This window comes from Triturus cristatus, chromosome 5_2 (genome assembly GCF_964204655.1).
Source record: "Triturus cristatus chromosome 5_2, aTriCri1.1, whole genome shotgun sequence".
Classification (NCBI taxonomy): Eukaryota; Metazoa; Chordata; class Amphibia; order Caudata; family Salamandridae; genus Triturus; species Triturus cristatus.
Window position 1 is genome coordinate 792,839,775 of NC_140588.1, and position 144,179 is coordinate 792,983,953.

A 144,179-nucleotide genomic window follows, 5' to 3' on the forward strand; every position below is an offset into this window, starting at 1 on the left:
TGTTTTGTTTTGTTTTGTTTTGTTGTTGTATATATCTGTCTGTAATGCTATTTTTTTGGATGATTTCTGTATCATGTTACTCTTAAATAATAAAAAAAAAAAAAAAAAAAAATGAATTAAGGAGAATAAAGTCCTGAGGTTATGGGAGGTATTCCTACCCGGTACAAAACCTGATTGGTCCGGGAGTATTAACTTCTCCATTAGTAAAGCTAACCGGTTAGCCAGCATTTTCGCTAAGATTTTGGTGTCACAATTTAATAATGATAAAGGACAGTAAGAGTCACAGGACTCAGGGGGCTTGCCGGGCTTCAACAGAGACGTAACTATCGCTTCCCTCATCGAGGGGGGGAGGACACCCACCTCCAAGGATTCTTCGTAAACCTCCTTCAACACTGGCGCCATGACGTCAATGTATTGTTTATAAAATTCTGCTGGTAGGCCATCAGAACCTGGGGCTTTCCCATTCTGCAGTTGCATGATGGCATCCCTAATTTCATCCACCTCCAAGGGGTGCATAAAAAACTCTCTTTGCGCATCACTCAGCCATGCCAACGCTATATCTCCCACAAAGTCATCTATCAAGTAGTGTTATTGTTACTTTTTCTTACTTAGTGGTGGATCCTGGATCCAGCACAGGTAAATCTCCTGTAAACAGTTGAAAGAATGTGTTTAAGTCATACAGACGATTTTTTAGGAATATTTTTAGTTTGTGAAAATAGACACTTAGAAACTTTTCTACTTAAAAGCAGACAATGGATTCCCATGGAAGGAAATACAAGTTACTGTTAAGTATGCTTACAATTACTTTTCAGGGTCAGTGCTGGGCTAAAAGATGCAGCCCTGGGTTCTCTCCTGATAACAGGTGAGTAAATCGTAATTCGTAGTTCGGCTGATTTTAGAGGAATATTTGTACGTTTCAAAAATGGACACTTGGAAACTTTTCTGCTGAAAACCACACAATGGATTCCTATGGAAGGAAATACAAGTTACTAGTAAGTACGCTTAGAATTACTTTTCAGGGTCAGCGCTGGGCTAAAAGATGCAGCCCTGGGCTCTCTCCTAATAACAGGTGAGTAAATTGGAATTCGTAGTTCGGCTGATTTTAGAGGAATATTTGTACATTTCAAAAATGGACACTTAGAAACTTTTCTGCTGAAAACCACACAATGGATTCCTATGGAAAGAAATACAAGTTACTGGTAAGTACGCTTAGAATTACTTTTCAGGGTCAGTGCTGGTCTAAAAGATGCAGCCCTGGGTTTTCTCCTGATAACAGGTGAGTAAATCGAATTCGTAGTTCAGCTGATTTTAGAGGAATATTTGTACAATGGTAAAGGAAGGGGGCGGGGCCTGAGGTGAAGTGTGCAAACACGCCCTGTGGCGCATTTTAAGTTGGGGAATTAATTCCTCTTCAATCCTGCGGTCCCCTAGGGGCCAACTAGCCCACCAGGTACCTCCAGTATACGTCAGGGAACTGCGTTGCAGAGCGGTGTTCAAAGGCCTCGCCCCTTTTTACAACACTCTGCAACGCAGCTCCGGGGTGCTTCCTGGAGGTACCTGGTGGGCTAGTTGGCCCCTAGGGGACCTCTGGATTGAAGAGGAATGAATTCCCCAACTTAAAACGCGCCACAGGGCGTGTTTGCACAGTATCACCTCAGGCCCCGCCCCCTACCTTCACCACTGTGCAAACGCGCCTGTGGCACGTTTTAAGTTGGGGGATTAAGCCCCCTTGAATCCTGTGGTCCCCTAGCGGCCAACTAGGCCACCAGGTACCTCCAGTAAGCACCTCTCTGCAACACAGCCCCCTAGCACATACCTGAGGTTCCTGGTGGGCTAGTTGGCCCCCAGGGACCCCCAGTATTCAAGGGGAATTAGTTCCCCCTCTGCAAACGTGCCAGGGGGCGCGTTTGCAGAGTGGTGTAAGGAGGGGGCATGGCCTCGGCCCGATCCCGGTCTTTTTGTTTTTTTCTTTTTTTTTTAGAAGGGGGCTGGGTAGCCCCCAATTTTTTTTTTCATAAAAAAAACTAAAATCGGGAAGGGGGATGCGTGGCCCCCCTCCCGAGGCCATAATTTGCCCCGGGGGCCCCCATTCTTTTTGTATTTTGGAGGGGGCTGCCTTGCACCCCTCCTGTGGCCCCTTTTGGCCCCAGGGACCCCATCCCCTGGGGCCGTTTTTTTTAAATAACTATTTTTTTAATTTTTAGGAGGGGGGCCACTACTGGCCCCGGGGACCCCATCCCCCGGGGCCTGGCCACCTCTTTGGGGACCATGGGGGGGTCCCCAATCCCCCCACAGTCCGAGCCGGCTCCCCGCCTCCTGCGGGAGCCGGCATTGCTTTTCCACATGGGGAGCAGCTAACATGCTGTTCCCCATGTGGAAAAGCAATCTGCTTTGCTTCATTGAAGCGAGAGCAGGTTTCCCTGCTCTCGCTTCAATGAAGCAAAGCAGTTTGCAATGGCAGGGTGGGAGCCGTGAGGCTCCCGCCCTGCCATTGCAAACAGCAGTGTCCCGGGGGTGGGCACCCCAGGACACTGCAGGAGCCGGCCCTGGGGGGTGGCGGTCCCCAGGGCCATCATTGGCTCCAGGGGGGGGCTGCGTGGCCCCCCTCCTACATAATTTAAATCCCCGGGAGGTGGTGGTCCCCGGGGCTGCAGGGGGGCCATGAGCCCCCCCGCATACATTGAAATAAAGCCCCGGGGGTGGCGGTCCCCAGGGCAGTGTGGGGGGATTGGGACCCCCACACACTTTTTTTTTTAATTATGCCCCCGGGATTTGGCCCCCGGGGGCAAATTAGAATATTCAGTGCGGGAGCCCGCGCTGAATTTGTTTTTAATTTTCGGCCAAAATTCGCGCTGGGTGCGCGAATCTCGCCGATTTTCTTTAAAAAAAATCTTTTTTTGGCCCTGGGGGTCCTTGTGGGACCCCCTGAGCAGGCCTAGGGGGTCAGGGTGTTTCTACCCTGCCCCATTGTTGCATTTTTCACGTTTGTTTTTCAGGTTTCTTGTGCCTCAGTTCTACCGAGGCACAAGATGGCTGCCAACACTTCCTGATCTGGAGTGTTGACAGCCAATTAGAATACAGCTCGTGCACAGCAGGGTGCGTACTGGGTGCGGGGAGGGTGTGCGTATCCTCCGAGGCCATAGATATATCTATCTTTTTAACTCTAATTTTCTCAGGAACTACTGAACGGATTTACACCATTTAAGCAAAAGGCACGAATCTGAACTGAGGACTACCTCTTTGCCAAATTTGGTGTAATTCCGTTCAGCAGTTCGGGCTGTAGCTGCGTCAACAGGTCCTATGGGAAAATGCATGGGGAAAATGCGTTTTGGGACCCCCCTTTTTTCTCGGCCCCCGCTTGACGAATCACCGTGAAATTTTCAGGATAGGAGCGGACCGTAGCTGGCCAAAAGTTTGGCAAATTTTGCGAAAATTCGACAATCGGCGCCAACGTTATTCCAAATAGAATGTTGCGGATTTCCTATGGAAAATAGGTCCTATCTATATCTACCTACAGGTACCTACTTGTATTTGTTTCCATAGGAATCCATTGTGTGGTTTTCAGCAGGAAAGTTTCTAAGTGTCCATTTTTGAAACGTATAAATATTCCGCTAAAATCAGCCGAACTACGAATTACGATTTACTCACCTGTTATCAGGAGAGAACCCAGGGCTGCATCTTTTAGCCCAGCACTGACCCTGAAAAGTAATTGTAAGCATACTTAACAGTAACTTGTATTTCCTTCCATGGGAATCCATTGTCTGCTTTTAAGTAGAAAAGTTTCTTAGTCTCTATTTTCACAAACTACAAATATTCCTAAAAAATCGTCTGTATGACTTAAACACATTCTTTCAACTGTTTACAGGAGATTCACCTGTGCTGGATCCAGGATCCACCACTAAGTATGAAAAAGTAACGATATCACTACTTACCTGCTGAGTGAATTTTCTGCCATAGGATAACATTGGTGATTCTATGGGAAAAAGTTTCTAAGTGTCAACTTTTAAAATACAATAATAATCCTTAAAAATCACTACTGTAACCAAAACGCTTTTACTCAACTGTTTGCAGGAGATGTCCAAGGACTGAATCTAGCATCCAGTCCTGTGGTTAGAAAAGTAATCCATAAAGTAACTAATTGCATTTATCTAGAAATTCACATTGAGCTCAATGTTGCTTTGTGTTTGAAATTGTTTTGCCCATTGCAACAACTGTAACTACTGTACTTAAAAGTCTATTGCCTATTTGCAAAGTATTTAAACTAAAGTAATTCATTCTGAGAAAGTATATTTTGTATTGTAATGTATAATGTAATTAAAAAAATAAAATATCTAAAAATAAACAGTTTAAACAATGTAGTAAATCAGTATCAAAAAAATCAGTATAACAATTAATACATTAAAAATTGTCATTTACAAAACGTTTGAAATTCACTGAAAAAACCATAGGTTTCAGGCCTGATATAGTTAGGAATTAGCATTTAAAAAATCTTTGAAATTCACTGAAAAAACGACTAAGACTGTGGTAGTTGCCTGATTTCATACATAAACATTTCTATTGGAGGTCTCAATCGGGGGACTCTCTACTCCACTTCTGTGCTTGGACAGCTGAATATTTGTATCACCCTTGCTGTTTTCCAATTCTAATCTGGATTAAAAGGAAAACGGGTCTCCTAGTATTACTCAATAGCAGACATCCATTGCTTCTTAAGACCATATTTGGATCATACAGACTATGTTCTTCTTCAAGTATCCTACAGCCAATTGTTGAGCTACCCCGTTCTCTTGGTTTTATTCAACGTTTGATACATCATTCTGTGCCCCGAAGAAGGTGTGTGGTCGGCTGACCACTTGACAGCAAAACATGGGTTGACACCTACATTACAGTCATACAGACACCAGAAAAAGTTTATATTGTTGCTATGAGATATGCTTTTCCTCCTACTTTTATTATTGATGTACAAAATATAGACAAATTCTGTGTGCAGGAGCATATGCCCTGCTAGACATGTAAATTCCATTATCTGGTTTACATGTGTGTTATACGCATCTCTAGGAGGGGCCCACATGATTGAATAGGGTGCTGTTTAAGACTGACTATACATGTGTCTTAAGGCTTTTGCTTTTGAGTATGGCACATAAGGTATGAGTGACATGTATGTAGTTTGCTAGTGTGTAGTGAGAGTTACCTTAGTTGTGGGGGTAAGGCAGTTAGTACATATTAATGCTTTAATCATCGTTTGTGAAATTTGAATACATGTTCTAAATAAACAAAAGAAATAAGAGATTTTTTCCCATTGTAATATGTTCTTCAGATGCTATATTCAATTTTCAACTTTATACAGAGTGTGCTGTTAGAGGTGGGTTGCTCTTTCCTTGTTTTGCTTAGTTTTCTCGGTCCCGCTCCATTATCAGTTTACCTGGGGACCCCTCTGTTTGCATTCTAGCGATGAGAGAACCCTATACCTGCCAAATGCAATGCCTCCCTCACTGTGGTATTCTCGCAGTATACTCGCCAGAGGTTCTTGTGCCAACGCAATAGAATGGGAGACAGCGGACATCATTGTTGTATAGGGATTGCCTCCGACAGCATCTCATTCATCTTGATCTTAGCAGTCGGTTGGTTATATAGTAGGCCTAGGCGGAGTTCGTGGAGTTCTGCAAAGCGGAACTGCGCAAAGTTACCCAAAAACTTCACTGTGCCACGTGGAGTTCTGCAAGAAGCGGAGTTTTTTAGGTGGCGCGCATTTGCATTTATTTTTAGTGCCGGGTGTTTGTCCCACGCTGGAAAATCAGCATGTACGGCACCATGTGCAGCGCAAGAGGGTGCAGCTTTATTCTGCCACTCGTGTAGATTTTCCACTCGAGTGGCAGCTTCCCCAGTGCGAGCGGATGGTTTCTCAATGTGAGAAGGTGAGAGGTCGTGACCATCCATGACCTCCCATGTTGAGCAATCTCGCTTGGAGGTGGTCTAGCGTTTGATTTTCCTTGCTCGCGTTCGCTAACTTAACTTTGACGAGGGCGACTGAGGAAAACCTCCGCTCCGCAGAACAACGTTTTTTCCAACTCTGTGTGCTCCGCGGAGTGCGGAAAGCTCCGCAAACTCCCTGAACGGAGCCGAGCTCACCACCCAAGCCTATTATATAGCACTCTGACCCATTTTATAAGATCACGTTCCAATTCCATCCTTTCCAGTGTGGTGAAGGGGAAAGCCATTCAATGAAATCAAAGGCCTTAGCTGCATCTAAAGGCAGCAACCCTAGTAGCTGGGTTTATTTGGTGTGTGATGGCGAATTGCGTTCTAAGGTTGTGCGCCATTGAACTACCAGGGCTAAACCCTGATTGATCTGGCAATACTAATCTGTGCAGCAGCGGTACCAGTCTCACTGCTATAATTTGGGCAAATATCTTATTGTCAATATTTATTAATGATAGTGGGTGGTATGACTCACATCGTTCCGGAGGTTTGCCCGGTTTAAGAAGAGTAGTAACCATTGCTTCTCTCATTGTTGGTGACAGGCACCCGGTGGTCAGTGCCTCCTTGTATACTGCCAGCAAGACCAGGGCAATTTCATCAATGTATTCTTTATAAAATTTACCCATGAGCACATCCCAAATGCTTTGTTATTCTTGAGTGTCTTATATCGCCTTGTACGTCTGCAAGTGTAAGGGGTGCACAGAGGGTCTCCTGCTCAGTTTTCTCCACCCAGGACAAAGTTGCACGTTCCAGATAATGGTTGATGTCAGCTACAGAATCAGCCGCCTCTGATTTGTAGACATTTATGTAATAGTCAGTAAATTCCAGCATAATGGCAGTGGTCTGTGAATTAGTGGTGCCGGCTTCTGCTATTATATAGGCAACAGAGGGCGTTGCCCATATAGGTCTAGTGAGAGTGGCTAGTGTGTGTCCCAGTCTGTCCCCCTTGCCATATGTCCTAGCTACTGTATATTTACCTAGTAATGTTTGCTCTCTGTCAGCCTCATTCCTATATTCCTGTATTTTAAGTATGCAAACCATGTAGCATGTTAGGAGTGCCCTGTTCACAGTGTATTGTTTCCAGTCTCTGTAGCTCTTCTTCAAGTCTGTCTAAGGTATGTTGGATCGATTTTAGTATATACCGTGTCCCTTGGCCATGCATTCCTCACAAATTAAGTCTTTATAGGCTTCCCCTAGCCTACTATGAGTGTCCACCGTTCTTGTATTCACTTTGAAATAGTCTGTAGTTCTCTGCCTTATATCTTCGCTGAATGTGGGTCTAAAAGCATGGTCGAGTGTAGGTGCCAGATACCACACATGTGCAACCTGGGATGGTACTATTAGTGTTAATGCTACCGGGAAATGGTCGGAGTGTGTGCTCGCCATATGTTTTACGTCCAACATCCATTCAACTATATTTGCAGATCCCAGCCAGTGATCCAGCCTAGAGACCGATCCCATAGCCTGCGTAAACCATGTGTAACTCTGTCTGCTTGGGTGATGTTTACTGCAGAGATCTCCCAAATCATGATGTTGCATTAGATTGTGAATTGTCTCCTTCGCCCTAGGGTGGACTCTCCCTCTATCTCCATTGCTGCCTAATGTAGGATGCAACATCTCATTGTAGTCCCAACTCACAGCAAAAAGTGAGGAGTCCGTCTGATGTACTTTTGGAAAGAGGTTTGAGAAATAGTCATACGCATCATAATTAGGACCATAGGAAACAATTAATGTCATCATATTTGTGTATAGGCATCCCTGCATATCCGCATATCTACTTTCTGGATCTGTGATGTCCTGTATGTATGTGATTGGAAATACAAATTGTAAAGAAAAGGGGCCCCTACTTAAGGATATGGTTCCTAAATATAGGGAATACACAACAATTGTACAGAATTTAGGAAACCATTAATGGAGAAACAATGTAAAAATGATATTACATACTGTCAATGAGAACCCAGAGACAACACTAATTATGGAAAAAATACAAAACAATTTTATTATACATTGAGAATATATAAAAATAATTTAATCATTCATACAAAAGCTAACGTGTCCATCATGCACACTATCAATCATACACTCAAAGATGTACAGACAAATAAAGATATGTAGACAATAGCAATGAAATAATTAATACAGCTCAAATTACAATAAAAGTAATGTGGCACAACATTTTTTTTGATTGACTGGAATGTGTTCTACGCGCGTTTCGGCACAACACAGGTGCCTTCGTCAGGAAAAAATAGGCCACTGAAAGAGGGACAAGGATTATTCTGAAAAAGAATGAAACATGAAAAGGGGAATTAAAACTGGGTTCAGCGGTGACAGTGGTGGAGGATAGGATGTAGCACCACAACTGGTGTGCATTGAACAAAGGAATGTATTCACCGAGATCGTTAATGGAAAAAGAGAAATTGAACAGTATAGATAGTTAAAACACCACAGATAATGTGCTGAACATAAAAAAGACATGTACACCATTATAGTGGATAAAACGTGATAAGGAGTAATGATTCAGAAGGGATATTGATAAGAAACAGAAGAGAAAGTTAGAATGATCTACCACCAAAGATAAACCGAATAGTAAGTCCACCCTTTTATATGTGCTATTTGCCTTCATTAATATGGTTTATGATATCAAAAATTACCTTGAGAAATGATCTGATCAGGAGAGAGTGTCTTAAAATATGGTATACACAAATATGTCTCTCTCGTAAAAGTCGATAAACTGTAAGAAAAAAAGGAATATTGAGCACAGAAATACTGTAGGCTCTTCATGTGGATATAATGTGGTCTACAGTAAATAAGTACCTTTTAAAGTTGGAGGCACAGATAATCCACTGTAATTATTGATAACAACAGGTGTAATGATGGTGTCTTGAGGCACATTGATGAAAATTAGCTGGAAAAAATTAATAAACAGGGGCAAAACGCTATATTAATCCAGATATCGCTCCTCTAACTCTACGATTCTTTATAACTAATTAGTGATCAGAAAAGGTGAAAATTGCTAAAATGAATTACCTGAAACCTTCTGATGTGAAGATCAACCCAATTCATAAAAATGGCACAGTGTGGATGAAGTTACGGTAGTGCCTGATTCATAAGTTTCAAGGTCCAAAATGATAAAATGGATCCCTTGGTTCATGGATAGATTTCAATCTACAACGGAGGGAACATGCATAAACTTCTAACTTTTATAATGCAAGAAGCTATTTAAATCAGGCGCAATACGTAGTAGATGACAATAACTATCGTTAATAATAGCAATTTGTTATTAACAAACTAGTGAAATATTCAAAATGAATGAATGTCTAACTGTGGGTTGCTAGCGACATATTTGTGACAGTTAGAAAACGTTACTGAAAATGGTGGCAAGAGATGCTAAAAAAGACAATGACCTCCATGACTTTAAACTGAAGGTAACCGATGGAAGAAGCGTAAATGGCTGATGAAAAGCTTTCTATTGTTTACATAAGCTATCTGCTATATTTCATAGCCATCTTATACGAAAACGCTGGCTCTGATACATATATATGGGAAAAGACTATCTTGGTTGACTACCGGCAGCGAGAGGACGTTTCTGTTAGCTGGCGGCTGGTTCATAATTAATGAGTTACATGCTTATTAGGTTAGCAGGGCAGAATGGTTACATATGGCTGGCTATGATACAGGCAGTAGAAGGCTTGCCTTTCAACAGTTCTAGAGACACGCTAGTAACCCTAGACATGGAATCTCTTTATAGTAATATACCCCAAGAGGGGGCACTCACGGCTGTGAAGTGGTTTATTGAATTCCATCAAATTGACTGTTGTCCGATATTCATCTTAGAGATAGTGCCAGTGCCACTAAGTCTGCATGTGGAGCACATTTGGTGTCGCCGTACATAGTCCAGTTCAAATCAGTCCTGGGAGCCATTGGTTTCCGCTCTGGCCCGAAACTGGAAAAAGGACATGGGCGAAACCTCCTCCTGTTCAGCCACTCCCCTGGGAGGGTCCCCTGAATCATCCCAACCCTTTCCCTATGATACTTAAGGGCTTACCTGGGTGTAGGTCCCTAGATTCATTGTGGGATAAGATTCAGATCAGACACCACTTCTTTTTCTACCGTCTGGGCACTCTGGACTTCGCTGGACTTCGTTGGGCCTGACTTAGTCTCCCTTCCAGTCTGCTGCATCGTCTGTGCCTGTGCATCATACAGGAACCTTCCACTGAAGGAGGCACTCCCCTGCATTCGCAGGCACTGCAACTAAGTTGACCGGTCTGCTGATCCTGAGCTTCCCCGGACTCCGAAAGGTTCTGCAACACAGGTGGTGGTTTTCCACAGCTCCCGAGGCCTGCCCTGCCCTCTCACCAAGTTTGAGGCCAGTATCCCTTGTTGGGGTTTGCAAGAACCGAATCCCTGTGCACCGCGTCAACTTGCAGTGGCAAAGGCTTGTTGGCTTCATTCTATGAAGATCTCCGGGCTCCAAGTAGCCCCAACCTTGAGGACCTTCAGTGACCAGAATCTTCAGCCACACCGCATAGTGTGCATCGTGGCCTGCATCTTTTGGTGAGCTGCTTGAGGTCCTCTCACAACTCCAGTGCCTCCGGCCTGTGGGTCCACTTGAGGGTCACACTTGTTTATTTTGGGCTCCCCTGATTGCTCGGGGCCTGCCCTGACTCCCCTGCTTTTGGTGAGTCCCCTGGACCTTGCTGGTCCCGACGTTGCTCCTTCAATTCCTGCGTTGGATGCAATTGCCAAGGCTTGTTGGTGCTCCATCCGGGCACCGACCCCTCAGCACTCGACATCCTTGTGGGACAGCTCCTGCATCGCTCCTGGTTCTCCTCAGCATCATCTGGTCCTCACAGCTGCAGAGTCAAGGTCATTGTCCTCTATCCTGCAACACCCGACATCAGAGGGCATTCGTCTTCCAAGTCTCCTGGTCACTCCTGATTGACATAGACTCTGTCCCCTCTGCTTGCAGGTACCTCTCATCTAGAGTCCACCTTCAAATTCCACTGGGCACTTTCTCCTTCAGCAGCAGCAGTTTCCTGAAGTCCTCCATTGGGTTTGATGGCGGTTTCCGACACCACTTCACACGTATGCACCCGGCTTCCCTGGTGTAGGAAACGTAGGTACTAGGGTATCCACACGTGGGGTGGCTCTCCAACCCTCTGCCTTCCACGGGGTTTCTTCAGGGTCCATTGGGAAGGGTCCTTAATCTTTAAAAATCCAACCGCAACTTACACGCAGAGTTGTACGGAGCACGCGGTCATGTTCCCACACGGCACAAACTCTTTGTGCTGTTTCTATCTACTCACCTTGGGTGGTTCCTTGGGTCCCCAGCACTTCTACAGTCTCTCAACATTGCCTTGACCCGAGTTGTGTTTCTTATACCACTTTCTTAATAAATGGTTTGGTCCCCCCCCCGGGGTCCACTCTGTATTTCGTGCTATTTACTGTGTTTCTTTGCTAAAGTATTGTGTGCATTATGCATATCTCCGGGTAGGAGATATTTCTATGTGTTAGAGAGTATTATACAATAAATACATATTTGTATAAATACTTTGTGTGGTTCTTTTTCACTTAATCTATACCATAAGATTGAATTCTGGTAAAACAAGCTGCTTTGCACTCCTTCCGGACCAAGCCTGAAGGCTGCTCTCCACAGCTACCACTTAGAGAGGTTTCTAAGGTTGTCTAAGACCTCTTAAATCACCATAAGGGTTGTCTGGATTGGTGCAAGGTGTCCACTTACATAAGTGTACATCATATACAAGAAAATCACAAAAATATAAGTGAGTTACCCTAGTACTTAGAAAAGGGATGGGTACGCGAAGAACAAAAACAGAAATTCCCTTTTCATAGATAAAGAAACAACACTAATGCATATAATAACAGCGCAAACCAAATGGAAGACTTTTGTAATATGATATATACAAAGCTTCACAAAGAATTTAATCTTAAATATACATAAAAAAGGAAAACATCAAGGTTGCTGAATTGTGAAACAATGATAATAAATAAATTCAAAAACTAAATATAAACCATGTATTCAAATATATTGTGCTTTATTAAAAACCATTCACAGTATCTCAAAATATGTGACAAAGTACAAATGCACAGATTGTCAAAATCATAAAAACATTATCACATATACATATGTACCATAATCGTTGTATGTATCATTCATATAGTTAAAAACAATGTACTTTCAAAGTATTAAAAACTCATAAAAAATTATCAAACAACTGTTAACGCGGCGTTTCGGTGAATAGTAAATGATTCATCACCTTCTTCAGGACAAGTATTGCACATTATCTAGACATCAATATGACAAAAGATAATTGTTTTCGAATTTAAAAAATAAATCACATTGCAAACAGATATATTTTACAGCAACCTAGTAATTAATTATGATAATAAAACAATAAGAACATCCTAAAAAACATTCACAAAGTTAATTGCAATCCAGGTTTTGCCGGATATATATGAATAGCTTGTAGCTACTTGCTAATAATGTCGGTCTAGAGACAATTTAAACTTACTGAAAACATATAGAGTATGAAGAATAACATACCTATTCGTAGTGTGCACATGTACGGTAGTCGGAATGTCACCTAGTGTGTGGAGTGGCGTAGCACGAATCCGAATTTCCCAATATCTTACTTCAACAATGGGAGACACAGGTAGAGATTCTACAAGGAATATGTACATAGTTACACTCTGTTTGATGAAAATGATACTGGTAGGAAGCTGTAAAAATACATAAATACTACCTACTCAGAAAAGTCTTTAAAAGGTCATGGATGTGGATAAAAATCAATTACTCTTGTCAAGAGCTCAATGGCCTTGAGGGACCTATGAATAGAAAAAGATATTAAAGTAACTTACTCCCTCTTCAAGGTAGTGATTCCATAGCATAAATATAAATCTCACCTATAATCCGTTTGATGAAGCAATTTGTATATGTATGCGCAAATAAAGCGGATGCGTGAAAAATCAAGGCAAATAACGAATGCTTAACCACCTGGGTCACCTATGGGTGATAAAAATATTATAAGTCTAAAGCAAATCTTTTTCATAGAGATGGTATTGATCTCACCTTGAAATCTGTATTATGATACACTTGTAGGATTTGTGGAGATAAACCTCTTGGGTGTATTCAATTGTTTCAATTGATTGAATTAAAATTTGAGTTATTGATGAACTCTATAACAAGAATGAAAAGGCAAGGGGTAATATATAACCAGCTTCGGACATCTATTTGAGTGCCCAACCTTTTTCCAAGATATTCACAATAAAGCCAAAAGCCCTTTTCCTAAACTTAATACGAAAATACAAATTTAAAAAGGGCACTTCATGATCTGGACAGCCAATGAAGGATGAGCTATATATATAAGGAGGCAGTGTTAAATACATATGTGGACAACTGGTTATAGTGTCCGACCTCCCTTCTTTTCATTAAAGAGCCCTGTGCTCCTGAAAGTACAAAGTGCGCATGCCAGCAGTAGAGGGGAGGGGGCATCAGCAGGGCTCCACGGACTGCTCATGCATAAGTGGTGCTTTTCAGTTACGCCTCTTTTGTAGAATCACAATCCTTAGATGTGCCGTGCATGCCCTGTGCAGCGCAGCATGGCAAAGAACAGGCTCCTGATCGTGCAATGAGAAAACGTCATCACTGTTGTTCCAGGCCTTATCAGAAGACAGAGTAGAATGAGGGTCAAAAAAGGGTAAACCCTTGCTCTAGAATCACACACTAGTGGAGCCCGCCCGTATCTAAGAAGAGGAGCCCCAATGACTCCTGTGCCAGCAGGTTAGTATATAGGCATGGAAGTGGCGTAACGAAACTTGAGGGGGGCCCCCCTGCAAAGGACATGGAGGGGGCCCCCCATGCTCTGGGCCCATTCAGGAGTTCTCAGGCCAGGGGCCAGCCACTCATGCACAGTGCTGGAGGGGGCCCTCTGGAGCTTGGGCCCCACCGTACCACTGGGTGTGCGGGGGCTATTGTTATGTCACTGGTTAGAGGATAGGTGAATGAGTGGGTCTGGTAGCTCAGTGGACTAATCCCTCAACTGTAGGGGCTTGTTTTTGACCTCATAGTCACAGATTCAAATCCCAGCGGGTCCACTCAGACTTTCATCCTTCTGGGGTCGATAAAATGAATACCATTGAGTTTGGTAACAATAAACATCTGTTATTCAATACCAAGATACCCTTCTTCATGAACGTGTGCTTTACAAATACATATGTTATGTGAGAGGATAAGTAAGTGAGAGGATAGATACCTGGGTGAATGAAAGGATGACAGAGTAAAGGGACATTTGATGGATGGCATAGTTAATGGAAATCTGAGGAAGGGTGAAAAGATGGTAGAGCAAATGAAAATCTTAGAGGATGGGTGGATGGATAAAATGACCAATGGATGGAATGGTGAACGATTGAAAGTTGGATGAAATAATGAATGGATGACAGAATGTAAAGGTGAAATGATTGATAGCAGAAGGTGGATGGGAGGGTGAAAGGATGAATGAACAGATGCTTGGATGGAAGAGACAGAGGAGCACTTCTAGGGTGTTTTGGACTCACTTGCTGCGCTTGCTTGGTGGCATCAGAGCTTTGGTGCGAAGTGGTAGGATATTCTAACTTTCTGGCTACTCCATTACACACAGGCATGTCTCTCATTCTGCGTTTACCCAGCCCCTCCTATGCATTCAGACAGACGTGCCTCTCACCCTGTATTCACACAGTCACATACTCCCCTGAACTCACATGACTCACCCTCTACTTAAGCGAACACGTCTCCCACTTTGCACTCACGTGGGCACACCACTCAACCAGTACTCACACAGGCACACCAGTCACCCTGCACACTCACACTGACGTCACTCACTCTCTGCTCACATAAGCACCCCTCTCACCCTGCACTCACATGGGTAGACCGCTACTCACTCACAGAGGCACACCCCTCCTTGTGCACTCAAATGGGAACATCCTTCCCCGTGCACTCACCAAGGTTTATCTCCCATCAAGTATCCCCCTGCATTCTCCTTGGCGCACATGCATTTACAAGAGCTCAGATCTCACCATGCACTCACTTAGGCTCACCTCTCACTATTCACTGTCACACACTCACCTTTCACCATGCGCTAACATAGGTACGCCTCTCACCCTTCATCCACACAGACTACTCTCTCACATAGGCATGCCAATCACCCTGCATGAATATCAGCTCACGTCTCAACCTGTACTCACAGAGGCACACCCTGCATTCACAAGGTCTGAAGTGCATTCACAGAAGCCCCCCCTTCACACTGCATTCACACGGCTCAGCTGTCACTCTGCACTCACATGGGCTCAAACTTCACTCGGCGCTCGGACAGGTACATCATTCACCCTCCGCTCAGACGGGCTCACCTCTCACGCTGGAGTAACAACTTCAGCTCTCACTGTACACTCACAGCGCCACATATCTCAATCTGCAGTCACGCCTCTCACACTGCATTCACAGTCACACCTCTCACACTGCATTCACAGCCACATCTCTCCGAGCTCTCGCGTGGGCACACATGCCTCCACATACACTCTTCTACCAGATGGTAGAAAGTGTTTGGATCGTTGGCGGAGGTGGGACTTTCCCCGCGGAGCCGCGGCTCAGAGCAGCTGGGTTTGGTGGAAGGGAAGTATCCTCTATCAGGATTCATAGCCTGGGATTTCTTCAGACAGCGCCGCCTTTGAGAAGGTTGCTGCCCCAATAGCTGCTCAGATGAAAGCATTCCTGGGACTGGCACTTTCAGGTGGCATAGCTGGTTAACTAACCCCTCCCACCCATAGCCAGGCCAAAGTTTCTGAAAAAAGCAGCCCTGGGTGATCAGTGCTATACTATACAATATACCTTGGCCATAGGGGGTGAAAGAGACTTCCTTCCCAGCCCTCGTCGGAGACCAAAACCCTGGAAGATTCAATGAAAGATAATAATTCTGCCAGGGCAAACTCGTCTGTGCACCTACATACATATTTTTTCCCCAACATTGTATATATATCTAAATTTATATGCTCTACACACAAGTACACATACCTTGCAATTAAACATACATTTGATTGCCAAGTGAAGTAAATACCCTTGCTAGACGCGTGGCATAAAGAATGGGTGTTGCTCATAAAGCTACCTTATCCAAACAATTGTAGGCTTCATTTATGAGGCCCCCGCGGGAATTTTGTGCTGCCGGAACGTCACTTTTTTGCCGTTTCAGTGGCGCAATGTGCCATGACATATTTACAAGGCCACGCAAATCCACTTTCCGTGGCCTTGAAAATATGTGCTCCTCTCACACAGAACACTGCGTAAAAGAGGGGTTCCATGGGTGCTGCTGTGGATGTTCCCATATAACACCCAAGGAATCTGAAGCATTCCCAGATTTATGAGAAATCGTAAACCTGGGAATGCGTCAGAATCTAACACCACCCAAGGGGTGGCGTTAGGCAGGCACAAAGAGGAGAAATGTTTTCATTTCTCCTCATTTTTCTATGTGTGTTGCAGCCCACATAGAAAGAGGACATCGTCTGAATTAATTGATTTTGTGCAGAAAGGGACACTTCAATCAGCCCTGCAACGCAGGGCCTCTTGCACCATGGATGCCTGAGTTACTGAATGTAAGCCATTATGCGCCAGTGCAGGGGAAAAGGAAGGAATGCACCGTATCTCAGAGATACGGTGCATTCCTGCCCTTTTGTTTTGACGTATGGCGTTAAATTAGATTGTTTCAAAGTAAAAGTGATATCTCCACGTTAAGAGTCTTATTATGTACCTGAAGACTGCCTCGTCTATAGGACTCTGCACAGTTGTTAGCATCGCTGTGCGCCTGGTGTAGGTGTTGTGGTGTGCGAGGTGATTTGATAACTTGAGCGGTTCATTCTGCTCCACTGACTGCATAGATTCTCTAGTGGCATCTCGTGTACAATCTACTCCATATATTGCCCAATCTTTCCAGGGCAATCCATGTGCAATGTTGCTTAAAGTTGTATGCTTTGCATAGCATGTCCAGTAGCATGACATTTTCATAGCATTTCTCCAAGCATTTCTTTTGCAGTGTGTCCTGGGTTTATCTTTCCACACAATGTGTGTCATGTGGTCCATGCTTTATGCACTGAACCCTGAAGCCTTCAATTTATGGTTTTTGGTGCATCAGACAAATACAAACAGCAGGTGCACAATTAAATCAAATTGTGAATATTTTTTAAACTACAAACTTGAAAAAGAATCATTTATGGTTGACTCCAACCTTGTGCTTGCACACTTAATAAAACAAGCATTAAAATGCAATAGGTCTCGCCTTTCATTAAGTTAAAGCCATTTGCTTTGCTATACAATACCATTAGCAAAGCAAATGGCTTTAACTTAATCGAAGGCGAGACCTATTGCATTTTCAATGCTTGTTTAGGAATAGTGCCCTGATTACAATGAAACAGACCTTCTTTGCAGTGGAGTCTGATAAGTGATGGGTGTTCTTAAAGTCATGCGTAAAAACTATTTCTGTATATCCCTGTCTCTTCACATTATTTTCGAATAAAATGTAAGTGACATTATGAATGCGAGAAGTCACCCCGTGTTATTGATCACACGCTTCACTGTGTCATCCCAGGCTGTTCCATGAGTAGTGGGAGTAGGAGCTGTCCTCCCATGTACTGAACACTGACATGATTTACGGGTCCCCAACAGCTTTCCTTATCTCCTACCTCTCTCATCTACTATTTATTGACGTCATGATTGAAGGGGTTAAACCTTCCAGTATCTCACAGGCAAGCCCGAAGCTCTCAGGACACCAGCGTAACACAGGCCCCTGTGGCGCACGGGGCCCCCAAACCTCAAGTACAACCCCAACCTTTCAAGGGCCCCTATTGAGCCTAAGGCATATATGTGAGCTATGGGTGACACAGGGCCCCTCATCACTTTCTGCAGGGCCCCCTTCATCATTTTGCGTTACAGTGGGTCGGGTGTCACCTGTTTCAGCGCTGTCCGAGGGCTCTGAGGATACGAAGGGGCCATGGTTGTTTTATTGAGCTGCCTGGAGCTGTCTGTACTTGAAGTTAACGCCTCTGTGCCACCCATGGAAGCTCCCGCCATTTCCACAGTGTCCAAAGTAAGGGGGAATTCCTGTAGCCGCCACCTGCTTGGTCCACGGTTCTGAAGGGAAGGGCCTACATCATGTAAACCACTCCAAAGATGACGCACATTTAGCATGGCGGCCCTAGGACTGTCGGGGGACTCCTCCCGCCCCCTCTGCCAGTCAGCTACGGCATGCTCGGTGTGGAGGCGAGGCGGGGTACCCCAAACACCCTTCTGGATCAGCATAGGGGGGCTCACAATGAGCTACCTCACAGGGAACCTTGAAGGCCCCAATACCGCACCCTTGTGAGGCCTGTGGGGGCCTCGCTCAAGGGGCAGGGAGGAGAGGCACTCACACAAAGACACACTTCATGGAGAGGCCAGAGAGGGTAAGGGCTGTTATAGCGCATTAGATGGACTGACGCAGTGTGGCCAGTCAAGCCTTGGCTTCCTGGGGTCTGGCAGCCATGCACCAGGGGGCGCTCTTGCCGCACAAACTGTTGTGACACTCGGTCTTGAAGCATTGAATGGATGTGTAACTGCTTCAAAGTAACAGCCTGGCACTGACACACTCTGAGGAAAGCCTGCTTTCTACACCTTCCTGAAACGTTCGACAACAACAATCACTCCAACAAGCGCGGTCCCGAAAGTGAAAGAGGATCGAGCTGCAGCCGGAGCATGGGGTTCTCGTCTTTATGGGGCCATGTGTTTCTAATTAGAAACACATGGCCCCATAAAGATAAGAAAGTGCTTTGCGACAGCAGCAAAGCAGGCGACCCAGTCCGGCTCGGAGGCGAAAGGGCGTCCACCAAAAACCCTCATTTCCAATGGCAGGCCACCGTTTAGCATAAAAGGTGACTCCAGTGTTTGCCTGGAGGGTTGTGTTCAATACCCTCCAGGAGCGTGTGTCTAAGGTGCGCTGTGAGAGGTGAAACTGATTTTAATATTTGCCTACTCGTTGTGCCTATGTTCATTGCGCTGTTTGCACAGGGGAATTCTGCCGCTTTCTTTTAAAAATACATTTTGGAAAACACCAAATTACAAACTCATCTCCGTGTAGACTTGACCCCTCCGGTGCCTGAAGCTGAAGCCGGCCTTTGCTTGCCGATTAGCTACGGCGGCTGAAGCCGGTGAGCGGCAGCCATTGTGGGGTTAGCGTTCTAGTTGCGGGCCAGGTATTTAATCGGACGCTGACGCGACCGCGAACAGTGTTTGCCTGGAGGGTTGTGTTCAATACCCTCCAGGAGCGTGTGTCTAAGGTGCGCTGTGAGAGGTGAAACTGATTTTATATTTGCCTACTCGTTGTGCCTATGTTCATTGCGCTGTTTGCACAGGGGAATTCTGCCACTTTCTTTTAAAAATACATTTTAAAAACACCGCATTACAAACTCACATCTGTGTAGACTTGACCCCCCCCCCCCCCCGTGACTGAAGCTGAAGCCGGCCTTTGCTTGCCGATTAGTTACCGCGGCTGAAGCCGGTGAGCGGCAGCCATTGTGGGGTTAGCGTTCTAGTTGCGGGCCAGGTATTTAATCGGACGCTGATGCGACCGCGAGCAGTGTTTGCCTGGAGGGTTGTGTTCAATACCCTCCAGGAGCGTGTGTCTAAGGTGTGCTGTGAGAGGTGAAACTGATTTTAATATTTGCCTACTCGTTGTGCCTATGTTCATTGCGCTGTTTGCACAGGGGAATTCTCCCGCTTTCTTTTAAAAATACATTTTAAAAACACCGCATTACAAACTCACCTCCGTGTAGACTTGACCCCTCCCCCGGTGCCTGAAGCTGAAGCCGGCCTTTGCTTGCCGATTAGTTACGGCGGCTGAAGCCGGTGAGCAGCGGCCATTGTGGGGTTAGCGTTCTAGTTGCGGGCCAGGTATTTAATCAAATGCTGACGCGACCGCACAGCGGACGCGCGCAGTTGGTGCGCCGCTGGCATGCCGAAGGCGCGCCTAAGGCAAGCCCGTCTGTGCCCGTCCGCGCTCGGCTCGGACTCAGGACCAGGAACCCTCTCTCCTCATCATCAGACTCTTTGAGGTTTTCCTGGGACAGCTTATGGAAACTGAACCCATTAAAAGGCAAGTTATGCTGCCCTAGATTCTTACCAAGTATTACACCAGAAGCCCTGTCTAAACACTGTGTAATCTGCTCTTGTTTGCTCCCTCCTATCCTGCCATCTCCAAGTAAAACCCTTACCCATGGAAAACTGGGAGCAGAGATACCTAGGATTGAACACAATTTCAAATGCCTACTCATAAATGCGAGATCTTTAGTTAAACACAGTGAGGAATGTTCCCTATTAATTGAGGATCATGATGTTAAGATGGCCTTTATTACAGAGGCCTGGACAGACAATGTTTCCGGGCCAGACATTGTTAAAGCCTCCCCCCAGATTTTCTTTGTCACACACTTGATCGTCCGCTAAGGAAAGGAGGTGGGCTGGCCGTCATCTACCACAAAAGTATGAATCCCACATTTGAGGCAGCCTCCAATAGTTTTTGTGAGGCCTTGTCAGTCATCGTGCGGTATGGTCCACAAGACACCTTCAAGGCGATGCTCATCTACCGTCCCCCAGGCCCTAAAGGTAGCTTCATGGAATCAATCGAGTCACTGTTGGAGGAGGGTCTTTGTGCCAAATCTTTCACTATGTTAGGTGATTTTAATTTTCACCTAGAGGATTCCACCGATCCTGACACTGCCAGGCTGTCAGAAATCATGGGCGGTGGGGACCTCCTGCAACAGGTAGTTGGCCCCACACACAAGGCTGGCCACACCCTAGATGGTATCTTCACAAATTTCTCCAAACTCTCCATCTTGGACATCCTGCCACTTCCTTGGACTGATCATTCCGCCATTATTTTTGTAATTGATCGTTCCCCCACCATACTATCTCAATCTAAGCCCTGGGAAAAGATAGCTATCCGGACGTGGAAAAACATCAACTCGTCCAATTTGAATAAAGCCTTGACCGATTCAGTACCCTATTTGCCACCAAATATAGAGGAAGCAATAGCAGCCCATGAGGATTGGATCAATACGGCCTGTCATAAATTGGCCCCGGTCAAATGGTGCCTCCCTAGATGTATGTCACCCTCTGCACCTTGGTTCTCTCATAACCTCCAGGGGCTTAAATCAGAATGCAAAAGATCGGAGCGCGACTGGAGAAATGGTTACAAACCAACAAATAGGGAACACTACAGATCCTGCCTTTCAGCTTACAAAAAAACGTTGCAGGAAGAAAAAAAGGCGTACTTTTCTGATAAGATTACTGAAGCCAAATCCTCTGCTAAGGAACTTTTCAGAACCGTTACTAAGCTTTTGACCCCCTCCAAGCCCATCCTGCACAGCAATACTGAATTTTGTAACATCTTAGCTTCTTTCTTTTTAAACAAAGTGGAAGTTATTTCTCATCCTTTAATAATCAACTGGGAGCTCCCAGTGAGGGGGTCCTGAGACTATGTATACCAACAATGCCCCCACATTTATTAACTTTACCCCTTTGGCTAACCACGAGGTGGCCAATCTGCTGATGGGTTGCAGATCCGGCTCCCTTAAGGATCCTTGTCCAGTCACAATAATTAAAACGTCTCCGGAAATCATCACCTGACCCCGTTACTTAACCTGATAATGGAGACAGGCCATTACCCTATATCCTGGAAAACAGCTTCCATCTTACCTCTTATAAAAAAAAAAACAATCTAGAACCAAAAGACCCCAATAACTATAGGCCTATCTCCCGCCTCCCTCTTTCAGCTAAAATTATGGAGAAGGCCATGAATACGCAATTAAGCCTGTTCCTGGAGACAAACAATTTACTGGACTGCTCACAGTATGGGTTCCGTGCTGGCCACAGCACGGAATCAGCCTTGATAAAAGCAACGGAAGAGGTCCGGGAGGCCGTTGACCAGAGAGGTTTAGCCATTCTTATCATGCTGGATTTGTCAGCGGCCTTCGATACGGTACACCATGAGATGTTGCTGGGACGTTTATCGAAGGCCGGGGTCCAGGGCTCTGCCTTGAACCTACTAAAATCCTTCTTGACAAACAGAATACAAACAGTGGATCTAGGAGAGGATAATTCTGAACCATTTGTACTTCCCTGACGAGTTCCGCAGGGATCCTCCCATAGCCCCATGCTTTTTAATATTTATGTGAAACCTATGGCGGCCCTTATACGATCGTTCGGCCTACTTTTAACCTCCTACACCGACGATACACATATAGTGTTAGCTCTACAAAGAGGCAACGAAGCGGCAAAGGCCTCCAGCTGCCAGGATTGTTTGGCTGCCATTACTGGCTGGATGGCTGCTAATTGCCGGAAGCTAAACACAGGCAAGACTGAGGTGATCATATTCGGGAACAATCCTAACCTCTGGACCCCGGCCTGGTGGCCCAGTGAGATGGGCCACCCTCCCCCTCCAGCACCTAAAGTAAAAAAACCTGGGTGTGATTGTAGATAACACTCTTTCATTCAGGGACCAGGTTATTAGAGTGGTGTCCGCATGTTTTTTCATTCTAAGACATTCATTCCTAACAGCTGAAAGCTTCAGTTCCGTAGTATCCGCTCTAGTTCTGTCCCGTCTGGATTACTGTAACAGTCTGTATCTGACAATCCATAACAAACACCTTAACAGACTCCAGATGGTACAGAATGCGGCAGCAAGGTTGCTCACAGGTACTCCAAGGTACGTGTCAATCAGGAATGGTCTACGAGATCTTCACTGGCTCCCCATGAAACAACGGGTCCATTTTAAGGCCCTCTGTATCGTATATAAGTCCCTACAGGGAGCTGGGCCATTGGACCTCAGAGAACGCTTCCAGTGGTATGTCCCTAGGAGAACATTGCGTTCTATGGAAGCTAAGCGGGCAGCCGTCCCTAGGGCAAAAAAGGCCAACTGGGGCGGAAAGAGCTTTGTGCTCAAAGCCACCAACGCCTGGAATGAACTTCCGTTTTCTCTAAGGTCTGCCACCGAACTTCTAACCTTTAGAAAAAATCTGAAGACTTGGCTGTTTTCAGCCTAGGTTCTGACAATGCTCCTGGGGTGGGTTTTCTCTTACGCTGTCTCTTCCAGGTAAACGTATCGCAGCGCCAGGACACCTTCAAGTATCAGTGCGCTTTATAAATTAATATAACATAACATAATATAACATAACTACAGCCAATGGCAATGAGGGGCGGGGCTTAAAGCCCCCATATGAAACTCCTCAGTCACAATAAATCTCGCCGAGGCGAGCAGCGCTTTGCGCTGCAACGACGCGCAAGACCTAAAAAACACGGAGGGCGCTTGAGGCAACAACAGTTTTAGTCAATCACTTTGTCAGTAAGCGTGAATTTGCTGTCTCCTCATTCTTTAATGCAGAGGTCTTCAAACTGTGGGGCGCGCCCCCCTGGAGGTCCGTGGTGGCAGTCCCAGGGGGGGACAAATGCATAAAGTACTCAAGAATGAAGATGGCCTGGAAGAGCAACTTTGCTTATTTTTCTGGTTTCCAGGCCGTCTTCATTTACATGACAGTTGAAGTGTCAAGAAAAATAAGGCAGCTGTGATCCTGAACCTTGGGGGTCGCCAAGTCAACAGCTTGGCTAAAAACAACAAGATATTTTATAAGTATTTTGTTGTATTTACATGTTCAGCAACTGCATTTAAAATAATGCTCAGGCCTACAAGTGAGAAATGAGGTGTTAAATAAATGCACATTAAACTAATTGATGGGACACACACATCTTCACATTATGAAACTTGGTTAATGTGAACCCCGAAGATGCCTGTATGAGAACAAAGAGTCACAAAACTGAATCCAGGATGGGGCAGTGCATAATAGTGACATGTGAATTTATAATGTTTTTAGGTCGTAGCATGTAACAGAAAGCAATGTGAATATGTAAGGCATTATTCTAAAATTTTATTAAACACTGTATAAGATAGGTTGCCACACAATGATTTTGCGTATGTGATCAGGGCCAATAGAATTATGTGGCAGGGGAGCACCATAGACAAATTATGCAGTATAATGTGGCACATTTTTACTAGTATTAATTATTTTGACATTTTATTCACTTGGTAGTACTGACTAGGAAAAGATTTCACTTCATTAGTAGCAATTTAACAGCCAAATACAGAACTAAGCCACTGAAATGTGGCCAGTTACCCTTTGTGAAGGGCTTCTAATGCACACAAACACGTCACCATGTTTTTAGTAACTCTTGATCCATTTGAGCTTCAATCACATTTTTTTAAAATCTGCATGTTATACTGCAGGTGGTGGATTATGTGGCAAATCCATAAATATATGAAAAATGTCACGGCTGCAGACTCGCATAATTCCAGCGGCCCTTTATAAGATAAAACAAGTACTTTCAAAGAATACATATTAGTAATAGCTAACCAGACTGTACCTATTGCAGGATTTTTTTTTATAAGACCATTAAAAGTACACTTTTCAAAACTCAACATCCCTACATTGCCTCTAAAAAAGAATTATTTTTTGTCTTGATGGTGCTTCAAGTTATCCCATAAATTAAATTGCATTAGATCCCCTCCTTGAACTCTCACACAGAGGTACCTCCAGGTCCCCATTAACACATCTGGGATGGTTGTTTTTAACATGGCAAGTCTTTGCAAAATTAAAAACACATGGGCACCTTAGTCCTCATACCCCCTACCAAATTTGGCCTCTGTTTACATGCAGATGTCCTTTCAGGTGAGTTGAGAGGGTACAAGGGAAGAGACCAAAAGGATCACATTCAAAGGCCCGATCGCCCGGACCCCTGGGGTTTCTGGGTAATGGCCCAGCAGAAAGAGTAAAGGCGTGAAATCCATGGATAGCATCAAAAGAGATAGGCCAGAGGAGGATGCGCTATGTGGAACTGAATTTTTTCGTTTATAAATGAGAATGCTTCCCCCTATCCTCAGAGAGATGCCTGGAGAAGGTGTTCGGAAAGGCAGGTTCATTTTTCTTTTTTGGCCACCACTACCATTAGTACAGCAGCTGAATTGGCACTGGTACAATGGTGCGAGGGGCCAAATCACACCAATAATGAGTGTGGCGCTAGCACAAAGGGTGGGAAGCCATTTTCCTTGTTGGCATTAGAGTCCGGATTACAAGTAACGGGGGAGAATGTGGATATTTTCCCCCATTTCTCGAAACAAAGGGGCAGACAGTCTGCCTTGGGTGTCAGACCTAGAAATAACAGTCAGAGGAACGGGAAGAAGAGTAGGTATCATTTGTGCTGCATGGCACCAGGACCCAGGGGTGTGAGGGCCCAACTAAACCCTTATTATTGCTGCTTTACTCATTCCTTCCTTGCATTAGGGCTCAGTCCACCCTTGCTATGCCAGTGTTGTTTCTGGTATCAGACCAATGGCCCAAGAGAGAGAATAATTGGAGCAGAGGACTCTCTTTAGCTTTAGGCTTCAGGGAGATGACAGAAAGGAGAATGGGAGGAGGACTTTAACATGGGGTAGAGAAGACTTCCAGCTTCGCAAGGCAGTAGGTCTCATTAGTGAAGCAAGCAAAGTGGCACTGGGGCCCAAGAGTGTGAAGGGCCCACTGCATCACAATTAAGACTGTCTTATACTTTACAATAAGACATGAGGAGAACATTAGGGATGAGGTGGTTCACACATGGGCGCTCATTTTTTCTGTAAGGGACAGAATGGAGTGATGGGCAGATGTGGTGGGGAAGGGGTGAAAGAGACAGAGGGGATCACCTACTATTCATGGCTGCAGCTACCGTTAGCGCAGAAGGCGCAATTGCATTGGGACCCAAGAGCATGAGGACCTCAATTAATGGGAGTAGTGTCTTTTGTTTAGTTCAGTTTAAATGGGTTTGCTCTTATATACATCTCACAGTTAGTGTGAAGTATGAGCTACTGATTGTATCTTATAAGCCCCACTCTCTGTGCTCAGCCCTAACCCTCACAATTATCCATAACGTTTTGGAGGGGGGCCCAACTTCAAGATATTCTGGGCAAGAGGGGCTCAGAGCAAAAAAGTTTGAAGACCTATGCGTTAATGGATGGAAGAGGGGGATTAAATCAAATGCAGTGGTTAACATTTTTAATTCAGGAACCCCACTAGGACAGAGATAACCTGGTTCATTGTGTTCTACACAATCACAGCCATGGATAACACACTCTTTACCAGTCAGATGGAATAGGTTGTGTGACTGTAAGTCGAGCCCCGGGGTGAGCTGTGTTGTAAACTGTGATATAAAGTGAGCTGTGGTGATCTTTGGGTTATGAAGGAGCTGTAAGACAAGCTGTGTTGGCACCAGGAGCAGACTGAAGATGAGGAAATGACTGAGGGGAGGATGGGCAGAGAGAAGGAAGGTATCAATGTAGGTGGTAGGCAATTGAAAAGGGTAAGGAGTAAAAGCACTTAATAAAGACAAATAAAAGAAAAAACAATAATATCAAAAAGATAAATTAAAAACTAAGAATGGATAAGAGAAGAGGAAAGGATGTAAAGTTTTTCGAAATGCTTATGCTTACAAAGAGAAGGAAGAATGTGTGTGCCTGTCAGTGGGGTATGTATGTGTCTACCTGTGTGATGTATTTGAGCTTGAATGACTAGGATGTCTGCTGGTTGTGTGTTTACTACAGTGGGCGGGGGTGAGAGGTGATTGGATGTGGGTCATATGAGTTGCGGTGCCCATCGTAAGCTTTGCTGACGACTTTCTGGTTAAGGATGCCATAACCATACTCATTTTTTACATACTGTGTGTGTCCTTGACATAATTGTGGCTATCTGTTGCATAAGTGTAACCCTTTCATGTGATGACATTTCTGATATTTCATTATAAATATGCAAGTATTAATCTGTCCCTGCATGACACTAATACATTTGAGTGCTTGATGAAAGGACAGACTGCTGTTTGTGAATTAAATATGTACTTACTAAAAAAATAAAGTTTGTATTTTGGGTGAAAACTAATATTTTTTCTTGAAATAAAAAGTCTCTGCTTGGTGGAATTGCACTTATGAATGCAAAATTAAAAAAAATTATGTATGTCACAGTGAAATGTCTGTGTTTTCAAAATCTGAAATCGAGAAGAAAGTATTTCAGAAAAAACACTACTGCATTTTCAAAATCTGTAATACATATATCACTCCAGCTAATTTTTACAGTACCTAAATTGAAAAATTCACACCCCAGTTTCCTTGAAGAGGTTGGATCCCACCATACATAGGGAGGATAAGGCTTGTGTGGCACTCAACAAAAGTATTGCAATATTTAATACAGAGTCATTGATTATTAGTCAATTTATGTGAAACTAGTGTTGCAAAATGCACCGGTTTCCGCCCCCCAAATCTGCTAGAAAATGTTGGGCGTGCTTGTTTCGTTCATTTGCTCCACCCTATCCGAGGCAGGTATTTATGTGCCACCAGTCTTATGGCCTGATTCACAAAGGTAAACTAATACGTTTGTGTAAGTTCAATGTTTTGGGGGTTTGGGGGGGAATTCACAAACATCATGTTAATAGTAAGTTTACAACTGTGGAGACTCCACACTGCAGTCCGGGTGGGCAGAGAACTCTGCACATAAAAAGATAGGAATGTCCTTGGTATTCACAAACAATGAGCTAATAGTAAATTTACGACTGTGGAGACTCCGCAGTCGGAGTGAAAACTCCGCACATAAAAAGATAGGAATGTCCTTGGCATTCACAAGCAATGAGCTAATAGTAAATTTACGACGGTTGAGACTCCGCAGCCGGAGTGAGAACTCCGCACATAAAAAGATAGGAATGTCCTTGGCATTCACAAACAATGAGCTAATAGTAAATTTACGACGGTTGAGACTCCGCAGTCGGAGTGAGAACTCCGCACATAAAAAGATAGGAATGTCCTTGGTATTCACAAACAATGAGCTAATAGTAAATTTACGATGGTTGAGACTCCACATTTCGGAGTGAGAACTCCGCACATAAAAAGATAGGAATATCCTTGGTATTCACAAACAATGAGCTAATAGTAAATTTACGACTGTGGAGACTCCGCAGTCGGAGTGAGAACTCAGCACATAAAAAGATAGGAATGTCTTATCTTTATATTGCACAGAGTTCTCCACCGACTGCAGAGTCTGCATAGCTGTAAGGTTAGTATTAACTCATTTTTTGTGAATACCACAAAAAGAGTACACTTACACAAAAGAGTAAGTTTACCTTTGTGAACAAAGGCTCTTAAAGTTCACCTGCTACTGCTAGCTACGTCATAGATTACCTGCAAGTTTATATCCAGATCAAAGTTATCGTTATGAACCCGAATTCTGTGAACATATTTCACAAACCCTGCAGCTGTAATAGTTTACATGAGGGTCAAACCAAACTCGACCTTGATTTTCACTTGGTAGGCCTTAGTCAGATTAAATAATAATTGAAAGCTGCAACAAATAGTGCATATGAAAAGATTACAAGTATGTTAGAAGAAAGCTTTGCGTCAACTACACGGGTTACAATGATTTTCACATTGCAAATTACAAATAATTTTCCTTTACTTTTATACTTTAGATGAGTTTATGGGAGGCCATTGTGCCAGTCTACACTGCCAAGTAATTGTAACAAGCATAGGCAAAGCTAATAGGACTGGCTGGTATTTTGAGTCATACAACCATTTTTTTTAAAAAGCCTTCTGCAGTGAAAAATAAACAGGGTCGTAGCTGCCATTGGTGCAGGTGGTGCAATGCACCAGGGTTTAGAGGTGGGAGGGAGCACAGCCTGGCCTCCATAGGCTGATGGTATTTCAGAGGCGGCCTATCTGATTTATTTTTACACACAGTGCATGCCAGGGGCTTGGCTGCGTTTATTTTTCATGGGGAGGTGAACAGAGGGAGCAGAGGATAAGGTAACACTAAAGAAGAGGGAAGAAAGGGATGAAAGAAAATGGTGTGAGAACGTGGAGGAGGGCATGAAAACATGACAGAATGCGGGAAAGAAATAAGGCTGGAAGAGAAAGGAGGTGAGCATGAGTAAACTGGGCGAGGGAAAAGGAAGAGAAAGGAGAGAAAAGGAAGAGAAAGGAACTACAGATAAGAAGAGAAATGAGTTGAGGGTGAGTAAGAGCTACAGGAGGGGGAAGTGAGAGGCTGAGGAGGGGGATAGAGAGAAGAATATTAAATGGATGGAAGAAGTGAGAGTAGAGCGGGGTTGCGATAGGGAGGTGTGAGGAAAGACAAGTAGAATAAAGAAGTTGGAGACCCATACATTACATTAGTGTAGCAGGTACAGTGACACCAGTGTTCAGAGGTGCGATGGGCGTACTGGCTAGGGGGCCTAGTTTCAATGCTTGCACTAGGGCCCATGAACCCTAGCTACGCCACTGAACTGAAATTGATTGCTTTTTGTACACAACACATTTATGAGATAAAGAATCTAATGTGTCATGATTCAGAGTGTTTCTGAAATGTAAATTAGTTCCCTCATTGCAGTATAAGGACTACATAGAAAGCGGAATTATACGCTAACAGCTAATGGCATGAGTAGAGAAGGTAATACACGTTTTGGTAAGAGCTAAAGCCCACTTTACGTGTATGTTATATTCTAGTAACAGTGGGTCTCATTGACAGTTCCACTGTCAAGCCAGGCCTAAAAGTGTACTAAGTCTATAGGTGCTTAACCCCCATTCCAAAAAAGCATTATTTTTCCTCCCACAGGGATCTGTTTTAATTGTTTGGTGCTTCACTCTGTTGTATTGTACATGTTCCTGTTAGCCATACTATAGGCCCAGAGAAGTGTAGTCTAAAATTACAGTATCATCTGCCCATAACACTAACTGGAGGTGCTGAAGCCTCAAAGTATAGTTATATCATGGAGTGATTGGATTGCTTTCAATAAGCTATTGTTCTTCTCACAGTTCACCAGTTTGGGCCATACACAAAGCAATGCAAACAAGCATTTGGAACGCAATAGGTCTCGCATTAGCGAGAGTTTAAGCTATTGCTATTGTAAATGACAATGCCTTTTATTTATGTTCAGGTGGCAAAGCAGACATGCTGCTTGACCTACAAGATGGCTAAAAGGCACTGGCAAAGTTAATAGCTTTTTGCATATGTAGACCTTTTGACTTTGCCAGTGTTTGTTTTACACACTTGAACTTTGGGATGAAATGCAAAATATTTTGGTAGAGGCTGTCACTCTGCCCCATCTCCAGCGAAGCCCAGCACACACCCGCTAAAGAATTGTGTGCGCCCTGGAAGCTTCAGATGTCTGGTCTAAGATGCAAGGCTAAGGGGGCAGTGGAAAGGAGGGAGGGGCCGGCATTGGGAAGGCTGAAACCTTTTCAGCCCAATGGTCGTTGTACAAGAAAACTAATGCTCCGCAGTAAGCTGTGTGAAAGCTGTTTCTGTTTACAAGATTTTTAAATGGTTTCTATGCAGCGCCCCCCTCAAAATATACTGATTGTAATGTTGCTAGCGTGGCCTGAATAACTGCTACCGAAGCCAGGTGTGTGTATAACAGAAATTATGCTTTATTAGCTCACAGCAGGAGAGCGCCGGGCAAGACGCGACCTCGAAGTCTTATTCCCAACTCGCACATGCGCAATCCCTGCATTGACGCTGTCCTCGCGCGCTACGTAACCACGTAGCCCACAAGGACTAGAGCGCAACACTAGATATATCTCCCTCCTTTTTATTAAACATTTCAGATGTGAATTGAGGTCCATTGTCGCTCAGGATGGTTCTCGGGATACCTTGCCTGAGGAAAACTGAAGTTAGAAACTTAATCACTGTCTCCGCATCCATTACTTCTTGGATGTGTATCTCCGGCCATTTCGAGTACTTGTTGACCAGAACGCATAGATATTTGGGCGTTCCTTGGGTGTCCAGCACGGGTCCCAGAATGTCGACTGCCACTTCTTCCCATTCTCTTACGTGTCTCTCCACCTGGACGTCCATTCCTGGCCACCAGTACATGTGCTTCGCTCTCATCTTGGTTTTCACTATTCCTAGATGTCCTTCGTGCAATAGCGCAACCAATCGAGAAACTAACGCTGCCGGGGGAATAACTTTATCACCTCTGTACAGGAACATCCCTTTGTCCCCCACTGACAGCTCCTCTCTGACTTCATAGAATTTCCTGAGCGCCTCCCGCAACCGTCTTTTCTCGGGACATCCATGTATTATGTTCTCTTTGACCTCACTAATCTCCCTATCTTCTTCGTACGCTTGGGTCCACTCTTGATTACTTATCACTCTTTCTGGATCTTCCATCACCGCTACCATTTCTTCCTCTTCTGTTGCTGGGTTGGGAGCTTCTTCCATAGCTGCCGCTCTACTGAGGTAATCTGCTACTTTGTTTCGTGTCCCCGGTATGTACTCTACATCATACCTGTACTCTAGTAATTTTAGTGTCATCTTGGCGATGCGTGGCGTGGCACTGGCATGCCCATTCGAGGTGAGCACTTTGACTAACGGCTTGTGATCAGTTTTGAGTTTGAACCTCGTGCCCCATAGGAACTGGCGGAACTTCCCCATGGCCCATACCACCGCTAGCATCTCCTTCTCGATTACGCTATATTTCTGTTCTGTGGGTGATAACGATCTTGATGCGAAACTGAGGGTCTCCGTCATTCCTTCTCTCCTCTCCTGCATGAGGACTACTCCCAATCCTTTCTCACTGGCATCCGTCGTCAATACCGACAGTCCGAGCGGGTCATATCCCTGCAGTGGCACCGCTTGGCTAATGTCACTCTTCAAGGCCTCAAATTCTTTTTGTGTTTCTTCTGTCTACTTGAATGCTGTTTTGTCCCTTGTCAATTGTCGTAGGTGGTGTGTCTTGGTGGCAAAGTGTTGCACAAATTTGCTATAATATTCTGCCATCCCTAGGAAGGATCTCACCTCTTCTTTGTTGGATGGAGCCATAGCATTGCAAATCTCTTTCACATTTGCACGTTTAGGCGCGATGCCCTGTCCTCCTATTTCATGTCCCAAGTAGGTGACGGATGTCCTTCCCAGTCGGCACTTTTCCCATTCAGCGGTCTGGCCGTTGTTTTCTAGCACACGGAGTACCTTATCTAACTTCTTATCATGGTCTTTCCTGTCTGTCCCCATCACCAGTATGTCATCTTGGAAGTACTGAATACCCTTGATGTCCTGGAATAGACGATGCATCAATTTCTGGAACACCGCCGCTGCTGAGGCGAGGCCAAAAGGCATTCTGCGGAATTGGTAGCATCCGAAGGGTGTTATAAAGGATGTCAGTTTCCGGCTTGTTGGATGTAGATCTATCTGGTGATAGGCAGAAGTAAGGTCAATAGTGGAGAACCACTCTACCCCCTTCGTCTTGGACAACATTTCTTCAATGCGCGGCAATGGGACTTTTTCCACTATTAGGCATTTGTTCAGTTCTCGGAGGTCTACACATAGGCGGACTTTGACATTGGGTTTCATTGCCACTACCAAGGGGGCGAGCCATTCTGAGCTGTCTATAGGCTCTATTATTCCATTTTCCTCTAGTCTGCAAAGTTCCAGTTGTACTGCTTCTTTTATGGCGAGAGGCACGTTGCGGACTTTGTGGGATACCGGCCTGGAGTTCTCTTTGAGTACAATCTTGTGTGTGAATTTCTCCAGTTTTCCAACTTTCCCGCCAAATGCCTTCGGGAATTTGCTTTTCATCTCTTCCAGTTCCGGCCAGCTCCCGGGCGCTGTCATAAGCACTTGCGTGTCCCCTCCTGGGTCTAACTTGATCCCTAGGTCACCTTGATCCATCCACCCTAGTACGGATGGGCCCTTCTCTGCCACGTATAATTTGCACTCCGCGCTTCTTCCTCTAAATTCGAAGTTCAACTTCCTGTATCCCACCATGGGAATGGGTTCGCCTGTGTACGATATTGGTCGTATATCCGGTGGTTCTAACCTTGATCCCAAACTGGGCTCGAATTCTTCCTTCCACACTGCTCTTTGGACGATGGTGTATGGGGATCCCGAGTCTACTACTATCTTGATTCTCACTCCTCCTATCACCATGTCACATTGCGGTTTGCGGGAGCGCTTGCCCTCAATGCCTAGCACTTGTTCCTCCACGCATAGTACACCATCTTCCTCATCTTGTTCTTCTTCTTCCTCCTGTTGATCCTGCATAACGTACTTCACCATTGGTCTCTTCGTTTTCCGGCGACAAACCTTTTCGTAGTGACCCATTATGCCGCAGAACATACATTTCGCTCGGAACGCTGGGCAACGTTTGTCCTGGGCTGCATGCGCTTGACTTCCGCACCTGTAGCACGTCATATTGTTGTCTCTATTCTGCTTGCATGTTTGTCCCTGTTTCCCTTTCCATTTATTTTGTCCTTTCCCTTCAGGCGGCATGGCTTTGCTCCTTTCCTGTGGTTCAGCGTCGTCCACCTTGTTCACCATGGTCTTCTGGAGGGTCTCCCTTTTCGCTGCGTCAGTACACCTTTTTGACAATTCCACCTTTTTTACCATGGCAATTACTTCTTTAAGCGATGCCTCACTGTTTGCCCACAACTTGTCTTGCACTGTTTTGTTGGTGGTGTGCATGACTATTTGATCTTTTATGAATTCGTCATGCAGGACTCCATACATGCATGTCACCGCCAACTTTCCCAATGCTGCCACATAATCATCTATGGATTCACCGGTTTCTTGTTTCCTCTGCTGGAAATTGTACCGGTCAATGGAAACACACACCGCAGGGCGGTAGTGGTTGTCGAGATCTTCTATGGCGTGCCTGAATACGTCGTCGTCGGCGTTCTGTCTGGGTGTGGGAACCAGGTTCTGAAAGACCCTATGCCTTCCGGGCCTAAGTTGTGCAGGAGAATCCTTTTCTTCCTCACGCTGGGGAAGGCCTCCCCATTTTCGTCTTCTAGGGCTGCAATGTAGTTCTTGAAGTACTCTCTCCAATCCTCCCACTTCATTTGAGGTTCTCCAGGTCTCGGCAGAAACGGGATTGGCGTCGTTAGTGAAGATGCCTGCGTGCTCATCGCGGCGCGTCTTTCTGGTTCCGCCCCCGGGCCTCTCGGACTGCCTAGCGCGTCCGCGCTTTCCCTTTGCGCCTGATCCTGTTGGGCTTCTCCTGCTCCCCTGTCTCTGCTTGCTGCTGCTTCCGCCAGGGTCCCTTTGGATTGGAGTTATTCTCCGTCCTTCTCTTGCTTTCTACCCCACTTCTGGTACCTCACCCTGTGGTTGGCTTCTGTCCCTTCTTGCTGCCTCTGCCACGCTCTCCCACTGTGTTGTGCACCTTGGTGGTAGTCTTCCTTCTTGTGGTCCCTGGTGGTGGCTTCCAGGCTGGCCTGTGCTTTCAGGGGTGGTGGCTAAGTTCTATCAATCTTCCTCACCACATATTTCTCCAAAATCCCATCACTCGTTGCCACTGTAATGTTGCTAGCGTAGCCTGAATAACTGCTACCGAAGCCAGGTGTGTGTATAACAGAAATTATGCTTTATTAGCGCACAGCGGGAGAGCGCCGGGTAAGACGCGACCTCGCGGTCTTATTCCCGGCTCGCGCATGCAAAATCCCCGCATTGACGCTGTCCTCGCGCGCTACGTAACCACGTAGCCCGCGAGGACTAGAGCGCAACACTACACTGATGGCCTGCCCACCATTCCCAAACTGAAGCATATGCGACTTCTGGCCCGGGTCCGCAATGTCAGACCAAAATATAAAGTGCACCTTGCTGTTTCCTTGAAACACACTTTTATTCAGTCACAGAGCCCTTTTGTTTGGGTGGGTGTGGGTGTGTACACCTTCATTTCTCATGAGTTATAATCATGCCCAGAACACTCTTCGCTGCTGTGCATGGTGTTATAGAGGTAGGCACTTCGACAAATGACACACCATGTACTATGCTGCTAAAAAGCACAATGTTTTTTTAAAAGTGCCATTGGGCCTGGAAGAAACTCAAATGCGTTGACGCCGCCTTGCATTCTGGCGTTTCCAAAATGAGTTCAGCGGTTTCACCACCTGTGGAAAGAGTAATCAACACCCGTTTCTAGCACGTGCAACTTTAGCAGCGTGGCATGGGCATGAACTGGCTGCTCGGGCCCGGAGAACCAGAAACCAGGAACCGAGGAGAGAAGGGACCGCAACCTCCACACAGGCCACACAATACGATTCATTGTTTCATTTTGCCAACACTGACGATAATGCCTTGAGATGCAAGTAAGTGTGAATGTGAGAGGACTTTAATGGTGGCCACGCCCTTTTTTAGACACTGCGTGCATATTCAGGTTACAGTGAGCAGCGTCTAAACAAAGGGCTGCGGCCAACATTAAAGTGAAAGCGCATATGGTGTTTCACCCAAAGTGATAAAAAAAAGATGAAATTCAAAAGCTTCTGTAGCGCGGCCGCTACAGTGAAAGCGGCCTGCCCTGTTAATTAAATAATTAAGTAAGCTCGGCCGCTAAAGTGAAAGCAGACCGCGCCGTATATGAAATAATTAAAGAAGTGTGACCGCTAAAGTGAAGCGGACCGCACCATATATTAAATAATTACATAAGCGCGGCCGCCTTTAGTTAAAGCGGACTGCGCTGTAATTTGAATAAATACATTACTATTAAAATAAAAGCCGGCAGGTGCTGCAATGTCGTGGGTGGAATACGGGAAGAGCATTAAAGAAAATAGTGCTCACCGACTTATAAAGCAGACTATGTAACAACACCAGTAAAAGTCCAGTTGTTATGGAAGGTAACAAATGCAGACAAGGCTGTACCAAGGAGGGACTAACAAGCCTAATAACGACTCGGAAGCTAGCTTTTACAAAGGACAATGACACAAGCCAATTAAAAATATGGGTGGAGAGTGGGCGGGGCTTCCAAGCCATACTCCACTGCTGCATGCCTCGCAGCAGCGCATGCACAGCCCAGGCTCGACCTAAAACTGGACACTTCTAATATGCTATCTACAGTTCCACAGCCCACGCTGAAGCCTGTTCCCTTTGTAGGTCTGAATGCATATTTTCAAAATATTAATGTAGGAAAGTCTTAATTTTACAGGCAATTCTATTAACAGGAACAAGATTTAATTTTTATCGATGAACGCATCGATTTCCATATTAACATAGGTGTCTCATTAGGACTTCCATCATGTTGTTCTTTCTATTCCTTGATACATGTAGCAATTAATCAGTTTAGGAATGGAAAAATGATGAAGAAAATGCAAATGCTCAATAGGAGTAAAGACACAATCCATTCCTATTGCTCTGTTGGATCCTCAAGTAGTTTGTGGTACAGTTGATTGCAGAACTAGAAGAAAAAGGAACCTGTAATATTTTGGAAGGGAGCAAAATAAATTATTAATACATAATGCAAAGCGGTGGTATAATGCTCCCCTGTGTGTCTTTAATAAAACTATGACTTTCCTACATGATTTTTTGGATAATCAGCATTTTATGTCGATTGGAGGCAGATATTATGATATTATAAAGAAAAGAGGCATGAAAAACAGGCTTGCACCATAATGTTTTAAATGTAGAATCCGAAAATCAGTTGGCTGCTATCAGTATATCTTCACATCTGGCTATGGACCAGAATGTATTAGAAGCCATAGCGCCTGTAAATGCATGAGACCCAAAAATGGTCATCTATGCCTGCTTGAGACATGACTCACTTAACCCAATGGGCGAGAGTTGCTGAGGAAATTAGAAGATGACCATGAAAGAATCTGAGCAAAGCTGTTCTGTATTCATACTCTTTTAAATATCGAACTATACAAAGTTTTTGTTGATCGGGAAAAGCAGGATACTGAACTGCTAAACTTAAAGTTTTTCTTCTCTAGGAAATTGAAAAGTACACACCAGAAGAAGTAAACCACTGAACTGAAACAGCCAAAGTATTTACTTCAGAAACTCTTTGGAATGAAATAAGGTATATTAACATTGTTCATTTTGCTCACAATAAGAAGGGGGTGGTGAATGGGAAGGGGAATACTATGGGCCCGATTCACAGAACTAACTTAAGACAAAATCCTAAACTTACTACCATTTTGGTATTCACAGAAGGCACTTACTAATTTTGGTATTCACAGAAGGCACTTACTCATTTCGGTATTCACAGAAGTTAGGAGTCCTAACTTTAGGACTCCTAAATGCCTTCTGTGAATACCGAAAGTCTTAAAATTAGGATTTTTCTCAGTTTAGTAGTAGTATAGTTAGGACTCCTAACTTTAGGACTCCTAAATGCCTTCTGTGAATACCGAAATTCTTAAAATTAGGATTTTTCTCAATTTAGTAGTCCTAAGTTTAGGACTCCTAACTTTAGGACTCCTAAATGCCTTCTGTGGCTACCGAAAGTCTTAAAATTAGGATTTTTCTCAGTTTAGTAGTAGTATAGTTAGGACTCCTAACTTTAGGACTCCTAAATGCCTTCTGTGAATACCGAAATTCTTAAAATTAGGATTTTTCTCAATTTATTAGTCCTAAGTCTAAACTTAGGACTACTAAATTGAGAAAAATCCTAATTTTAAGAATTTCGGTATTCGCAGAAGGCATTTAGGAGTCCTAAAGTTAGGAGTCCTAACTATACTACTACTAAACTGTGAAAAATCCTAATTTTAAGACTTTCGGTATTCACAGAAGGCATTTAGGAGTCCTAAAGTTAGGACTCCTAACTTCTGTGAATACCGAAATGAGTAAGTGCCTTCTGTGAATACCAAAATGAGTAAGTGCCTTCTGTGAATACCAAAATGGTAGTAAGTTTAGGATTTTGTCTTAAGTTAGTTCTGTGAATCGGGCCCTTAGTGATTTGAAATGTGCTATTATTGGATTGAGCAGCTTGATAAAACACCAGGGTGATACTTTCAAACTTCCTCCTGTGTATTTGTGGGAAAGCTTGTAACAACCACCATGCAGTGTATAGTCACCAATAAACTGCCTGTCAAAAGTTTTCACCTTTCGTATACATGCGTTCTAATGTAGTCAGGATACAGGAGAGAGTTTGAGAGTATTGACAGAAATAGGTTTAACCCTGTTGAAGTCCTCTTGGAGGGATGAAAGGCGTTGGCTGGGCCTGATTTTTGTATGTGAATGTCAATATTGGTAGCTGTTTCTTACCTGGAGAAATGCAAGGCCTTGCAGAGACAATATGGGCTCAATCCCACTTCCTGACTGTTCATATCCGTTTGGTTCCATTGCACAAGATAGTGGTCTGATTATAAAAAGAGAGAGGACCCCTGTGGATAGATGGTATTGATTCTTGTCAGGATGCAGTAAAAAATGTGTGCTCTAATTTGGGTCAACAATGTTGCGCGTTACACTTGGATAGATAGCACAGTGAGTCCTCAGAGAGTCATGAGACTAAAATCTGTTTATTTGTGTTTCAGAGTAAATGGCACTGGTAATATAGGACACAATACCAACTGTAGAGCCACAATAGATAACGTTGACATGCATGGGGGCACCTCCAGCCTCATGGACTATTATTGGCTGTGTGGAGAACTACTGGACGCCCAGTCACCACTGAACTGGGATGGCCTCTGCACATTGGTCACCTTGTACGCTCATGTCTTTGTAATTCCTGGAATTAATATGTCAATTCTCCATGAACCATCCAGTGACTTTGTTACATCATCATCATCAAAGGAAGAGAACTGCAAAGTATTATGGCACCACCATGGGTAACATCATTCCTCAAGAGTATCAGTTGTTTATTGATGCACAGCTGTTCTTTGGGAGCATGCTGCCATTTGTTCAGGCTAAGGCAGCAGCTCGATCACTGCAGATAACTGGATGGGAGCTCCTCAAGTGCATCAATGCTACAAAAGATGGATTTAAAGTCATGAAAGAAGACCTGCGTGCTATGAGAGTGATGATAATATAGCACTGTTATGTACTTGACCTCATGACGGCCATGCAAGGAGCGGCATGTGCCAAGATAGGAACTGCTTGCTCTACTTTTATCCCAGCAAACAATGCGGAAAATGGAACTTTGTCAGAGGATATATGAACTTTGTATAATCTACAGAAGAAAATGATACATGAAGGAGGTGCCCCAGATAATTGGCCTACCAGGTGGTTTTATTTTCTGCAATCCGTGATGGCTGGACTGTTGGGAGTCTTGTTGCCAGCTATTGTGGTCCTGCTAGTGGAATATTCTACCATCCAATTAGTCTTAGCAAGTTGTAGAAGGACTGGTAACAAGGCAGAGGGATGTTTCCAATTAGGACACCAACATGTGTAGTAGATACACATGGCAACATGTATTACCTAGTGCCAAGTGTAGATCTAGGTTTAGATTCAGTAGTTGAAGTATCAACTAGAGGGAATAATGTTATGGAAGAAATAAAATATGAAAACATGGTGCAACAGCAGACAACGGGAGAGTGCATCACACAGCTATACGTGGTGAAAGAGCAGTGCAGGCAAAAAACTCGTGCTGATGAAAAAGAGGTAAAGAGTTTACTTGAGAACAGAGTGTATGACCTGTAAGGACATAGTTAAAGGAAAACCCCTGATTGACAGGAGTTTATGGCCTTAGCCCACAGGCACATATTCTGTGTTTTCAATAGATTGAAACATGATTAGAGAATGGGAGCAAAAGATTCAATCAGCCAAGAACACACAGAATCTAATAAGAGGTCTCAGGAGCACAATGATAGAGCAAACACGCACAAATAAATATGCAATCAACCCAAATACACATGCATTCAAAAGTAGACGAATGATAATTTTATTAAGCATTGTTAGAACTGCAATAAAGGATGTGTAGAGATTTAGGTTAAAGTCTAGGGTCCCAGCTGACCTCATGTTATTCTATAACTAATGTGTACCAATGTGTAACTACCTAGTAATTTATTGTTTGAACCTTTGTAACTAGCATTGATTAACTCTGTTTAAAAATAGCTGCCTGTGAAGCGGCAAATTGAGACAGGCTGTTTACTTGTGTGAAGACAGTCACTCTCATTGCCGCAACAGTAAAGAGCTTTATTACCTTTGCCAAGATGAGTCTGTCTTTTTCTTCATTTTTAAGTAACCCTGAAACAGTTTTTGTTCAGAAATATTTTGTTTTAGTTTGTTGCAATTGACTTGCATGGGATATTACAATAAAAAAATGAAGAATTTAAAGTGTTGTAGGTAGTTTAATCTGTTTTATTTTGTTCTGTTATGTAGCTTACATTATAAAAAAAAACCACAAATAGTAATAAAATTAATCATTTATATTGTATGCCCACGCAGAAAGCTTACTGCTGCACAGAGAAGAGCTAAGGGGTCTTCTCAAATACTCAATTTCTGAGACTTGGAATGTACTTTTGGATAAGCTGTATTAGGGGGCGCCCACTACTCAACATCCCACTTGAGGAAGCCCCTACATGTTACACTCCTCCTCCTCTCCCCTCTTTCACATCACTTCTCCTTTCTCTTGTTACACTACATCATGTATTCACTACAACACCTGGATCTTCCATACCACTTGCCACTGCCTTGCGTAGCCCTGACGGTGCCCTATGTGTATTCGATCATTACGTTACCCTCCTTTGTCGACTTAAATGAGTGCAGTCCCCGCTCAGTTTCTCAGTGTTCTTTGTTCACCTGTTGCTTATCTATCAACATGGTTTCATAACATTAATGGCTTTTGCTTTGCTTGACACTTCTCTTGTTTAACAGACCTTGCTTCTGTGTTTTGTTTCCACTACCATTGCTAATTACACTGTTATTTATACCTATGAACATGTGTACATAAATGCCTATCCCTTTTTGTCACCAATGCCACCATTTTTGTACTGCAAACACACGCTCCTCTGAGCTTATGCCTTTAATGCACACCCGTCTGTAATGTGTCAAAGTATACTGTTTTGGAACCTTTATACACAATGCCAATAAAACTCATTTACAAAAAAATATATATAATTTACATAATTTTAAATCATTGTTCAATACTCAAAGTTCTATTTTAGCATTGATTTTTAGAATTGGTAGGTTCGTGATATTTGGGGTTTGGACTTGGGTTACTTGTGCTAATGTGTATGCAATGGTGTCTAAGCAGTGTAATCTCTGGTTGTTTTCCAATAGCTGAATTTTTCCATTCAGTATGTCATGCATTTGTTTTGTTTGCTTAATTTTAGGCAAGTGACTGCTTTTGGCCCTAATCGTGATAATTGTGTTCCTCTTTTAGAATCTTAATAAATCGATACAGGGTATGGTGGTTCCTTCCCAGTGTACTTTCGCAGGAGTTATGCCACCCTTCCACTACAGTGTTCGTTTTGCTTCTTAGTTTAGAGTGCTGTCCTAGGCATTCCACCAAAGTATATGGAACCTGGCTTGACACCTGTTTCCTGAACAGTGCATGCGATCAACCCACGTGTCTTCAAGGTAATCCAGAAAGGGATTTATTTTGTTGTTATTATTTTTGTCGAATTGTGACTCAGGTAGGTAAGTCATGGTGCTTAGATAACTCATTAGGAGGAACAAAGGATAGTTTATAAGTGTATTTATTTCAAACTGAAAGTAACTATTTGTTGTATACTCCAAGCTTAGTTTTGGGCTAGAATACAAAAATATATATTTTGTTTCTCAGTATATTTTTTTAATTCTGTAGTTCAGGGACATAATTATTTGTTTTTTGTTGTGTCAATGATAAAAGTCCATGGTAGGTAACACAAAGGAAAGCAAACATTAAAGGTATATTATTGTAGTGGCACTGGCTGCTGATGGTATACATCTGGGTAAAGGATGGTGGGCAGAGTTTAAAAGAACAACCATATCGTCCCTGATCTAAAGGAACTGAATTGTCTCCCTTATGAGGCAAGATCACAGCTAAAAATTGCCTGCATGACACAAAGCCCTGCACTTCAACACACCAAAGTATCTAGCCAACAAACTGGAATTATCAGGCAGTAGCAGAACTACGAGAAGCACCAACACCTTGCTATTGAAACCTCAAAATGTTCGGAAAAAGAAAACATACTCCCGCACCTAGGATCTGGAATGTCCTGCCCCCGGCAATCAGAACCCCTCTACCACCTCCTTCAAAAAAGAAGTCAAACTACTTCTAATGAATAAATCTCTCCCCTGATCCTAGTTCTGGTGCAAGTTTGGTACCGACCAGACACAGCTCACCTACCAGGATCCATGATGAACTCTAAGAGAGAATAACTAACGCACTCCTGAATACCTCTGGACCTACAACAAGTACTGACAACATTTACGCTCTCCTGTTAGCTACTCATATCTATGTGCCTAGCTCTCAGTTTATTTCTTTTGATGTAACATTTGTAAAGCACTCTGATACCCTCACCGGGTCTAGTTTGCGCTATATAAAACGTTATAAATAAAAATAAATAAATGTACCATCCAATAGCCAAATGGTACCTTGCGTTAGATTTAATAGATTTTTAGATGTGCTGAAACTATTATTCTTGCCTCCTTATTAGGATTATCACACAAAACAAAATAATTTTTTGGAGTGCTTATATCAAATGGGCAAAATGTCTACATTCATAGCTTGTCTTTCTACTCTTCCTGTTTTGATTATTGTCCTGTTTAAATTGATGCTAAAAGGAGTCTGTCCTACGACTTCTACTGGGATATTTGAAACAGTCTTTAATTAGTGAACCTGTTGGTGCAGAAGAACCTGTGGATGCCTCATTTATGTCTCACAAAATATTCCTGATTTCAATTTTAGCCATTGAAGGTGGATAGTTATGCTCTTTTTTATTTTCTACAGTTTTTTTCACTTTTGTTGCACAACCATAATATCCATTAGAGAAATATTTCTCATATTTCCAGTGGGTATGCTCATTGATTGAGCTTTCCTTTGTTTACCTAGAACCCATGTAAGTTACTGAGAGTTTGCCTTTTTTGAAAAGTCAAGTAGGTTGACTTTTTAGACAGTTTGAAAATATACATTTTTTAAAAAAAAACATATTTTATTTGCTAAAAGCACATAGAGTGGAGCTCTGTAACCCAGAGGCTTCCGTAGCATCAATATACAATATCATGACTTGACACTTTTCTCACATATGAAAAGAATATTGAAAGGACTTGCAATTAAAGCAAAACAAAAATAACAAAGAACATACAATACCCCCCACCCACTGCACTGTCAACCAAACAAAATCAGCATATACAGTCGAAGCAACAGTCCTACACTCACCACTATATACTTCTAAGAAGGCTCTATACCACCCAGTGTATGTAAAGTAAAAAAAAAACCAATAAGGGGGGGGGGGAAGATTAAAGCCGGTCCGAGCCCTGTGTTGGAACGGGCTCCAATTCCAGTCCCTGATAGTCTGCCCAGCGCTTCCAGATTTTGTAGTGTTTACACGGGCACCCCCTTGCTACAAAGATGGGAGCCTCCAAATCCATGCAGAAATCCAGACCAGTCTTCCAAACTGAGGCGGAAGGCGCAGCTGTCGCCTTCCAGGCTCTAGCAATGTCGCGTTTGGTAAGGGTAAAGCCTAGGAGCATAAGGTGACGTTTGTAAACATTGCCCCCAACATCGTCCATGACATGTAGGAGAACCAGCTTAGGTGAGCGAGGGAGGTTCCAACCCAAAACTTCTGACAGGCAGGTCATTACTCCCCGCCAAAACCTCGCCAGCGCGGAACAATCCCATATGGTATGCAGCAGGGTGCCCTCTTCATGCATGCCGCGAAGACACACCGGGGAAGCCACCAAACCCGCCCTGTACAGCCTGACTCTAGTGAAATATACCCTATGGAGGTATTTAAACTGGATAAGCCGAAGGCTCATTGCAATGGCCGCCCCACGAGGGGAAGCAAGGGCCTCTGTCCAGTCCTCCTCTTCGAGTGAGCCCACATCACTCTCCCATGCCTCACGGAGACGCTGCAGGGATGGGGAGCTATGTGTGACCAGTGATTGGTAAATTTGAGATATCTTATGGTCCTGCAAATCACCCATGAAAACTTTCGCCTCCACCGGGCTGAAGTAGGCCAGCTGAAAATATACATTATTTTTACCATTTTTTTACAGACATACTTTTATACTTACATTTTTCTTCTTTTTTTAGTTGAGCAATTTTCAGTCTTTTTTACAGTTTTAGGATTTTACTTTACTTTTCTAGGTGTTTTGCAGTTTCGTTTTGTCATGCGTTGGGAAAATCAAAAGTTTATATAATTATTATGAACATTTCTTTTCATCTGTTCTTTTTATTTTAGTTAATTTGAAATAATTGTATAGTTTATTTTAAAGTTTATGCACTTATGTTTTAGTTAGCTGGAGTTGGAGCTAATGCAGAATGATCTTCACCTTTCTTCTTGAGCAGTTGTGCAGAAGTTTGATTCTTTGATGTCTCCTTTATTTATACTCATTATTAATTAGTTGTCATTGTCTATTTGTTAACTGTTCTCATTTTTAAATTCCTTGAATAATGTTTTATTTATATTTGTGTGCCTTTACTCTGGTCACACTTTTTTCATTGTAATATATGTGTATATGTTTATTTTTACGACTGTTTGAAAGCAAATATTTTTGGTGGCTGTTTAATGTGTGCAGTTATTTTTTTTATCATTTGGTAACAATATTTCTTTTATTGATATTTTGTTGATGTTATTTTGGCTATTTTAATTTATTTTCATAATATTTTTTAGTTATACATTTTTGCAGTCAATATTGTTGTTTGGTTGAAAGAATATATTGCAATATTTTGTTTTTGATATCATTGCAAAGTTACATACAATAACAAAAATATTGACTTTTTAAATACTCATTGTACTATAATAATATCAACAAAACTTTCAGGGTACAGACTGTCCACAGAGTGGATGACAGGCTCCAGCCTCAGTCAATGCAAGAGATACACATTTTTTTTTAACACTTTATTTTCCAATATGAAACAACAATATTGTTGAACAAGCATCTTTCTCATAGTATCGCACACAATCGTTTTGTAGACAATAAATGTCACTCCTGACAGTTCAATAACAGTAGTAGTTATTACATTATTAATGATGTAGACTCATGTTACCGCTTACCCAAAACGTTAAAAGTTGCCCTCAGCCCACCCACACCACCCCTACTTTACATGTAGCATCTTTACATCTGTCATGCCATTCGGAATAGAACTACGCAGACACACACTATTCCGAATATTAGTTCAGTCGGATCTCGCAATGAAATTTCAAGCCGATCATCCCACTCCCTCCGGCACAATACCGTTGTCTGCCTGTGAACTGGAAGCTTGCTGAGCAGCTACTACATAATCCCTAAATGGCCCCCATATATCTCTGGGGTGGGATGTTGATGGCATAAAACTGGCATAGGCCTCAGCATTGACATTGCAATAAGCTAAACTTTCCAACCAGTCCTGCAGTCTGAGTGCAGTTTTTCTACCCTAATGTATGGCAATTTCTCTTTTGGCTAAAAGAAGTCCCAGTGAGGCAAATCTCCTGACTTCTTTTGGGAACTGCACCGTGTATCCTAACAGCGCTATCTCCGGGATAGGGTTGAGAGGGAGGCCGACCATTTTCCCCAGAGTCGTGTGTACGTCCGTCCTGTAAGACTGTAATCGGGGGCAAGTCCAAGCTAAGTGTATGAAATCAGCGTGAGGTGCGGTGCATTTTGAACATGAGTGAGGCCTAGTGGCATCTATCCTGTGCGCCGTGGCAGATGTAAAATAGGCGCGGCGAAGGAACTTAAAATGATGCAGCTTGTGCCTACTGTTGAGGGAAATTACTTTAGTGGCCTTGCAGCATTTTGTCCATTGTTGGTCTATTATTTGCCTGCCAATGTTTGTCTCCCAGGCTTGTCAAAGCTTAGTGTCACACACTGGTTTCATTTTGGCGCAAGCTTTGTACAGTTTGGAAATGAGGCAAGCACCGCCAGGATTCTCTGTCACTAATGTGAGCGGGGGTAATGAGTCCGGTTCAATGGGAAATGTGGGGAATGCAGTCCGAAGGGCCGATCTCACACGGGTCATAATAAATCGGTGCATGAAACTACAGTCAGCATATCGTGCATCTTCGTCAAGTGAGAATACATGTCCACCTGGGAAAAGAGCTCCTATTTTGTCGCTGTCAAATGTAGTCAGTGTGCGCTGTACCAGACCCTCCCCAGTGATCAGGAACCATCTGGCGTTTGGTAGGGGAAGGGAGGAAGAGTATAGGGTCACAGCGCCGGTGATTTTCCTCAATTTCTCCCACGCCCAGGAGGTGGTGGACACCGTCTGAATGTCACGTGGATCTCGAGGGAAGCCCCCAGGAAGCACCTCGGATAGTTTGTCAGGAAGGACAAGGTCCGCTTCCGGCCGCAGAAACGGTATTCGTGCATCTGGGTGGAACCAAGCGTGCGCATAACGGCATTGTGCTACAAAATAATATAGTTGGAAATCAGGAACATTATACCCTCCTCTTTCGTACGGCAATGTGAGGATGGACCAGTGAATGCGCGGCTGTTTCCCACCCCAGAGTAAACGAATGATGTGTGATCGTAGTGTACGAAAGAAACCGTCAGTGAGGGGTATTGGAATGTTGTTGAAGAAATACAAAAATTTGGGAAGGACCACCATCTTCAAAATTGCCCGCTAGCGAGAGTGGTAACCTCAGCCATTTATCCACCTCCTCCACCAGAGTGTGAACAGCCTGGCCATAATTCAAGCAGATAATGTGAGTGGTATCTCGGTGAATGTGTATCCCAAGATATTTTACCGAATCATGGCACCATTCGAGGGGGAATTCACATTCCCACGGCTTCGTACTCATGGTTAGTGGAAAAATAACGGACTTGTGCCAGTTGATGCCAAGCCCTGAGAATCTACCAAAACGGCTAATTCCCCTTATGAGGGGTGTTAGGTTAAAATGTGGCTCCCGGACGTAGAGGATAGTGTAATCTGCGTAGAGGGAAACCAGGAGAGGACCGGTACGAAACTGTAGTCCTCGGTGCAAGTGGTGTTCTTGAAAATGCCTAATCAGTGGGTCCATTGCTAAGATAAACAGAAGTGGGGTCAAAGGGCAGCCCTGGCGTGTCCCCCCTAAATAGCCGAAAGGGTCTGGAAAGGTTGCCATTCAAACGGAGTCTCGCCGTGGGGCTGCTGTAGAGTAGGGCCACTGTGGCAATGAAGCCACATGGTAAGTCCATATGTCGCATCAATTCTAGGAGGAATGGCCACTCCAAGGAGTCAAATGCTTTCTCTGCCTCCAGCAATATAGCGGCCGCAGGGGTTTCTGGTTGTATTCTGTGTAATACCGCGAACTGTGTGCGCAGGTTTAGGGAGGTAGACCGGTGAGGAACAAAGCCTGATTGGACCGGGGAGATAATGTACTCCATTAGTTGAGACAGCCTATTTGCAAGCGCCTGGGCCAAGATTTTGTAATCCAGATTGAGTAGGGCTAGAGGGCGATAGGAGCCACAATGTCTAGTGTCTTGCCAGGCTTTGGGAGGAGAATTATTACTGCCACTCGGAGCGTGGGGGGGAGTATCTGCTTCTCTAGTGCTTCTGCATAAACCTTGATAAGCTGCGGGGCCAAAACATCTTTGAACTCCTTGTAAAAGTCTCCTGTGAAGCCGTCCAGCCCAGGGGCTGTGGAGCCCCAGAGGGTGTCGATGGCAAGTGTGACGTCTGCCACTGATATTGGTACCGCCATGAAGTCTTGCATGTTCTTCTCCAGATACACCAGTGCGATCTCTGCGAGGTAATCTGTTTGGGCTGCACTGTCAGGCCCAGCCCTGGAAGTGTAAAGTGTGGTATAATATTCTAGGAACTCATCCCGGATAGCGGAAATCGTGGTAAGTGTGTCACCACTGGCGCAGTGCAAGTCAGTGATGTATGATTTGCTGTACGCGGCCTCAGCATTTGTGCTAACACTCTCCCCGGCCTCTTCCCCTCCGCATAACGCCGGGCGGTGGGGTATTTCCCCAGATATAAAATCTCCACAGTGTCCTATACTCGGATAAAAGGGCGTGTTGCCGGGTTGTCCGGGTTCGGGGTCCCCGAGCATTTGGAGTCTAATGCGGCGATGTCTCGATCAATTCGGGACATCATGTTGCGGAGATCTCTGAGCACTCCGGCGTGCTTGGAGATACAAACCCCTCTAATAACGGCCTTGAAACCCTCCCACAGCACCGCCCAGGAGTCCACCGAGCCGGTATTAATCTCAAAATAGTCTTCTATAGCTTCTCGCACTTCTGACTTAAACAATTCACTTACAATCCAAATACAATTAGATACAGTGGTCAGAGGCTGTAATGTGATACTTCTTGTCTGTGTTTGTACAACAATGATCATTTACTGTACCCTTGCCTCAATTTTGTCAGTGGTACTGTACAGACATGTAGCAAATCTCTTACCTTAGAATATTACCAGGTGTCAGACTGTATCCAGATCTTTTTAGCAATCCCTGTTGGGCACCGGTAGGTGGCGTCGTTTCGCTCTGCGTGGTGTCATCCATGCCGGAAGTGATATGCATGGTGCCTATGTAGTTGTCACCCCAGTGCACTGACCTAAATTCTTGACTATTTTTTCCTCACCAGAAGCACAGAGCCAGGTTGAGGGGGAATGAATAGTGTGCCTGTTAGGTCCAAAAATATCTCTGAATGTGAGACAACTGTTCACAGAATAAGGGAGGCTCAGTAAGAAATCTGCGGCTAGATAGAGTCTCTACCAGATAAAGCATTACCAAAGGTAAGCAACTTATCCAATTAATAGAGACTTCTAGCCGCAGATTCCTTACCTTAGAATAGATACCAAAGCAATCACTCCCCGGAGGTGGGTCTGCAGACTGTTTTAAACTAAGAAGTCCTGGTGGACTGACCTGGCAAAATGCCCATCTTGCCGGACCTGACTTTTGAGGCAGTAGTGTGTAGCAGACATGTGCTACCATGCCACATAGCTGCCTGACAGAAGTCCAGGACTGGGACTTTTAGCCAATGCAGTTGTCATAGCTCGTAAGCCCTCAAGAGGCTGTTTCTTGGACATTACATTGCAGATCTTAATACAGAGGAAGATCCATCAAGAGATTATTCTCTTCTGAATTGTCTTCCCTTTCTTTGCCCCTTAAAATCCAACAGAGTTGATCATCCACCCAAATTCTTTGGTACGATCAATATAGAACAAATACACTCTTTTTGGATCCAAGCGGTTAAGTCTCTTACCTTTATGAGGTTGAGGAGAGAGGAAAAAAGGTAGAGAGGGTGATGTTCAGGGGCAGATTCTCCATTAGGGCTCTGGGGCTGCACCCTCCTAAAAATATTTCCTTCACATTGCTGTACAAATATTAAATAAATCAATTGATGTTTAGATACGATCGTATTGCTAAACAACTCGATGCATTTAAGTATGGGCTGTCTGTCCCAGGTTGCCTGCCCTGCCTCGCTCTGAATCAGGAGACAGAAGCCAGGCAGTAAATCAACTTTCTGAACTGTGACGCACAACACAGGGCTTACTGTTCTAAAGCTCTTCATAATGAATCAATGCTATTGTAGTCAATGGCAGTATCCACCATAGGCCAGTGACATTTTCAGAATCATGGTTTCGGGTGCTGGAGTCACCATCCCTGCATGAGAGCAGCCGCCTGTCATTCACAGGCATAGATCCCACCTTTTCCAATTCGTCACATATATGAGTGGATGCATCCACGTGTGTTTTGGTGCCTTGTCTTTCGTAATGGTATGTGTTAGAATGCTAATCTTCTGTTATGTATATTGTTCTGAGAACCCCGCCACCCAAACCTCCCCCACTGTGACACCCCAGGCCCTGGCTGCACGTTGCTGGCCCCCTTAGAAGTGGAGCTGCTGCATTTGTTCCTACGTCAAATGGATCCCAAAGACGAGCAGGCCAGGGTTCTTGTTCTCTTGTGAAGTAGATATAAATATCTGAGTAAAACACAAAGCAAGAGAAATGTGCTTACAGTAGACAGTTATCTGCTGTATGACATTAAAACTGCTCCAGAGTACCGAGTCTCTCCAGTTCAGCAGAGCTATGTTAGCTCATTTGATATAAATGCATTGCAGTTCTAATACGGTCTGCCGGCAGAGTGTCTTTAAATCAGCTGCATGCCTCACTGCAAGTACTACATCCCTGCAGGTGCATGGCCATGCTGCTTAGTCTCCAGACTGAGAGCATGCAATGCAGACTTTAACAATAACATGGTATTAATGGAACAGTTTTATGTTCCCAAAGTTTGATGAAAAAATACTCTAAAAAGAAAAGCATTGTGTGCAGTTTTTTAAATGTGATTTACAAGATAAAGGTGGACATTAGCGATCATAGTAGTCCGAACCATGGCCCTCCAGCCCGCATTACTGCAGACTCGCACATCAGTGACAGGCCCTTAACAACATTAATGCCAAAAACATGGATTGGTTAACGAACAATGAGTGCTAAAACCGTTAAGGCAATGCATTTCAGCTATTTAGTTCCTCTCTTATTTCTAGTTTACTTAATCTTGCCTCCCTCAGAGTAAGCTATTTAACCATGTTGTGTTCCTTTCTGTATTTTTTTTCCATGCATCCTTTGAGCTGTGCAGGTGTTTATGAGGGGCTTTGATTGAGAGCTGTGACGCTGAAGCCAAAGCAAAGTGCCTGTCTGCGGACCACACAGAACAATAGCCATGTGTTCCAGTTGTAGTTGTAATTTTGTGAAAATGTGTGTGAAGGGATGCACAGATGGCAAAATAGATACAGGGCAAAAGTAAAAGAATTGCTTAAATGTGAGTGCAGTGTATGTTTGGAAGTGGAAGAGTGAGGAAGATACAAGGAAATGCATTTGGGGAAGAGTGAAAAGAGGGTGCTGAAGAGGAAAGAGAGGTGGTTGAAGATATTCAGATGGACGAGATGTGCGGAGAAAGGACATATATATCTAACATAAAGCGCATATAACTGAAAGCCAAAACTCCTTCCACAGGCCTCAATATTATTGAAGATTAATTATTTTAAACAAATCCTTGTTGTTACTCATTCATAAACAACTAACAACCATTGACAAAGCCAATCATACTGACAGGTTTTAGGTGTAGGTCAGTTGCTGTGTTATATATCTGGATGCATTTACATCTCAGAGAGAAACCAAAATACGGGTCGAATAGTACACTATGGTAATCACAGAAATTTATCTTACATGTTCCCGTTTAGAGAGTCAACACATTTTTCATACCACTTAAAGACCTGTCTTTACATATTTCAATATGACTGATTACAACCAGCAGCTGTAGGCACTTCTCTAAGCCTGATTAGAGCATTTTCTTCCAAAGTTGATGCTGCATGCAGTGCAAGACACTAGTCAAGCGCACACTTTAAAAGGCTGAAGTTGTCACGTTGTACAATTTGCACATTACAGTAACTGTTAAACATATTAATGGAGTAAGATATAGGGCAGTCTTTTATGTGTTTAATATTTCAAACTATACGTTCCCACTGCTTTATAAGCCTTGCTTTATCAATACATTAATTTGCTTTAAAATGCACCATTTGCCAATCTTTTTTTTCAATTTTTTTTTCTCTGGAGGAGGACCCAGCCTGGACACCACATTTCTCCATTAAGCTTGCCCGCATCGCTCACTACATAAAAATCATACCATACTTTTACACCTACCACTTTCAAATGTCACCAGCCGTCACTGGATGCTCTGGTTCTAAGAACCAGCTTGTCTAGGAAGAATGAAGTGTAGGGAGGGTTAACTGAAAGTGCCTGCAATTCACTAACCTTCCTGGCAGATATTATTGCCACAAGAAAGACAGTTTTCAGTGTTAGGGAGCCGTAGAGGGCAGTTGTGCATTGGCTCAAAAGGAGAACACAGTAAGAAGGTGAGAACTAAATTCAGGTTCTAAAAGGGCATAATGAAGAGTGTGATAGCAAATATATGCTGCAAACCTTTAAGGAATCTAGTCACAACAGGTGATTTAAAAAGGGAGGATTGGTCCAGCATCCATCAAAAGGCAAACATGGTGACAGATTTCTTTTAACTGTGCCTTGCCAGGCCTTGCAGAGAATAAACAGAAGGATTTCAGTCAAGGGTGCAGACAGAGGATCAATAGATTTTGATGTACACTAAGCCACAATCTCGTCCCATCAGCACGCGTAAATGCTTTTGGCAGAAGAATGCCTGGCTGCCAGAATGACATCACATGCTTCGTGGGGAGCTCAAACACCTTCAAAGGTCACTGCTCAATCTCCAAGTATGAAGGTGGAGAGTAGACAGATTTGGGTACCGCACCCTGCCCTGTTGATGCGACAGAAGATCCTCCTGAAGGGGCAGTCTGACTGGAGGACATATGCTCATGAGTTCGGATACCATACTCTCCATGGCTGGTCTGGAGCCACTAAAGTGACTTGGGCCCAGTCATTCCTGATCTTCTTGAGAACTTTGGACAGGAGTAGTATTGGCGGAAAGGTGTATAGGCGTCGTGAGCTCCACTCAAGATAAAATGCGTCTCCGAGAGCCATCTTGGAAGTTCGAGTGCACAGAAGTGCTGACATTCCACATTCTCGCGGTGGCAAACAGATCTAACCAAGGTTCTTCCCAATCTTGGAAGAGGCTTGTACCAGCACCAAATGAAGACACTATTCGTGATCCGCTGGCCATTGACTATAGAGTTTGGCTGCTGTGATGTTCAGAGAGCCTGCCAGCTGTTGAACTACTAAGAATATGTCCTGACATTCCAGCCATGTCAAGAGAGACGTATAGCCTCCTGGTATAGGGTCCACGACTCCACCTCACCCTGCTTGCTGCAATACCACATGGCAGTGATGTTGTCCGTGAACACCTGAACTAGCCTTCCCTTGATGGAAGGAAGAATGGATTTCAATGTTAGACAGATCGCTCTTAGTTCCAACAGATTGATGTGAACAAGAGTTGCCACCGGAGACCAGAGGCCCCTGATCGCCAACTCTCCCAGGTGGCCGCTCCAACCAAGAAGTGATGCATCTGTCAGTACAGTGAGCTCTGGGTGGGGAAGAGAGAGAGGTCTGCCGTTGACCTAATTGCAGTCTTTGAGCCACCACGGCAGGTTCCCTCCGATATCTGGACCATGTTGGAGAGATTCCCCTGATGTTGTGCCCACTGGGTCTTTGAGTCCCACTGCAAAACCCGTGTATGCCAATGGCCATATTTTACCAACAAGATGCAGGAGATGATGAGACCCAGCAGCCTCAGAGTCAGTCTCACCGAATTCCAGGTAGACTCAGAAACATCAGAATCATTGCCCAAATATCCTGGACTCGCTGTTCTGGAGGATAAGCCTAAATTGCACTGTATCCAGAACAGTTCCGATGAAAGGGAGCATATGAGAGGGAGTCAGTTGTGACTTCAGAATGTTGATAGTAAACCCCAGCGAGTGCAAGAGGTCCGCAGTAGTCTGGAGGTGGAATAGGACTGCCTGTGGCGAGCCGCCTTCAACAGCCAGTTGTTGAGGTAGGGGAAGACTGGAACCCCTGACCTCTGCAGATATGCTGCAACCACTACCATCACCTTGCTGAACACCCAAGGGGCACTGTTAAGGCCAAAGTGGAGCACAGTGAACTGATAATGCTCCAGGCCCATCATGAACCGCAAGTAGCATCTGTGGGCAGGCAGGAAAGGAATGTTGAGATAGGTGTCTTGCAAGTCCAACGCTGCCATCCAGTCTCTATAGCCAAGGGCAGATAAGACCTGAGCCAGGGTGACCATCTTGAATTTTTCATTTTTCAAGAACTAATTAAGACGGTGCAGATCTAAGATACTTCTGATGCTGGCACCCTCTCAATGGGTTCTTTGGCCAGTACTTCCTGTCTCAGGAGTGCAAGCTGGTCCTCTGTCAGCCGATGTGGAGACAGAGAAAGTGGTGTTGGGATTTGGTGGAATGGGAGGATGTACCCCCATTGGACAATCTGAAGCACCCATTTGTCTGTTGCAATCTCCCTTCATTGGTACAGATGGGATCGGACTCTGCCACTAATGGATTGCCCTTGCTGGACTGAGGGCAAGCTAAAGAGTCTTCAACTGTGCAGCTGCTGGGGGGTGGATTGGGCTGGCCTCTGACATTGGGTCACACGAGGTTTGTGGGAACCGCGCTCATGGCCTGAAAGGTCTGAGTCAGCTAGCTAGGTGGGAAAGGACGTGGTCGATAGCCTCTACCATAGCCACGGAAGGGGCGTAAGGCAGAATGAGGCTGTTGTGGGGCCACAGAGAGCCCCTATGACTTAGCAGTGACCCTACTGTTCTTGAATCTCTCCAAGTCCGAATCCACCTTGTCACCAAAGAGATGGCTTCCATCAAAGGGCATGTCCATGAGTGAGGCTTGGACATCCCCTGAAAAGCCAGTATTCCTCAACCAGGCGTGACGTCTAAGTGCCACCAAAGAAGCAATGGCCGGATCCAGTAAGTCAGTCATATCCAACCCGCATCTGATTGCAAATTGTGCGGCATCTCACCTGTCAGTAATAGCTTGGGAAAGTATGGCCTGGACCTCTTCCGGGACCATAGGCAGCACTTATGCACCCGAATCCCGCAGAGTATGGAAACAACTGCCTAATAAGCATGCGGTGTTCACAGACAGCAGTGCCTGGCTGGGGGTGGGGGAAATTATCTTTCCGAAGGTATCCAGCCTCTTGGATTCCCTATCCAGTGGTGTGGTACGGAACGCCCCGGGATTGATCCAGGATGTTGTGGCATGGACCACAAGGCTCTCAGGGGTTGGATACTGGGTGCGGAAGGGAAGGTCTCTAGGCGTGGGGTGATGGCCATGGGAGATAGTCCTGTGCACAGAAATGCCTGTGTGGGGTTTAGCCCAGAGCCCAAGCAGGACATCACTGAGGGCTTCATTGAAGGGTTGTAAGGGTTCTGATGGGGATCCCCCCAGTTGAAGCACCACCGTGGGCAGCTGAAGGTCCAGGACCTCAGCCACTCTCCAGACCTCCTTCGCAAAGGAATCCCCTTCCTAAGTAGCCACTGTGGGAGGAAAGAGGAGGCCATTGTCTGGTGAGGAATCCAGACTACTGGCGTCAGCCACATTCTTATACCATTTGTTATTGCCATGGACTCTGCTAGGAGATCACTGTAGAAATAGGGATCCTCAGATCCCCTCCATTTGTTTTCCCCAGTGAGCCCTTCAGTAAAATATGGCTCTGTCTACAATTCCGGCAGTTCAGGCCTGGTCAGCGCCAGAAACAACGTTGTGCGACGTAGATCCAGCTCCATATCGGAGTCAGGAATCACAATGGGCATCAGCGGCGCTGGAAATGGCGCCCCTGAAATGGACCCCGGAGGAGGTTGCAAAGTTGTGGCAGGGACGATCCGGATTCACCAATGGATCCTAAGTGGGCGACTGGTGCCCAGGGCAAATCCACCAGCAGAGCTCCAGTCGAAGACCCTCCCGAGCCAGTTGGACCCAAAGGTGCTCCAGAGCGGTTTGTCCGCCCAAATATGAGGCTCATAAAACTCTTGGAGCTGGGCAGGTGTCATTCCAGCTCTGAGAAATTTATTGAAGCATGGAGCAGACCCACTTTCTGATGCCAGCTGCATAGGGACCACCTGGGCTCAAGGTCGGGACTTGTGGCATCATTCCCTCACATTGTCTGAAGATTGGGAGTGGCGCGGAGAAGCTGAGCGTGCTTCTACTTCTTGGACTTCTTCTTGTGGGACTTTCCAGAAGAAGTCCTGGAGTGGAACAAGGACCGACGTGAGCAACTTCAGGACCTCCTACGCAAACAGGATCAGGAGCTTCACGAAGTCACGTGACAAGCGGCCAAAAGCTTCATGACCAGCTCACAGATAGCCCTTAGGGTTCATCGTCCTGCATGACGTGGAGTTGTGGTCCTTCTCGAGGCACCACAAAGATCCCAGTTGGGGGGTCTGTCACCGACATCTGTTGATGACACGTGTCGCTAGGTTTGAACCTGGTGGTTTTTTTCATGGACATCTTAAAAAGAGAGAAAAAAGGGACACTAGTCATCAACAAAAAAGGTTGAAATCAGTCATAAAATGACTGTCGGGAGCCTGGTCTGGATCAGAAAAAAGGAACTGAGGTCAGCACTCTGAAGTGGCATTACTAGAGGCAAAGCACAGATCACTTCCAGCACAGATGACGCTAACGGTGCCACCCAGAGGAAAACGACGCCACCTACCGGCACACAACTGGAATTCCAGAGAAAAGTTCCGTATCCAGTCTGACGCCAGTGAATATTCTAAGGCAATGAACCTGCAGCTAGAAGTCTCTATCAGATTTGGGGATATTTGTCTACACACAGTTTGCCATCTCTTCATTAGTTCACAGAGTAACCCCAACCATGTCCCCTCATTTGTGTCTATATACAATTCTGAATGACAGTCTTTGATGATTTACCAAATCGTGGTTTCTGAAAAATAGATTGTTTTCAGGGCTAGTTTTCTATGAGCAAAAGGGTGTGTTGGCAATCATAGTGAACTGCTACAGTGGGTGGCTCATATACAACATTTGTCTCTCTCCTTAAAGTTTAGGCTGAATGACTGGTGGGTTTGATAGTGGTGCACCCACAACCAGTGAGGGAAGAGCATGCACACCAGACTGCGCTCCCGTGCTTCTGCCATGGTGTTCTGCACTCCCACGTGTATTTACTGTCCAGTACCTTTCAGATGTCTTTATAATGGACTTACAATGGGCAGTAAAAAATAGAAACACGTTTACTCTGTGCCCTGAGAACAATTATATTGTTAGTTGAGGTCCCTTTAACAAAATACCCTTTTGTGTACTGCTCTTGAACAGTAGATGGAACTAAAATGCAGAAACAACACAACTGTGAAGCCTGATATAACAATATACATATCTATAATATGTTGGGGGATTTAATATTTGATGACAAGATGTCATGTGGATAGAGCATGAAATTCAGACATTCGAAGCAGCAAATGTGTGTCTGCATGCTTGGATGTAAAGGGACAATTGCCTATGAGGCACAAAAACGACATAAAGGATCATTCATGCTCATGACAGGAACATACTTACTTCCCAAATTATATGGAGTGTCTTGCACAACTTGTGTAGGCACAAATTAGTTATTAGCCTCAATTTCTGCAAGCCTTCCACTTTACTTAGGTGCTGAACTCCTTGAACCCTGTCACTGCTTGACTGTTGACGTCCTGTTTGGGCCAAACACTGCCCCCTCTCTTCTTCACCGTGCACATTGCTTAGACACCTGGGGTTAATTGTTGCTTGGGTGTGGGAGGAGAACCCCACCAATATGGAATCTCATAGGCTGCCAGTGACATTGGAAGGACTCGGCTGCAAGAGCAGCACAGAAGTTGCTAGTCTCCTTAGGCTTTTATATGTATTTTGTGCTGGACTCTCCGACACCTACCGCGGCATGACTGTTTTGGTCTTGTTTTGGGCCGAAGGCATTCCTCTTCTGCACCAGGGGCTTCACCCCCCAGTCCATGCTTAACTGCAGCTTGGAGTGATGAAGGAGCGCCACACAAAGGATGCAGCTACCAGTGACTTAAAAGGAACAGGCCTCCCCGGAGCAGAATGGAATTTGGCAGCCTCGTTATTTGCACAGTTTGCTTTTTACTTTGTGGCTGAAATCTCTACATCCTGCCACTGTAATTATTGGAGGCAAACGGCAGCCCGCCCCTCTTCTTCAATATGTACCTCACTAAAAGTGGTGTCGTGAGGGTGAAAAACTTGACAAGAAAAGAAGCTGATAGTCTACAGTGACTTTAAAAGCAACTTACTCGTTAGAGCGGCGTGACAGCAAAGCGGTGGTATTCCATAAATAACAACTGTTGGGTTGGAGGTTGGACTCTTATGCCCTGATTACAAGGGCAGCGCTAAATTCCGATCACTGTTCAAACTCCTGGTTGCACACGGTTGAACGTAACCAGTTGCATGATATGTATCAAACCCTGGCAGGTTCTCCCTGACGAAATGTATTGAGGGAGAACTACAATAAAAAATGGAAAACCTGTAGAATTCGATATGTTAAATACCGAATCCGAAGTTTATGGCTCATTTGCAAGTTAAAAAAGTTTCATAATACTTATTTACAAAATGTGGTAAATTCCTCACTTTAGGATAGTGGTATTTACCACATGTGGTAAATACCTCACCTTTTTTGACAAACATGTAATGAGGGTCCCTTGTGTTTTGCAATTTGCTATATCATGTCTTGCGATGACGGCTCCTTGTGCCATAATGAAGCAAACAAGTGCAAGAAGTGAGTTAAACATGCCAGCGTTGCATAAGTGGACCTAGAGGGGAACCATACAGCGATCGCTTGTGATATCAAAAGCATATAAACCTAATTCCCTTTGGTATTGGGTTATATTTGGGAGTTGGATCATCATGTTCATGAGCCAGGTTTGAACTAGTTGATGTGTGGGTTTTTTGATGTTGACAAATAGGTGGGACCGGGCACGGTTGGTGGAGTTTCAGGAAGCTGCTGAGCATCCAGGACCAGAGGAGTGGCAAGTAGTGCTACAGGCGGTGAATGTCGAGAGCACAAGAGACTTTCTTGTAAAGAGGTGTTTTTGGCTGATCCTCTGATTGCACAAATACCTCTAGGTGCGAAATTGGTAATTGCAAAGTTCCATAAAAATCGACAAGTACAAATGGAATTGTCCATATTTTTAATTTCATGCAGTAACATGTAGGAGCAAGCTACATAGGGGGAATCCGAAGTGCTTAAGACCTGTATGATCACAGTAGCAGGGTCCTTATTATCAAAATCTCCAACACCCTATGATCAAAGATGCCTTGTAAGAGTAAGTACACTCACTGAATTTCCCTGAGAGGGAATGTACACTTCCCTATTAGTTAATGAAACCTTCTCGGCTCAACATGTTGGACCTTGAACTCTACCGCAATGCATAAAATGGCAATCTAACAAACTTGAATTACTGACTTCGAAAGGTCAGGTTTCAGAACCTCATTCATCCTTTATTGACAAAATCCTCAAATGGAGCATAATAAAACTCAGCAGAGTGAATCATATGCTACACCTACTCAGGAGGGGTTTCAGTTACACTTTCTGACCCTATTCCTGTTTATGGAGTAAAAAGCTCAACGTCTAGCATAACTAAAATTAAACTAACAGCGTTTCCTCATCTGTCTGGTTTAGAAAACAGCACAAATAGCAGTTCACAATGCAGTCCTATAACATTCGTTTTTCAGGACTCCTTTTGTACTCTATTAGTTGGGTCTGCACAACTGATCCCCTAATCCCTCCTTAGGAGCCCACTATGTCTAATTTGTTTAAGGGAAGGGATCTGATAAAGAAAGATATGGAGAGAACCTAATTCAATCTCTTGTGCACAACTGCATGCAAAGACTCTTGGACTTAAAGAAACACAAGAGCAGCTGGATCAAGCAGAGTTAAATTACTCACCCCTCAAATGGCAGTCCATATAAATTCTAATTACTTGGGATCTGGAGAGAGAGTTGTGTTTGTCGACTCTCTTCCAGAATTATAATGGAGGTAACCACTTGGACAACCAGGGCTGTAATACACAAAGTGCCCGGGCGTGTGTGCCCAAGTTTTGCACCCGGGGTACTATAGTATTACAGGAGAGGCCTCAGATGCATGCACTGCTCCTTTTTAGGTCTTGCCTGGCGTAGGCTGCGCGCATGCGCAGTCTCGCTGGCGAGATTTAATGATATGAAGTATTTTCTGTAAGGGGCATTAAGCCCCGCCCCTCTTTTCCATTGGCTGGCGTCACCGTTTATGCTAAACGGTGGCCAGCCATTGGAAAAGAGCTCCTTGTGACGTATTCGTTCAGCTTTTTCGGCCGTCCCAATTGGACGGCCTCGTCTGCTTTGTGTTCATCGCAAAAGGTTTCTTATCTTTATGGGGCCAAACACATGGCCCCATAAAGACAAGAAACCTTTTAGCAGGCGAGAAAGCCGAGCAAATACGTCATGGCATGCGCTTGTTTTTAACGCGCACGCTGCTCGGTGCCAGGGGCACCCGCTGGCTAGCACGGAAGGAACACTCTGCAATGAATTGGGAAGCCAAATGGATGAAATATGAATGGATGTGCTACAGCAGACATCTAGGTGCTCTTAACTGACAACAAAAAAGAGCCAGTGCTCTGCGAAAAAAGGAAAGAAAACAAAAGCAAGATAGATCTAAAACAGTGAAGCTCCCATGAAGGAAAACAAAGCGCCTGAAAACCAGGGAAACAAACCTGCCGCCCCTAGATTCCGCCTGCCACGTCAGCTGGTGGAAGGTGTGTGTGGTTGGGCATTGGTACGTGCTGATATACAGTTCAGACCCGCAGCCAGTGGTCCACACCTGCCCCCCCCCCACAAGCCAGCCGGGGCTGCAGACGCCCATGCAGCACCGATCAGCCTCGCCTTTGCACTCAGGCGCTTCCTGGCCCGAGCCCGGACCCTTTTTAGCAGCATCTCCTACATACCAGGTTAGTTCTCAGTCTAATTCCGTCCACATTAGCGGCTCGCGCAGGAGGCTGCCCCGTGCCATTAGCGCCCCTTCACTTCGCCTCCTACAATCGAGGCTGCCTTTCAGCCGCCAGCTCGGACCTCACTCGGCCAGTCACAAGGTCGCCACCGTGACCTGCGTGACCATCGCAGGGTTTTTCAGGGCACCAGTCCCAATTAAGGCGACCAACAGGAATAGCTGCAAATTCAGGACGGGGAGTGTAAAAATTCAGGACAAATGGTCAAAATTCAGGACAAATATTGAGGGCAAAAGGTACGTTTTACACACACATCAGAGGAAGTCCGCAATAGTATACAAGTAATTAAAAAGACAACCAAAATACGTTTTTTATGTCCCAGAGGAACAGAAAACAAGAATAAGTTCCTGTTTATATGGTTATAACGTAAGTACGAAGATAGCTTTGTAAAATGTTAAATTTTCAAATCTGAATTACAAAGCGCACTCCTCGCCCACGTGTTCTTACTACAACTGTAATTTTCCTTCGTGTTACCTAGGATATTTCACATTCCTTCTGTGTTTAAAAGAATGAAGAGGATGCTGAGGCTCGTTGAGTGCTCCAACATGGCATCAAAGCTGCCACATTACGACTATCGAGTCAGCGCTCTAGCTTTAAGTAAGCACTCTGAGCACTCGTTCGCCATACTTCCGGGGTAGCTGAGACTACACTTCCGCGAGCTGTCAACTTCCCTGCTGTTTTTTCTTTTTTTTTTAACTAGGGGCTGGCTTTTCTCTAGACTAACCAATTACAGATGTTGTGGGCCGGAACAGCCACCCAACCCCTGCTAGACACTCTTCGTTCCCTATCGGTCTTTATAAATGTCTATTCCGATTGGTTCATGCGGATTAAGGTTTTTGGAGGGTTTTTTTGGTTAGAGGTGGTGGCTGCCGCTGGAAGCTGGAGCTGTGTGGGTTAGAGCATTTTCCGGTGTTGTTTTAGTTTGGCACCCAGTGGGTAATCGCACAAGACAGTGCCAACTCTCCGCACAGGGCGTCTGCAGGCAGCAGAGCACACAAACTCAGATGAAGCATTAAGGAAGTCAACAGGTTGCTGGGCCTTTATGGTGCAGTTTGTGTTTTGATTCCCGTGTTCTTTGTGCATCCACCATTGTAATTGGTACATGTTGCGAGTAGCCTCCCTCTTCGCAAGTTAGTGAATACAGACAGTCACTTCTGGGATGCAGGTCCCGCAGCTGATAATCTTTACCCACAGTGTAAGAGAATTTACTTACAAGTAATATCCCGGGTGCACGCCTAACCTCTGATGCATGTGTGAGGAAGGAGCTGGTACCTAACATGTCCCTGCGGCCTCAATAATGTGTTCATACAGGTGTTTCTTTCTGTATAGCCGCCTGTGCAGAATGCAGAATAATGTCACACATTCACCCCAGTACAGAGATATGGGCAGTTTTTTTGCTCCCCATGCCATACCATTTTGAAACCAGCCATATGCAAAGCAATCTTGAACCTGCGCTACATGCGAACAGTCCAGCCCAAACTGCCAGGCGAGGTCCTACTTGGACTGGAAACAAGCATCCTAGGACCGGTTTCGGGGTTTCACCCCTCATCAGCCAGGATAGCTTGACTCCAGTGGCATGGAGAGCACTGGGCCCACGTCTGGACATACCCATCCCTCTCAGGGTGACAAATGCAAAAAGAACAATTAATGGACAGAATGCAGAACAATGTCATACATTCACCCCAGTACAGAGATCTGGGCCTAAATACATCGTTTTTTTGCTCCCCATGTTTGCACCCGGCACACCTGCTTAAAGGTGTGCCGGGCAAACAAGGACAGTGCACCCTATATATAATATAGACCCAGATGGGCAATCCTTGCACCTTGAATGCTAATCACACAAAGATAACAATTCATACATCTGCATATAAATGTCACAACATGTTATACAAAGGACCTATTTGGAAAAAACCCACTCACATCCAGCCCTCTGACACTTGACCTCGAGTGATATAATCTTGGTGGAATTAGTCCCCATTAATAATTATGCACAGATGGAATATTGAAAATCTCTTGGGTAACCGGTCTGTGCTGACCCTAATCTTATACTCCCTTCATTTCATCTTGGAGCATTAGAACTCAAGGATTAGTAAACTCTGCATACCTTTATATATAATATTAAAATGCTATTGATTGTAGGTTTGTCTTGCGGAGTAGAATGGATAGCATTACAGCCCTCATTGCATTAGTTGCTAATAACCATAACTACAGCTGTCTTTACTGGTATTGATTCCTGTCACATGCAATAATATCCTTATGCATTTGAAGATGGTGATGTTCTTGAACTGTTTTATATACTGGAAATTCCCCACAAACACAGGAGGAGACTGATAAGGCGCAACAAGAAAAAATGGGATTTTTCACAGACTGAACTGTTGACAATGGATTGAAATCGTGCCGCAGATTTACTCCTCAGCTGCCGAGCTGAAACCTGTGGTAACTTCTGTTTAGGGGGACCGTGGCCTCTGGCTGCACCCCTCCCCTCGGAACAGAGTGTTCTCGCCTTTAGCGCGATCCTGTTGAATGTTGAATGTTGCCGCACCGAAGGTTCGATGTCGAGCTCCCTGCGTGGAGACGGCAGGCACCGGCGGTGTGAGCTGTGGCTAAGGTCATCTTCTGTATGTAACTGAATAAAGAGCTCCTTTTAAGTAAACAACGTCTACCTGTGAATTACAATCCCCGGTGAACCACGCTTGAATTCTACAGAGCCGTTTTCCATGAGCTTGTAGTGGGTGACACAAACAAACTCAGGAGAGGCTCACATGGGAAATGTCGCAAAAACTTTTCAGCAAACGATTGGCGTGAGTTTAATGCACTCAAGGAGAACAATTCAAGTTTTATAAAGCCTGATAACAGTAGAAACATTGTTAGTATGAATAAAAGCCAATATGTCCCGGGGTGAATAGACGACTAAAAGTAAGAGATCATTATTAGGAGCTGAGAACTAGCCACATTAAAGAATTTCAAATCCAATATCACACAACGTTAAAAGGATGGTTGGATATGGGGCTGCTATCACTTGATGAATACACATACTTGAAAGTTGACTATCCGAGGATTGCAATTATCTATTGTCTCCCTAAAATAGTCAAAGATTTGCATAACTCACCAGGGAGACCCATTGTGAGTATGGCAGGCTCGTTACTTGAGAATACTTCTAGGTTTCTAGATCTTTTTTTATGCCAATATATGACATGGTTTCTAGATCTTTTTGAATGCCAATATATGACAAGTCTCTCATCTTATATACAGTATACCAATGACTTTCTATGTAAATTTAACAACATACCATTGCACAAAGTTTATATCCTGGTCACTATGGATGTTAGCTCATTATATCAACAATACATCAATTTCTTATATATTATCTACTGGCGGTCGCCAGTAGATAGTTATAGTTAGGACCGTGTTTCCATGGGAAATCTGAAAATTCTATTTTGAATAACTTTGGCGCCGGTTGACGAATCCTCGCGAAATTTTCAAAACTAATGGGGCGCTCCGCTCAGCTCCTACCCTGAAAGTCTCGGGGTGATTTGTCAAGCGGGGGCCGAGAAAAAGGGGGGGTCCCAAAACGCGTTTTCACCATGCATTTTTCCATAGGACCTTTAGTCGCAGCTACAGCCCGAACGGCTGAACAGAATTACTTGAAATTTGGCAGAGAGGTAGCCATAAGGTCAAGGAAGTGCCTTTCGCAGGTCTGGTGTAAATCTGTTCAGTATTTCCTGAGAAAATAGCATTTGGAAGCATATCAATATCTATACGCGCGCAGGGTGCGCACACTGTGCAAGCCCTGTGCGCGCACCCTGCCGTGCGCGAGCGTAATTCTGATTGGTTGTTAGATGTCAGTAAACATTCGAATCGGTCGAAATCAGGAAGTGTCGGCCGCCATTTTGTCTGTCGCACTGAAAAGGAAAGGTGGAGAACGTGAATAGGGGGCAGGGTAGGGAGTTCTTGACCCCCTAGCCATTGTCAGGGGGTCACAGTAGGACCACGAAGGGCAAAAAAAAAGATTTAAATTTTTTTTAAAAACATCGCGAGGTGCGCGCACTCTGCGCGCACCCGAAAAAATACATTAAAAAAAATAGAAATAAAAATCAAGTTTAAGTGTTTAGATATTAGGTGGCTCTAAAAAGAGCCCTTGTGTTTATTGAGTGTTTTTCGGTACCTACAAGTAAGTACCGATGCAGAGTCCAAAGTTCAAGAGGAAGACTCTGTTCCCTTCATCATTGAAATGTACACCGTCTCCTCTATAAATGTCTTGCATGTTGTAACGCAAGTTGTTGTGGTATATAGAACCCATACCATAGTCTCTGAGGAAAGCAGAAACAGACTTATTGACGTGCTTTCTTGCTTTGTCAATCTGCGGACAAAATTGGTTGGACCAGTTCCACTTTTGCCTTTGGCATATATTAGAATATACAAACGCAGTTTGTGGAAAAAGTGACATCAATTGCAGAAAGGTGTCCTTAATACGCATTTCCAGACCTACCCCAGTTAAAGTGCCTAGGTCATTTCCACCACAGTGCACAATAATAAGGTTAGGCTGTGGGAGATGTAGAAAGGTTTTCACCAAAGGCATTAATTGGTGCCACTTTAATCCTCTCTGACCAATCCATTTAATGTCTACATTTGGCAAAGCAAGGTCTTTTACAATACCTCTTTTTTCTTCAAATTTTTCACTCCAGAAGACATAGCTATGACCTACAATCCACACTGTGAACATCTTCCAAGGAGAACAGGATGCACTCAGGAGGTGTCTTTCAGTAGAATGGCAATATGAAAAGAAAGACAGTTGAAAAATGGAGGCATACATACTTTTCTTTAATAAAAAGAACTCATTGGCTGATTCAAACCATTTTACAGTTAAAACTAGGCTGTATGTTTACATTTTTAAAAGCATGTTTTGGATTGGTACAGAAAAATGTGTTCCCACTGAACATTACTTTGGATTTGCTGTTAGGTTTGAAAAGTCAAGCACTCTTGCTCTTTGGATTAGAAACATTGTGTGCTGAACTTCTGACCTCTCTGCTCACACCAGTGTTCCACGACCTGTTGCTATGGTAGCAGGCAGAAGTCATGTTGGGGGAAGGGATGATCTGGAAAGGGGTTGAAAGTTGCAACCAATAGAAATGTGTGATTCCATTTGAAAAATGTGGGAAGGACTGTGATTTTACATTAACATGTATATGTGCGAAAAAAGAGAGGGAAAAATTGCCATTTACTGGTTGTGGTGAGAGGAGAGAGGTGTACAGCTCTGAGATTCTGGCTCTGATAATCTGCTGTTTGAGTGCCACATTTCTTTCTCAACTAACTAATTTTAAAGGTGAGTTATGAGTTTGAGAGGGGATGTATGTGGTGATTTTTGATATAAATATTAGAATTGTCATTCTTCTTTTAAAGTTGTGTTTTACATTTTGTGTTTTAGGAGATATTTAACTGTCTTGAACTTGTAAGATATTATGGAGTATGTCTTCACTGTAAGTTAAGGTGTAGTGGTATCACTGAGGAATACTGTTTTGTGCCTAGAATCACATCATGAGTCTGTCTGCACACAGGATTTGTTGTCAGAGATTTATTTTGTGTTGCTCTTGTTCTGTTAGCCTTGCACTTGCAGAAAAGGGGCAGTTTGTTTTCTTAAAGTGTGATGGTTAGCATTCAGCAGAAATCAGTTATTCACAAATGAGAGGCAAATGCAAACACATTTGAAAATAGCATGGTACATTTTCCTACCACTTTAAAAGTTGTGTCTTACATTTTATGTTAAGGAAGATATTTAAGTGCCTTGAACATGTTAGATATTATGGAGTATGTCTTCACTATAAGTTAAGGTGTACTGGTATCACCCAGGAATACTGTTTTCTGCCTAGAATCACACCATGAGACAGTGTGCACACAGGAATTGTTATCAGAGATTTAATTCGTGTTGGTCTTGCTCTATTACCCTTGCACTCGCAGGAAAGGGGCAGCTTGTTTTTTGCAACACATGGTCATGGTCTCAAGGAGCTGTTAGGACATGTGCTCTTTTCTGCTTGTCTAAAATATAAGAAAAATGTGTCAGGCTGTCACAGTAATTATCACTTACTCCACCACAGTACTAAATGTGCTTTCAAATTGCCAAGAAAATATCGCTTTGTGCTTAGAATCACACCATGAGTCTGTGTGCACACAGGAATTGTTGTCAGAGATTTAATTTGTGTTGCTGTTGTTCTGTTAAACTTGCACTTTTAAGAAAGAGCCAGTTTCTTTTCTTCAACTGTGTTGGTTAGCACTCAGCAGAAATCACTATCTCAAAAATGAGAGGCAAATGCAAACACATTTGAAAATAGCATGGTACATTTTCCTACCACTTTAAAAGTTGTGTTTTACATTTTATGTTAAGGAAGATATTTAAGTGCCTTGAACATGTTAGATTTAATTTGTGTTGCTGTTGTTCTGTAAAACTTGCACTTTCAGGAAAGGGCCTGGTATCACCCAGGAATACTGTTTTGTGCCTAGAATCACACCATGAGACAGTGTGCACACAGGAATTGTTGTCAGAGATTTCATTTGTGTTGCTGTTGTTCTGTAAAACTTGTACTCGCAGGAAAAGGGCAGCTTTTTTTCTTAAAGTGTGATGGCTAGTACTCAGCAGCAATCCTGATCTCACAAATGAGAGGCAAATGCTAACACATTTGAATTCAACAGGGTAGATTTTTCATCCAATCTTGTAATGGGTGAGGTAGTTCCTACATGTTCAAAACTCCAATTAACCCTTACCACACATGTACTCTTACACACATATCTGCAGTGTTTATGCAGTTGTGCAAGTCTCCATGCAGATCTCTCTTGCAACTGACAATACACAGTCTCCAGAAACACACTCTTTGCACACATGCAGCAGCTTCTCCTACACTCCCATGCGTAATACTCAGCTCTGTGTTGTGTTTCAGATAGCAGTGTGTAACCCAAACACATTCAACGTCATCAAGGCTCATTTCCTTTGCTGTAGTCTAATCACTCACCCTGTAACACATGGTCATAGTCTCAAGGAGCTGTTAGGACATGTGCTCTTTTCTGCTTGTCTAAAATATAAGAAAAATGTGTCAGGCTGTCACAGTAATTATCACTTGCTCCTCCACAGTACTAAATGTGCTTTCAAATTGCCAAAGGAAATATCGCTTTCTGCCTAGAATCACACCATGAGTCTGTGTGCACACAGGAATTGTTGTCAGAGATTTAATTTGGGTTGCTGTTGTTCTGTAAAACTTGCACTTTCAGGAAAGGGCCAGCTTGTTTTCTTCAAATGTGTTGGTTAGCACTCAGCAGAAATCACTATCTCAAAAATGAGAGGCAAATGCAAACACATTTCAAATCATCAAGGTAGATTTTCCTTCCAAACTTGTAATGGGTGAGGTAGTTCCTACATGTTCAAAACTCCAATTAACCCTTACCACACATGTACTCTTACACACATATCTGCAGTGTTTATGCAGTTGTGCAAGTCTCCATGCAGATCTCTCTTGCAACTGACAATACACAGTCTCCAGAAAAACACTCTTTGCACACATGCAGCAGCTTCTCCTACACTCCCATGCGTAATACTAAGCTCTGTGTTGTGTTTCAGATAGCAGTGTGTAACGCAAACACATTCAACGTCATCAAGGCTCATTTCCTTTGCTGTAGTCTAATCACTCACCCTGTAACACATGGTCATGGTCTCAAGGAGCTGTTAGGACATGTGCTCTTTTCTGCTTGTCTAAAATATAAGAAAAATGTGTCAGGCTGTCACAGTAATTATCGCTTGCTCCTCCACAGTACTAAATGTGCTTTCAAATTGCCAAAGGAAATATCGCTTTCTGCCTACAATCACACCATGAGTCTGTGTGCACACAGGAATTGTTGTCAGAGATTTAATTTGTGTTGCTGTTGTTCTGTAAAACTTGCACTTTCAGGAAAGGGCCAGCTTGTTTTCTTCAAATGTGTTGGTTAGCACTCAGCAGAAATCACTATCTCAAAAATGAGAGGCAAATGCAAACACATTTGAAAATAGCATGGTAGATTTTTCATCAATTCTTGCAATGGCTGAGGTTGTTCCTACATGTTCAAAAGTCCAATTAACCCTTACCACACATCTACTCTTATACACATGTCTGCACTATTCATGCAGTTGTGCAAGAAAAATGTGTCAGGCTGTCACAGTAATTATCACTTGCTCCTCCACAGTAGTAAATGTGCTTTCAAATTGCCAATCAAATATCGATTTCTGCCTAGAATCACACCATGAGTCTGTGTGCACACAGGAATTGTTGTCAGAGATTTAATTCATGTTTGTCTTGTTTTGTAAGACTTGGACTCGTAGGAAAGGGTCAGCTCATGTGATAGGATTTGAAAAGCTCAAAAAAAAAATTGTAATGAATTAAAATTACATAAAGGTATTTTTTTTTAGTTTCTTGCAGGTATTGCTGAGCAACAGTGAAAAAATTTAAAGATGCCTATAAAGTCAAGAAAGAGAAAAGAAAAGCAACAACAACTATATTTGAAGACAACTGGTAACAAAAAAATAGGAGGAGAAGCTCGTGTTGGAAAACAGAAAAAGTCTTCTGGTAAGCAGACTAAAGAATTTTTAAAAAATATCTTCCAAAAAAAAAAATGATCGAAAGATAAATTCAAACAGTGTTTCAAGTACAAAACAACAACAGAGTCGACAGCAAAAACAAAATGCTAATATAGACTCAGAAGTAAGAAAGAGTGACTTAACACGAAAAATAGATTTTAAAAACATTCGTCGAAAAATGTTTCAGAGAAGAGTGATGTTAAGTTTGCTAAAGGATGTGAAAAAATATAAGAAAAAAACCAATTTTATAAGAAAAAGAAATTTATTGAAAGTATTGTTACGAAGGCTTTAGAAATAAAAATAAAACTATTCATTTTAATTTTGAACAGGATGCGTAGATTAGATAAATTAGTCAATGCAATGAAGTCACAAAGCAAAAGGAAAAGAGAAGTGAAAAAAATACCTTTTGTAAAGTGTTCTTAGGAGAATGGAAGCATAGTTCAAGTACTGAGCCATTTTTTAATGAAGAGAGTTATCTTCAAAGTAATAGTTTGTTGCATGCAGTTGACACCAATGGTAGAGCATATAAAGTGAAAGATGGTTGTATAATGGAAAAGGAGAAAATGGTTCCAAGAAATGAGGAAGAAGTGATGGCTGATGAGCTTATGGGGAGACGTCCTAAGGTCCCAGTGTACACTTGGAATTGTAGTAGTATTTGTACTGTGCGTCAGGAATCTATTGATAAATTACATGACTTTCTAAGAGAATATAGTAAAAAGAGTGTTAAACAGAAAATTAAGGTGCTTCACAGACTAGATCCATGCAGAGTGAGAGAGAATACTGGTTTGCAAGGACATTCTCTGGCTTGTCTATCTAGGAAAGTGTGTCAAAGTGTTTTTCACCATTTTAGGATGCTGGCTGTTCATCATACTGAAATGAGAAAGTTTGTGAGAACATTGTATTTTGCTAAAAGTCCAGCATTAAAGTTAAATGAGTTGAATAATGCTCTGTTCCGTGGATCTGTATCAGATGTAGTGAAGGTTACTGATGAAATTCAGTTTTGTTACTTTGGTCCAGAGCAAGAAAGTGCAGAAAATGACACAGTTATTTATGAAAATGTGGAAGAGAATGTAGAACTTACTGTTAGTAAAAATGTTGAAGATCAAATGACAAAATTTACTATCATCTCTAATGAAAGACCAAATATTACTTGCATTTGTTGCCGGAGAAGCCATTATAAAAATCAAACAAGGAATGTTGATCTGTATAAAAAAAGTGAAAATCAAGATAATTATAAGTGGAAAGATTTTGCATCATATATATTTCTGGAAAATTGTTTTGATTTGGGTGAAGATCAGCGTATTTGTAAATACTGCCATAACAAGTTAGAAGAAAACAGAATGCCAGCTAGAGCTGTACATAATAATTTAGAATTGGTTGATATTCCTCCAGAACTTTCTGATTTAAATACGTATGAGTCTATACTCATTCAATGTGTCCATCCATTTCAGACCATAGTGCGTATGGAGCCAAAAACTGGTAAATTACCTCCTTCGGATTTACAAAGAGGTTTAAAAGGAAGAGTTGTCTATTTGCCATTGGATTTGAAAAAAAAATATGGAAACAATTGATGCAGATACTTTGGAAACGGAACCATTAGTTATTCTGGTTAATGGTGTACCTACAAAGAATAAGAAAATTTGGCAGGAGCTGGTGGATGTACGAAAAGTACAAAGAGCAAATTTATATTTGAAAAAAAATAATAAATGGTATGAAGCCATTTATATGGATGAAGATGAAGAAGAAATACTAGAAGACACAGGAATACCAACTGGGCAAATTGAAAAAGTGGATAAGTCAAAAGAAGAAGAAATTTATGAACATTTCAGCATACATCCTCTTCATTCTAAAGAAGTTATGGGAAACGCTATTGATCTGTTTCAGATGAAGAAAGCAAAAGGAACTCCTGTGAGTGTATGGGAAGAGAGCTTGGAAGCTCGTTGTTTTCCCCAACTGTTTCCTACAGGAGAAGGAGGATGATATGATGAACGTCCAGTACAGATTCCTGCTTCGGAGTATCGGACTACAAGATTATATGCAGAAGATCCCAGATTTCGTCAAAGTATTCCTTATTTGTTCCATCTTTTATTTGAAAGTGACTTGTCAGCACTATCTTATGCAGTAAATCACATTTTGAAAACTGGAGTACATCTACGTAATGTGACTGCAAAGGATTTTATGAACAAAGTGCAACAGCGAGATGATCATTTGGAATCTCAATTGATCAATTTGATGGCTTGTCAGCGTGGGACTAATGAATATTGGTACCGACGCCATGGAGAATTGAAGTGTATGTTACGGAATTTAGGAACTCCTACATGGTTCCTTACCCTAAGCTGTGCTGAGTACGCTTGGGATGATCTTCTGGATTTTCTTCGAGAGGCAAATTCAAATATGGAAAACATCCAATACAAGACAGCAGGAGAATTGTGCTCATTGGATCCGGTTAATGTTTGCAGATATTTCAATCATAGATTTGAGGCTATGATGTCCTTCATCTGCAATAAAAAAAATCCACCTCTTGGAGAAGTTGTGGATTTCTTTTGGAGAAAAGAGTACCAAGCCAGAGGTGCTCCTCATATTCATATGCTGTTGTGGATCAAGGATGCCCCAAAATTTGGAACAGATTCTGATGATGCAGTTTTAAGTTTCATCGAAGGATATGCAACATGTGCTATACCTAAAAGCACAGAAGAGAAAAATTTAAAAGAGCAAGTTTTACGTTTCCAAAGTCATCGGTGTGGAAAATACTGTCGACGAAAGTACAAGAGTAAAGATAAATTCTACACAAAATGTCGATTTGGATTTCCACGACCTGTTCTTTCAAAAGGAAGAGTAAACAGTTTTATGTCAGCTGGATTCTACGAATGCTCAGATAGGTTATCATCTGCAAGTCTGTACTCGAAATCCAGAAGAATAATTTGGGTAAGTTTAGGCCTTGCAGGAATGCGAAATCGGGTACTGAAATCTATTCGAGAAATTGAATATTTAGCAGAGTTCGTACCAGAAAATACAGACATTTTAAGAACAAACATGTTGGACACATATTATCCACAAAGAATTCATCACCTTGAGAACATGTGTCTCTATGAAGTGCTGCAGAACTTTATTTTTACACGGAATGCCACAGAAGATATCAACAATGGAAAATATAAAGTCAGTGGTGAGGAAGGATGTTTGGTGAAGCAAACAAAAGGAAGTTTGATAAATCACCGGAAGCTGAGTTGCGACACTCCTGACAAAAGGAATTTTACTACTTGGCACTTTTGCAGCTGTTTAAACCATGGCGTTCAGAGGACGAACTACTTGGAGAATTCCAGAGTTATGAAGATTCCTTCAATGCTAGCAAAGACAGCATAGAATGCAGTACTTTCAAAACTTATGTTCAAATGTTAAATGAAGAAATTGAACAAGAAGCAACAATTGCAGCTGAAGTAGCTAGAGACAGTTCTCAAGACAGTCAAAGTTCTGGGACATTCAGTCAAGATCCTCTAGGACAACCAATCGTAGAAAATGAAGCAGCAATAGCCATGAATGAAGTGGAAACAGCTATGAATCAAGCTCAGGAAGATTTAGTAGACTTAACATATTTGGAGCAGCAACTGAATGAAGAACAAAAAAAAATTTATGAAGAAGTCAGAAAGAAAATTGATCACGGATTACTACATGAAAATAAAGAGTGCTCATGCACATCTTTTGAACCAATGAGAATGTATGTAAGTGGACAAGCAGGAACTGGAAAAAGTTTCTTAATTCATGTAATTAGAAGCTACCTACAGAAGAAAATGGATTCCATTTTGTCTTGTGTTGTTACTGCTCCAACTGGGTTAGCCATAAGTTGGCAGGGTATGCTCAGACGTGAGTCCCTTGCTCACTTTGCCACTGGATTCAAGCAAGCCTGGCTGAAGATGGCTGAAATGCCAGAAACCGGTCCTAGGAAGCTTGTTTCCGGTCCAGGGAAGGCATGGCTTGGCAGTTCGGGCTGGACTGTTCCCATGAGGCACAGGGTCAGACTGATTTGCATATGGCCATGTCTGAACTTGGGTGGCAGAGTGGGCTAAAGAACGGTGATGGATCAAGCCCAGATCTGTTGACTGGGTGTGAGTGTTTGATTGGTTCTGATGCTCCGTCCATCACCACCCCCTTTTGTACCGCTTTGTTCGCCATAAGTTGGCAGGGTATGCTCAGACGTGAGTCCCTTGCTCACTTTGCCACTGGATTCAAGCAAGCCTGTCTGAAGATGGCTGAAATGCCAGAAACCGGTCCTAGGAAGCTTGTTTCCGGTCCAGGGAAGGCATGGCTTGGCAGTTCGGGCTGGACTGTTCCCATGAGGCACAGGGTCAGACTGATTTGCATATGGCCATGTCTGAACTTGGGTGGCAGAGTGGGCTAAAGAACGGTGATGGATCAAGCCCAGATCTGTTGACTGGGTGTGAGTGTTTGATTGGTTCTGATGCTCCGTCCATCACCACCCCCTTTTGTACCGCTTTGTTCGCCATAAGTTGGCAGGGTATGCTCAGACGTGAGTCCCTTGCTCACTTTGCCACTGGATTCAAGCAAGCCTGGCTGAAGATGGCTGAAATGCCAGAAACCGGTCCTAGGAAGCTTGTTTCCGGTCCAGGGAAGGCATGGCTTGGCAGTTCGGGCTGGACTGTTCCCATGAGGCACAGGGTCAGACTGATTTGCATATGGCCATGTCTGAACTTGGGTGGCAGAGTGGGCTAAAGAACGGTGATGGATCAAGCCCAGATCTGTTGACTGGGTGTGAGTGTTTGATTGGTTCTGATGCTCCGTCCATCACCACCCCCTTTTGTACCGCTTTGTTCGCCATAAGTTGGCAGGGTATGCTCAGACGTGAGTCCCTTGCTCACTTTGCCACTGGATTCAAGCAAGCCTGGCTGAAGATGGCTGAAATGCCAGAAACCGGTCCTAGGAAGCTTGTTTCCGGTCCAGGGAAGGCATGGCTTGGCAGTTCGGGCTGGACTGTTCCCATGAGGCACAGGGTCAGACTGATTTGCATATGGCCATGTCTGAACTTGGGTGGCAGAGTGGGCTAAAGAACGGTGATGGATCAAGCCCAGATCTGTTGACTGGGTGTGAGTGTTTGATTGGTTCTGATGCTCCGTCCATCACCACCCCCTTTTGTACCGCTTTGTTCGCCATAAGTTGGCAGGGTATGCTCAGACGTGAGTCCCTTGCTCACTTTGCCACTGGATTCAAGCAAGCCTGGCTGAAGATGGCTGAAATGCCAGAAACCGGTCCTAGGAAGCTTGTTTCCGGTCCAGGGAAGGCATGGCTTGGCAGTTCGGGCTGGACTGTTCCCATGAGGCACAGGGTCAGACTGATTTGCATATGGCCATGTCTGAACTTGGGTGGCAGAGTGGGCTAAAGAACGGTGATGGATCAAGCCCAGATCTGTTGACTGGGTGTGAGTGTTTGATTGGTTCTGATGCTCCGTCCATCACCACCCCCTTTTGTACCGCTTTGTTCGCCATAAGTTGGCAGGGTATGCTCAGACGTGAGTCCCTTGCTCACTTTGCCACTGGATTCAAGCAAGCCTGGCTGAAGATGGCTGAAATGCCAGAAACCGGTCCTAGGAAGCTTGTTTCCGGTCCAGGGAAGGCATGGCTTGGCAGTTCGGGCTGGACTGTTCCCATGAGGCACAGGGTCAGACTGATTTGCATATGGCCATGTCTGAACTTGGGTGGCAGAGTGGGCTAAAGAACGGTGATGGATCAAGCCCAGATCTGTTGACTGGGTGTGAGTGTTTGATTGGTTCTGATGCTCCGTCCATCACCACCCCCTTTTGTACCAACTGGGTTAGCAGCGTATAACATAAAAGGAGTTACCTTACATCGTTTGCTAATGTTACCAGTAGAGCACGAGAACAAAATACAGTACCACAAACTAGCAGGAGAAGCATGCTTGGAAGTTTCAAGAGTATTGAAGAAAATGAAAGTACTCATTATTGATGAGGTAAGCATGGTATCAAACTTAATGCTTGCCTTTGTGCATTTAAGAATGCAGCAAATTCTGAAGACAGACTTTGACATGTTATTTGGAGGAAAACATGTCATAGTTTTTGGGGATCTTTTGCAACTTACTCCAGTTAAAGGACAACCGGTATTCCATACACGTACACATGAAGACACGAAAAAGTCGTTAGGAAGTATAGGCAATGTAAATATTTGGACATATTTTGAGTATAAGGAACTCATTACCAATATGAGGCAAGCCAATGATGAGGACTATGCAAGTATTCTGAAAGATATAAGAATTGGACTACTCACAGAACATGGCAGAAAAGCATTACAGAGTCGATTGCTGAGTAATTTGTTTACAACAGAAGAAATAGTTCCAGAGAAAATATACAAGAAAATTGCTGAAAAAAATACTGTAATCTGCTTAATGCCAACACTACATGAATGCTCTGTATTCAATCAAGAACTTTTGAAATTGGAAAATGAAGAGATCATAAAACTGGAAGCTGTGGATAAAATTCAACATGAACGAATAACTATTAGATTGACAGGGAAATTGGCTACTAAATTGGATTCTCTGGAGAAAAACATTTCAAAAACAGCTGGTTTGGAAAAGAATCTTTATGTGTGTATGAACTGTAGAGTAATTTTAAGACGTAATTTGGATGTAGAAAAAGGTTTAGTGAATGGAGCTATGGGTAAAGTTGTGGGTTTTGTAAAGTACCAGAAAAAAGATGGAATTGAATTCTTAAAAATAAAATTTTATCAGATTGAAGAGGTTAAAGTCATTAGTCGTTGTTCAGTTCGTTTTTTGCTAGTGAAAGACTTATATGTACGTAGGAAGCAGTTTCCGATTTCTCTAGCATATGCTGTAACTATTCACAAGTCTCAAGGATTAACTGTTGATAGTGCTTTTGTAAACATTGGATCTACTGTGTTTAAAGAAGGTATGGCATATGTTGCTTTGTCACGCGTGAAAAAATTATCTGGTTTATTCATGATAGACTTTGATGACTCAAAAGTAAGTGCTGATGCAAACTGTGTAAAGGAGTATAATAGATTAAGAAGAAGCTATGCTCCTCATTTAGGTCAGTATCCTGTGTTTGAAAAACGTGTTGTTTGTCGGAAAAGGAGATTTGAGAATATCTGTAATGAGGATGTACAGAAGAGAAAACAAAAAGATAGTGATGTGACTGCAAGCAAAAAGAAAAAGGACAGTGTAGAAGAGGTTGTTGGTTGTCATTTTGAAAATAGCTCTGGTGTCAACTGCTACGCAAATGTAGTGCTGAATGTTGTATTTTATCTTGAAAGTTTGAATGAACAGATAATACTAAATCATGAAAAAAGATTCTGTTCTTTGCTGAGTCTCCTTTATGAGAAGCTGAGTAATGATAAAACTAAAATAGAAAGTGCTTCTGATGTTAGAAATCTTTTAGATGTATGTTCTGGATGTACACAGTTTACACAAAATGTCCAGCAAGATGCACAGGAATTCTTGATGTATATCCTGATGGTACTGGAAGATGAAGGGGTAGAAGTAGAAAATGTATTTGGTGTCTCTTATAAATGGGAACATTGTTGTGATAACTGTATGAACACAAGCAGTACTAATGTTGATTCTGAAAGGTTCATATATTTACCATTACCAGAGAGTAAAACAGTGACTTTTAGTAAATTAGTTAAAGATCCTAATCACAACATGGAATGTTCTGAATGTAAATCTGAAATGTTATCAACGTTATTTTTAAGGAAATATGGACAGTATGTAATTTTAATAGTACAACGTTGTAGAGCTGATGGAACAAAATTGGAAACTTTACTAAAGAAGTTTGTTAGTAATCAATTATCTATATATGGAAAAACTTTTGTAGCAGTTGCAATAATTTTTCATGACGGTCCTTCTATAACTTCTGGTCATTACACAGTTTATCTTAAATGTGAAAAAGGATGGACACTGTGTAATGATTCTCAATTGATTTTCAAGCAATGTTTGCCTTATGATTTACCCAATTGTTACTTAATTTTTCTGAAACCCAAATTTTAAATACTAAAATCAGCATCAGAAGAAAGCATTATTTAAATTTTAAAGGATTAAAATTGGATATTTCACTCAAAAAGGATTTTAAACTTACCATTTGGCCTCAAGGAAAGGTAAAACAAACAATTGTGGACTTCTTTGACAGATATTATTTTGGAAAATGTTCTTTTGCAACAAGGTTTACAGATGTTATTTCTTGAAAATTGTTAATGTACTTAAAAGGTATTTTTGACATTTCTATTAAGGTATGTTTTAGTGAGGATACATTTGGGGCTTTTTTAAACAATCTTTCAGATTGTTTTTTTTTTTTGCCCGCTGTTAAATGATGAATACAATTGATTTCACTATTTTCAGTGAAAATCAAAACATGCTGAAAACAGCAAAAAAAGGGCAAAAAATTGCTTTGCTAAATATGAAAAAACATGTACTGTTTAATAAAATGTATTGTTGAATATTAATACTTTTTTCTTTTTTTCAGAACTAGAAAGAAAATTCAGAAAATGTAATTCAGTTTCCTTGCAAATAAAAAAAAACATTTATTTCTAAATAAGTTACTTTGATGGTCAGGTAAGTTTAACATATCTGTATGTGTCACTGCTTTCGTTTCATGCTTCCTTTTCTTCACCTCTCCTTACTCTGCTTTTCTCATTTCTCTTCTCACTCTCTCTTCCTGCTTTACTACTCTTTCGTAACTCCCTCACTCCTTCTCTACTACTCCCCTACCTTTACTACCTCCATCACAAATTTTTCATCCATGTTTCTTTCTCTGTATCCATATGTCTTAGTCTTTTTAACTGCCTTACTGCTTCTCAGTTGTTTGCTTTCTGTCTCTGTATCTGTCACTCTCTGTTTGTCTGTTTTACCCTTAACTTCCTTAACATCTCTGGGGCAGATTTACAAGCCACCTGCACCACCACTACGTCACTTTTCTTGACGTACTAGTGGCGCAGGGTGCTCCTCCATATTTACAAGGAGAGGATAAGCCACTCTGTGTGTCTTTTCCTCTCCTTGTTAATACAGCCAATTCAAACGCAGCACTAAAATGAGCTATTATCTTTTTTGATAGGTTTAGGGTACCTATACGTAAGTACTGATGCAGAGTTTAAAGTTTAATAGGAAGAGTCTCTTCCCTTCATCTGTGAAATGTACACCATCTCTTTTTTAATTACTTTGCCACTCCCCTCTCTTTGTCAGGGAGTCCCTGAAGGTTTACTAAAGTAGAAAAAAATGATTTTTTTTAAAAACGTCATTGGGTGCGCGCAGGGTGCGCGCACCCCAAAAAAAAAAAATTGACAAATAGATTCAAAAAACAAGTTTTTGTGTTTAGATTTTAGGTGGCTCTAAAAAGAGCCCTTGAGTTAATGTAGGGACAGAGAAAAACGAAAAAATTAAATAACAAAACTATGGCCTAGTGCAAGGGTGCTCCTCAAATTTTCTCTGAATGAGATCAACACTGCTCTCACCCATAGTAATAAGAGTAGCACAATTCATGCAACGTGTACTCATCCTCCCAAAACAAGGAAGAATATCCAGAGGTGTGTAAGAAGGTGAAGGCACCATCGCAGAAGAAGTGCTCGGCTGAGCTGCCAAAGATGTGCTTGGCTGAGCTACTGCAGATGTCGTCGGCTGAGCAGGTGGAGGGTTTGCTCCAGAAGCTTGACGAAAAGTCACAGGATGCATTTTCTCAACGTGCCTCAACATTGTGTGAATACTAAAAGAGTACTTCTTATTAGCATTCCCACGTGATCAGGTTCGCTGACAAAGTATGCAGGTGACCTTTGGTGCATTCACCTTCTTTTGTCCCTCAGGAAAAGTGAAAAACTGCCATATAAAGGAGTCTTTCTGCTTCCTCTGCCTCTGTCTCTCAAGAGTGTCCTGCTCACTCTCAGAAGGTGGCTGGTGCTCTGCCATTGTCTCACAAAAACAGAGTAGCTCCTTCTCCAAGGGAATCAGAACTAATAATGAGGGGGGTGGGTGTAGTTTTGGAAGAATCTGGAACTGAAAGTACATTGAACCAATGAAAAGTGATGTTTCTTGATCACATGACTTGCCATGAGGGGATTGGGTGTGGTGTTGAAACAATCTGAAACTGAAAGTAATGAAAACCAATTAAGAGTGTTGTTTTATTAATCACATAACCCGAGGTGCGAGCACGGAGCAAGCTCAGAGCGCGCACGGTGCAATTACGCATGCGCAAACGCGTACGCGCGCATGCACATAAGTATTATGCGAGTGCGTAACGCGCATACGCAGCACGCGCGCATGCGCGAACGTCAGCACGCGTACTCTGCGCGTATGCGCGAGTGTAGCGCGCGGAGCACGTATGACGCACGCAAACGTACGTACGCATGCGTACTGGGTGCGCGCTGCGAGCGCGTACTAAAACGTACATATGCGTACGTATATAACGTACGCATGCGTACACAAAAACCGCACGCATGCGTACTAGGTGCGCGCTACGAGCGCGCACTGAAACGTATGTATGCGTACGTAGATAACGTACGCATGCGTACATGAAAAACGTACGCAAACGTACTAGGTGTGCGCTCTGTGCGCGCACCCTAAAAATTTATAGAAAAAAAAAGAAAGAAATAAAGTGGACATAAGTTAATAGAAGATATTAACTATGCTGTTCAACTTTATCCAAATTGAAAGTAAAAAAAAAATGAGCCACACCAAATTAAAGGATACAGATAATTTATAAATGTATACATAGGGAAATTTTTGTAAAAGAAATATATAAAAAATATATTAAATAATTCTAAAATTAGCATTTAAAAAAACCTTTGAAATTCACTGAAAAAACCATAGGTTTCACACACGTTATAGTTAGGAATTAGCATTTAAAAAACCTTGCAAATTCACTGAAAAAACCATAGGTTTCACACACGTTATAGTTAGGAAATAGCATTTAAAAAACCTTACAAATTCACTGAAAAAACCATAGGTTTCACACATGTTATAGTTAGCTGGACATTTTACTCGTAAAAAACCAATGAAATTCCCCCGTTATAGTTAGTTCAGCTAACTATAACTCGCATGCCCGCAATCCACTGCTGATGACGTCACATATTACATCACTCATGACATGGTCAGTGACATCACTCATGACATCACTGATGACATCTCAAATGACATCAATGATGACATCACTGATGACATCATCCATGTAAAAAATTACCACATCTTCTCACACCCTAATATAACCTTTGATACACCAACTAAAAATTTAAGAGTTCCATTCTCAAAACCATATATACTGCAATACCAATCATTACATACCCACTTATTAACTCTTAGGTCTTCATATACCTCCACTCGCTCACCTGTACAGTCACTCATACTTACAGTCACTCCGTACAAAACTATCATATACATTTAAACACTTATATAGACACTCACACACTAACAAGTATCCATAGAGCTACTCTTACACCTACTCAGTCATGCAAATAATCACACTCCCATTTTCTCACCTATGCAGTAAAACACACTCAAGTTCACTTACTCATAAAAATAGTATCACATTCTTACACTCTTATAGAATCATTGATACAAGCACACACTCATCCATACAGTCACTTTCACAATCACACACTCTCATATCTACTCACTTATATACTCTTACACGCACATATACTGCCTTTCACATATGTAGTTAGTCACAAATGTACTAATGAGATATACATTCACTCCCTAACACACCCATACATACACTCACTCAACCATACAGTCCATCACAGATGCACTCTTAAAATCATGCACCCATAGAATCACCCACTCACACATCTATGCATAGAGTGACACACACCCTACCCACACAAACACTCACGAACCCATACAGATACTCAGACAACCAATCAATTACCCATATAGACACTCATATATCTGTTCTCAAAACCATGCAGCCACTTATACACCAACATACAGACACATACACACATTTACACAGTTTAGTCACTAGTCTGCAGTAAGATACATTTAATGACTCACTTATAGAATCATTTTATGCACCACAGAAAATCATCCATTTACACACTTGTACACCCACTCATTCTTCAACAGGCCTTTCCCTATATATATTAAACATATTAAAATTGTTAAGAAACAGATACTCAATGGATGATGTCATCAGTGATGTCATCAGTGATGTCATTTGAGATGTCATCAGTGATGTCATGAGTGATGTCACTGACCATGTCATGAGTGACATCATCAGCAGTGGATTGCGGGCGCGCGAGTTATAGTTAGCTGAACTAACTATAACGGGGGAATTTCATTGGTTTTTTACGAGTAAAATGTCCAGCTAACTATAACATGTGTGAAACCTATGGTTTTTTCAGTGAATTTGTAAGGTTTTTTAAATGCTATTTCCTAACTATAACGTGTGTGAAACCTATGGTTTTTTCAGTGAATTTGCAAGGTTTTTTAAATGCTAATTCCTAACTATAACGTGTGTGAAACCTATGGTTTTTTCAGTGAATTTGCAAGGTTTTTTAAATGCTAATTCCTAACTATAACGTGTGTGAAACCTATGGTTTTTTCAGAGAATATATATATATATTAAACTAGAGCCATGCGAATTGCCAGTGAGTCACCACAGAACAAATATGTCAAAAACTCCCGGACATGAAATGGAGTTCTACTAATGGCACATTTTACAGGCAGCATGGACTGTGAAATTATAGCCATGTGTTTTTTAAGGGACAAAGAGCATAGATGACGGAGCAGCCGGAGTGAAATCAGCCCCAGTTCTCTAGAAGTGAATCCAAAATTAATGAGAACCACGAAGCTTGGCAATATTTAGAACAATATGTTTTTATTCAAGTCAGATATGTGGATTTTTCCATTTTTATTAAACTGGCAGGCAGTTTGTGTGAGAGTGGACTGAATTTACGAGGGGATGAACTGAAATGTTGGAGGAAGTGCATCGTCTATGTTCACTACCTTGATGTATTATTTAAATGAAGGGTCGACATGGTGGATTTTAGAATGATTAAAGACAGCTAGTCTGTCGAAACACGTCTCTCTTATGTGCTCAGCCGAAGGAGGCCCAACAAAATAAAGATATTTGTTGGATTGTGCAGACTTCGTGTGCATGCCCTATCCTTTTGGGAAGTAGGATGTGTTTGGTGTATATATATATATATATATATATATATATATATATATATATGTATATTCCCACAGAGAAAGGCTCCTTCCGGGCAACTGACACCCTAGGAGCGTGGCGCACACGCCAGCGGAGCGCGCTGGCAATAATCTAAACAGAATTTTCTCAAGTCCGTGCGCTCTCAGGTACAAAAACGATCACCATCCAGTGTGTAAACAACCAGGTTTATTACACCACAACGCGTTTCAACTGCATCAGCAGCCTTGATCACGTGTACACGTGATCAAGGCTGCGGATGCAGTTGAAACGCGTTGGGGTGTAATAAACCTGGTTATTTACACACCGGATGGTGATCGTTTTTGTACCTGAGAGCGCACGGACTTGAGAAAATATATATATATATATATATATTACCTACTGGCGGTCGCCAGTAGGTAGTTATAGTTAGGACCAAGTTTCCATAGGAAGAGAATTTGTTTTTTGCTTATAACTTTCCAAACGAATTCTTTGTTCATATCATCTCCTATGTTGAAAGTTTGGGGGTGATTTGTCAAGGGGGGGCCGAGACAAAAGGGGGGTCCCAAAACGTGTTTTCTCCATGCAATTTCAATAGGAAATTTTAGACAAGGATACAGGTCGAACGGGTGAACGGAATTACCCCAAATTTTGCAGGGAGAAGTGTCTTGGTCTAGAAAGCACGCTTTTGTTTATTTGGTGTAAATCCGTTCAGTTGATTTGGAGAAATATCGAAATATACAGATATCGATATTTGGGAATTCTGCCATCTGATTGGCTGAGGCATTATGAGCATGAGCTTGCTGCTTATTGCCTGCAAGCGGTGCGAGCGGTTGCAACTAGGAAGTGTTGGCAGTCATTTTGTGATTCTGTTGAAGTGAGGAAGGGGAAAAAAGGGCAAAACAAGTAGGAAAGAGGAGGGTAGGAGCACTGTAACCTCTGTGGGGTGTTTAAGGTGTGCTATACAGGGGTGCGAAGCGAACTACTCATCCCTACTGGTCTGAAAGTGCTGGGCTACGGAAATTAAGTGAGGTATTGCCTAATGTCTGATGCTGCTAAGGTGAGCTGCTGCGGGACCCGGGGATTAAAGCGTGAGCCCAAACTGTGTGTCTTATGCTGTGAAGTCATGTGCCCTCTCCGTTGCACCACACCTGTGGAAGTAGTGTCAGCATGTGTTTATACCTACTAGGATGAACTACTGACCCCTACTGGTCTGAAAGTGCTGGGGTACGGAAAATATGTGAGGTATTGTCTAGAGTCTCATGATGCTAAGCTGAGCTGCTGCCGGACTCGGGATGAAAGCGTGAGTCCAAACTGTGTGTCATATGCTGTGAAGTCATGTTCTCTGGCCACTGGGCCACATCTGTCCAAGTAGTGTCAGCATGTAGTTATACCTACTCGGAGGAACTTTTGTTTCGAACATTGTAAGTTGTGTATGGTGTTTAGGGGGTGTTATACAGGGAGTGCAAAGGTAAATTCGCGCGTATCAAATAAATTTGGTATTTGTAAAGTGCAAACTACTCACTCGTACGGGTCTGATGGCGCTGGGGGCATAAGCTGAGCTGCTGCCGGACTCGGGGATAAAGCCGCTGAACTACTGACCCCTATTTGGTCAACTCAACCACACCTGTTACTTGCATTTGGAAGGCACTGTTCGAACTTAAAACAATCGTGAACTTTTAACCTGCACGTGCCATTAAATGTTCGAGAAAATGTTGCAAAAAAATATCGTTAGGTTTAAAAAAATTGATGACCTTTTAACCTGCACGTGTTGTAGAATGTTCTAGAAAGTGTGTTGATAGAATACGTTGCACTTCTGACTATGTGTCCTTGAATATTAAAAAACCTGTTTATAAGGAAAATTCAAAAATAACCAATAGAGAGAAGTTTTGCAATCTAAAAGAATCAAGGAACTATTCTAATTTGTTCTTTACATGTATTTATGTGTGAAGTAATAAAATTACAGACACAACAGCACCAGGAAGAGGAACAAGCAGGGAGTGGGGGGACGAGAGGAGATGGGCACAATGGCACACATGCACAATTACAGACAAAGCATGGCCAAAATGAAACACAGCAACAAGGAGCACAAGTCACACAACCCGCCAACATCACACCACTGAACAAGCTCAGATGAGAAAACCGCACTGCCTGAAAGGGAGAAGGGTGAACAAAACCTCACATGAAGGGACATCTCACACACAATGCAGCACACACACATAGGAAGCAGAGCACACCAACATCCAACACAATGTTGTCCAAACGCAAACATTTGCACAATCGAACACAGGACACAAATGCACTCGCCTGCGGCGGATAAACATCCAAAAGCGTCAGTACGAAACAGGCACATGAAAACGCAGTACAAACCCACAGTCCGGATGGGGTAGCAATTCACGTATGGCAGGCAGCCAGAGAGTCTGTGACACACACATTGGCATACAAATGAAGACACAACACATTTGGAGACAAGTGAAAATGTGGAAACTTTATAAAAGAAAGTGCGTGTCAGTACGGCCAAGAGTATTGCCATGATATGCAGACAAATGCAGCAGCATGGCTGAATAAGGAACGTAGGAAAATATCCATTGTCACCTCGGGGTAATCCATCACCAACACACGTCAGTGTCAAGCAGTGTTGGTTGTCCGCCCCTCGGACATGAGTCGACGCCAATGCAGCCATGTCCACTGTCATCTTGGGAGATGTGACCAGATGCACAACGTTCAATGATGCGGCAGGACACGTGCAATGTGGCACACCGAGTCGTGGTTGCAGGTACCTTGTCACTTGTCCATGAACGCGAGTGCAGCTGCGTAAGCCACTATCTCTAATGAGGGATGGTTGACCACAATATTTGACATGTCGTCGACGTAATCCATCAGCTGACCGGGACAGATGTGCTGACTCCAACCACTGTACCCAATGTGCACCAAAGCAGAATTGGGAAGTAGGTGAATTTGCTCACTGCATACTACGACACGTGCAATCTCCCAGGCCCAGTTCCCAACATGCATGCCAAACATCCATGCATGCCATAAACGGGCATCACCATGACATTTCTGGTCGTGGGCCAACAGGGGGCGCACACACCCCTCGTAATCCATGTCAGCTACCCACACATTTGAGAGGCACTCGTCCATGCACCACTCGGATAGGCACGTTCAACATTGCAATACAGGTTCAGGCCCGGACTGGCCGTAGCAGGCACCGGGCTATCCCCCGGTGCGCCGCACGGGTGGGGGCCGGTTTTGGGCCCCTGGGGGCCGTTTTTGTTACTGGACCGTTTTTGCAGCATAGCTGCAAAATCGGCCCTGTAACAAAATCGGCTGAAAAGCGGCCCTGGCAAAGAGCTCGGCGGCACCCCCAAGCCCCGGGGGGCCGGCCGAGCACTTTGCCAGGGCCGGTTTTGGTTCCCAGTCCGGCCCTGTACAGGTTGAACGCTGGTGATGTCCGTAATGCGGAAGCTCAGCCGGAAAGTGATTCGCAACACTGCCAAAGGCAGTGCACCCAGGACATGCAGCAGACGTGCAAGGTATAGGTGGACGTGAATGGAGTCGACCATGTGTTCGGGATGCCCTGCTATGCGTCAGTGGCTCTGCTTGTAGCTGCACTGGCTTGCCGTGTGCCAGTCTTGTGGATGAAATGGCACAGCTTGGTGCAATGAGCCGGGTCTGTGTGCAATGGGTGCAGGGTTGTGGTAGGAGAACGTGTGAAGGCCATTTCACGCACACTAACTACGACAAAGGAGTTTTGAGTGTGGGATGTCCACTTGTTGTTCTCAAATCGAGCAGTGCATAGTGTGGGAGACGGATGCAAATATTATCGTATCTGTCAGGGGGGCTGGCAAGTTCCTTCTCGGAGCAGCAGATGTGTTAGCGCAAGATAGCTCAGACAAAGAACCTTTCATCCTTACAGTAACTTCTCCAGCTGCATTCATACAGATGTGTACAAAGGCCGGTCGTGGGTGTTGTGGGATGTCTGCGACCCTGGTCTTCACGGATGAGATGCCCAGCACGTGGCACATGGGCGGGTTCACTGTGTGTTACGTTGACAAACAGCTGCTCCTCCCTCCCACGAGCACCCACACTTTTGTGTGCTGCTCTGTTGTATCCCATGCACTCCTACGGCACACCATTGTAATGCCTATTCCCGCATGTCCTGCAGCATTCCAATCACACCGTGACACTGCATTTTGGAGGTGGTGCATGCCACTTTACAACATCGACTGCTGCGGCCCTTGTGGCGGCCACATCAGAACACAGAGACACACTTACCGCGCTTCTTGCACACGGACTTTGTGGAGAAGTGTGGCTCAATGATTAGAGCAGCAGACCCTGATGCAGAGGTCTAGCCCGGGACCAGGGTTCAATTCCCCGCCTCGGCAGGTCTTGGGCTCAAAAATTCCACGGACCTGATAATTCTCGCCTCGGTGCCTATTCCAATCATGGAGTCCCACTCTGCAACTCTTGGCAATAGCTTGCTTAATCTCCACAACGGCCCCCACAACGCTAAGGATGCCTGGCCTCCACCTTGGGGGTGCCCAGGAGTGGATGCCTCACAGGGAAAGCCAGGATGGGTTCCACAGCGGTATTCGTACAAGTGCCTTGAGACCCTTGCGGGTGAGTAGTGCGCTATACAAGTATCAATTTACAATTGTACAATTTACAGGAGGATGCATGCATAGCTACATCTCCAGGCCCACTGCCAACGCTGAGGTGACATGGTAACGTCCGCTGAAGATGGCACACTGTGATGTTGCAGGGCCCATGCCTATCATGCTAACACAATGATCACACGGATATACTTGCTCAGATGCGGGTTCGGGGGGCGTTGGTGGTCCTGGGGTTGTTGCGATGAGTGTTATGGCCCTCATGGGTATCCGTGTATCATGCTCATTGACTCTATGGCACCTGTGGGTGTTCAGGTGTGGCTCTTGGCTGTATTCCCTTTCATGCTGCAGGTAGTCGTCCTGCTTAATACCAGCAGAAAGCAGGTGTAAAATCTCTGGTGCTAACACGGCTTATTGCCGGAATTGGTTTCGCATCGCAGTTTTTGCCTTTCGTTGTGAAAGTTGTGATGTGGTTTTTTTCGTTTACAGAAAAATAAATGAACTGGGCAGTGTATCCCGTCAAGATCCAGCACCTGACCGACTATTCCTAATCAATATAAATACAATGAGATTTCTTCATTGATTTTCTGTGTACACTGTAAATGCACCCACTACCACAGTGCAATTCAATACAGGATTTTAGTATTTAGAATAAATCGCAAAGGTGCACCTCGTGTGTTTTTGCATGGGAACGCCTACTCTGCATCTCATTATCAGCACTTTAATGCAACTACAGTTGAGATAAATCTAACACACTATTCAGAAGCTGGTGCAAACTTCAGACATCACCAGTATTCCCGCGCTAACTGCCCCAACATTTAACACCATGGTGGACACCACCAAATAACAGTAATAAGAACGAGAAAGAGTCACACAGCACTTAAGTAACAACCAAAAACTTTATTGATTTTATTTTTCCCAAACTTTATTTTATGTAAACGTATATATAAAGGATAAACTAAATTTAACAAACTGAACACAAAACAACAAGGCGGAAGACTCCTGTCGGGACCATGATTGTCGACGACACAGCCTGGAAAATAAAACACAAAATAAGGATGTGTGTAATGTGCATATCAAAGGAGTGAGACACAGAGAAGGGAAAAAAAGCCAGAGAGAAAAAGAGAGGGAAGGAAAGAAAGGGAGTGAGAAAGGGAGAAGGAAGATAGAGAAAGAGAAGGAAAGGAAGGATGAGAGTGAGAGAGAGAGTGAAGAGAGGGAAGTGAGAGAGAGAGAGAGAGAGAGAGAGAGAGAGAGAGATACTGCCGCCCCTGCGCCTACATGACCAAATAATTACCTGCTGCCACCGGAGTGTCTACCATTGGGCACTCCACGTGCCCGTCAAAGCTCCGCGGCCCGGCAGATCTCACAAATGTCGCTGAGTCCTGAGTCATGAATGGCGGAGACCACATCAGCTTCTCCGCGGCCCAGCAGATCTCACACATGTCGCTGAGTCCTGAGTCATCAGTGGCGGAGACCACATCAGCTTTTGGTGCCGCTAACCCTGTGGAATGCAAGTCAGAGGACCGTGGTGGTAGGCCGCTGATGGCCATACAACTTAGGGTGCGACTAACCCTGTGCAACTCAAGTACGCGCCACGTGGTGGTAGGCCCCTGACAGCCACATCAGCTTCGGGTGGCACTAACCCTGTGCAAGTCAAGTCTGTGCCACTTGGTAGTAAGCCCCTGACGGCCATACAGCTCAGAGTGCGACTAACCCTCTACGCAACTTTTCATGGACTCTTTATGATTGAGACCCATGGAGCGTCCGCCATCCAGTAACCACCGGCAATAAAGGATGTGTCGTTGTCGATGCCTTATATTTGCGTGGTCACATGGCGTGTGACACATGTGCCAGATGGGTGTTTTGTGTGTGCAAACCTGCCCTCAGGGAGTGGCCGTGACATGTTGACAACTAAACCACTGACCTGCACACCAACAGCGAGTACGCCTGCGACAGGGGGTGTGTGAAAACATGTTTTCTGAATGGATTTTCCATAGGAAACTTTAGACAAGGCTACAGGTCATATTGCTGAACGGAATTACGCCAAATTTGGCAGGGAGAAAGGTCATGGTCCAGAAAACGCGCTTTCTTGCATCGAGTGAAAATATAAAAGAAAGGTCCCGGGGGCAATTTAATATACCGGAGCTCTGTCTGTGCGAGATAACCCTTTCACGCTCCCTCTTCCCACCATCACCACTTTGCAGCTATAGCGTTAGAAGCCAGTCCGTCGGCTCGCAGCTCTCTACCTTTGCGAGCTAGTACACTGCTGTACCTGTAACTCTGCGAGCTACTACACTGCTGTTCCTTTGGGAACGGACGGCTCGTAGTACTGCGTCTGTGAGTCGAGCGGATGGGCCGCAATTGTCCCTCTGCGAGCCTGGGTGCGAACTGTCGATAAGTCACACTACATAAGCATTGAAAAGCCATTTTGTGATTCAGTTTATCAGCTGGCATCTGTCCGAGGCATTTCTGAAAACATACCATAGTTCTTTCTGTGAGAGATACCCCTTTCACGCTGCCTCTCCCCACATCAGCAGGTAATGCACCATCTTCCCACATTACCAATATACCCCCAACATCCTTCTTGGGCCCAGAATTGTCCCTGTGCGGTTGGACAAACAAGAATCTTAGTCATGTATAGATTTACATATAAAACATTTTATTTAAACAAAACAACAACAAATAAAACTGAAGGGAGTCTGGTGCTGTGGTCGCTGCCACGAAGTTGGGTTTACTGTCATTCAGGACTCAGGACACAGTTCCACATGTGGGATTGGCTTGTGTTGAACAGGGTTAGTGGCACCAGGTGTCGCGGCTTGTGTTGAACAGGGTTAGTGGTACCACTAGTCAAAATTTTTAATTGCGAGCTCTGTTGCCTGCAGTGTAGACTGTTATTGAGTGTTTGTTTGCACTTGAAGATGAATTTGTTGATTGTACTAAAGCTATAACTGATATAAAAAAAGTTCTAGAAGCAAGGATACTAAAAGGATATTATGTAGGTTTTAGGCTTGTGATAGTTACTTGCCTAGTGGACTTGTAATTTATTAATCAAGATTTACCTTTAATTGTGAGTCCTACTGACCACAGTGTAGGCGTATCATGAAAAGATGAAATCTGTATAGAATACACTGTCGAAGTGTATGAGCCTGTGATGCTGCTTTGTGTGGACGGGCCGCAGTGGGAGCTATGTCTCTTGCCTACTGCGTCATCTGCAATCGCAACTGTATCTGAATTGTGAGCCATGCTGACTGCAGTGTAGGCCAGAGGTAACGGTGAGCAAAGGCACACAGCCACATGCATAGGTCGGTGGCCCCATCGGCCTGCGTCGCCGGCCTTCCATATGCAAATACGCGTCACTAATTGAAGGGAGTCTGGTGCTGTGGTCGCTGCCACGAAGTTGGGGTCACTGCCATTCAGGACTCAGGACACAGTTCCACATGTGGGATCGGATTGTATTGAACAGGGTTAGTGGCACCACGTGTCGCCGGCCTTGCATATGTAAATATGCCTAACTGATCAAAGGGTGTATGCTGCTGTGGTCGCTGCCACGGACTTGGGGTCAATGCCATTCAGGACTCAGGACACAGTTCCACATGTGGGATCGTTCAGCTTGTGTTGAATAGGGTTAGTGGCACCACGTGTTGCCGTCCTTGCATATGGAAATATGCCTAACTGATCAAAGGGAGTATGCTGCTGTGGTCGCTGCCACGGACTTGGGGTCACTGCCATTCAGGACTCAGGACACAGTTCCACATGTGGGATCGGCTTGCGTTGAACAGGGTTAGTGGCACCATGTGTCGCCGGCCTTGCATATGGAAATATGCCTAACTGATCGAAGGGAGTATGCTGCTGTGGCCGCTGCCACGGACTTGGGGTCACTGCCATTCAGGACTCAGGACACAGTTCCACATGTGGGATCGTTCAGCTTGTGTTGAACAGGGTTAGTGGCACCACGTGTCGCTGGCTTGTGTTGAACAGGGTTAGTGGCACCATGTGTTGCGGCTTGCGTTGAATTATGCCACAATAAGTCCATGTGGCGATGACTTGTGGTGCAGTGAGTTAGTTGCACCTGAAGCACTCAGCGTATGCGCACCCTGCGAGGATGCGTGTTCCGGGCGGGCCTCACTGGTAGCAATGTCTTTACATGCTTTGAAAGAATCTTCATAGCAGTCAAAATCTCCAAGTAATTCCATTTCAGTACTCCAAGGTTTGAAGAGTTGCAGAAGAGCTAAATAGAAAAACTCTCTCTTATCTGGAGTATCACAACTTAATTTCCTGTGATTAATCAAATTTCCTTTGGCATTCTTAAGAAACATCCATCAGATCCAATTACAGCATATTTCCCTTCATTTATTTTTTCTGTAATCTTTTTTCTAAAACTATAATGTTGCAGTATTTCATATAGACATATGGTTTCCAGGTATGGACTTCTATTTGGATAGTATGCGAGGAACAGTAATTGAGTTATCTGCAACATATTGTGTGTCCATATTTGCATTCCACATCTTCAAAATTACTGGTTTGTAATCATTAATGTACTTCGATTCTTCTGTTCTTTTTATATTATAAGTATTTATGGGTGATTTTTGAGTGATAGTATGCCTCACTGCTGACATAAAACTGTTCACTCTTCCTTGCGATGACTTATGGTACACTGAGTTAGTAGTAACTTTGGCGCTCAGCGTGTACGTACCCTGCGATGATGCGTGGTCTGGGAGGGCCGCACTCGGATCAATGTCTTTTGTCTATTGAAATCTGCCTCTATAAGGCCACGTGGCGATGACTTATGGTGCACTGAGTTAGTAGTACCTTTGGGGCTCAGCGTGTGCGCACCCTGCCATGATGCGTGGTCCGAGAGGGCCACACTGGGAGCAATGTATCTTGCGTACTGGACTGCGTCATCTGCAATCGCTACTCCATCTGAATTGTGATGCCTGCTGTCGGCAGTGTAGATCGAAGGCAGTAGTCTGTACAGACATAAGTCTGCGGTGCAGTGCCGCTGGGTTCGCAGGGGGCCTGTGTCGAGGAGACCCGCAGTCATGGCGGCAGCCTCGTGGCTGGGTGAGGCCCGCCGCTCTGGCACAGTCGTTGGTCTTCACAGTTCACAAGTGAACCACGCCCAGAGCCCCGGCCTATTTATTCACACTCCTACACTGAAGTGGCGTACGTCGGACCAGCCCACTCCGGTTTTGCTTATGCTTACAGGGGGGAACGATACAGCTACATGACTGAGATCGTCCCTAGTGTTTGACGTAACATGGTTGGGTCCACTGTCCACAACACTACAAGCACCAGTAGTATTTGTGCACATGGAGAGGTGTGTGTTCTGCATCCTGAGATGTGTCCAGCATCTCACCGCTACACTTTGCATTATGTGCATTGTTATTCATGGGTGAATTGCTTCCTTCACATATAGTTCGTTCACACCTGTTCCAATATTCAGCTATTGTGTGGCTGAGGGGCCATGCCGTTTTCGGAAAGTTCGCTGGCTTGTTCTGTGCTGCCTTGGTGGTGGGGGGGGTCCTGGGGGTGGTGGTGGGTGTTGTGGTGTTCTTGGGTGTCGGAGCTGCTTGATCAGTAGGTCTATGACATGTGTTGATCTTCAGATGTGGCTCTGGGCTGGGCTCGCTTTCATACAGTATGTAGTTGTTTAATATTTAAAAAACAAGAAAACATTAAATAATAAATATAAAAATACAAAAATTAGGATATTAAAGTTACAAACATCACATTTTTTTTCAAAATTACTGAGAAAAACATAGGTTTTATGAACATTATAATTAGAAATTAGTATTTAAATAACCTTTGAAATTCACAAAAAAACATAGGTCTCAGGAAGATTAAAGTTAGAAGTTAGTATTGAAAAAAAAAAAAAAAAATTCAGAAAAAACTACTGCCACATTTCCCAACATTGAGCTATTATATGGCTAAGGGACCATGCCGTTTTTGGAGGGTTCGCTGTCCTGTTCTGCACTGCCTTGGTGATAGTAGGGAGAGGGATTGTATGGGGGAAGGTCCTGAGGGTTGTGGCAGTGGGTGTTGTGTCCTTCTTGGGTGTCAGAAAAAACTATAGGTTAAATGAACATTATAATTAGAAGTTAGCATTAAAAAAACATTGGATTTGATGTGATATCATCAGTGATGTCACTGACCATGTCATGAGTGATGTAATATGTGATATCATCACCAGTGCATTGCGGGCGCGCGAGTTATAGTTAGCTCAACTAACTATAACGGGTGAATTTCTCTGGTTTTATATGAGTCAAATGTCCAAGTAACTATAACGTGCCTGAAACCTATGGTTTTTTCAGTGAATTTCTAAGGTGTTTTGTTTAAATGCTAATTTCTAACTATAACGTGCCTGAAACCTATGTTTTTTTCAGTGAATATATATATATATATATATATATATATATATATTCACAGAAAAAACCATAGGTTTCAGGCACGTTATAGTTAGGAATTAGCATTTAAAAAACCTCAAAAATTCACTGAAAAAAACATAGGTTTCAGGGGTGTTATAGTTAGCTGGACTTTTCACTTGTACAAAACCATTGAAATTCCCCCGTTATAGTTAGTTCAGCTAACTATAACTCGCGCTCCCGCAATGCACTGCTGATGACGTCAAATATTACATCACTCATGACATGGAAAAAACCAGAGGTTTCACACACGTTATAGTTAGCTGGACATTTTACTCGTAAAAAAACAATGAAATTCCCCCGTTATAGTTAGTTCACCTAACTATAACTCGCGCGCCCGCAATCCACTGCTGATGACGTCACATATTACATCACTCATGACATGGTCAGTGACATCACTGATGACATCACTGATGACATCTCAAATGACATCACTGATGACATCACTGATGACATCATCCAGTGAGTATGTGTTTTTGAAAAATTTCAATATGTTTAATATATATAGGGAAAGGCCTGTTTAAGAATGAGTGGGTGTACAAGTGTGTAAATGGATGATTTTCTGTGGTGCATAACATGATTCTTTAAGTTAGTCATTAAATGTATCTTACTGCAGACTAGTGAGTAAACAGTGTAAATGTGTGTATGTGTCTGTGTGTTGGTGTATAAGTGGCTGCATGGTTTTGAGAACAGCTATATGAGTCTCTATATGGGTAATTGATTGGTTGTCTAAGTATCTGTATGGGTTCATGAGTGTTTGTGTGGGTAGGGTGTGTGTCACTCTATGCATAGATGTGTGAGTGGGTGATTCTATTGGTGCATGGTTTTAAGACTGCATCTGTGATGGACTGTATGGTTGAGTGAGTGAATGTATGGGTGTGTTAGGGATTGAATGTATATGTCAGTGGTACATTTGTGACTAACTACATATGTGAAAGGCAGTATATATGTGTGTAAGAGTATATAAGTGGGTAGATGTGAGAGTGTGTGATTGTGAGAGTGACTGTATGGATGAGTGTGTGCTTGTATCAATGATTCTATAAGAGCGTAAGAATCTGATACTATTTTTATGAGTAAGTGAACTTGAGTGTGTTTCACTGCCTAGGTGAGTAAATTGGAGTGTGATTATTTGCATGACTGACTAGGTGTGAGAGTACCTCTATGGATGATTGGTGGTGTGTGAGTGTCTATATAGGTGTATAAATGCATATGATAGTTTTGTATGGAGTGACTGTAAGTATGAGTGACTGTACAGGTGAATGAGTGGAGGTGTATGTAGACCTAAGAGTTAATAATTGGGTATGTAGTTATTGGTATTGGAGTATGTATGGTTTTGAGAATGGAACTCTTAAATTTTTAGTCGGTGTATCAAAGGTTATATTAGAGTGTGAGAAGATGTGCTACTCTATCACAAGGATGATGTCATCAGTGATGTCATCAGTGATGTCATTTGAGATGTCATCAGTGATGTCACTGACCATGTCATGAGTGATGTAATATGTGGCGTCATCAGCAGTGGATTGCGGGCGCGCGAGTTATAGTTAGGTGAACTAACTATAACGGGGGAATTTCATTGGTTTTTTACGAGTAAAATGTCCAGCTAACTATAGCGTGTGTGAAACCTCTGGTTTTTTCAGTGAATTTGCAAGGTTTTTTAAATGCTAATTCCTAACTATAACGTGTGTGAAACCTCTGGTTTTTTCAGTGGATTTGCAAGGTTTTTTAAATACTAATTTTTGTATTTTTTAATTATATTTATTAAATATTTCTTTTTCAAAAATGTCCCTACGCTTACATTTATATATTATCTGCATCCTTTAATTTGGTGTGGCTCATTTTTTTTAAAGTTTTAATTATGATAAAGTTGAACAGCATAGTTAATATCTTCTATTAAGTTATGTCCACTTTTTTTTTATTTTATGTAAATTCCTAGGGTGCGCGCTCAGAGCGCGCACCTAGTACGTTTGCGTACATTTTTTATGAATTCCGGCGTACGTTATTTACGTACGCAGACATACGTTTTACTGCGCGCTCGGAGCGCGCACCTAGTACGCATGCGTACGTACGCATGCTTACGTGCGTCGTACGTACTCCACGCGGTACACTTCCGTATACGCGTAGAGTACGTGCGCTGACGTTTACGCATACGCGCGTGCTGCGTATGCGCGTTACGTACGCACATAGTACGTAAGCGCATGCGCGCATACGCGTTTGCACATGCGTAATTGCACCGTGCGCGCTGGGAGCTTGCTCGGTGCGCGCACCTCGGGGTATGTGATGAATAAAACAACACTTTTAATTGGTTTTCATTACTTTCAGTTTCAGATTGTTTCAAGACCACACCCAATCCCCTCATGGCAAGTCATGTGATCCAGAAACATCACTTTTCATTGGTTCAAAGTACTTTCAGTTCCAGATTCTTCCAAAACCACACCCACCCCCCTCATTGTTAGTTCTGATTCCCTAGGAGAAGGAGCTAATCTGTGTGTTGAGATACAATGGCAGAGCAGCAGCCATCTTCTGAGAGTGAACAAGACACTCTTGAGAGACAGAGGCAGAGGAAGCAGAAAGACTCCTTCATATGGCAGTTTTTCACTTTTCCAGAGGGACAAAAGAAGGTGAATGCACCAAAGGTCACCGGCAAACTGTGTCAGCGCGTCTTGTCACATGGGAATCCTAACAAGAAGTATTCTTTTAGTATTCATACTATGACGAGGCACGTTGAGACAATGCATCCAGTGACTTTTCGTTGAGCTTCTGGAGCAAATCCTCCACCTGCTCAGCCGACGACATCTGCAGCAGAATATATTTCTTTTTTTTTTTTTAGAGTGCGCGCACCCAGCGTGCACCCAATGGGTTTTTTTTTTAAAAAAACCACATTTTTTTCACCTTTAGTAAACCTTCAGGGACTCCCTGAGAAAGAGAGGGGAATGGCAAAGTAATTAAAAAAGAGATGGTGTACATTTCACAGATGAAGCGAAGAGAGTCTTCCTATTGAACTTTAAACTCTGCATCAGTATTTATGTATAGGTACCCAAAAAAGATAATAGCTCATTTTAGTGCTGCATTAGAATTGCCTGTATTTACAAGGAGAGGAAAAGACACACAAAGAGGCTTATCCTCTCCTTGTAAATATGGAAAAGCACCCTGCGCAACTAGTTCGTCAAGAAAATTGATGTAGTGGTGGCACAGGTGGCTTGTAAATGTGCCCCAGAGATGTTAAGGAAATTAAGGGTAAAACAGACAAACCAAGAGTGACAGATACAGGCACAGAGAGCAAACAACTGACAAGGAGTAAGACAGTTAAAAAGACTAAGACATATGGATACAGAAAAAGAAACATGGATGAAAAATTAGTGATGGAGGTAGTAAAGGTAGGGGAGTAGTAGAGAAGGAGTGAGGGAGTTACAAAAGAGTAGTAAAGCAGGAAGAGAGAGTGAGAAGAGAAATGAGAAAAGCAGAGTAAGGAGAGGTGAAGAAAAGGAAGCATGAAACGAAAGCAGTGACACATACAGATATTTTAAACTTACCTGACCATCAAAGTCGCCAGTAGATAGTTATAGTTAGGACCGTGTTTCCATAGGAAATCTCAAAATTCTATTTTGAATAACTCTATCTACTGGCGACCACCAGTAGATAATATATATATATATATATATATTATCTACTGGCGGTCGCCAGTAGATAGTTATAGTTAGGACCGTGTTTCCATAGGAAATCTCAAAATTCTATTTTGAATAACTTTGGCGCCGGTTGACGAATCCTTGCACAATTTTCAAAACTAATGGGGCGCTCCGTTCAGCTCCTACCCTGAAAGTCTCGGGGTGATTCGTCAAGTGGGGGCTGAGAAAAAAGGGGGGTCCCAAAACGCGTTTTCCCCATGCATTTTTCCATAGGACCTTTAGACACAGCTACAGCCCGAACGGCTGAACAGAATTACTTGAAATTTGGCAGAGAGGTAGCCATAAGGTCAAGGAAGTGCCTTTTGCAGGTCTGGTGTAAATCTGTTCAGTATTTGCTGAGAAAATAGCATTTAAAAGCATATCAATATCTATTCGCGCGCAGGGTGCGCGCACCGTGCGAGCACCCTAACGTGCGCAAGCGTAATTCTGATTGGTGGTTACATGTTAGTCAACGTTCGAATCGGTCGAAATCAGGAAGTGTCAGCTGCCGTTTTGTTTGTTTTCAGTGCGAGAGTGAAAAAGGAAGGTGGCAAACGTGAAAAGGGGCAGGGTAGAGAGCTCCTGACCCCCTAGCCTTTGTCAGGGGGTCCCTGAAGGACCCCGAAGGCAGAATTTTTTTTTTTTTTTAAATCGTGGGGGTGCACGCACCGTGCGTGCACGGTGAAAAACCCCCAAAAAATATATATATTTTTTAAATCGCGGGGGTGCGCGCACGGTGAAAAAAAATAAAAATAAAAATTTTAAAACGTAGTTTATCGTAAAATAAATATATAAAAAAAATAATAATACATAAATAAATTAGCATTTTAAAAAAACGTACAAATTCACTGAAAAAACCATAGGTTTCACACACGTTATAGTTAGGAATTAGCATTTAAAAAGCCTTGCAAATTCACTTAAAAAACCATAGGTTTCACACATGTTATAGTTGGGTGGATATTTCACTCGTAAAAAACCAACGAAATTCCCCCGTTATAGTTAGTTCAGATAACTATAACTCGCGCGACCGCCACTCTATCACAAGGATGATGTCATCAGTGATGTCATGAGTGATGCCACTGACCATGTCATGAGTGATGTAATATGTGACGTCATGAGCAGTGGATTGCGGGCGCGCGAGTTATAGTTATCTGAACTAACTATAACGGGGGAATTTCATTGGTTTTTTACGAGTGAAATATCCACCTAGAGGAGCCTAGCGCGCATCCAAGATGGTCGCGTGAGCACAGGGCTCCCCGGACCCTTTCTGCTCCTCGGAATATATCCTGAGACTATCCTGATTTGGTTTATGGAATCTGGGAGATGAAGACCAGCTGATCATATATCTCTTTTCAAAACTCTAATCGGACCTGGGAATCCTGAGTTGTCGTCGTCGGAACTTTTGGGACCCACCCGACGGAGGTGGCCGGGGTGAAGGTGACCCGTGGGGCCGGGCTGCAATTGAACAACAGCGGCCTCAGCGCGGTGCCAGTTGCCGATTCAGCACTTTCGGTTTCGGTTTTGGCCTTCAGGAGATCAGCTGGCGTGCGTGCTCAGGGTGGCGAGGTGCCTCCTGGGCCTCTGCCCGAGGCTTGCTTCCATCTGCTACTGGTGGGCCTAACGCCTCCGACCCCTACACCGACAGTTTGTGGTCCTTTCGCTGGCGCCCGGCACACCTCTTGATCGGAGGTCCCATTTAGAGACTGCGCTCACATGGCGGGCAAAGGGGGTCCGGAGGGGCGCAAGACCAAGGCTTCACTGCGTGGGGGAGCGGTCCAGAGCAACAACATGGACCGCTATACCCAGGGCAGGGGGTCCATTGGCGCTGCTGGCCTCTCCCCGGCTGCTGCAGGGGGAGGCACGACCGTCTCTGCGGAACCTTCCCTACAGGACATTATGGGCGCCATCGAGGGCATCAGGGAAACCATCGCGACGCAATATGAGGCCCTGGCCCGTAAGATCGACACTGTCGCGATCGACGTCACCCTGATTCGGGCCGACCTCTCTAAAACCAACGAGAGGGTCCAGGCCCTTGATACACGGACCTCCACCCTGGGTGCGGAGGTGTCGGATCTGAGGGCCGCGCTTGGGGACATCAGAGTGGTCAACGACCATATGGCCCGGCGGCTTGAGGACTTCGAGGGACGGGCCCGACGCAACAATATCCGCATCATTGGGGTACCGGAGTCCTCCGACAGCCGCCCGGTGGACCTCGTGGTCGAGGAACTTATCCTGCAACAGCTGTCCCCGGTTGGCCTAAGCAAATTCTTCGCTGTGGAGCGGGCCCATCGAGTTCCGGGCGGCCGGCCGCGGCCGGGGGCCCCCCCGAGGCCTATCGTGGCTAAACTGTTCCACTACAGGGACCGCGATGCTATTCTGCAGGCTTCACGGACCCGTGGCCCGGTCCGCTACGAGAACTCGACCATCAACTTTTATCCGGACTTCACACAACTGGTCCAGAAACAGCGGATGGGATTCCAAGGGGTGAAGCGCCGTCTCCGCGAGCTAGGCCTGAAGTATTCGATGATCTACCCGGCGAAACTTCGAGTGGAGCATGGAGAGCGGGCAGCCTTTTTTGACTCTCCTGTGGCCGCAAGTGACTGGCTGGACTCGCTGCCGGACGGGGGTGGCCGGCCCGGGCCCTCTGGGGGCACCGCAGGTGACGGGTCCCCTTAGACTGACCTTTGGTCCTTGCTTCTGCGGTTTTGCACTGTACAGTTGGGTCTTACTTCTTTTGCATACTGTGTCTTACCAGGACCCGTGAGGGGTGCGGGCGGGTTCGGGTCCCTTTCCTCCTCCGGGGTCTTTTTGTAGAATGGGGTTAGTGGGGCGACAGGCACACTGCAAGTTGGGGGGGGTCTTTGGCCCGCAGGGGTGCAGGGTGGGGGGCGTTGGACTTGGGGGGGGGTCGGGGGGGAAGAGGGGTTGTTTTGTTGTGTGTTTTTTGTTTACAGGGCGAGGTATTGATTTTTATCCATATTTGGGAACAGTGCTACGGGCTGGGGGCCTCTTGATCTATTGGAGGGGATGGGGGGAGACGGGTTGAGGCTTATGTCGTGGAACGTCAATGGGTTGGGGGACCGTATTAAGCGGGGTGTTGTACTGCAATATTTGCGTCGTTTGACTCCTGATGTGGTGTTTCTCCAGGAGACGCATTTGGTCGGCAATGTCTGCCATGCGATGAACAGGGGGGGATACCGCCTCGTAGCCCATTCTGGTTTCACAACTGGCTCCAGGGGGGTGGGCATTCTCCTGCGAACCTCCCTTCCGGTGGAGATCACGAGGATAGTCTCGGATGACAGAGGGCGCTATGTGTGTTTGATTGGGAGGTGGGAGGGGCAGCCCCTTACCCTGGTTTCAGTCTACGTCCCCCCGGGCCTCCAGAACTCCACCTTTACTGACTTGGGTCGAATGCTGCTTGACCTTCCGGACGGCCTCCTGCTCATGGGCGGGGACTTTAATTCTGTTGTTTCGGGTGAACTGGATCGTCACCCACCGAGGACCCTCCCCGCTGCCCAGTCATGGCTGGGTGGGATGTTGGAGACCTTCGGCTTGGTGGATAGTTGGAGACTAATGCATCCGACCCAGTGTCAGTTCACCTTTCATTCGGGGGCGCATGGGAGTCTCTCCAGGTTAGACTACTTCCTTATGCCCGCGGCGCAGACTGGTCGGATTCGAGAGGTCAGACACCTGGCGCGTGGTATCTCCGACCATTCTCCGCTGTGGCTTCTCTTTGACACCGGGTCGCGGTCCGCAGGGCGGATAGCTCCCATTAACCCCTGGTACCTGCGGGACCCTGTGACTCGTGACAGCCTGGTTAAGGCCATGGACCAATACTTCAGTGAAAACGAGGGGTCGGTGTCGTCTGCGTTGTCCCTTTGGGAAGCCTTTAAAACTGTGATACGCGGACACGCCCTCGCCCAGATAGTGGTGGCCAAGAAGGTTGGGAGCGAGGTGGTGGTGAAGCTGGAGACTGACATCTCGGGGCTGGAGTCGGCCTTGGAGGCGAATGTTACTCCGGACGGGCTACATGCCCTTAGCCTGAAACAGTTCGAATATAGGTCCCTGGTCACTGACGCGGCCAAAACTATGTATAGGGAGCAGCAGGGCCGATTGTATGACGCGGGGGACAAGGCGGGAAAGTTGATTGCGTGGCTGGACAAAAAGGAGAGAGTGAATCGTGTGGTCCCCGAGTTGCGTGCTGCGGATGGTGTGTGTGTGACTGAGCCGGATGAGATTGTGGAATGCTTCGCTGACCACCTCCGGGCGGTGTACTCCCCGGTGACCGACAGGGATGAGGATGACTCTCGCCTCCTACTGAGAGATATTGCTCTGCCCGGCCTGTCCGTTGAGGACCGGGAGCGGCTGGACGCCCCCTTATCGTCGGATGAAATAGCGACCGCGATTCGTTCCCTTCGTTCGGGCAAGGCTATGGGTCCTAACGGTCTGCCCATTGAGCTATACAAATTGCGTCCTTATAAGCTTGCGCCCTTCCTCAGCCGCATGTTCCGCGACTCTCTTGCGGCGGGTTCCCTTCCGGCCGACCAGCGCTTGGCCACTATAGTCGTTATCCCCAAGGAGGGCAAGCCGCGTGACCGCTGTACTTCTTACCGGCCTATTTCACTGCTCAATGCGGAGCCCAAAATCCTGGCGAAAGTCCTGGCCAATCGATTGTTGAGTGTCGTGTGCGACCTTATTCATCCGGACCAATGCGGCTTTATCCCGCACCGCAACACCGCTCTTAACTTGCGGCGTCTGCACGGTGCCCTTGCCAGGGCGGAGTTCCTCTCCGAACCGGCCGTGCTGGTTTCTTTGGATGCCACGATGGCATTTGACACTATTGAGTGGCCATTCCTCTGGGCCGTCTTGGATAAATTCGGCTTTGGAGAGGGATTTATTGGCTGGGTGAGGCTCCTTTACACGGGACCCATGGCTCAAGTGGTGGTGAATGGGCGGGTCTCTCGGCCCTTTGCCCTTGGCAGGGGCACGAGGCAGGGGTGCCCGTTGTCCCCGTTGCTTTTTGCTCTCGCCCTGGAGCCACTCGCTGCCTGGCTCCGTTGGGAGCCCTCGCTTAGAGGGATCCGGTGGGGCCCGGGCTTCGAAGATCGGGTCTCGCTTTATGCGGACGACATTCTCCTGTATCTCACCTCACCGCGGCAGTCACTCAACGTCCTCTTTGACGTTCTGACCTCCTTTGGGAACAATTCGGGTCTCACGATCAATTGGTCTAAATCCTGCGTTTATCCCATCTCTGGTGGTCTTCCTCTCCTGCCGCCTCGGCTCCCGATTCAAATATCTCTGAGCGGCTTTAAGTACCTGGGGATATACGTTTCGCTGGACCCGGTGGCTCGCTATGAGCAGAATCTCCTGCGTCCACTTCGGCGACTGCGGGAGGACACGGCCCGGTGGTGCAGGCTGCCCCTGTCCCCGCTGGGTCGGGCCGCGCTGTTTAAAATGATGTCCCTTCCCAGGTTCCTCTATGCATTCCAGAACTCCTTCGACGTTATCCCAGTGGCCTACTTTCGAGAGGTGGAGAGCCTGCAGAGGAGACTGGTGTGGAACGGGCGGGCGCGTATTGCTCTTGCCAAGCTCACTCTCCCCTGGTATGACGGGGGCATCGCGCTTCCTGACATTCGCAGGTACTATTGGGCCTCGCAGCTATCGGCCATTAACCACGCCACTTATGCGCCCGGCTTGAATCCGGCGTATGAGATGGACAAGTTCCTGCTTCCCGGCGGGAACTACAACAGGGCACTTTATTCTCGCCTGGCTGGCCGGACCCTTACGGGTCCTACTAAGATTGCTGTGCGGACCTGGAGGGCTGCCACTGCGGCCATGGGCTGGAGTGAGCGATTAACATGTGCTACTCCCTTGTTTGCCTCCGACCGCCTGGGCAGCTTGTGGACCACCAAGGGGTTTGACCAGTGGGACACGATTGGTATCAGCAAAGTGGGAGACCTGTGGCACAAGGGCGCGGTCAAGACTTTCGCGGTGCTCCGGGCCGAATACGAGCTGACCGACAGGGAGTTCTTCCGCTACGCCCAGGTTCGACACGCCCTGCTCTCGGTCCTCGGGGAGGGGACCAGGATCCCTGTTTCTTCGCCCCTCGAGGACCGCATACTTGACGGACATGTCCCTGATAGTACTATTTCTTTAATTTATAAAAAATTGATTAATCACCGGGCGGACCTCCTGGTGCGCCTTCGGGAGGCTTGGACTGGGGATGGGGTCGAATTGGACGACGAAGATTGGCAGTCTGCACTGTCGTCCCCCAAGGAGGTTGCCATTCCGGCTCGTCTCCGGTTGGTACAGCTCAAGATTCTCCACCGGGTGTATGTGACGGGTCCGCGCTTGGTCTCGATGGGATTTTCCGACGACGGGCTCTGTAAGCGAGGCTGTGGGCTCAGCGCCACCTTTCTTCATATCCTTTGGGAGTGCCGCGAGGTGGCGGACTACTGGCGCCGGGTCCACACGGTTATGGGACAGGTCACTGGGGTTGTGCTGCTGCCGGAGGTGCGTCGCTGTGTCCTGAATGTGTGGGAGCCCAATGACTACAGCGCGGCTCAGACTCGGTGGGCGGCCCTAGGGAACATGATTGCCAAGAGGGATATAGCGCAACTTTGGGGCGCTCAACGGCCGCCCACCGTGTCAGTATGGAAGGAGAATATGGACTGGTGTATGTTTAGGGAGAAGACAGTGTATGTGGCCCGTGGCAAGCCGGGGGCATGGGGTAGAATTTGGGGGCAATGGAACGCATATCGCGGAGGCATCTGTACGCCCCCCCTGGTAGACACTGATATCGCCATGTCCCCCTGACCCTTGATGGCTCCTGGCGCTTTTTGTAACAACTACATTTGGACGTTCATCTCCCTGGACCCCCTTCCCCCCCCCCTCCGTCCCCGGCCTCCCGGTACTCCTCTCTTTAGCGGATTGCTCAATTGTCCTGACTGGAGTCTCCCGGGGGGAGCCTGACCCGCACTGGTTTCCCTCATAACTCGCCTTTTGTTTTTATTGTTTTTCCTTTTGTTTTTGTTATTGTTGGACTGACGCTTGCTGTTCTTCGAGAACTATCTTGAGCCACTGCGGGGCAGTGCCCTGGGAACTGATTGTAGCCTTGATATGTGTGTATTTCCTCATGTACCTAGCGGCCGGCCCGGGTGGTTGTAGGCCCATACTTGTAACCGAATTATTGTTCAATAAATTAAAAAAAAAAAAAAAAAAAAAGAAATATCCACCTAACTATAACATGTGTGAAACCTATGGTTTTTTAAGTGAATATATATATATATATATATGCACTCACAGGGTCACAAATCAGATTAAATTATTCAGTAAGCAACACGTTTACCTTTTTCAATGCTTGATACAGTGAAAGAAACTCCTATGTCAATTTAATTTAAACAATCAAACTGCGCTCCAATTGGAGGATAACATGTGAATACTGAAGAGGGGACTGGCCATCTGAGTTAAATACTCTATTTACGACACCATTTTAGCATGTCCAATGTAAAAAAAACACCAGATGGCAAACCTTGTGTTCTTACGGCTGATGTTTGAAAAGCAGCTGTGTTATTATGGACATTTCCCAGAGAAAACAAAGGTAGTTATAAGTATTTCCACATGCAACTAATGAATCTGTAGTCCTTTCTCCAAAATCATACCCTGTATGAGCTGCCACTAAATCTCTGGGGAGTGGATCTCCTCTGTGACTCGGACACAGCTCACAGTTCTACACGTCCGTAGCAGTCTTACTTGTCTCATCACATTACAAAAATAGAATCTTGAAATTACCCCTCTCCAGTCGCAAATGTTTTTATAAGGAAATCCTTCAGCACATTTCCACCGGATTTTCGCCAAATTACCAGTATTTCAGCAGATTAAATATCCTTCGACCTCAATTTAGCAAAATATGTGCCAATTCAGTTCCCTGCGGAGGTTCTGGCAGCATTCTTTAAATTCATTTACAGGCTCCACCAATGCTGCCGAACACCTTAAGGTGGGTGCTCACTCGTGCGGGTGGACTCACGTCAAAATATATATGTATAGTCTGAAAGCTCTGGTACTTAACCGAAATAGGAATTGTGCAGGGCCGCTTTGAATTCGCTACTTTGCACAGTGATATCGATCACAACTAGATATCAATTGATGTAATATAATAACAAAAATAGTTTATCGAAATAAGCATTGAGAAGGGATGCCTCAAATCTAAATTCTAATTGAATTTAGGATTTGCAATAGTAACTTGCTAGTTTGCACAACTACATTCTATGCTGTGATTTGCACAAAGGGGCCGATTCTGATGTCGTTAGGAAACTATTCCGAATGAATCGGTCTCGGACTCGTTTACGAATGAATCAGGTCCTCTGAGTTGGACGACCGATTACAATGCTCCCCAACATCATTCGGTCGGACTCACATTGACTTCAATGGGAGCCTGTGTTCCGAACGAGAACATAGGCTCCCATTAAAAAAAGAGGTGGTTGGGAAAAACCTTGCACATTGTGATGGGCATCCCATGGTGCCTGCCACATTGCGCATGGTTGGGAAGAGGGGTCCCTTGGGTGCCCCCACAGGCTCAATTCGTACACCTCTGGGTGACGGGGGGGCCCGCAACATGCCCCCAAAGACAGATTCCAACAGCGGTTTCGTGTTGGGCAGACCGAATCGGAACGGCTGTCGAATCGGTCATCGTAACCGCTCGTCCGGAAACCGTGTGCATAGAGCTGTACGAATCGGCTCTGAAAGACTCAGGCTGTCCAAATGCCTTTCGGAACCGATTTGGACTGCTCGAATGGTTTCCGGGCATCGTAATCAGTCATTGGGAAATGTGTATGATTAGTTCGGAAATAAGGGTTCAGAATCAGATTCTGCAAAACTGAAACCCATTCGAAGCCTTTCCGAACAACATCATAATTGGCCCCTAAGAGTGAAAACTTTAAATCTGGCAGGGCTGCTATAAACTCTTGAAGGGTGCTGGACGCTACCGCCACTTCTAATTTGCTACTTTGCACAGTGATAGCTATTGAATATGAATTGATACAAAATCACAACACAATCTTTTATCGAACTTTCCATCTTTGCACAATTGTATTCTGTACTATAATTTGCACTAGCAATGACACTTTGAATTAGCAAAGTTTGCATAAAACCCTCAAAGAGAACCTAATGCCACAGGATGCAAACGTATGAACATATTTCACATCAATTGAAATATGATCTGGTATTGTGATTTGTATGAGTAGCGACACTTTTGAATATGCTTTATCTGCACACAAATCTTAAAGAGTGCCTGAAGTAATATGATGAGCATTGGTGAATGTACTTCACATTAATTGAAATGTACCTCTGATTGGGTTTTCCACTAACAATGCACTTTGAACTGGTCATATTGATACGGGATCCTTAAAAGAGTGCCAAATGTTTTATGTGCATTGTGACTCTGTTGACTGAAGTACTAAGACTTTGATAATGTGAATGAATTTTGTCTCATAACTATATAAGCTCTAAAAGTGAACTGCAATGTGGGGTTACATTGCTGTATCAGCTTTTCTGCTACTATACTTTGTAACAATTTAAAATATCTGCAGATGTGAAACTTGGGACATGAGAATATGGCAAATGTTAAATGCCATTGAATTGATGTCAAATAGAGTGGCCCTATCTTTGGTTGTTTTGAAATTTTACGGTGTGAAATTGGTGGCGGTCCCTTTAAAAGGGACAAGCTGAACATACTCTCTATTACCGAGTGGAAGGCTAAGGCCGAAACACATCAGTCTTTTTCTTTTTATCCTGTACACTGGCTAAATATAAATAAAGAAAAGCTCTAGTCTTACGGAGCCGTGCCGCTTGATTCCTTGAGTCTCGTCATCTGATGAGAAATGGGGAACTGGGAGGTGACTTTATATATATGTATGTATAAAAATATAGAAAAAAACAAAGGTTACAGGGACATTATAGTTAAGAAATAGAATTTAATACAACTTTAGAAATTAACTGCAAAAAACAAAGGTTACTGGAACGTTATAGTTAGGCTCAGATTTCACTCGTACAAAACCATAGAAATTCAGCAGTTATGGTTTCCTGAGCTAACTGTAACTCACATTTGCAATTCACTGCTTATGACCTTACATATTACCTCTCAAATGACATCACTGAAGACATCACTGATAACATTATCCACAGATAAAGTGGAGTGTTTGCTTTTGCTTGGTGGGGGCTGTCAAATCTCCCGCCAAGGAAATACAAAAACTATGTCCCAGGGGTGGCCACTCCGGTACATAGCAGGGGCCGGCCCTGAGCAGTGGCAGTCCCAAGAGCCGCTATTGGCTCCAGAAGGGGGTGCCGCATGGCCCTCCTCCTTTCTTCCACACGGGCTGGCCCCAGGTTGCTGGTGGTCCCAGGGACCGTGTATGGCCTGGTAGGGACCATGTGGCCCCCCTCCCAGTATTAAAACATGGCCCCAGGAAGTTGGTGGTCCAGGGGCTCCAAGAGCGTCAGGAGGGGCTTCCCATGCACCTCTCTGCTTTTTTTAAACAATGCCCCTGGAACCTGGCCCACCTGGGGGCTCATTTCAAAACAAGCGCAAGAGCCTTCGCTTGTTTTAAAAAAAATAAAAAAAATTTAAGAAGTCGCACATCCACTGTGATTTTCAGCAAAACATTTTTTTTAATGCTTCTTTACCCTGGCGGGGTCCCTCTGGAACCCCAGGACTAGAGCTAAGGGGTCAGGGTGTTCCTACCCATCCCCCTTTTCTTTTTGTTAACGTTTTTCCAAGGACTTGAGTCCCAAGGTAGCTGTCCACACTTCCTGGTTGAAGAGTTGGCAGCCAATCAGATTTTAGCACGGGGATTGCGGATCCTCAAAGGCTCCGCGTCCCTAAATATACAAATTTGGTTTTTTTAAATAGCTCGAAAACTACCAAAAGGATTTACATCAAATAATAAAAAGGGTTCTTTACGGACCAAGAGCTACCTTTCTGCCAACTTTGATGTAAATCCATCCAGCAGTTTGGGCTGTAGTTGTGTCTAAAATCTCTATGGAAATTAACATGGGAAAAAACTTTTTTTGACCACCTCTTTTTCTCGGCCCCCGCTTGATGGGTCACCCTGATTCTTTACATACACAACAATAATTATCGGCGCACCTTTTAAAAAAATATTGTGAAGATTTGTCAGACGGCACGAAGTACTAAGCAAGTCAAAAAACGCTTTTCTTATAGAAACTAGGTCCTAACTATAACTACCTTCTGGTGGCCTCCAGTGGGATATATATGTTTGTGTGTGTGTGGGTGTGTACGTGTGTGTGAAATTAAAGCTAGGCGTGAAATAAAACTAATGTTTAAAAACAAAAAAGCACTGGCCACAGGTGTAGCATGTTAAATTGCTTCAAGTTCTCTAATCTTATTGAGATGGCATCAGTAATGTCATCAACGGTGTTATTTAACATGTCATGAGTGATGCACTATGTGAAGTCACATGCAGTCCATGGCAGTGGTGCAAGTTATACTTTAGCTCAGTAAACTATAACTTGTGAATTTCAGTGTCTGTTTGGTTTTTAAATGTTAGTGTTTTTTCTTATTTGAACACTTTTTTTTAAACATAGTTTTATTGACTTTTGTATTTTAAGACATTTGTACACATACATAATTCAGTTGTTCACTTTATGTTTCTTAGTTATCACATAGGCAGTTCCACATATATTCTAGTCTGGTAACACATATTAGTACTGTCCATCGTTTTACTGGGCTTACATACACCCGTCCTGGATTATGTCTACCAGTCAGTGGTTCAGTTTATCTACATTTCCCCTGGACCCTGCCTATTGCTACTTCCCTGTCCAGGCTCGGTGTGTGGCCTCTGGCCTCAGACCGGGGCTCGGTAATGTCCTCATCCATTTCGGCCTCATTTTATGGAACTTAAACAACAAACAAAACTTCGTGCAGAGGGGGCAGTGGAGCATCCGACTCTGGGGGTGCGCTTGTTGCTCTCAGCCATTACGCATTATCCGCAGCACAGTGTGTGTCTCCTAGGGGAGGTCCTCCTCTTATTCCTAATCTCTATCTAAACGCTTATTTGTTCCTCAACTAAGGGTATGTGTGCTCCTCTTGGTGGTTACCCACTATCCCTCCCAGTCTCTTTTCCTGCATCCAGCTCTTGCACTGGATTTTCCCAGGCCGCCAGTGCTTCCTTCCAAAGTTCTGCTATCGTTCACCTCCGTATACCCCTCGATTTCTCCCAGCTCAAGGCCTTTCCCAACGCTCCAGCCCAGCTAATGACATCTCTATTCCAGCTGTTTACTTGTGGCCCAGAAGAAGACTTCCACTCCAGTGCTATCCTTCTCCTGGCCAGACCCAAGGCCATATCAATTAGTCTGTTCCCAACCTTCCGTTCATTAGGTTGTGGGAAAAGTCCTAGTAAGCAGGGGTCTATAGTGGGGGCTAGTTCCCTCCCCAGTGCATCTTTGATCTTGGCTAGGATCTCCTCCCAGTATGTGTAAATAACGCCGCAGCTCCAAGTCATGTGTATAAAGCCAGTGTCTGCATGTGTACACCTCGGGCAGTTTCTCACTTCCCCACCATATGTAACATTGAGTCGGTGGCATGTCATGTAGACCATGTCTATGTAGTTGAACTGTGTGTGCTTGAGTCTAATGCTCCGTGAGATCTTTTTGGGAGATCAAAGAACCTTAATCCATTCTGCATCAGTAAGCTCTCTATCCACCGCCCTCTCCCATTCCCCCCAGAGTTCCCCCAGTGGGGCAATGGACATGGTGACCATGGCTTCGTGGTACCACATCACTTGGTGCCTCGCAGAGCCCACGGTGATCAGCGCATGTGGTACCAGGTGTGTCTCCAGCTCTTCCCTACCTATGCCCCATAACTGCCCAAACGTGCGGACCAAGGCTTCATACTGTAGGAACTGGCCTGGGGGAAGTCCGCAGCCATCCACCAGGTCAGCGAACGAGACTAGGGAGCCATCCTGGCAACAGTCGCCCACGGTGTCCAGACCTGCCCCTGTCCATGTTATCAATTGTTCGGTCGTGAACGTCGTCACCGGATCCCCATGCGGGAGCCCAACCAAAGGCAACATAGGTGTGTACCACAGGAACCCCCCCCCAGTCTGCGCATGCAGCGTTTCCAAGTTTGAAAGGCTGTGAGTTGCAACATCGACTGATAGGGGGCGGCGACCGTCAGTCTCAGTAACTTAGCTAACAGTACTTCTGGGCCATCATTGACATCCGTCAACCAGGTTCTCTCCGCATTCACGCCCTCCACCCACTGTGCTAGCCATTGTAGCTGGGCAGCCAGCATATACAGCTCAAAGTCTGGCACTCCCAGGCCGCCTTCTGTCATAGGGCGCTGTAACGTCTTCAAGGATACCCTTCGTCTGCCCCATATCAGGTCTCGCACTAGGGAGTTCAATGGTCTAAAAAATCCTTTGGGCATTGCGGTCAGTAAATTAACAAAGTAACTGCGGCAACATGACCATCTTAATCAAAGAGATCCGCGCCATACTGGGCAGCTGCAATGTGCGCCAGAAAAGAACACAGGTTTGGAGAGACTGCAGCGCCCTGTCCGAATTTCCTTCTTTCAGATCTCCCATGGTATGAAAGACATGCATGCCTAAATACTTAAATGAGTGGGAGGCCCAGTTAATGTCAGCTGGTAACAATGCCGGCCGGGGCATCGGTCCCGCCAGTGGAAACAGGTATGTCTTCTTCTTATTGACCCGCAGGCCTGATAGTGCCTCAACCCGCACCAAGAGCGTAAGGGTAGCTGTGGTGCCTGACATAGCTGTCCCTAAATAAACCAGCAGGTCGTCAGCATACAGGGAGATTGTATGCGTTTGCCCATCTAGTCTAAGGCCTATCCCCTACCCGCTCCTCCGGATCAGCTCTGCTAGGGTTTAAATCGCCTGGGCGATAAATAAGGGCGAGAGTGGACAACCCTGTGGAGCTCCCCACAGTATAGGGTACTAGGAGGACACAGTTCTCCCCGTCGTAACCCCTGCCATGGGAGATGAATAAAGAATTGTACCCATTTCACCCAACCCTCCCCAAGGCCCAGCCGTATCATTGTCTCGAAAAGGTAATCCCAGCCGACCATGTCAAAAGCCTTCTCTAGTTCAACCGAAAGGACAGCCGCAGGAGGCATAGACTTCATTACATCATGGAAAAGGACAGAGTACAGCCTGCGTAGATTATAGGATGTGTTACGGGAAGGGATGAAACTGTTTTGGTCTGAGTGTCTGATGGTGTACATGTGTGGGAGCAATCTGAGCGCTAATATTTTGCTGAGAGTCTTGAAGTCTAGGTTGAGCATAGAAAGTAGTCTATACTCCGTAACTGGGGCACTGGTCTCCTTGGTCTTGGGAGGGGTATAACTAATGCGCTCTGGGTGGATTCAGGAAGGCCCCCGAGGTGCAAGGACTCCGCGTACAGGGTCACTAATCGTGGCGCCAATTGGTCCACATATCTTAAAGTAAAATTCTGCTGGGAGTCTGTCCGGCCTCAGCGTTTTCCTCGTCGCCATGTCCGCAATAGCTGCTCTGACTTCTTACAGGGTCACCGGGCCTCCCAGGTCTTCTTGCGTTTGCTCGTCTAGCGTCCGGAGCGGCAGCGTGTCTAGAAAGTCCCTGATACTGGAGCGAGGCACCAACTCAGGGCTAGTATACAACTTCTTGTAGTATGTGCGAAACAGGGTGTTGATGGCGTCAGGGTCATAAACCATTTCACCGGTGTCCGTCCGGGCCTGCGTGATGGGTGACCCTCTACTCTCAGGTCTTATCAGCCACGCCAGCAGCCGACCGGCCTTTCCTTCCTCCTTCTGCACCTTGTCTAGATATTCCCTATAGTTGTGGCACCTCAGCTTCTCCAGTATACCATTATAGCTTGAGTGTGCCACCTGCAGTCGTGCTGCGGAGGTAGCGTCATGCCCCTGGATGTTATCTAATTCTTGGATCTTGGACTCAAGGTCCAAGAGCTCTTGCCTAATTTCCAGCTGTGCGCCAATCGACTGACCCAGGCAGTGTAGCCTCACCACCACCTTAAATGCCTCCCACTCTAACACCAAGGACACTGAATTGACAAACATTTCTATAAGGGCACCCAAGGAATCACGAAATGGCGCATCCTCCAACATCAAGGGGTTCAGTCTCCACAGTGGAATCGGGGGGCCTCTCGCCAGGGGTTGGTGCGTCATTCGTAGGGGGCTGTGGTCCGAAAGGGTCCTACCCAGGTATTCTGTTTGTGTAATGGAGGCGCTAAAGTTTGGCGTGCACAGAAAGGTGTCTAACCTGGTGTGTATCTGGTGCATCGGGGAGAAGTATGAGTATTCACTGTCAGTCGTGTGCTGCACCCTCCAGATGTCTTCCAAGCTCCAATGGTTGATCCAGCCCCAGAACCCTCTGCCACCCAGTGGGCCTGCGCTCCCAGGACAGGTGGGTGTGAACGTCCGCCGTGGTGTCCGCCACGCAATTAAAGTCACCCCAATCACAGAATAACCCCCTACATAACAGCCATCTGGGCTGAAAGGGCATTAAGACACATCACCTGGTCTGCGTTAGGTGCATACACACTACCCAAAATCACCTCCCTCCCCAACAAGCTCCCGACTACCAGGACGTACCTACCCTCGCTATCGACCTTAGTACTAATGTGGTCGAAGGAGACCCCAGGTCCCACCCATATCAATACCCCTCTGGCATATGCAGAGAAGGTAGTGGGGTATATCCGACCCCTCCACCTCCTACGCAACTTTTCCACTTCACTGCCAATCAAATGGGTCTTGTGCAAGAGGGCCACATGAACGCCTTTCCTCTTTAAGTATGCGTACACCTTGTATCTCTTAGACATAGACCCCATCCCTTTTATGTTCCATGTTATGAACTTTAATGTGTTGTGTGTAGGTGGTATAGTGACAGCCCCCCCTCTTTGATTTCTGCTGCGCCCCCGGCTGTCATTTCTTCGAGTCATACCCTTCCACCCCCCTCCGCACTCAAAATATAACAAATCAACAAAAAAAAAAACCTGTAGGACAACTCCCATATCTCAGGACGGTCTAGCAACAGCCATCCGCTCAATCCGTAGACAGAACTGCATCAACTAGGAAAGGTCCAAAGCAGCTAGCGTAAGAACATGAAGGGAGTGTGGCGGTCACGTCAAGTAACCAAAAAAAGGCTATAGGGTTAACATGTGACATGTCAGCCTTAGATGGCTGATCCAGCCGGCACCCAGGGGCCCACCTGTCTGCCCACCGCCCCCTCTGGAGCCCCAAGCTAGAGAAAGAGAGTAATAGAGAAAAAAACAGGGGGGATGTCAGACAGCAGGCTAAATAATCTCATCAGCTGTCTTCGGAGTTACCACTGGCAGTTTAACACTACCACTGCTGGACGAGTCTGAGTCCGACCCATCAGCCCCTTTCCTTGATCCGGATCCCTTCTCCGACTACGATCTCCTGGCCTGCATCATGGCTGCAACAGCCTGCAGCGCTTTCCCTCTCTGTCTGTGAGGAGCTTGGTTTCTTTGGGGCTCCTCGCCCCTGTCGCCTCCTGGGTCCTTTCCCAGGTTCTCGTTCCCTTGGCGGTGCCACTGTCTTCTGTGTTGCAGGTAGTCCCTCCGTTTTGTAGGCCTCGATCCAGTCCCACGCTGCTTTGGGATCCTCACAAAAGTGTGTCTTCCCATCCAACAGTACTCGCAGCCGGGCAGGGAACATCAGTGAATACTGGATCCCTTCTACCCGCAGGGCCTTCTTAACGTCGAGAAAGGAAGTGCGACGTCTCTGAACCTCCAGAGTGTAGCCAGGAAAGAGTGAGACTTTACTATTCTTGACCACATAAAGCCCTTCAGTGCGTGCCTTATGCAATAGGGTGTCCCTGAAATGGAGGAGTCTGGCCACCAATGGGCGCGGGGGCCTCCCCGGGGCTGGCGGCCTGGGAGACACGTAGTGTGCTCTTTCCAATGTATAGAATGGTGACAGGCCATCCAGCGCAACCACCTCTCGGAACGAGCCCTTTAGGTATTTAATCATATAGTTTCCCTCCACTCCTTCAGGCAATCCCAGCACCCTCATCTTATTCCTTCTATTTCGCCCTTCAGCGTCCTTAGCTCTCAGTTCCAACGTGCGGACCCTGCTAGATAGGTACCCCATCTGGGTGGTCAATGCCTGTTGCCCCTGTGCAATGTCCACCAGGGAGGATTCGGTCAGCTTCACTCTATCTGCCAGTTTGGCATGCTCCGCTCTCAGCAGACTCAGACCCATTGCCATCGTGCTTATGTCCTGGTGCAGTGTTGCCTTAGTGTCGGCAATAGCTTCCAATATTTTGGACAGTTGTTGTTGGACAGGGTTTTGTGGGAGCTCGCAACCAGACTCTTTCTGTGCCTGTTCTTGAGTGGTTTCCTCTTGGTCCAGGACGGGCCCCGGTTGCTTCCTTCTAGGCTTCCCCATCGCAAAATGGGGAATGATGTCTGACCAAAGGTCTGATCCACGCCTCCCTGAGCTTTCAGTGACTAGTTTTCGGGGCCTCAGTCTGCCTCAGTGCCTCGCCCCTCTTCAGTGTGTTGTTGCAGCATCCCACACTATAGCCCTCACTCTTTCAGCGGTACCAAGTACGCGGCCTGTGTCCCCGGGGCGTCTACTCCAGGGAACCGAGTTCACACCCTTGTAGAGTTGCGCAGGCCCATCGGCCTTCCCCTGTCGTGCACCTCCCAAGCGCCGTATATTTCTCAGCATTTAAATTCGGGCCTCGGAAGTCAGGCAGACTCTCCTTTCACAAGGGGCAGCTAGGGTGCGCGCACCGTCTCTTTCACTCTTTCTGTCCCTTAGCCAGGGCTTCCCTCGGTTCATCCCTCCGTACCTGTTTCGGGCTCTGCAAGCCCAGCCAACGTCACCGGTCAGCTCTGGGTCTGTTCCGCCTGCTCTGCTGGTCTCCAACTCGTTCGTCGGCCGTCGGCCGTCGCCTTCACCCGAGACTGCCATTGGTCTTGAAGGCCGCCACTGTGCCACCCAGAGACTCCACCATCCACAGGCGCCCAAAGACCGTCCGATGCTGCAGTCCTCCACCTCAGTTCAGGGTCACCGCCTTCCCCCAGGGTCACAGTCAGCCCCACTGCATTCCAGCCTCCAGAAAGCCCTCACAGGCCTCCTCACGTGTCACCCCCAGCTGGGGCACTCGCGCTCCAGGCTCCCGCCCTAGTGCAGCGCCTCCGCGGCGTCCTTCAGTCTCGTGTCCTGCACCTCTGGGAACGCACTTAACTGTCCGCTCTGTGCTCTTTGCATCCGGGCCTTCGTCAGCTGAGGGCTCTGCAGTTGCTTCACCGATAAAACAGGAGGATTTGGCCAGCCAGCGCAGAGCTCTCAGCTCACACGTCTGCCATCTTCGGCTTCCAAGCCACGCCCCTTATCTTATTTGAACACTTAACTATAAATTCACTTTAACTTTTAATTTTTTTATGAATTTCTAGTTTTTTAAATTATATTCAGCCAACACTCCTGCTGCACATCGAGAGTGGGGTTGGGCACAGGCCTTGGCCTCTGACCAGATTCTGCATTTAACCTGCCATGGGAGGCTAGCCCAGTGCGGCGCATGGCCTTTAGTCTTGTGCAGTGGGGGGTTGGCGTGGCCGATGGCCAAGTCCCCAAGTCCTGCAATGATAGCTGCAACATTTTCATCCGAGTTGTGGCCAAGCAATCATATCGCTCTGTACTACAGGTCCAGTCCTGTGATACCAAAATGCCCGACAGGAGTGAAAGCTCCATTGGCCAATCAGACGGCCCTATTTTCTAATTTTCAAAACCACAGGAATCTTACGGGACCAACTGTTCAGAAATTCATAACTTTTTAGCCCCTTCAAGCCCAAGCCGAGAACGTGTTTAAACATGAATTTCCCAAAATGGCTGAACAGGTTTAGACCAAATCGCAAAAAGCACACTTTCTGAGTAAAGTACTAACTTTTTGCCAAATTTGGTGTAGTTCCATTCAACCATTTATTCTGTATGGGTGAGCAAATTTCCTATAGGTATTAACATCGGATTTCAATGTTTCGGGACTACTCCTTTTTCTGGTCCCTCACTTGACAGATTGGCATAAAACTTTTCAGGAAGGAATTGAGATGGATAACCTTTGATTCAGAAAGTTTCATGCAGATTTGTCAAAGGGCGCCACAGTTATTATTAAAAAAAAACTCTTTCAATGGAAACTTTGACCTAAATATACACAGTAGAAAACACCAACTTATAATATCAATAATAAAAATGTAGTATTATTTTCATTCATTTAACGTTAATTCCTATGGGATGTTCTTATGCCTGTTTTGACACTATTAGAGCTGTAAAGTGTATTTTTTTGAATTGTGTGTTTTTTATGTTAGCATCTCTTTTCCCTAAACCTCTTCGTGATATTCCATTACCCCCACCAAGTACAAAGCCCCATTTTCCGCCACTCCCCTTTTTCCCGCCACTCCCCCTGCCCTTGCCATATTTACTGCAAAAAAGCATACCTACATCTTTGTAGGTGAAGAACTTCATCCGTAGGCATGTGGTTTGCATTTCGTAGTAAGTAAATAGTACTCCTGTAGTATTTCTTTAATTACTCCAAAATAAGGCCTATTGTCATTTTGTGCGTCTCATTTTTTCATTTATTGTTGTTAATGATAAAAAAACAGTTCATTAATTCTAACATTGATACAGTTATTATTTATCTTTTAGATGACCTGGTCATTTAATTCATTTAACATAATATCTCTGATTGTGGATAAAGCCCTCATTGGGCTAATTAGGTGGCATAATATGCAGTTCTGAATTGATATCTACTTGGCTAGAGGGATTAACCACTTTCATTTACTTCACTGTTCTTTTTATATTATGCATGATAAAAACGTATTATTATTGCTGGTACTGATTTTTCTTTCGCTTCCATTTTCATGCCAAACTGACATGTATTTCCTCATTTGACTTAAGACCAAATGGGAACTAACTGGCACATGCATTAACAAAGACTTTTGCGATTCCTTAATTGCGATTTTTAAGGAATTTTAAAAATAGCGATTCCTACAAATTCCTTAATTGCGACTCGCAAATTGCGACTCGCAATTAAGGAATGCCGTCCCATTCATTCCTATGGGCCTCCAGGCCCATAGGAATGAATTGGAGATTGCATGAGCAATTTGCGAGTACCAGTAGGTACTCGCAAATTGCTCATGCAATTTCAAGGGTGCAAGGGTGTCAAAATGACACCCTATTGCACCCCTGAAATTGATCTGTGCACATATGTTGCACACACACATGCTCTAAGGGCATGTGTGTGCGCAACATGAAACTTTGAAAAATGCACAAAAGTGCATTTTTCAAAGTTTTTGCAAATTACCATGAAGTTCAACTTCATGGTAATTTGCTCCCCCTATTAGCGAAATCACTAATTTTTTCACTTTCATACATTGCAATTATGGAATCTCAATTTGGGATTCCTTAAATGCAATCGCAATTTAAGGAATCGCAATTTAGAGATTCCTTAAATTGCGATTTTTGCATTTGGGATGATGCATCCCAAATGCAAAAATGCCGGTCGCAAAGGGGCAGATTCTGAGAATCTGCCCGTTTGCGACCTGTTTTTACATTGATGCATGTGCCTGTAAGTCTGTAACTTGTTTATATTTTTCAATTTCTCAATAGTTTCCGTCTGTCACCACGTCTTTAACTTCTTGTGACTTGATTGAGCTCATAATATCGCAATGTTGTCCAATCATTATTGTGATAATGTTTGCAATGTTTGGCCACGAAATAAGAATAGTCATCACTTTTTACTGCCCTTCTATGTTTTGCAATCGTTTCTCTAATTGACAGATTGCTCTGAGCATATATTTTAGTGTAGGCTGGTTTCTTTGATATTGGACATCTTATCATTCATTTTCAGTTTGCATGCTTTGCATTTTGTGGATTTCCAAAATCCTTATTCAACCTTTGTTACCAAACTACTGAATTTTGCAGTTCTTTTTTTAAGTGACTAGTCAATTTTGAATGGAAGCTGCTCTTCTATATGATATTTCTAGACCATGTGTTAACATTTTTCTAATATCTCTATAATCTATTAGGTTACAATGTTTCCTCGATATTATTTTATAGCATTGCTTTCTTTTTTGCTTTGTTTTGTTTATTGAGCAGCTTGTATAGTACACATCAGGCCCTCACGCAGGAGGCTAAACAGGAATAACGATTTAGTAAGTACAAGCGCTAGTTTATGTCATAGAGCAAGAAAAAAAACCCCCACAAAATTCCCATGTTCCACAACCCCTCGTTCCTGGTGGCACTAGAAAGAAGCATTAAGACCCCAGCGTAGCATCTCATCTCTGTTTGCAGTATTATAACAAATGGTAGTCCCAAGAATCAACACAATTAGAACATCAGGTTACAGCATCTATTGTACATCCGGGTTTGTAAGTAAATACACTGAAAGTGGAGCCCAAAAGTCCTTAGGGCGGGAGGCTTCAGGCAGTCCCTCGGCATATGTCTCAAGTTGTTCTTTGCAATACAGCAAGTCTCGGACCCACCTATTTAGAGTTGGGGTGAGTAAAGTAAACGATGATTTTGCTCCAAGGTCAATTGAGTTTATTGAACCTTTCAATTCAGAAATGTCTTGAACTCATGTACATTCTGAGGTTAGTTTCATTTAGCATTAGCCTGGATGCCCAATGCATTTCGGGCTCTCAAAGCCCTTCATCAGGGGCGGCACTAAAAAAAGAGGAAACGAGGAATCAGCCTAAGTTCTGGCGGTAAAACATAAGTACAATGTATAGGGTGTGCTTATAGGATCAAAAGTGGTGAAAAAGTGATGAAAACATGGTAAACTGGTAAAAAGCAGGAAGTAGATGTAGTGATCCCAACGTGCTAAGGTTAGTGGTCTGATGAAAAAAGTAATGCATCACTGTTGCAAACATTCGTGAAATCGGCCGGTAGTTTAAAGTCAGTGTATCTTAAAAACAAAAAGGTGAAAACACTGCCGTAGTGAAACTAGTGCATTAAAATAAGTAGACAGACCGTGTTGACAAGGACGGCACGAAGAAACTCTGTGATTGAACCAAGTGAATCGATAAAGTAGCTGATAAAGTAACTGTGGTCCCACGAACAAATTGAAAAAAACTCGTGACATGCACAAGGGGTTTAAATATTAACTTACGGATCAGAATCTGAGTTCGGTGTCTTTAATACGTGAACCGATCACGACGTGACCGGGAAAGTAAGCACTATCTGGCGTGTGACGAATTATACCCGTCAAACACGTGAGCATTCAAAAGAACGGCAAGGAATGTGAACTACAAGAAAGAAAGACTCGTAGTTTACTGCTACAGTTCTTTTTACCAAAAGGAAAATAAGAGTAAATGGTGTCAAATAATAAAGGCGTATGTTGTCTGGGAAAATTGAAAAATGTAGTGTATAAAGGAGCTCTCAATTGTGGATTGTGAATAATATGTTCTGTGAAAAACGAAACCGAAAAAAGAAAACAATGTAGATAGAGTATAGAATATAGAGTAAGAAACGATCTAAGTGCATAATAGATGTAGCAAACAATGAGTAATGATTCAAAACAAGGATAAGGGAACAAAAATGGAATGATAAAATATGTAATCAAATGGAACAACACAATAGTAGGCATTTAGAAAATAAAGCATTCACAGTAACAGGTATCAAAAAATAAAGCAATCGTGTTCCAAGAAGGAACGAAATGCACAGTCAGTAGTATGGGTTGCAGTTCAGGTGACTGGTTACAAGAAACAGCCAAGGTCATAACGTTCATTAAGACCTTTTGGGTGGATGGAATCCAGTCTATTTAGCCAGAATATTTCCCTTTGCAAGAGGAATTTGGTATTATTCCGTCCTTTGATAATGGGTATCTGTTCTAAAATTAGGAAACGTAGTTGACAAATATTATGCTGGAAACGATGAAAATGGTTGGCAATCGGAGATTTGGCCTGTCGAATTCGGATATTGCTTTTGTGTTCATTGAGTCTTATGCGGACTTTTCTTTCAGTTTTGCCCACATAGACTAAGCCACATGGGCATTTTAACATGTAAATTACATTTTGACTGTTACATGTGGCTGTTACCTTCAATTTAATCGGGTAGCCTTTGTGAGGGTGTCGAATGGTGTTACCTTTGATAATGGAATTACAGTTGCCAAAATTCAAACCAGGTGTACTTCCTTTAAAATCAGACGTCGTAGGTATACTGGAAGTGGATAAGATTTGTTTGAGATTGTGTGATCTTTGGTAAGCAAATCTAGGAGGCATTTCAAAGATGTTTTTAAAATCTACTTCGGTACTCAGCATCGGCCAATATCTGAGAATGATTTTTTTAATGTGGTAACTTTGTGTTGAAAATTTATATACAAATACCATTTTAGGTTCTGTCTTTTTTAAAGGTTTTTGTTGGAGTAGCATTTGTCGTGTAGATTTATCCGCTTTTAAAATGGCATTTTCCAGAATCTCTACTGGGTACTTGCGTTGTCTGAATTTGTTAATACATGATGCTTTGCTTGTTTCATATAGATCATTGGTGCTTGATATCCTTTTCAATCTGAGCAGTTGCGAGTATGGAAGGTGCTTTTTGAGTGATGGCTGGTGGAAACTGTAGAAATGAAGTACATTGTTGCGATCAGTTGGTTTGGTGTATACTTGTGTAATCAGATGTCCCTTGTTGTTCGTTATAAGAGTGTCCAAAAATGTTATAGGATCCTTGCTTATGGAGTGAGTAAATTCAATGCAGTGATCAACTGTGTTGAGGATGTTAATAAGAGATTCGAGGTGATAGATTGAACCTTTCCATAAGATGAAAATGTCATTGATGTACCTCTTGTAAAGAATTAGGTTTTCAGCCCATTCTTGTTTGGTCAGGATGTTATCGAGTTCAAATCGGTGCATGTATAGATTCGTGTATGTAGGGGTGGCACAATTGCCCATATAAGTTCCAGAGCATTGGATGTAGAATCTTCCAGACCATTCAAAGTAACTGTGATACAATGTAAACTGCATGAGTTCCATCAGGAAAACCTTTAAATCATTGGATTTGTCCGTGTTTAGAAGAAACGATTCAATGGCCTCTATGCCTTTGTCATGAGGGATAGAAGTGTATAGCGATTTGACGTCTATAGTGCAAAGTGTGGTGCCTGGAGTAATTTGATCTTGAATAGATTCAATGATGCTGAGAAAATTTGTGGTGTCCTTAATGTATGTAGTCATAGACTGAACTGACGGTTGTAAATGTTTGTCCAGATATCTTCCAACAGCTTCATGCAGTGAATTGATGGTAGAGACAATGGGTCTGAATGCCGGTTTGGTGGCGTGTTTATGGATTTTGGGTAGCATGTAGATGTAGGGTATTGATGGATTATTCTTGATTAAGTACTTTTTGTCCTCCTCGTTGATGGTCCCCTTCTCAATTGCAGTATTGATAATCGTCGTAAGGATGTTGAGGAATTCATTCGTGGGATCAGATGATACCGGCATGTATACTTCTGAGTCTTTAACATGTTCATTCACATTATCTTCGTAAAAGGATGAATCCATGATCACCAATGCTCCTCCTTTATCAGCTTGTCGTATGGTTATTTCTTGCTTTGTGGCTAGTTCTCTTATTGTTTGTTGTTCTTTTTAGGTAATGTTGCTAAAATTGCTCTTGTTATGGTACACAATCTTTTTGAATTCTTTACACACAATCGTTTCAAAAGCGTCAAATACTTTATGGCTGATTGGAGCCATGTAAGTACTCTTGTTACGAAGTCCCAATAAAGTGTTATCCCGTGGAGTATCTGGTGTATTCATGATGTTTTGAAAGTAGTGTTTAAGTCTGAGTGAACGAATAAAGTAGAAAAAAAGGATTTCTGTCTCAAGCTGATTAGAGTGATATGTAGGAACAAAGGAAGTTCCTTTCTGTAATGTTTGGATTTGAAAATTCGTAAGATGATAACTGGAAATATTGATTACGAGATTTTCTGACTGCGGGTACTTTTTGCCACTGATTTTGTAGATGTTTTTCCTCCTGGATCTCCGAGTGGCTTTGTGCCTGATCCTAAAAAATGTTGTCTTGTATCGCTAGTTGAAGGACCTTCGATGGCTGATTGCTGTAAGTCACCTGTATCTGACGGTGTGATGTTTGTCTGTAAGATGGAAGAGGATGGTCTGTTCCTTGTAGAAGAATCATCTGATGATGTGGCATCCGTGTCTGATGTTTAGCCTGTTTGTTTTCGTTGTTGTCTTTTGTATGCGTACGCTTCAGCCCAGGTGTATACTTCTCCTAGCTTGTAATCAACGTTGTCTCGTTTAAATTTTCTAATTTTTCTCTCGTTAATCTCCTTAGTGTATTCTTCAAGCTGTTTGTTGAGATCTGCTAAAGTGGCATTCCAATCTACATCCGTTAATTTAGTAGAAATTTCTTGTCGAAGTTCTTCAATTTCTTTATTCAATTCTTCAAGTAATTTGGATAATTCCTCAACGATTAACAGAATCAGGTCTAATGAGCATTTGTTTAAAATAGCTTCCCATTTTTCAGTGAATCATGGATTGTTTTTACATAAGGTAGATTTTAAGGCGATTCTTAAGCCTCTTGGAATCCGTTGTACTTTATGATACCTGATTAGAGTACTAGCATGGAGTCTTTGATTGATAGCTCTTTTAGAGGTGTATAATAGTTGTCTAATGTTGGATTGAATTGAGGTTGTACTGATGCTGGTTCCTGTAGTATCCTCAAAAAGTGCATATATACGTTGTGTTTCTTCATGAGTATACATGAAAGTCTCAGCTCTGCGTTCAGACGTATTCTCGATGTCATATATTGGTATGTTGGTGCGCGTTCTGTGTCACTCAGAAAGGCAAATAACAGCAAATATGAACAGAATGTGCGCACTCGGTTTGATCATAGGGTGTCTCAGTATAAAGTGGGTCGTAGGTGCAGACAGGTAGATCCACCTGAGTCGGAATATGAATATGAAAGTTTGCACGTTCCTGTGTAGGGGCGTGTCACTTGTCCTGCACTCAAAAATGAAATCAATTTTTCAATTCAATAAAGTAAAGTAAAGTAAACGATGATTTTGCTCCAAGGTCAATTGAGTTTATTGAGCCTTTCAATTCAGAAATGTCTTGAACTCATGTACATTCTGAGGTTAGTTTCATTTAGCATTAGCCTGGATGCCCAATGCATTTCGTGCTATCAAAGCCCTTCATCAGGGGCGGCACTACAAAAAGAGGAAACGAGGAATCAGCCTAAGTTCTGGCGGTAAAACATAAGTACAATGTATAGGGTGTGCTTATAGGATCAAAAGTGGTGACAAAGTGATGAAAACATGGTAAACTGGTAAAAAGCAGAAAGTAGATGTAGTGATCCCAACGTGCCAAAGGTTGTGGTCTGACGAAAAAAGTAGTGCATCACTGTTGTAAACATTCGTGAAATCGGCCGGTAGTTTAAAGTCAGTGTATCTTAAAAACAAAAAGGTGAAAACACTGCCGTAGTGAAACTAGTGCGTTAAAATAAGTAGACAGACCGTGTTGACAAGGACGGCACGAAGAAACTCCGTGATTGAACCAAGTGAACCGATAAAGTAGCTGATAAAGTAACTGTGGTCCCACGAACAAATTGAAAAAAACTTGTGACATGCACAAGGGGTTTAAATATTAACTTACGGATCAGAATCTGAGTTCGGTGTCTTCTGGCAACTGTAATTCCATTATCAAAGGTAACACCATTCGACACCCTCACAAAGGCTACCCGATTAAATTGAAGGTAACAGCCACATGTAACAGTCAAAATGTAATTTACATGTTAAAATGCCCATGTGGCTTAGTCTATGTGGGCAAAACTGAAAGAAAAGTCTGCATAAGACTCAATGAACACAAAAGCAATATCCGAATTCGACAGGCCAAATCTCCGATTGCCAACCATTTTCATCGTTTCCAGCACAATATTTGTCAACTACGTTTCCTAATTTTAGAACAGATGCCCATTATCAAAGAACGGAATAATACCAAATTCCTCTTGCAAAGGGAAATATTTTGGATAAATAGACTGGATTCCATCCACCCAAAAGGTCTTAATGAACGTTATGACCTTGGCTGTTTCTTGTAACCAGTCACCTGAACTGCAACCCATACTACTGACTGTGCATTTCGTTCCTTCTTGGAACACGATTGCTTTATTTTTTGATACCTGTTACTGTGATTGCTTTATTTTCTAAATACCTACTATTGTGTTGTTCCATTTGATTACATGTTTTATCATTCCATTTTAGTTCCCTTATCCTTGTTTTGAATCATTACTCATTATGTGCTACATCTATTATGCACTTAGATCGTTTCTTACTCTATATTCTATACTCGATCTACATCGTTTTCTTTTTTCGGTTTCGTTTTTCACAGAACATATTATTCACAATCCACAATTGAGAGCTCCTTTATACACTACATTTTTCAATTTTCCCAGACAACATACGCCTTTATTATTTGACACCATTTACTCTTATTTTCCTTTTGGTAAAAATAAACGTAGCAGTAAACTACGAGTCTTTCTTTCTTGTAGTTCACATTCCTTGCCGTTCTTTTGAATGCTCACGTGTTTGACGGGTATAATTCGTCAAACGCCAGATAGTGCTTACTTTCCCGGTCATGTCGTGATCGGTTCACGTATTGAAGACACCGAACTCAGATTCTGATCCGTAAGTTAAATTTAAACCCCTTGTGCATGTCACGAGTTTTTTTCAATTTGCTCGTGGGACCACAGTTACTTTATCAGCTACTTTATTGAATCACTTGGTTCAATCACTGAGTTTTTTCGTGCCGTCCTTGTCAACACGGTCTGTCTACTTATTTTAACGCACTAGTTTCACTACGGCAGTGTTTTCATCTTTTTGTTTTTAAGATACACTGACTTTAAACTACCGGCCGATTACACGAATGTTTACAACAGTAAAGCACTACTTTTTTCGTCAGACCACAACCTTTGGCACGTGTGGATCACTACATCTACTTTCTGCTTTTTACCAGTTTACCATGTTTTCATCACTTTTTCACCACTTTTGATCCTAAAGGCACACCTTATACATTGTACTTATGTTTTACTGCCAGAACTTAGGCTGATTCCTCGTTTCCTCTTTTTGTAGTGCCGCCCCTGATGAAGGGCTTTGATAGCCCAAAATGCATTGGGCATCCAGGCTAATGCTAAATGAAACTAACCTCAGAATGTACATGAGTTCAAGACATTTCTGAATTGAAAGGCTCAATAAACTCAATTGACCTTGGAGCAAAATCATCGTTTACTTTACTTTATTTTATTGAATTGAAGAATTGATTTCATTTTTGAGTGCAGGACAAGTGACACGCCCCTACACAGGAACGTGCAAACTTTCATATTCATATCCCGACTCAGGGGGATCTACCTGTCTGCACCTACGACCCACTTTATACTGAGACACCCTATGATCAAACCGAGTGCGCACATTCTGTTTATATTTGCTGTTATTTCCCTTTCTGAGTGACACAGAACGCGCACCAACATACCAATGGATAACATCGAGAATACGTCTGAACGCAGAGCTGAGACTTTCATATATACTCATGAAGAAACACAACGTATATATGCACTTTTTGAGGATACTACAGGAACCAGCATCAGTACAACATCAATTCAATCCAACATTAGACAACTATTATACACCTCTAAAAGAGCTATCAATCAAAGACTCCACGCTAGTACTCTAATCAGGTATCATAAAGTACAACGGATTCCAAGAGGCTTAAGAATCGCCTTAAAATCTACCTTATGCAAAAACAATCCACGATTCACTGAAAAATGGGAAGCTATTTTACACAGATGCTCATTAGACCTGATTCTGTTAATCGTTGAGGAATTATCCAAATTACTTGAAGAAATGAATAAAGAAATTGAAGAACTTCGACAAGAAATTTCTACTAAATTAACGGATGTAGATTGGAATGCCACTTTAGCAGATCTCAACAAACAGCTTGAAGAATACACTAAGGAGATTAACGAGAGAAAAATTAGAACATTTAAACAAGACAACGTTGATTACAAGCTAGGAGAAGTATACACCTGGGCTGAAGCGTACGCATACAAAAGACAACAACGAAAACAAACAGGCCAAACATCAGACACGGATGCCACATCATCGGATGATTCTTGTACAAGGAAAAGACCATCTTCTTCCATCTTACAGACAAACATCACACCGTCAGATACAGGTGACTTACAGCAATCAGCCATTGAAGGTCCTTCAACTAGCGATACAAGACAAAATTTTTTAGGATCAGGCACAAAGCCACTCGGAGATCCAGGAGGAAAAACATCTACAAAATCAATGGCAAAAAGTACCCGCAGTCAGAAAATCTCTTAATCAACATTTCCAGTTATCATTTTACGAATTTTCAAATCCAAACATTACAGAAAGGAACTTCCTTTGTTCCTACATATCACTCTAATCAGCTTGAGACTGAAATCAGTTTTTTCAAATGTATGCGTTCAATCAGACTTAAACACTACTTTCAAAACATCATGAATACACCAGATACTCCACGGGATAACACTTTATTGGGACTTCGTAACAAGAGTACTTACATGGCTCCAATCAGCCATAAAGTATTTGATGCTTTTGAAACGATTGTGTGTAAAGAATTCAAAAAGATTGTGTACCATAACAAGAGCAATTTTAGCAACATTACCCAAAAAGAACAACAAACTCTAAGAGAACTAGCCACAAAGCAAGAAATAACCATACGACAAGCTGATAAAGGAGGAGCATTGGTTATCATGGATTCATCCTTTTACGAAGATAATGTGAATTAACATGTTAAAGACTCAGAAGTATACATGCCGGTATCATCTGATCCCACGAAAGAATTCCTCAACATCCTTACGACGATTATCAATACTGCAATTGAGAAGGGGACCATCAACGAGGAGGACAAAAAGTACTTAATCAAGGATATTCCATCAATACCCTACATCTACATGCTACCCAAAATCCATAAACACGCCACCAAACCGCCATTCAGACCCATTGTCTCTACCATCAACTCACTGCATGAACCTGTTGGAAGATATCTGGACAAACATTTACAATCGTCAGTTCAGTCTATGACTACATACATTAAGGACACCATAAATTTTCTCAACATCATTGAATCTATTCAAGATCAAATTACTCCAGACACCATCCTTTGCACTATAGACGTGAAATCGCTATACACTTCTATACCTCATGACAAAGGCATAGAGGCCATTGAATCGTTTCTTCTAAACACGGACAAATCCAATGGTTTAAAGGTTTTCCTGATGGCACTCATGCAGTTTACATTGTATCACAGTTACTTTGAATGGTCTGGAAGATTCTACATCCAATGCTCTGGAACTTCTATGGGCAATTGTGCCGCCCCTACATACGCAAATCTATACATGCACCGATTTGAACTCGATAACATCCTGACCAAACAAGAATGGGTTGAAAACCTCATTCTTTACAAGAGGTACATCAATGACATTTTCATCTTATGGAAAAGTTCAATCTATCACCTCGAATCTCGTATTAAAATCCTCAACACAGTTGATCACCGCATTGAATTTACTCACTCCATAAGCAAGGACTCTATAACATTTTTGGACACTCTTATAACGAACAACAAGGGACATATGATTACACAAGTATACACCAAACCAACCGATCGCAACAATTTACTTCATTTCTACAGTTTCCACCAGCCATCACTCAAAAAGCACCTTCCATATTCGCAACTGCTCAGATTGAAAAGGATATCAAGCACCAATGATCTATATGAAACAAGCAAAGCATTATGTATTGACAAATTCAGACAACGCAAGTACCCAGTAGTGATTCTGGAAAATGCCATTTTAAAAGCGGATAAATCTACACGACAAATGCTACTCCAACAAAAACCTTTAAAAAAGACAGACCCTAAAATGGTATTTGTATCTAAATTTTCAACACAAAGTTACCACATTAAAAAAATCATTCTCAGATATTGCCCGATGCTGAGTACCGAAGTAGATTTTAAAAACATCTTTGAAATGCCTCCTAGATTTGCTTACCAAAGATCACACAATCTCAAACAAATCTTATCCACTTCCAGTATACCTACGACGTCTGATTTTAAAGGAAGTACACCTTGTTTGAATTGTGGCAACTGTAATTCCATTATCAAAGGTAACACCATTCGACACCCTCACAAAGGCTACCCGATTAAATTGAAGGTAACAGCCACATGTAACAGTCAAAATTTAATTTACATGTTAAAATGCCCATGTGGCTTAGTCTATGTGGGCAAAACTGAAAGAAAAGTCCGCATAAGACTCAATGAACACAAAAGCAATATCCGAATTCGACAGGCCAAATCTCCGATTGCCAACCATTTTCATCGTTTCCAGCATAATATTTGTCAACTACGTTTCCTAATTTTAGAACAGATACCCATTATCAAAGGACGGAATAATACCAAATTCCTCTTGCAAAGGGAAATATTCTGGATAAATAGACTGGATTCCATCCACCCAAAAGGTCTTAACCCCTTCCCTGCTCATGACGGAACCGTTCCGTCATGAGCCACGGTTGGCGTGTGCTCATGACGGAACGGTTCCGTCATGACACTCCCGTTGGTGGCCGCTCCGCCTGCGCGGCGCTGTTTCCCCGCCTGTGCGGGGGGACAATGCAAATGGGCGGAGTCATGACGGAACCGTTCCGTCATGAGCACAGCTCAACTGTGGCTCATGACGGAGCGGCTCCGTCATGAGCACAGGCCCACCGCGCTGCCCCCTGCCCCCCCCAGCGCTGCAGCGGAATGTCCGCAGCAGCGAAGGGGTTAATGAACGTTATGACCTTGGCTGTTTCTTGTAACCAGTCAACTGAACTGCAACCCATACTACTGACTGTGCATTTCGTTCCTTCTTGGAACACGATTGCTTTATTTTTTGATACCTGTTACTGTGATTGCTTTATTTTCTAAATACCTACTATTGTGTTGTTCCATTTGATTACATGTTTTATCATTCCATTTTTGTTCCCTTATCCTTGTTTTGAATCATTACTCATTGTTTGCTACATCTATTATGCACTTAGATCGTTCCTTACTCTATATTCTATACTCTATCTACATCGTTTTCTTTTTTCGGTTTTCACAGAACATATTATTCACAATCCACAATTGAGAGCTCCTTTATACACTACATTTTTCAATTTTCCCAGACAACATACGCCTTTATTATTTGACACCATTTACTCTTATTTTCCTTTTGGTAAAAAGAACCGTAGCAGTAAACTACGAGTCTTTCTTTCTTGTAGTTCACATTCCTTGCCGTTCTTTTGAATGCTCACGTGTTTGATGGGTATAATTCGTCACACGCCAGATAGTGCTTACTTTCCCGGTCACGTCATGATCGTATTGAAGACACTGAACTCAGATTCTGATCCGTAAGTTAATATTTAAACCCCTTGTGCATGTCACAAGTTTTTTTCAATTTGTTCGTGGGACCACAGTTACTTTATCAGCTACTTTATTGGTTCACTTGGTTCAATCACGGAGTTTCTTCGTGCCGTCCTTGTCAACACGGTCTGTCTACTTATTTTAACGCACTAGTTTCACTACGGCAGTGTTTTCAACTTTTTGTTTTTAAGATACACTGACTTTAAACTACCGGCCGATTTCACGAATGTTTACAACAGTGATGCACTACTTTTTTCGTCAGACCACAACCTTTGGCACATTGGGATCACAACATCTACTTTCTGCTTTTTACCAGTTTACCAAGTTTTCATCACTTTTTCACCACTTTTGATCCTACAAGCACACCCTATACATTGTACTTATGTTTTACCGCCAGAACTTCGGCTGATTCCTTGTTTCCTCTTTTTGTAGTGCCTCCCCTGATGAAGGGCTTTGATAGCCCGAAATGCATTGGGCATCCAGGCTAATGCTAAATTAAACTAACCTCAGAATGTACATGAGTTCAAGACATTTCTGAATTGAAAGGCTCAATAAACTCAATTGACCTTGGAGCAAAATCATCGTTTACTTTACTTTACTTTATTGAATTGAAGAATTGATTTCATTTTTGAGTGCAGGACAAGTGACACGCCCCTACACAGGAACGTGCAAACTTTCATTTTCACATCATGCACATCAAAGGGTTGGGTGAGGTATTTGCGTTGGTTGAGAGACAGCCAGCCTAGAGCAACGTCGTCTAGATAGGCATGTATATTAGTGGCTGACACATGCCTACGTTGTCCATAAAGGTTGGAGTAGAAGTCCAGCACCACCTCACGGATTTCCGGGGTTGTATAGAGTACAGAGTCCAGCATTTCCGTAATGTATACCGGGGTCTGAGGTGCAGCCAGTTTCTGGGCCAGCGAACGACTGGGACGGCCCCCCTCCTCATAATATTGTGCCGTAAAGCGACTTGACCTATGTGCTATCTACTGATCCGCGGTATCATTATACTCCGTTACCAACACCTGAATGGTAGCAAGGATATGTGAGGCAGGGTTGTGAGTGTATTCACGCTCTAAAGCAGATATCTCATCTGCCAGTTTATGCTTCCGGCGTCGTAGGTCTTTTAGAACCCCCGCCTGTGCACCCATGCAGATACCCCTAATAGTAACTTTAAATGCCTCCCACAGGGTCCCAGAGCTGTCTACCGATCCAGCATTTTCTTTAAAAAAGTCACTGATGGCCACGCCTATGGTGCATCTAAACACCTGGTCTGTAAGTGAGGAGGGCTGCCATTGCCAATGAAACGGGGGGCGCTCACAGATGGGAACATGCATCTCTAAGAGCACGGGGGAGTGGTCCGACAATGTTTTGGCCATATGGCATACATCTATAACCCAAATACATGCTATCTCAGAGAGGAGCCTGTAGTCCAAGCGGGACCATGAGCCATGCACCGTAGACACAAATGCGCTCTCCCGTATTCCCAGGTGCCGAACGCCCCAAATATCCCGTATATCCCCTGCGTCTAGAAACCCCAGTAATGCCTCAGTCACCTGGCTGTGTCGCAGTACACCGCTCCCCTGTTTATCTAGGTGTCCGTCCAAGCAGGCATTAAAATCGCCCCTCCAGAAAAACACAGCTGAAGAGAATTTAGAGATGCGGCGCCAAACATCTGCGAAAAAGGAAGGGTCGTCAATATTGGGGCCACAGACATTTACTAAAAGGACCTCCATACCACCATGATGACCATGGATAACCGCTACCCTGCCCTGCGTGTCTGTTTCCGTGTGCAGCAGAGTGAAAGGGACCCCTTTCTTCACCAAAATCATCACCCCTGAGCGTAAGAGGAGGCAACGCTCAGCCCAGCCCATCGGGAGCCTACATTCTTTTCCAATTGCTGTGTAAGATGAGTCTCCCGCAGGAATACCACCTGGGCGTTCAGCCTGTCTAGCTGCGCTAGCACGGAACGTATTTTCTTGGGACTATTTAAGCCGCGCACATTCCAGGTGAGGAATTTTACATTACTGACCATGGACTGTTACAATTAGATGTACTGAGTAGTGTGAGAGATAAACTGGAGATGAGACTGAAGGGGTGCAATATGTTTACAATAAAAAAGTGTCTGGTGACCCACCGAACCCACCCCCCCACCCAGTTTAGCGACCCAAACTTGCCAAAGCCATCCCATCCCGAGAAAAACAATCCCCAACATGGGGAACAAAATATGCAGGTCCCTATTCTGTTAAATCAAAGCAGACCCCAGAAAACACAACAAACATAAAGCAATGTGTGGGGAACTCCCATACAGGGGGTGTCAGAGTGCTACTGTCCTCCCACTTCGTGGGGCATGGCTGATCAGGTCTATTACCTGTGTTACAATCCAACAGCAAATACTGAACTTAAGGCATCCAATCAAATATGCATAGAACATAGAAACAGTCGTCCCGGACATGTGAGTAAGAAGCAGGGAACAGAGAGGCTTGACCTAACCTATAAGGCACATTAACATGAGGACACACACAGCAAACCCAACCCCAATATTCCCTCAACAGCATCATTCCTCCTCTCCCTGGTCAGTCTCTGCCCCACGCCTGTGTTTCTTCAGTTGCTTCGCATGCTCCTTCGCCGCCTTAGGGGTCGAGAAGATTTGGGAATTCCCCTCCGCCCCCACACAGAGACATGCAGGATATAACATGGCGTAGGGAACATTTTTAGACTGGAGGGACTTTTGTACTGCCCCAAACTCACGCCGCGCAGTTTGAACTGCGACAGTAAAATCAGGGAAAAAGGACAGTGTGTTCCCCTGATGACAGATATTGCCCTTCTCCCTGGCCAGCCGCAAGATGACATCCAGGTCCCGGTAATTCAATAGCCGAGCTATAATTGGACGAGGCGGAGCCCCAGGGACCGGTCACGCTTCCAGAAGCGGTGGGCCCGCTCTACTACGAACATAGAGGACAGTTGCTCGGGGCCAAATATTTCCTTAATGAGAGACTCAATGAAGTGCTCCATTTTGCCAATATTCGTTGATTCGGGCAGTCCCGTAATGTGGATGTTATTCCTTCTAGATCTGGCCTCCAAGTCTTTGTTCTTGGCCTGTATGAGGGCTAAAACCTTTTCCATGTTGATGGTCTTTCTAGTGATGTCGTTAAGGCCATCTTCCGTGTTGGAGACCCTCTGCTCTATTTCCTCCATTCTCGCATTCTGCTTTTCTAATTGCGAAGACATATGGTCCAGCCTATGAGTTATAGTAGCCATACTACCCTCAATAGCCTGGAGACTCTTTTGCATCACCATCAGTGTAGACTCCAGATTAGGCGGGCTCTCTCCCTGTCCATCAGCCTCAGAGTCAGAAGCCGCTTTTTGGTAAACCCAGCCTGATTTTCGCGCCTCAAACGTAAGACGGGGCTGTGACTTGTCCGGCTTCCCCATGATTAGCGACGGTGATTGCGGGTGCTGAACAACCACCCCTGCAGTATGGCAGCCCCCAACAGACACAGTACCCAGCTAGAAGTGAGATGTGCAGTTGAAACAGTACAGCAGGCTTTCCTTATCAGAGGAAGAGGTGTGGCGCCGCGGCCAGGGCGACTGATTCTGGAATCTGGGGATCACGGTTCGATCCCCGGCGCCGGCGGCAGATTAGCCCAGCACCATGTGACTCTGGACAATAGCTTGTTAATCTTCCCAACGGCCCCCAGCACCGAGAGATCCTTACGGGTGATTGTTCGCGCTTTACAAATGTGGATTATTATTTTTATTATTATCAGATAGGGAACATATGGACCAAACCTGAGCTGAAAAACATAAATGAAGTGGCCCCCATCCAACACTAGTACTCGTAGAACAGACACACTCCCACTGCCCAGAGACGTAAAAATAATCGATTAACAGAAACTGTTCCAGTGGCGCTCCTGCCAGGAAACAACACTCAGCCAGTGGGTAGCCCGTTATTCCCACAGACACAGTGAGGCCAGGTCCAATCAGTTGAGGGAGCAAGGGCATGGAAGCGGTAGCATCGTCATAGAGCCAGGCCCGCACTGCAGGCCACTAACAGTTACCGCAGGGCCGACCCTCACCCCCACAGCGGCATCCAGAGGCGGCAGGGCCTCCACAACTACTGGTATTCCACTCCAGGGGCAAAGCGTGATTGAGCGGTCAGCCCCCTCCCTGCAGGCCACACAGGTGCATACAGCACAGAAGGAGGTAGGAGGCAGGGCCCCAGCAGACAAGCGCCGATCCCAGCAATGGGGGGAGCTCCACACCACCAGCTGTCAAACAGCGAGCCTCGCGCTGCTCCTTCGTGATATCACAGGCCAGGGGAACACCCGAGAAGTGGAGAGGCCAGGCCACGAGGCAAGGGCCTACAGGATACAGTGGCACACTGGAGTCCCCGGGAGGGAGGTATTCCTCCCCCACTCAGCCAGTGCCAGCAAAGAAGCCGATAGTCAAGCCCATGCACCCCACACTGGCAGACCGCAGCAGGCAGGCCGCAGCCCACAGCCCAGGCCCACTCCAACCTCCGCAGTCACGGGCCGAGGCCTGGACCGCCCCCCCACCTACTGCAGCCTACGGCAGGCATGACGAGGCTCCCCCGCCACAGGCGACAGCCACAGGCAGGCTCCCAATTCCTCATGGGACTTAGAAACACCACCGTCAATCCTCAGGCTGCCGGCAGCAGGAGCGAGTCACGGAGGCCCTCCGGAGCAGCAGATCAATCCAGTACACCACAGGCAGCTCGCTGGGGAGGTAGGTGCCAGTAGCCGCCGGTAGCGCAGCGGCGGGGTAAAAGGATGTAGTACTGCGCACTCTCGTCGCTTCAGAGCCCCGGCCGGAGCTCAGTCCCCAATCGCCACATCTTCGGCCGCCATCCTGGCCGCGAGGCGATCAAGACAGTCTCCGTCCAAATTACCCCTATGCAGAGCTTCTCCGGTCGCTCCAATGGCCCCCAAGTGCCGCAAAGGTGTCACTCCATGCGGGACAGCAGCTCAGAAACGTGGATGCCCCAATATGCAGCAGATTTTAGGCGGATAGCAGATCAGCCGGGCAGAGCTGCACTAAAGTGCGGCCATCTTGCCTGGCGCCCTCTAGCGCCCCCTCAGCATTGCTTTCTTTAAAGTATATTAGAATGTGTCATTTTTTTCTTCATCTTGAGGCCCAACATTTAGTTCTTTTTTGTTATGAAAATTAGATCTCTGTTCTTTCCTTCTGCTTTTCTTTTATTGCTGTTTGAACTATTCTTTTGGGATTATGATGTGATTTCTTCTTAGGTGTAGAAGCTCTTCATAGTAATAACAGTGGGGTGCATCACCTTTTGTGACACTCATGATTCATGGGCTAAAGGTCATCATTATTCAGCCCATTTTCAGGTTTTGTTGCTTGTACCTGTTCCTAGTCTCCACCCTGTACAGCTGTGCTCACATAGTGCTATTTATTGACTTAAACATCAGTTGCAACCTCAAGAAAAGCATAGTGTATGCAGTTTTAGACTGCAGTGGCCATCTTGGGAAGCTCCCTGAATAAAAGGGAGTCAACTCCACTTATTTGCTCTTGATTTTGAAGACCTTCAAAGGAAAAACAGAGAACTTCAGGAAGGCTTCCGCTACAATGTAGAAACAAGAGGAACTTCAGTGAGGTAGGAGAAATTGATTGCACATTGGTTTCCAATCTTCTTTATCTCAGTATTGTTGTTTACAACACATGAGTTTGAACAATTGCTAAATTGCTTCAGTTTATATGTTCTTATTAAGACCAGTTGGACACAATTCTAATTATGGTTTCAAGAACGTATATGAAGATCCAGAAGTATGTCTGTGAGTCTGTCTTTGTAAACAATTCACTGTCAATCATCAGTTGGATTTGACTTATCAAACAGACACCATTTAACCTTAGGATAAGTTATCGTTGTGGTGTGGAGTTTTCTGGTGAGAAACTGTGATTTATTCACTGGTTAGAATGTGGCAGGATGATTTAAACTGCTGCACCTCTAATAGGTTCATGACGTTAAAATATGCTACGTACTGAGGGGCCTATTTATGAAAAAGTCACGCAGTGCAGCAAGTCACCTTGCTGCGTTACACGGCATGGCAGGGAAAGGGCAGGAATGCGCCATATTAAAGACAATACAGCGCCTTCCTGCCTTTTCCTGTGCACTGGTGCCCGTTTGGCAGCCTAACGCCTATGCAGGCACCCTAGCTCCATGGTGCAATGGTATCTGTGTTGCATGCAGGATTGATGTTGTGCAGGAAGGGACACCTTCTTGCACAAAAATAATCCTGGGAGGCATATTCATGTATGTATGTGTGTGGTAGAATGCAGCACACAAAGAAAGAGGAAGTAACGAGGAGAATTAAAGATATCTCTCCTTGTTACACCTCTCCTGGGAAGGCGTATCTTTTTGGCACATTTCCATGTTTACCAATTCTGGTAAATCTGTGAATGCGTCAAAAACCATGCCTATGGAACGCCTCCCTAGGGCAGAGTAAAGCAACACAGTGATTTGCACTGCTTTGCCTTACTCTAGATTTATGAAGCTACTCAGGGCCACGCAATGTAGCCTTGCCTGACTTCATAAATCTGACTTACGGTTTGAGTCGCTCTTGCACCACGTTGCGTAGTGCAAGAGCGACGCAAACCAGCTCATAAATAGGCCTCCATTATTCTTTCAAGAGCAATGGAAAACAACTCAACATACAATATTAATGACATGTTATTATTTAGTTTATTTCAATGGGGAGAATGGTTATATGTATCATTTAATTTTTCATATAAGTGTTTGATCCAGAATACAATATTTTCTGTTTGCCACAGGAGTTCTCGCAGGTTTACCTTTTCATAGGCAGGCCATTGTGAGTTTCCATTTACTAACGTAATAACTGAGATATTATTAAATGGCTGTTGTAATCTAGAACAATCCTTCACACACTCACAATCATTGTTTTAGGAGGAGACATTAACACAATCCCAGACCCCACACTAAACTCCATGGCCTCGCCAACAACTCATCGCAAACGACCTTCAAAATTCCAAACAAACCTGATATCCTGCCTTTGATTCAGCGACATATGGAGAGTCTGGCATCCCCAGGGAAAGGAGTTCATGCGCACTTCAGCGACATGCAAGACCATCTCCCGAACTGTCTTCTTCCTCCGCCCTGCGACAAATGTGTTACCCACCACAGCAGTAGAAATCTTCCCACCAGGGGCGTAACACAGGCCCCGCATCCCCCGCTGTGCGGAGCTACCCCCCAGCTGCAAGGGTCCCCCTCAGCACAGTAATCAGCTCTGAGCGCTCCGGATAAAATCCGGAGCGGGGCCCCTCCCTGTACAGTGCGGGGGGGGGCCTTAAACTTTCGTTACGCCACTGCCTCCCACGTGGCATCTCTGACAGTGGCGCAACAAGGGAGGTGGGGGCGGTCCGACCCAGGTGGCACGAGTTTTAGGGCGACCCCCTCACCACCCCCGCACTTTAATGTGGCTGCCACAGGCACCAACGCAATAACCGCCAAGCACCCTCCCGCTCTTTCACGTTGCCACCGTGGCAGGCAGCAAAAGCAGTGACCGCCACAGGCGGCACAAGGGCTAGTTACGCCACTGATCTCTGACAACTCCCCAGTTCTACTATACCTCAGGACTCCAGAGATTATGGAGCAGCCAATTTCGCGTTTTAACGCCTGACAGCTGTCCAATTTCTACTACTCTGAGACCCTGGAGACAGAGATCCAAGCATACTTCGAAAAATAAAGGGCTCAGTCGCCTCTGCAGGCACCTTCTGGGCTGCAGGCAAGGCCGGGATCAGAAGTGTGGCTAAGTCCCACCTCCGCCGTGCCGAAAAGATGAAACAAACCTTTACAGCCAATCTTGAAATACATATCCTCCAACTCAAAAGGCAATGTGTGATCACTCCCTCTCTCACCTCCTGAAACAACTGGATAACGACATGTCCTCTCAATGGCATCTGGCACATGAGGAGGCCAGGCAGGCCTGGTGAGTATCCATACAATGCGTCTACGAACATGGAAATAAATCCAGCAAAATGTTTTACTGGCTGGCCACCAGAAACATAATGTCAAGGATGGTCCCTGAGATCGTGGACTGTACAGATTAACAGCACTGAACAGCTTCAGCAATAGCTAAAGACTTCACTGACTACTATTAGGTTCTATATGCTGCACTGCCCCGGTCCCAGGCTGGTAAGTCTAGCCCCATGTTACCTCATATCTCCCTTCAACCCCCCTTCTCTCATAAAGACAATCCTGACTCCCCACTTACAGAAGAGGAGATTGCGGACGCTTTAACCGAGTTAAATGGGGGCAAAACGCCGGGCTCTGATGGTTATCCAATTGAATATTACAGGAAATTAGAGAGCTACATACACCCTGACTACTAAACTTGTACGTAGAGGCTGAATCCAATGACATGTTCTGCAGGGGACTGGACTTAGCGCCTATAGTGGTCATTCACAAAACAGGATGCCCCCCCCCACCCCCAACCGCTGTGCCTCATACTGGCCGATTTCACCAATCAGCACAGAGCTAAAGATATTTGCCAAGGCATTGGCCCAGTTACTAACTTGGGTACTCACAGATATAATTCATCCCGACCAATGCAGCTTTATACTAGCCCGTAGGTCGAAGATCACCGATTCTTGTGCGCTACTACTTGTTGATTTTCGAAAAAGCTTCAATTCCAATCACTGGTCCTCTTTAGAGGCCATACTAGAACGCATGGGCTTCGGTCCTAGATTCCGCAGATATGGGAGCATCCTGTACTCCTCCCCGGAAGTACTGGTAAGCATCAACGTAACTCTTTCGAAACTCTTTCTAATCCACCGGGGCACCAGACAGGGCCGCCCCTTATCACCACTTTTCTTAACTTTAGCAATCGAACCGTTGGCCCAACTTATCTGCTGGGATGCTCAACTGCAAGGCTAGCACTGAAGCATGAACGAGGAGGACCACGTCTCATTATATGCAGACGATGTACTCCTTAATGTCCGAAAGCCCGCAATGTCGGCCCCGGATAATGCGGCTGCTGTTGCTGTATGAAGCAGCATCGAGTCTCCATGCCAACTGAGCCTAATCCCTCCTAGTTCCCTTAAAAGGAAGTTTGAATGACAGCGCGTGAAGAACCAAATCCCAATCCCACAACTCAACTTCAAATACTTAGACATACATATCTCTGGAGCTCACTTGGGGGCATATTATCAAGGACGGCGTTAAAATTATCGCCGCTTTAGCGGCAGGAAACTGCCGCTAAAAGCGGCGATAATGGGCTTGATAATATGCCGCAGAGAATTCCAAAGAAGCCCATGTTCACACCAGAACATGGGCTTCTATGGGAATTCTCTGCGCATATTATCAAGCCCATTATCGTCGCTTTTAGCGGCAGTTGCCTGCCGCTAAAGCGGCGATAATTTTAACACCGTCCTTGATAATATGCCCCTAAATCTCTCACCATAGCACCTCCAGAGGCCTGCATGAGATGAGATTTCCAAGTCTGGGCATCGCTTCCACTCCACATCTTACTCAAAGTGGCACTGTTCAAAATGATGATTCTCCTGCACTTTCTCTACATCCTTCAAAACGTCCTGTTAGCAATTCCTGCAAGGTGGTTCCACATTCTCAGTTCCCAAATCCACTCTTTCTTATGGGGAGGAAGGCCTCCACGCACAACTTTCAACAAGTGCTGCTAACTGTTATACGATGGCGGCATGGACATGGCCGATATACAGCTTTATTACTGGGCATCCCAACGTCTAGTAATTAATGACTGCTTCGCAGGAGGCTGAGGGGACCCTGCATGCAGACTACAACCGACTCCCCTGGTACTGGACAACACCCTACATTTACTATATGGGGATCCACTGCACCGAGGGCTCCCTGAACCCAAGGTAGTGGTCCAGACATGGCATACTTTTCCATGGATGATGGGCTGGAATAATAAACTCACACAACAGACCCCTCTCTGGCTGATAATCAGCTGAGTCATGTCTTGCGGCTGGAAGGTTTTACCAAATGGAACAAAATAGGGCTCATACTATTATGAGATGTTTGGTGAAGATCAGCTATGAAAATGTTTCAAGAGCTCTAATCCCAATTCTCTCTTGCCCCCACCCAGTTTCATAAATATCTACAGCTAAGACACCCACTTTCCTGTTACTGAGGTAATACTAATTTCCTCACAGAATTTGAGCTGCTTTGAACCCAGGCTCCTCCAGGGTCTACTTTGAAAAGGTGGGATCTCTAAGATCTACAAAACACTCATACTCAACTCCCCTACTACATTCAACTTGGTTAAACTAAATGGGAATCATGAGTTGGCATTCTTGAGGAGGTAGATCAGAGAGATGACTGTATGGCCCCTCGTTCTATTGACACCCCAGCCAGCCTACGGCTGATCCAACTAAATTATTTACATATAACCTACCTATCAATCAGACAACTGTGGGGGGCTGGCAAATGCAATTAATCTAACTGCCCCTGGTGTTTCTCCCCAAAGGCAAACTTCTTCCATATCGTATGGTCCTGCCCTGTCATCGTGAAATATTGGAACAGATAGAATATACAATGACAGAAGTCTTGGAGAAGCCTTTGGAACTAACCCCGAGGGATTGCTCTGCTGGGCATTCTGGAGAACCTGGGTCTTTCCTGAGCTAAACATACACTTGACGGCATCGCCACACATCTGGTTAAAAGAAACATAGCTTGCTGTTGGAACACCACCGCAGCCCACAGCATTTCTAAATGGACTCCCACTGGTGTGCTAAGCTAGAAGAACCCATACACAGAGCCAGAGTCTGTCCGCGAAAGCATGATAAAATATGGGGACAATGGTGGAGCCACTCTGATATAGTAAAAGACCACTGATCAGAGGATGGAAGAGGCAGAGTGGTTGTGAGGTGACTGGGGAGAAGAGGGTGGGTGCTTTAAAGGCAACTGAAGGAGACCAATGTAAAGATGTGTTGTCATGGTGGACTTTTAAACTTAAATTAAGTTTGGACATTTTTTTTACTTCAAATAAAAGTTTTAAAAATACAAAAGTATATTTTTTGGGGGGTGCATTTTTGCCCCCAATGCTTATGTAAATTAGCTGAACCCCAATATTAATTTCATTTTTTGAAACATTGAATAAATAATTGTTGCCAATATTTTAATAATTATGTAAATATTAAATTAATTCATTCAATTATTATAAAAACACATCCTCCACTAAACCCTGTAAACTGTAAAAAACGATGTGTATGTATTGTTAATGAACAATTAAATCAAATTACATTATATTGCTTAAATAATAATTTAACACAAACAATACCATTAAAAACACTACTCTCCTACTCTCCCAATAAGCCCAACAAACTGAAAATATATTTAGAAATAAATATTCAAATAATGAAATGTTAACATATATTTATATATACACTGCAATATTAAATCACAAAATAATAATATACATAGATACCATATTATATATAATGATATTCAATTATAAAATATGTTAAGCATCAATACGTTTTACAAATATAAACAATATTCTTATCCTCAATATTCTGTTCTACAATATTTTTGAAGTCCTGATATTCTGACCACAATGTTATCGTCTCAAGATATTTTTGAGTCCAAAATCTGGTGCAATTCCTGGCCTACCAGAGCAGAAGTGGTGCAACCTACTGGACATGTAGTCCCCTAACACCAAGTGAGGTAAGAGACTATGGGGCATATTCTCAAGAACATGTGATAATCATCACAAAAGTAACTTAACGCAACCTACAACATCGCAGTATATCGCGGGAAATTTACGCCGTGTTAACCAAGTATTCACAACACAGCGGTACCATGCGATAGTCACCAGATAACGCGTCAAATGGCCGCGTTAAAATCAACGCCATGTTGCAAACATTTGAAACACGGATACCAAAAAAGCTGTGATGAGGCCAAGCGCGATACAAAAAGCTGCGAAAACCAGCCACAGGCCTGCAAATCCCATGCGTCTGGCAGGAAAATTTACTATAAAAGCAGAACAAAAAAAACACACCAAAAAACAATCAAAAGTGGGCAGAACCATGGATGAACCCTGACCAAGCGCAGAGGCCAATGCGAACCCCACAAGCCCCACAGACCACCAGCAAGTTACAACGGGGTCGGGGAAGGTCAGGGAAAAGAGGGAGAGGAAGACGGGGTGCAGTCCGCAGCAACACAAGACCAGCGTCACAGAGGTGACAGAACACTACCAGCAACTGTCCCACAATCAGACTACCTGGAATGTTGGCGGAGTGTCAAGGAGGCCAATGGATGAGGCCAAGAGGCGCTGGCATGACCTGAAAACCTAAACCAGGCACAATCCCGCTGTCAACAGGAAGGCAGCAACGGCGACAGGAGGTGGGAGTCCTGCGCCACAGGTGGAGCAGGAGGAAATGGAGGCCAGTCATCAGTGTGGAGACGGTGCAAGGAGGTGGGAGTACGGACACAGCTCGAGAGGACCTGACACAACAACAACAGGGTGAGTAACGACCAGGGACTGGAGAGACGGGGGGATGGGCACAATGGTACACATGCATAATCAAGTATAGCACACTGCACACTCACAATGACCCAGGATCATGTCCCTCATCCCTGTGGAACACTGCAGCACACACACATAGCAATCACAACACATCTCATGACAATGTGGCAGCAAGTGAAACACCAACACTGCAGAACAGGGGACACAACTGGGTCCGCTCATGCGCAGAAACAGGCCAATCACATTGGACAGAGCAGGGAACTGTGAGATGCATACGCACGGGTACAATCACACATCCGTCATGTAGTCCCAATGTCCACTCTCCCCCCCAAATTGCCAGCACCACCCAAACAGTCACAATGTACATTGTCACCCAGTCTGCATGTAAACAAGAACAATGCGCAAACTTAAATGTCAACACTGTGTCAACATGCATCTCCCCTTCACATTGCAGAGGGACAAAAAACACCTCCAGCAGGTCAGACCAGAGAACCCATCAGTGATGCCGGAAACGACCACCACACCTCCGACACAGACAACCTACAACAGCTCATGGACTTCTCAGGCAACCCACCCCCACTAGCTGGACAGCCAAGCTACATAGAGAAGACCCCAGGCCCTGCACAGACCACACAGCAGGAAGCACCCACCACCATGGCTGGCTCCCAACTCCTCACTGAGGCACACATCTCATTCCAATGCCAGGTGTCACAATGCCAAAAGGAGGTGGCCGAACAGGTGTGGGTGGGCTCAGAGCTCATGGAAGCCGAACTAGATCACATACGTGGGTGTTCAAGTCCCATCAGAGGCCACCTACACCCCACAAAGGAGACCCACACCGCCACTGATACACATGTATGTGCACATGTCCTGCAATGAACCACTCCCAGAGCCACGGAATCATCATTCACACCCTGACGCTGGACCTCCATATGACGGCCCAGTCCACTCCTCATACGCATTGAGTGGCTGACAACAACACTACATGTCCAAGGGCTTACCCGCTGCCTGCGGTGACATGTCTGCGTCCGCTGTACACAGCACAATGTAATGTCGTAGGGCCCAGGGCCCTCATGCATACAACAAGACCACACGGACACACGCATATATCATGTTGAACTGGCCACGGGCACGTGCGCCCGGCCCCTTTATTGGCAGGGCCACATGTACAGTAACGACAGTGCTGGATGTGTGTGGGGTGAGTATAAGCCAGCCCGCACGGAGTGTTTGGTGCTGGCAACAACTTGAACAATGGACACCAGTGCAATGGAAACAGAAAACACCTGCATAACAGAGTTAACTGCTGAGCAACATGGAGGGAGCCGGAGTAAGGACAGCGGTCACCCAACATTAAAACAGAAGTGTCCGTGAGTTGCAGTGCACTGAGGTTGGGGCACTAGAGATGAGCACGCTCATGTGAAGAAATCGCTAGGATTGTGTCCCTTCGGGTTATTCCTGATGCAAATGCAGTGGGGTGTTTTAGACCTGCATCAACTTCCTCATCAACGTCCCAGGTCTCCCACTCTGCCTGACGTGACATTGCTGCGCAACCTCTCCACAGCACAAAACTCAATCAGTAACGGTCCATGGTTTGCGGTGCACTGAGTCAGTGGCACCTGGAGTGCTGAGCAGGGGATCAGGCAGATGATGACATCCACGATAGGCCTGAGTAACTCCGTTAGTCTGCCAGTACCACTGTTTCAACTCTGGCAGATTGTGGATGGAGTTGGCCCTTGCGATGGTGGCGTGTGCCTCCTGCGGTGATGTGACATCCGGGTCGGTCAGGACTTGATTTGATGTGTGAGCCCTGCTGGTCTGCAGTTGAGGCCGGAGGCAGCAGACAGTGCAGGGCCCATGCGCATGGCGTCGATGACCCCAAGACCACCGTCACAGAGGTCATCCAATATTCATTCAGACAGGGTCCCTGACGTGAGTTGCACAGAGTTAGTGGCCCCAGATGCACAGTGGTCGGCACAGGCACACCGCCACGGGACGGTGCACTGAGGAAGGGCCACGCAGACTGAGCGGGTCCTTGTCGATGTCGAAGGTGAATGTGGCGGAGGGTTGCGGGGAGCAGTGGAAGGTGTCCTCCAGGGCATGATGCAGAGGTCTGATGTTATCCGGAAGCAGAAAATGGAGGAGTGGAAAGCAACAGCCTCGTTGCCACCACCAATTCACTGACAGCCACATGAGGATGAAAACTACCCCCTAATCCATAGACTCAGACTGCACCAATGTATGACCAGAGAGTATCGATGAATGTCGGGGCACAGACTTAGTGACACCGGGGCTGGGAGGGGGTGCAGTCTGCGTTGATGCCGGTACACTGATATGAACTCCGCCATCGCTAAATCAAGACTCTGTGACCTACTGGACCACAGTGTAGGCTGGAGGCAGCAGTCAGCAGTGGCCCATAGGAACGTGTC